This window comes from Peromyscus leucopus, chromosome 15 (genome assembly GCF_004664715.2).
Source record: "Peromyscus leucopus breed LL Stock chromosome 15, UCI_PerLeu_2.1, whole genome shotgun sequence".
NCBI lineage: Eukaryota > Metazoa > Chordata > Mammalia > Rodentia > Cricetidae > Peromyscus > Peromyscus leucopus.
The window spans coordinates 56,572,693-56,701,317 of NC_051076.1; the positions used below are offsets into that span (position 1 = coordinate 56,572,693).

The 128,625-nt window shown below is 48.6% G+C and overlaps 2 protein-coding genes across 6 annotated transcripts; one reads left to right on the forward strand and one right to left on the reverse strand.

Moving 5' to 3' along the window:
- Nucleotides 1–9,594: 9,594 nt before the first annotated feature.
- On the reverse strand, nucleotides 9,595–57,979 carry Dstyk (dual serine/threonine and tyrosine protein kinase). Its single transcript, XM_028876538.2, has 13 exons — nucleotides 57,512–57,979; nucleotides 40,398–40,786; nucleotides 26,455–27,118; nucleotides 21,263–21,495; nucleotides 20,473–20,556; nucleotides 19,390–19,566; nucleotides 18,486–18,615; nucleotides 17,963–18,119; nucleotides 17,434–17,566; nucleotides 15,865–15,978; nucleotides 14,298–14,412; nucleotides 11,907–12,041; nucleotides 9,595–11,583 (listed from the first exon to the last, which is right to left on the reverse strand). The coding sequence occupies exons 1-13, from the start codon at nucleotides 57,774–57,776 to the stop codon at nucleotides 11,396–11,398; spliced, it is 2,784 nt and encodes a 927-aa protein (XP_028732371.1). The 5' UTR covers nucleotides 57,777–57,979; the 3' UTR covers nucleotides 9,595–11,395.
- A 19,288-nt stretch (nucleotides 57,980–77,267) lies between these two features.
- Nucleotides 77,268–115,865, forward strand: Tmcc2 (transmembrane and coiled-coil domain family 2). Of its 5 annotated transcripts, none has more exons than XM_028876535.2 (5): nucleotides 77,268–77,842; nucleotides 87,576–88,103; nucleotides 110,354–111,294; nucleotides 113,301–113,436; nucleotides 114,341–114,652. In XM_028876535.2, the coding sequence occupies exons 1-5, from the start codon at nucleotides 77,636–77,638 to the stop codon at nucleotides 114,650–114,652; spliced, it is 2,124 nt and encodes a 707-aa protein (XP_028732368.1). In that variant the 5' UTR covers nucleotides 77,268–77,635. The 5 variants fall into 5 exon arrangements, with proteins under 5 accessions (XP_028732368.1, XP_028732367.1, XP_028732369.1 ...); XM_028876534.2 differs by having other exon boundaries at nucleotides 77,271–77,842; nucleotides 87,567–88,103; nucleotides 114,341–115,865; XM_028876536.2 differs by lacking the exon at nucleotides 77,268–77,842 and adding an exon at nucleotides 78,874–78,892 and having other exon boundaries at nucleotides 87,567–88,103; nucleotides 114,341–115,865.
- The last annotated feature ends 12,760 nt before the right edge of the window (nucleotides 115,866–128,625 follow it).

Consider the following 128,625-nt stretch of genomic DNA (forward strand, 5'->3'; position numbering starts at 1 on the left):
TTTTTTTTTTTTTTTTTTTTTGGTTTTTCGAGACAGGGTTTCTCTGTGTAGCTTTGCGCCTTTCCTGGGACTCACTTGGTAGCCCAGGCTGGCCTAGAGCTCACAGAGATCCGCCTGGCTGAGTACTGAGATTAAAGGCGTGTGCCACCACCGCCCCGGCTAAATTTTTTTAGACTTACTCACTTATTTACTTATTGTGTGTGTGTGTAGGTGTGTGTCCATGGCATACCTGTGGAGGTCAGAGGACAATCTTGGGGTAGGAGTCAATTCTATTTCTACTCTGTGGGTCCTAGGAATTGAACTCAGATCATCTGACTTGGTGGCCTTTATACGCTGAGCCATCTCCCGGCACCCCTCGTTATAGAGTTTAAATTAGAGTAGAATCGAATTCTCACCTTCTGCTGTATAGCCCTTTCCTCTGGATTTTCCTCCTAGAGGAAGAGGCACTTAAGATTCAGCAAGCTTCCAGGCATTGGCGGTGCACCCCTTTATTCCAAGGTCCCAGGAGAGGCAGGGGAATCTCCGAGCTTGAGGCCAGTCTAGTCTACATAGGATGTTCCAGGTCAGCCAAGGTTGCATAATAAGGCCTTGTTTGTTTGTTTGTTTGTTTTTTGCTTTTTTTTAAGGACCCAGAAGACTTAAGGAAATGTGTAAGGCTTAGAAAACTCAGACATTTACAAGGCTCCCAAGGTTGTATAAGCCATAAACAATTGCTGAGAGGAGAGGAGACTTTTCGGTGGAGCCGGCTGCAAGTTGGGTTGGTTCTCCGGTGAGGGGGTGGTCCTTTGTCGGCACCTCTGCCTAAGGGGCCTTCAGCTCCCCCGTGCTTCTGTAAGTGTTCCCAGGAAACTCGTCACCTCACAAGCCCGACTGGAGTCAAGTTGGTTTTTGTTTTCTCATCGTTGCACACTTGTGCGTGTCTCCCTAGGGAAAGACATGCTCGCCCTTCCTAAGGTCTGTAGAGCTGTGACGGCTCCCACCAAAGCCTCTGTCAACCATTCTTCCCCCTGCCTGAGAGGGGGAGCCCCTGTCCTTCGAAAACCCTGCCACCAAGTGACACCTCCTCCTCCTCGCTGCCGGCGCCTACCGTCTTTCCTCTGCTCTTCACAGTGTCGACTGTTCAGTGCCGACTCCACCCTCTTTTTCATCCTCTCCCTGTCATCATCCCGGTGACCGCCACAACCTGGCCGTTTGATCCATCACCTTGACTTCCTGGCTTCTTGCCTTCTCTCCTCCAGTGACCCCTTTGATGGCACTTTATTGCACTCCAGCCTCTCACTTCCAGGGTCCTAATGCTGTGACCACCAAAAAAACCAACAAACAAATACACAAAGACCTGCACCACCTTTGAGATCTCAGTTTCCAGTGCCCCATTCTCAAAAATATACATCCTGTTTTTGTGGCCCCCTTACTCTAGTCTCCTGGTCAAGTTTTCGTCCTTATCAAGACCTCTGTGACTTCCGGTCCACTGTTGCTCTCTTGCAGTCCTCTCACTTAGATGCACAGGCTTCTTAAACTCACATCCAGCTCCAGCGTCTATTCATTGTCCCACACTGGTCGCTTAGCCTATCTGGGTACTTAGCTCGGGCTTGGTGGACTATTTGGGAAGGATTAGGAGGTGTGGTGTTGTCGGAGTAAGTGTGTACTTGTTGGAGGAGGTGTGTCACTGGGAATGGGCTTTGAGGTTTCAAAAGCCCACACCAGGCCCAGTCTCTCTCTCTCTTTCTCTTTCTCTCTGTCTCTGTCTGTCTGTCTGTCTGTCTGTCTCTCTCTCTCTCTCTTCTCTCTCTCTCTCTGTGTGTGTGTGTGTGTGTGTGTGTGTGTGTGTGTGTATCAGAATGTAAAGCTCTCAGCTACTGCTCCAGTACAGTGCCTGTCTGTTTCCTGTCCATATGATCATGGACTCACCCTCTGAAACTGTAAGCAAGCTTCCTTTTATAAGAGTTGGTCATGGTTTCTCTTTACAGTGATAGAAACGTAACTAAGACACTGTCTTTGTTTGTCTTTGTTTCCTTGTCAGTAAAATGGATTGTAGTCAGGATTAAGTGAATTACTGTATGGAAACATTTCTAATAGTACATAATACTCAGTGCATGTGCCATTATCTAGATCCTTCATAATTTGAACTTTTTACATTTAGAATGGATAACTGGGATGGGTTTTGCTGATTTTGTCTTGGATTTACTACACGATTATTCGGGTCTATGTTTTCCCAAGATGGTGCTATGATTTGAATGTATGTTATGTGTTCCTCCAAAATTCAGGTTGGAACTTAAACCCCCAAGATGGTAGTATTAAGAGATGAGTCCTTTAGGATGCTACAGTTTGGATCTTGGGTGCCCCTCAGAGGTCCATGTGTCAACAGCTTGGTCTCCAGATGAAGCTATTGAGAGATAGTTTAATGTCTAGCCATGGGGCTCTATGGGAGGCCTGCTCTTGAAAAGTATGGTGGGGGCCTCCTCATCTTCTCTTTGTTCACTAGTCCTGCAGTCGGGGCTTTGCTTTGTCACATGCTCCAGCAATGGCACACTGGCTTCCTTGCCCAAAGGGCTGCTCCTTCCCCACATCCCTGCCAGCTTTTTCTATCATTTGTTTTCTAGTGATAGTCATTCGGACTGGTTTTGAGAATCTCAGCGCGGGTTTCATTTGCATTGCACACTTATGTAGATATTTATTGGCTATGCCCATCTCTACCTTTGAGAGCGGTCTATTCAGTTCATTGGCCCATTTTTCGATCGTGCGGTTTAATTTGTGGAGTTCTTTGTACATTCTCGACAGTAGTCCTGCCAGATGTGTAATGGGCGAGGAGCTCTAGGGATGCAGCTCTCCAGAGCCATGGCTCATGCTAGGGTGGGCTGTCCAGCCATACAGCTGCTTCAGTTATCTGTGCTCCAGTGAACTTGCTGGTTCACTAAGCCAGACTCGTCAAGGGTGCCCACCTGGAGCATGTAGACAGTTGTTCATGATGTGACAGATGTGTGGATCCCCCTCGTCCCATTGATGTTTGAGTGTAGAGTTGCCTTGACCTTGTCGGTCATTACCTCACACTCCCCCTTCCTCCTGGTCTTATCTGTTGATGATGCTTTCCCCCATTTTTATAACTTAATTCTTTATTGATTCTTTGGGAATTTCACATCATGTACCCCCATCCCACTCACATCCCAGGCCCTCCTTATCTGCCCCTCATTCCTGCAGCCTCTCCTCCAAGAGAAACCCACACACACAAAATCAATTCAAAACCAAACAAAACAAAACCCACCTTGCTCCCCCATCTTTCCACATCTCCAACACTTCTTCATTCATCTTAGTGGCACTGGCCTTTCCCATTTTTAATTTGAGTCATTGAGTGTTTCTATTTTTTTTCTAGAATTTCAATTTTCCTGTTTATCTTCTCATACACTTTACTGTTTTTTTCCATCCATTTTGCTACCTTGCCTTTCCAGTTCCTGGATTGATTTTCCTACTTTATTCATCTGCTCATTTGTATCCTCTGTGAGGTCACTGATTAATGTAACTAGTGAATTTATTTTTAAAGACAGAATCTTACTGTGTAACTCTGGCTGGTCTCAAACTCATCACCTTCTCTACCTTTTAAGTATTGGGATTAAAGGTGTGTCCACTGTGCCAGAAAAACTTCTGAATTCTTTTTGTTGTTGTGTGTTTGTTTGTTTTTCACTCTGTATAGTCGGCTGTCCTGGAACTTCTGTAAACCAGCCTGGCCTCAAATGCACAGAGATCCATTGGCCTCAGCCTCCTGAGGGCTGGGGGGCTGGGACGTGCACACGTGGGGTTGGGGATTTAGCTCAGTGGTAGAGCGCTAGCCTAGCAAGTGCAAAGCCCTGGGTTCAGTCCTCAGCTCAGGAAAAAAAAAAAAAAAAAGATGTACGTGCACCACATTACTTCCCTGCAGCACCTTAAGTCTTTTTGTTTTGTTTTGTTTTTGTTTTTCGAGACAGGGTTTCTCTGTGTAGTTTTGGTGCCTTTCCTGGAACTCACTCTGTAGACCAGGCTGGCCTCAAACTCATAGCGTTCACCTGCCTCTACCTCCTGAGTGCTGGGATTAAAGGCGTGTGCCACCACCGCCCGGCCGCACCTGAAGTCTTTATTCAACATTTTTTAACCCGGTTCAGTATCTTTCAGTTCGTTAATTAAAGAATTTATGATCTGGAGAGAAGTCATGGTGCTTTGCCTTTTCATGATTCTTTTATTTCTGTATTCTATTCTGTACTTTTTTTCTTAAAGTTATCTCTCCTGGTATACTTGGGGAGTCTTTGTAGTGAGCCAACTACTCTCGTGAGGGTGTGTGTGCCAATCTCAGTACCACTTAGAGAGGAGAGAAAAACTGCTGTAACAGCAACCTCGAACCACACAAGTACAGAATTTAAAATCAGTTGCAACCCAGTAATATCTCACCAATGGCCATAAAACAGAACCCGGTAAGAATAATGTCAAGTGTACTATTAAGTTAAAAAGTACTTAATGTACATGTAGAAATCGTAAATGAGTGAGATAAAGTAAAGGGGAAGGGAGAGTGAAGAAGAGAGGAGAAAGAAACAATGTTAAAGGAGGAGCAGGGGCTGGAGAGATGGCTCAGTGGTCAAGAGCACTAGCTGTTCTTTCAGAGGACCCGGGTTCAATTCCCAGCTCACAGCCATCCATAACTCCACTTTCAGGGGACCCAACATTCTTTTATGGCCTTCATGGGCACTGCATGCATGTGGTACACAGACCACATGCAGACAAAATAAAATAAAAAAAAATTAAATCATTTTGAAAGACAGGAAAAATGAGTGCCACTTGTAGGCTCTGATCTCCCTGGGATTTATGTTTGTGCCCAGTGTATATGGATCATGTGTGTAATGTCAGCCTCCACAGGCTGCATCGGTCTGTAGTCCTTTGTGTACTGGGGCCTCTGCTGGACACACTTAGCTTTGCAGTCTTCGGACCAGATAGGTTTCCTCCCCTCCCTAACTCCCCAGATTGTACGTGGCCAGTGTTCTGGGCGGGAGTGTCTCCCTGTTAGGCTGGATTAGCAGAATTAAGCACACTGAGTTCTGCACTGGCGGACCTCTCTCCACATCTGCAGAGCCCTCTAAGCTAATCGTCCTGCTGAACGGATGGAGCTGTAGACACCAGGTAGTCTGTGGGACTTGCAGTGTTCTCAAACTGTAAGGAAATGCCGGAGGATGGTCCACCTCCTGGCCACTCCTGTCATTCGGAGTGGATGAGGTCTTCTTCCACGTACACAGGGCAAGGGCACCTTTCTCACTGCTTGAGGCCCATGCCTGCTGGACTTTTCAGCTGGCCAGCGCCCAGCCCTCCTGCTTTCCACAGCTGTTTCCCGGGGCTCTCTCTTGCCTTGGGGCTACAGCAAGTTTAATTAAGGCAGCATTACTCAGAACTGTTCCTTCTCTCTGGCCCTCAGGACAGCTCAGGTTTAAACAGTGGCTTCTGCCTCCCTGTGGTGCCGACACAGCGCTCTGACCTGGGGGGACTTTTGTCATCACTGACCCATTGCCCTGGAGAAGGCACTGCTTCAGCGAGCCCTGCAGCTGGACTGGAGACTTCTGGAGGCTGAGGGCTTGTCCTGTGGTTAGGACTGCCAGCCCTTTTTCCTCAGGACTCCCTCGATTTCTGCTTCCCCTGCCTCTTCAGAGCAGGAGCTGTATCGTGGCCTGTGTTCTTTTTGTGGAGTTCTGCTGCTTTCTCTGGCCCCTTCTCTCTGAAGTAGAGTCTGTTTTCTTACCTTGCACACCACTCCCCCTCCCTATTTTTGAAACAGGGTTTCTCCGTGTATCCCTGGTTGTCTTGGAACTCACTCTGTAGCCCAGGCTGGCCTTGAACTCACAGAGATCCACTTTGCCTCTGCCTCCCGAGGGCTAGGATCAAAGGCGTGTGCCACCACCGCCAGCTTCCTTGACCCTTCTTTACCAGATGAGCCAGATGTAGCTCCTAGAGGTCAGTCATTTTGTTTTATAAGTAGGCATTAGTTGCAGTGACCACTGGGGCCGTTCCTTCTCTTCTAGCATGAGATGGCACAGCTGTTGTCTCTTTTTATCCCTCCACTCTTCCATTATGAAGACACAGCATTACATCTCTATAGCTACAGCAACAAGGCTCCATCTGCAAAGCAGAACTACCCTTGCCAGGCACCACGTCTGCTTGCACCTTGACCTTGGGCTTTCTGGCCTCCAGAACTATGAGAAACAAGTTTATTCTAAATTATTCTATCTATGGTTTTCATTATAGGAACAGATTGGTAATCAGTTTTATCACACAGTCTTTTTCCCACTTACTCAAAATGTCACTTACTTCTAGCATACACTAAGGAACAAGTTGTCCCTAGGGCCCTAAGAAACTTCAATCTGTGCCTGGCCACCCATAGTAACTCTGCTGTTTCTCTATAAGAATTGCTTGGTCACGATGTCTCTTCACATCATAGAACAGTGAAGTCGGTACCAGCGACCGGGGTATTGCTGTACAGGGCTGACTGTGCTGTTTGTTGGAGGAATACAGAAGACTCTGGGACTTTGGACTAGAAAGAGGCTGGACACTTTAAGCAGGGATTAGTGGGCATCACAGTAGGAGCATGGAAGACAGTGCTGAAGGTGATTTGAACGGTCGGTGGGGGAACAACTCAACAAGTTTCAGAGGGAAAGAATATTAGTAAGTGGCCTAGAGAATATTCTTGTCATATTTTGGCAAATAATGTGGCTGGGGTTTGCCCTGTCCTAAAACTGCCAGAGGCAAAATTGAAGAATTTTGGATTAGTGATGTTGGCAGAAGAGATTTCAAGGCAGCCTAGTATTGCCTGTGTAGTGTGGTTATTAGGAATCACTCTTATGCAGATCTATAATGAAAAGAAGCAAGATAGACAATGAGAAATACAAAATGTACAATTTGAGGAGAAAAGGAGCACCAGAAAGTGTAATCGGAGCTAAGTCCAGTTCTTGTAGAGATGAAAATGTTTAAAGAAAAGCCTGATGCTAAATGGCATAAAGGGAATGGTGACCCCAGGTCAAGACCCCACCCAGCTAAGCTTCCATCTTATGAAAAGGAATTAAAGAAACGCTTAAGCAGTGAAGGAAACCATCAACAATAGAAGGCTAATGCAAGGAGCTGGAGAGATGGCTCAGTAGTTAAGAGCACTGGCTGCTCTTCCAGAGGTCTAGAATTCAATGCCCAACAACCACATGGTGGCTCACAACCATCTGTAATGGGATCTGGTGGCCTCTTCTGGTGTACAGGCATAGATGAAGGCAAAACACTGTATACACAATAAGTAAATAAATAAATCTTTAAAAAGAAAAGTCACGCCGGGCAGTGGTGGCGCACGCCTTTAATCCTAGCACTCGGGAGGCAGAGGCAGGCGGATCTCTGTGAGTTCGAGGCCAGCCTGGGCTACCAAGTGAGCTCCAGGAAAGGCGCAAAGCTACGCAGAGAAATCCTGCTCGAAAAAACCAAAAAAAAAAAAAAAAAAAAAGAAAAAGAAAGAAAGAAAGAAAAAAAAAAAAAAAAAAAGTCACTGTGTGATGCTGTGAAGGTAAAACCTGGATTGTGTTGGAGACCCCAAGATATTGGAGATGCCAGAGTTGTGGGATACCTGTCAAGGAAAGCTGCAGACCAGGTGTGGAACCAGCTCAAGAAAGAGAAGTGTGTTTCAGTCAACAAAGCTGAAGAGTTGGGAGTATTTCAGCAATCTCCCACAAATGGAAGGACAACAGGTCATGGAGGGAAGCAGGGCCTGGGAGCATCCTATGAACATATGAAGGGAAATGAGAAAAAGCTGAAGCCAAACAGGTAACCCCTGTGACATAAATGTGGTTTTTATTATGCAGCATACCTGGTATCCACATCTTAACAACTCATAGAAGACTCCACAGAACCCAGTGCAGCCATTCAAATTACACTAAATGAAGACAAAACCTAGGGCTGTGTCTCTCAAAAACAAAATACACACAAGTAAAATGGTCCCACTGTCACGATGCCACGAAAAGAGCCATACCACACAAAAAGGAGGTACAGAGGCTGAAAGTGTGTCAAAAGTAATTTTTTGTTATTGCACTTTATTCTACACTTAGTATGTTACACTTTTATATAATACTGTAATAAACATTAGTTCTTTAAAACAAATAAAAACATTACCTAAAAGACAAAAAAAAAAAAAAAAAAAAAAAAAAAAAAAAAAAAAAAAACCCAGCAAGCCATCCAGACTGTTTCTCGTCCACCCTCTGGGCTAGTCGACCTCCACGATGTCAGGTGTTCACAGTCTCCACCACTATGTCAATCACACTAAGTGCTAAAAAAGCAGACAAAATTAAAATAAAACTCTTTTAAGACCAACAGTACTACTTGAAACTTCTAGGGGAGTTTGTAGTACAGGTGTCTTAAGGCCACTCTAATATCACACTAGCTCTACCCCACATACCCAACACTCAGAAGACTAAATCCTCATTTTCTTTTAAGGAAAATGTGGAATGTTTGACCCAGCAAGTGCAAAATGCAAGTTCTGAACACTTAAAGCAGCTCCTCCTTTGGAATGCACTTTCCAAGGCTGTTAATCCACCCTGACACAAGGTGGGCTTGGGAGGTCTCCCAGTAAGCGAGACCAAACAAGCAGGGCCTCTCTCTAGAGCGAGATCAGAGGGTGCCTCAGTTTCCCTAAGTGTGACTGCACCGACCCATCCCCGCTGCTCAGTGCTGAATAAGACAACAAGGAAAACCCAGGGTCATTAGCGCAGCTGTCACTCGGCCCCACCGCCCCAGGCCGCTGCCAGGAAGAATATTTCCAACCCCTCTTGACCTCTGTGTTTGCTTTGTTTTGGTACTAGACACTGACCCAAGCCCACGCGCATGCAAGCACATTCCACCCCTGAACTGCACGACCCTGAGGGCTCTCACCCCTCTGACAGCGCTGGGGAGCTGACGAGTGTTCAGACTTGCCATGACCTAGCTCTAGCTGTGGAGTAATGCAGCCTTTCCTCAGCGTCTCTGAGCTTTAGTGTTAACGTTTTGACCCAGTGGCTGCCTAGCCCTGTCCCTTAAAGTGGACGGGGTCGGCAGTGACTCTCTTTGGTCTGGGAACAACCAGGGCAGTCCTCTTTCTGAGGGCAGTGGAAGGCTGCTCAGTCAGGAAGCTCCTCGGCCGCTGCTAGCTCCAGGGCGCAGGCGAGCCGGGCAGGGCCAGACCGCCAGCATGTCTCCTGATTGCTCTGCAGGAAGGCCTGTCCCCCCATTCCAAAGCAAAATGAGAGACCAGATTTTCAGCTCCTAAGAAGCAGCCAGGTGGTCACGTCTCGGCTAGAGTAAACTGCCCTCATGGAAATTTTTGTTGAAGGATGGCACACAGTAAAGGTAACTCTCTTTACTACCCTTCTTTCTGCCTCAGCCTGGAGGTAAATCTTCAAAACTTTGGCCCTGTACTACCCTAAGTGCACCTCACCTCTCTGAGGACCTAGTGTCTTCCCAAGTGACATACAATACAGTACATTTCATGGCATTTTATCACTGAAATAATAATAGATGCTAAAAAACAAAGAATCCAAAATTAGCTTACAATGTTATAAAGTAAAATACACACAAATTAGACATACGTACACATGCTCAGCCTGCTGAGCATTGAAATACCACCACCAAATACCCCCATGTGGCCTTTGGCTTGTCTGGACACTTTCAGGAATATCTTGGACTTTTCCGTATACTTTTTTATGAATGAACTATAAAACTGCTCTTTATCTCCTTACTTAGCATTAGCCTCTCCTTCTCACTGTATAGAAAAATGTAGGGAATCTTCTTTTTAAAAATTAAAGATTGGAAAAAAAAGAACCTGTAATCTGACAAGAGACTGAAAATGGACCCTGGATGGGGGGAAGAAAATCTAACCTCTCACTTATGAGTCTGAGCCTGAGCTAAGATGTGCAAAGAATGCAGGAATATGGCTTCCATACTGGAACTGTAGCCTTTGTGTTACAGCTGGAGTTCAAGAACAAGGGCCAGCAGTCTCCTGCTACACAGAGCCTCTTTAAGTGTCACACACAACAGGCCCAACGAACAGAGGTGACTCATTTCTTCTTTCTTGACGCCTGACTTCCTGTACATCCTACTGTGTCCAGGGACAACAAATTAATGCTCAGAGCAGAGTAACTAGGTATAGTTGAGTAGATGTTAAAATTCTAAGAGCTAAACTAAGCATTCTACAAAAAATGAGGCCAGAGCCAAGGAACCCAAAGACACTGGGCCCATCACTTGTCCATTACAACTGCATGTAGAAAGCATGGCATGGCATTTCTGAGGAGCTGTGAGGATGTAGGAGACCATCATGCTCAACCGCATCATTATCAAAGCTCAGTGCCTAGTGTTAAAAGTCGGCTTTGAAAGCTCTAGAAAGCTGGAGTGTAGCTCATTGGAGAGCACTTAACAGCACATCTGAGGCTGGGGCGGGGGGCTGCCCCCAGCACTGAAGAAGGAAATACAAGAGTGTTATATAGCTAAAAGCCAGGCATGGTAGCAGATGCCTGTAATCTCAGCACTTTGGAGGTTGAGGCAGAAGGATGAGATTTTAAGGCCAGCCTGGGCTACATCCCATTAAACACAACAAAATTATAGTCTATTTCTGATCAGATGCCTAAGTCCAAGTACCATGATATCTGCAGTATTCCCATGCTGTCTAGAGTGTTCCCATGCTGTCTGGAGTACTCCCTCCTTTTTAGGGAAAGAAGGCAGAGGGTGGGGGAAGCCCACGAATCAAACAGACTCTCTTCTGGGTTAGCCCTGCCCTGCAGAAGCCAGGGCTCCCTTACCCTGGAAATGTAAACACTGGGTTGTGAGGGTAGACAGCTTCACACCCAACTGCCTCCTGGGGCTTCTGACTTACAACCTGAGGTCCTGGCAACCACAACACATATCTGGCTGAGTTGGTTTTTTGTTTTGTTTTGTTTTGTTTTTGCCCTTACAATCGTACACTGCTGAACTAAGGTCATGTTTCTAAGTGGTCTCTACCACTGGACAGAACTGAACTGTTCCAGCTAGAGCTGAAGTCGTGAAATGATAGTTTGGATACCCTGCGCTGCAGGGCCCCAGTGTTTTAGAAACATATACAGTGACTAGACAGTGGTAACAGTTGCCTCCTTTTCAGTTCTGAGGCCAGAACATCACATTCCTCAGCCTTTACACATCTGAGACAATCTTTTGCTAAAGAGATAGTGTGAGGCAGCATCAATACTAAACAGCCACTGAATTCTTCGATGTCCAGGAGCCATCTCTGCCCAGGAAGGTCTTGAGTTGCCAACAAGCACCAATTCCCTCAGGAGCTCCCTTAACGAACAAATGACAACTTCTCCCCATGGCCAAAAGGTGAGAGGGAAGGAAGGAAGAGTGGAAGAGCAAGGCTTTGTCTTCAAGTAGAATCATCTAGTCCTCTGTTTGGTCGCTCAGAGTTGCACTTGCAAAGCCGGTCCATAATGCCTCGGAGCATAGGCTGGACGATGCCCAAGAGAGGCCTCTTGGAGGGGTCACCATCCCAGCATGCTTCCATCAGCTGCCAGCACTCCTCATCAAACACAGGAAGACGCTCTGGACGGGTCCCTGGAGGAGAGCGAGGAAACCAGCCGATCAAGCAGAGCTGGGAGAGCAAAGAGCGCAGGCTTCCACTGCAGAGACGGAGACTATAACCTAACAGGAACGGTGAAAACCAACACACTGGCCTAGGAAAGCCAGCTCTAGAAACGGTACTTGAGTGCTATCCAGTAGCAATGGTTTGGTTTACAGTAACCCTTTTGCATTCTATGATGGTCCGCCTGATGTGGTCATGCTGTGCAGTGGCCAGAACATAAGGGGGCCCTGCTGTGGAGCCCAGGCTGCCTGTTCTCAGTGAGGGAGTCAAAGCAAAGCAGCTTGGTGGCTCTTACCTCTGCGCACATTGTTCCAGAGATGATCTTTGCTAGCACACCTCTCGAATGCCTCGGGGAGCTTGATAGAGCCTGAGCAGATATACCAGAAGAGGATCCCAAAAGCATAGACATCCACGGAATTGTCATACTTTCCTACAGTGGAGACAGATGAGCAGCAGTGAGCTGCCACTTTGCTTCTGCAGGTCCTTACACAAGTTTTAAAGCTTTTCACATCTATTGTTCTTCACAACTTGCTTGGTAGGCAAGGCACACTTGTAATGCCTACTTTACAATCTAGAAAGCTAGATGCTAAGGCAGCTGAGAGATGAGAATTTGTCAAAAGAAGGAAACTCATTTTAACGATTTTAATGGCTTTATCATTTTAATGGGACAGTCTGCAAGATCAATTCTAAAAGGCCATATTAGAGAAATATGGATGGGAACCAGAAAATAAAGATGATAAAGACAAAGATTAACAGGTGTGGTGCACACCTGTAATTCCAGAACTCAAAGAGACAGGAAGAAGGGTCATTTGAAGCCAGTCTAGGATACATAGGAAGATCTTATCTCTCTCTCATAGGAAGATTTTAAAGGCAGAGAGGAGTCTAGACTTGGTGGGCAGCAGGTCTTTTTTTTTTTTTTTTTTTTTTTTTTTCAGAGCAGGGATACAAAAGAATAACCTATTTTATAACAGTGTCCTGACAGCAACAGGGTGGACGACAATGAAGGGAATTTAAATAAGCATCAGGCAAGGCGGAGTTACAGCAGCAGGGCAGGATACAGTAAACCTAGGAACAGAAAGAGTCCATTTGGCCCCAGTGAGGGTCAGACACAGCTGTTTATCAATTCCCAGTTCTTCTGTGTGTCAGCCAGGGAAGAGCCAGGTGACGGCCTCTATGGAATGAAGGGAATTCAGGGCTGGAGAGGGAGCGCAGTTCTTTAGAGCACAGGTGCTCCTACAGGGCCCGGGGTTGGATCCCTAGCACCCACATGTAACTCCAGTGCCTGGGAACTCAACCTCTTTTGACCTCCCTGAGCACCAGGCACACTCTTGGTGCGCATACATACATGTGGCAAAATATTCATATACATAAAATAAAATAAATCTAAAAAAAGAAAGTGAAGTGCATTGCTAATTTTTCCTCATATCAATACTAGCGACTGAGCTGTGACTTCTTTCCCATCTTCCTTGGCACAGTACCATCATTCTCCATCTACTATGGCTCAGAGTTTCAATCTTCCATGCCAGCCATTCTTTTCTAGTCAACACTCACATCAAGGCAGTAAACAAAAGCTTCCCCATTGTCTTCTGAATTTATCTCAAATCTGTAACCCTGTTTATTTCAGCATCAGTACCAACCTAACCATGGACACAATCTTTGCCTAACTGGGCACCTCACACGATTCTTCTCCTTCACGTCCTTTCCACCAATGGCTGTGAGCTGGTCCAGGCATATGTCCTCTGCCACCCTCCCCTGCTCAGAAGCTCAGCACCTCCTTATTTGCACAAGACCCTAACCCTCCTCAAGGTTTTCAGTCTATGGACTTCTTGGACCTTGTCTGTCACTATTTGCCAAGTGGATTTCTTTCCTGTCATAAATATTTCTGTTTTGCAGTTCCCTTTGGTATTTCCCCTTCTCCAGCCTCCAGATGTTTCTCATGACTGGACTGTAGAGACAGAAAGGCCTAGATTCAAATCACAGGGTCAGGCCTTCTACCTCAGTGTTTTAGGGGTCAGTTACTGCATCAATTCAGTCCCGATTTAATCTATGAATCTGACATAGAAATATACCAACATCACCACAGGCTTGCTGAAAGGATGAAGTAAAACAAGATCTCCAGAGACATACCTGCCCTGCCTTCTGCAAAGTGGGCACTCAGTCTTGAGTTCCCTTCCCACCACCTCTTTTTCTAGCTAGGACTCAATGTCAGCCCAATCCTCACTTCTACCATAACTCCATCCAGCACTCCAACCTTAGTTTGTGCTTTCACTCTGCATCACAGTACATCATAGCACCTATAATCTAGCATTTAATGCTGCCTTACACTGCTTCCAAATGACTTTACCTCTCAGTATATCTCCATGTCGATAATAAGTTCTTTAATGACAGGTTCCATCACCTACAAGTTATTCAACCGAACTTTATGACTAAGTAGGTGCTAAGTGTGGCAGTTACAGCACCAATAGCCCAGACACAGCCAAGAGGAGACACAGCCGAAAGAGTACTTGGCAACTCCATTACGTCTCACCGTCTCTCATCCTTTCCCTCATCCTCTCCCTGGTCTGCTTTCTCACTGCCTGTGTCAGAGCTGCCGGCAGGACCTGTACACACTACTTAGCCGAGGGGAAGCACCCCAAGGCAGAGTACTGGGGTCTGCCTAAACCCACTCTTGGCCCTCCAGTCTTACCTGTGAAAAGTTCAGGGGCCATATGGATGGGTGTCCCAACAATGCTGCCTGACATCATAGCTTCTGGCTTGCAGAATCCTAAGTCAGTGATCTTGGCACGGTTTTGTTTGTCCAGCTGCCAAAAAGAGCAAGTCAGAGTCACCTTGGGTCGGCACACCCAGCCTCAGAGCAGTACTTAGTGAGTCCTGCCTCCAGCCTCCCTGTCTCAGACTCCCTTCTGTCACTGTCCTCCTCCCCACAGTGAGCAACCTGCTGGCAGGGAGTGTTTCCCTCATCTTTATACCCCTGGAACATGCTAGGATCCCTAGACTCTTGGAAGAGTGAGGATGAAGGTCTGTAAGATGAGGAAAACATGTTGGCACCTGATTTCCCTCTTAGTCAGCTGAAGTGACTCTTTAATTCTTAAGGCTCTAATACAGGGCTAGGGCGTACCTCTGTGGTAGAGACCTGAGCCAGCATGCACAGACCCTGGCTCTACCCCAGCACAGTAGAGAGAAAACAATGGTACAAAAACAAATCAGCACATACCGATCCCAGAGAATCAATGTGTCTCATCTGGTGACTGACTGTCTCTTGGCTTCCTATCTATAATTTTTGGGCTATCTTTCTCTCCCCCAAACTGCAACTTCATGGGGTGTTGACAGGTGATTATTAGAAGGTATTTTTTCTCTAAATTATTACATTTTATTTATTTACTTTGTGATATAGACCAGAGGACAAGTTGTAGGGGTCTGTTTTCTCCTTCTACTCTATAGTAACGGGTACCATAGTTTGTGAGCCATCTCAGTGACCCTGATGGATGTTTTCAAGAGGAGTCAGTCAAAAGATTCCTACGGTTTAATGCAATGGGACCTTTTAAGGTGCGTTATGCACGTTAGCTCTCGTCTAGCATCTCTGATCAAGCCCTAAACAATGACAAAGACCTGGACCCCTCAAAAATACCAATGACATTAACAAAAAAGGACAAAGGTTATTCTAGATTGAAGAAGGCTGAAATAGCATGGTAACAAGATATACTGCAGCATCCTTGGATTAGATCCTAGGTTACAGACAGACAGACAGACAGCAGACAGACCGTATTTGGAGCAACTGGACATAATGGAGATAATAGCAGAATATATATTAATAACAGTACTGTATCAATGTTCTGATCTCTCAAGGTGGCAATGGCATCTTCATTGTGTAGAAGATTCTTCTTAGGAGAGACAGACACGCTGGCATATTTAGGATTGAAGTGTTATCAACAACTGACCTTCACGTGGTGCAGGAAGACAAACAGAAATTACAACTGAGTGAATATCCTGACAGGAACACAGGATACAAGGAGTCTGGGTTGCCATTATGCCATTCTTAACTTTTCTATGAAGTTAGAATTTCTCAACAGTGGGGGAAAGTGTTTGACACAGGCGCTCGGTTGAAATTGCTCCTTAAGCTTCACTTCAGGACACCATCCACCCGCCATCGCGTCACCGTGCCTGCTTTCACGCAGACTTTTCCTAAATCCAAGTGCCTTTTTCGCGACCCTCTGCAGCGGCAGGGATCCTCTCTGAATAGAGCTCTTCCTTACCAGCACGTTTTTCAGTTTGATATCCCGATGGACAAGCCCCTGGCTATGCAGAAAGCGGATTCCCTCCACCACATCCAGAGCTATCTGCAGACGCGTCTCCAGGGTCAGCCCAGCCTGGGAAGACAAAAGAGCCTGAATGTCACAGGAGCCCAACTCCTTGACCCAACTGAGACTTCCAGTTGTGAGCAACTAAATGACTTACGGTGGCACAAAAGGGCAGAGCAGTGAATGGGAGGTGCAGGAAGAACAAGCTGTACAGGACGCAAAGCAACATGAAGCCCTTTGCAGGGGCAGCTGGTCAGCAGGACCACATCCATATCAGAGCAGCAGTTCAAGGACTAACAGCATCTCAACTCCCAACATCACAGTGACTCTGGCACTGCCTCGAGGAAGATTTGCTTTCACAGGCTTGGTCAGCCCAGGTTTGAGTTTATAGGCTCCAACTCCAAAGGCACTCTGATTACTTTAACTTAGAGTCCTCGTGATTCTGAAAACCGCCCTATTAATTTCCTCCAGGATCCTCAAGTGGATCTTGGAGCCCATTTACAGGAAAACTCCAGGTTTCCTGAGATAAAGAAGGAACTACTTGGAGTCTCCTCTTCATCTCACCAATTTCTTGTGACTCCTGAAAATATTCCTCCTGTTTTCTCTACCTTACTTCTGAAAGTCTCCCTGTAAGCTCATATAGGAGAATCCAGACACTGAGATCAGCTTCTCGCTCCTTCTACTCAGCTCCAGTGAAGGGGACAGATAAGAAAAACCTAAATCCCTTACTGGTGATTTATTTTTTTAGATGAGAGTTTAAACTCAGCATTCAACTGAGTTCCACCTTTATTCAAATGTAATTCCTCAGTGGCATACCCCAATTTATTTTTTAAAAAATCAAGATCACATAACAAGACCATATAAGTGACTTTGTGGCTGCCCCCACCCTACATCTCTCTCATACACTACATAAATTGAGTGTATGAGAAAACAAGAGGAATATTTCTTAAATGTGCCTGGAAATTACATATTTTGCTATTATCTAATGATGCTTAATACAAGGCCTTGCACAAAATAGTCTCTAATAAATACTTGTTCACTTAACAAATACTGGCTTTATCCAGAAGAGTAATAAGAAGCTATTTTATTCTTCCAAATAATCTGTATTTTCATCATACCACGGGACATCAAAATGGTAAATAAAATTAAAGGAAGGTGGCACCTTCCTTTAATCCTAGCACTCTGGAGGCAGAGGCATGTGGATCTCTTGTGAGTTAGAGACTAGCCTGATCTACATAGCAGAGTTCCAGGCCAGCCAGTGCTACATAGTGAGACCCTGTTTTAAAAAACAAGCAAATAAACAAAAAAAAAAAAAATTAAAAAGTAGTGAATAAAAGCATCACAGAAATAGACTGGGACAAAAATGGATTCTGAGAAATGTCTGACATTTTTCTGGAAATAATGCAGCAAAGCCAGATTAGTCCAACAACTTCTGTGACCATCAGAAGTCCTGAATAAACAGGAAAGGATGAAGTCGAGGAGGAAGGGCGGAGCGTGGCTCCAGCTGGCTCTGGCCTCCCTCACCTTCAGCCCCGTGTAGAGGTCCCGGTGCAGGCGCTCCATAATGAGCAGTACCGCGATGCTGGAGCCGCCGCCGTAGCTGTAGTCAATGACCGAACCGTGCAGATCCACCAGTCGCTCGTGCTTTGGCAAAGACCTGTGAGAAAGAGAAAGGTTGGGGCCGCCACACTCGGGCTCTAATTCGGCATGAGATGCCAGGGTATAGGGAGAAAGAACCTCACAGTCACGCTTAGTCCAAGTCCAGACAGAGGGAAAAGAGAACTACTTCTCCACCAAGGTAAAAACTGTGGACAATCAATACTGACAGTCCTTAGTGACTAAGAAAGATAACAGAATGAAGAGCTGAGGAATTATGATGGGAAATGATTAAGCAAAGATAGCATGTCTGGCCTAAATCTACAAACTCTAGTTACGTTACGTTTTGAAATCCAGGTATATAGAGAACAGACATACTGTAGCTTGTGGCACAAAACTAATCCAGCCTTTGGCTTCTCTGGTCTTCCCCAGAGAGATTAATGAAGCCAAGACCTACCTCATGTAGTGAAACTCCAGCGCCAGGTCATTCCAGTGCTTCTCATCTGGAGGGACAACCGACTTGAGGGCACAAGGGAAGTGTCCCCCCCAGTTGTCACACAGGTACACCACACCATATTGGCCCCGGCCTAGTTCCTGGCCTAATTTAGGTTTACCTATAAGATATAAAGACAGCAATAAGGCAGAAGGAACAGGAACTCACCAGGCATTCTCTTGAAGATTCTTAGATGCGACCGGCCTAGAGGCCAGAAGTGTAACCATACAACCATGCAACGGGAAGAAACTCAAGAGTTGTTCCAACCCAGGAGAAATCACTGAGCTGGGTGATTCCGAATAAACTTTGATCTTGTTATTCATATTACGTAAGCAGCAGAACCAAAATGAATTCCGAAGCATCACTAAGTGCTGAGGCAGCTTTGCAAGGCAGGAGCAGCCTGACACTGGGGTTCTTGGAGGCAGGGAAAGGAGTGCTGGAAGACCCTGCATGTCCTCCATTCACTTGGAAAGAAACAAGGACTCACGGTGAAGCAAGACATCCTGTAAAGACCGGCTTTCCAGTGAAAGGCGGGCCAGACGGGGGGCATGGTCTTTTCGAACCTTTAGCCACAGGTCTTCAGTTTTCTCCAGACGGCCAGAGTGGCCAGCTTCTAGCTAGGAGAAAAAGACAACACAAGACTCAAGTCCTCACCTCAGCTTCTCCACCTGATACATAGAAATAATAGTATCTCCTTCACGCCAACGACCGTGAGAACTGAACGGCAAGTACATGACATATTTAACACAATGACAGTCATCTTCCTCTTAGATAGATATGAGTATTCATATCTAGTCATCCTCTCTCTCTCTCTCTCTCTCTCTCTCACACCACACACACACACACACACACACACACACACACACACACGCTCCCGAAGGGAGCACATAATTATGAACTGGTATTAAGTTAGAAAGTCATTCCTCTGTCATTCATTCTTAAAATACAATATAAACTTTATATTTAAATGTGTACTCTTTTTTTTTTTTTTTTTTTTTGGTTTTTCGAGACAGGGTTTCTCTGCGTAGCTTTGCGCCTTTCCTGGAGCTCACTTGGTAGCCCAGGCTGGCCTCGAACTCACAGAGATCCGCCTGGCTCTGCCTCCTGAGTACTGGGATTAAAGGCGTGCGCCACCACCGCCCGGCGGCATGTGTACTTTTTATACTCTTTTTCATTCAGTTATATGGGAAGAAATTAACTGTACTCACTCCAACTTTTCTAGAGTTATAAAAAGATCCACATGAAAAATATGGTGATGAAACTTTCTATAACATATTATTATTCTTTAACAGAATAAAATGTACTGATTTTTAAAGTATAAGGATAGCAGAGAGCAATTCTTTGCCTCTTTTCTGCTTATTCCAGCCTTCGCTCCTTTCCTGCACACCTACCTGCCTCAAGGACGCCGCAAAAGCCTCATGAGAACTATTGAGCCGAGTGCGGAATTGGCTGCAAATGCTCTTGGCCAACTTGGAGGCGCTGAGGCTCTCGATGGCTTCCTGGGCCACCTTCCTCTTCCACTCTAGAGTGATGGTGGGTGGGCTCACCCATGTGATGCGCTGGATGATCTGCCAAGACGAGGACAGTAAAGTCACTGACGGAAGGAGGAGGAACTCCCAGGCAGCTCCAAAAATGCCCTTCCTTCACTCATCAGGAGCAGCTCTTAATGTAGGAGCCTAGGAAATCCAACATCATCTCTAACTCCATCTACCTCAAAACCAGGGTTCAGCCAGAGGAAGGCACCAAAGACCAGTAAGCCTAACCTAAATGCTCACAACTCTCCATATGTTACACTCCAGGCCAGGGAGTAACTGATGACTCTCCTGAAGCAGTAATAACTCTACATAGATGCAAGTCCAGGACAGGAACCACTCTTGGCCCCCGGCAACAATGCCTGGTTTTTCGTGTGTGCTTATTTTGTTTGAAGCAGGCCTCTCTACACAGCCTTGGCTATCCTGAAACTTACTATGTAGACCAGGCTGGCCTTGAACTCACAGAGATCTGCCTGCCTCTGTCTCCTCAATGCTGGGATTAAAGGCGCATGCCACCATAACCAACTCAATGTCTAGATTTTTGTTGTTTGTTTACTTGTTTGCTCTTTTGGTACCGGGGAATCAAACCTATGATCCTGCATATATTATGCAAACCATCTATCACCAAGGTGTATTTCCAGTCCCAACAATACCTACTTTTAAGAAAACATTTAGGCTGAATAAAAGAAAGATGAAGAAACTAGTGAGGTGGAATTTTGTGGCTTCATCAAGTGTTACATAAATCTATGGCTTTTTAAGAGTTAAGGGGAGCATTTGTAGTCATTAATTGAGAATAGGCATACAACAGAATTCTCTCAGAGAGCCAAACCAGAATAATGGCCACCCTACTTTAACGGCATGATCTAAGACTCTGTTCTGTTGGAGAGTCTAGGATGTAAGTATCCCGACACAGATAGAAAGACTTCTCTGAGGAGCACTCACCTGCTTAATTTGTTCCCAAAGCATCCTTGTAACTGAGGACCCAGAGTGGAATGTGACTTCAACATGATAAGCGGCATTTAAAATCTGAAAGAGAACAGTGAAGAAGTATATACAGATAGTCATTTCGGAACAACTTCAAGAGCAAGTCCAAGCAAGCTGGGTGTGGTGGTATACACCTTTAATCCCTGTACTTGGGAGGAAGAGGAAGAAGGCGGGGCTCTCTGAGGCCACCCTGTTCTACATAGCAAGTTCTCAGCCAGCCAGGTCTACAGAGTGAGAGTCTCCACCCCACCACCCCCTCTCTCTCTCACACACACACACAGCAAGCATAGTTGGCCAGACACAGACCATGACTGTAATCCCAGCACTTGGGAGGTAGAGACAAGAGAATGAGGAGTTCAAGACCAGCCTTGACCAGAAGAGCAAGTTCAAGGCCAGGCCAGTCTTGGCTACATGGTCCCCACTCCTACCTTCTGCTGCCCAAACAAAAGAATTAGTCCAGCCTGAATATTCACAAATTTATCCCTCAATATATAGAGAGTCAACTCAAGTTCATCACCCCTACTTTGTGACTAATTAGGTTCTTTACTTTCTATTCACTTTTATCAACCATGACTTTACAGTTCATCAGCACCTCCCCAGGCAGTAGTCATGTAGTAGGAAAACAAAATGAAATTTCAACTAGACTGTTTCAAAGGGAAATCCTTGGCTAATTTGAGGTTGGGCTTGTGTGTGCATTATTCTAGATGTTATCTGTGACACAGTGTCTTAGCGACCATTCTTTTCATACCTGTTTGAGATAATTGCTGGTAATATGAACTGAGACATCCTGTGATTTTTCAAGGCTCTGCAGACACCGTTCCAGAGTCCCAACAAAGCTTTCCCGTAGGTAATCCACTGAGCTGATCAGTTTGTTGGCCACCGCCTGGTTAAGCCTGGAGATGATGAGCTCTTGGATCTGTCGGATGCAGCATTTGATCTCTCTGGTGCCTACTGTTTCTCCATTCTCAGGGACAATGACATCTACAGAGGTAGAGACTACACTAGTTAGCAGTGAAGGAAAGGTACAGACACACTAAATAAAGGCATCTCCCAAGTCATCACCGGTGAACTACCGTGATGGTGGCCATGAAAAGATATGGTTGGAGCCGGGCGGTGATGGTGCATGCTTTTAATCCCAGCGCTCAGGAGGCAGAGCCAGATGGATCTCTGTGAGTTCGAGGCCAGCCTGGTCTACTGAGTGAGATCCAGGACAGGCACCAAAACTACACAGAGAAACCCTGTCTCGAAACATGCCCCCGCACACACAAAAAAAAAAAGAAAGAAAGAAAAGATATGGTTGGCTATCAAATTCTGACTCTTAGTATGATCAAGAGCCAGGCAATGCTCAGCCACTTACATTAAATAAGATCCTGAAAATGAACAGTTATGTCTAAAACAAATCTGTTGATCTTAGTAGCTTTTAGGTTCAGTTACAGGAGGAAAAGAACACCATTCACTCAGTGGAAACTATTTGAAAGGCACTATATGTAGATAACCTAACTTCATCTTCAAGGGACCTTTGTTGGTATATATTAATGGATATATTCTGTAGGTCAGGAAACAGCCTCAGAGATAAGACAAAGTGGGCACTGTGGTGATATCTTATTTGTGCACCCTAATAAAGCTTATCTGGGGATCAGAGGAAAAAGCCAGCCACTATATTAAACATGGAGGTCAGGCAGTGGTAGTTCATGCCTTTAATCCTAGCATTCGGGAGGCAGAGATCCATGGGGATCTCTGTGAGTTCAAGGCCACACTGGGAACAGAGCCAGGTGTGGTGGCACAAGCCTTTAATCCCAGTGCTAGTTAACCATAGAGTTCTGGAGGTCTGTACAGACGACAAGAAGTGATAGAGCTGGGCAGAAAGAGGAAGTGATGAAGCTGGGTGGAGAGAGGAAGTGAGATGGCAGGGCACAGAAAGGATATAGGCGTGAGTACACAGGAAGTAGCTCTCTCCAGAGGCTGAGGAGTCGGTAAGGTGAGGTGGCTGTGGCTTGTCCTATTCCTCTGATCTCTCAGTTTTCACCCCAACATCTGGCTTCAAGTTTTTTATTAATAAGACCATTTACCAAGTCGTCTTACAGGGCACTGGGAGAAAAGATGAGCAGTCGGGAAGCAATACAGCTAGAATCTGAGCACAAACCTCACTTCCAAATCTAGGATCTTTGTTAAATCTCACACTGTCTGGCTCAGTCATCAGACAAGCACTGATTCCACCTGTGCGGGCACAGGTGTCAAAATTTTAAACCAGCAGGGACAACTCTATACACCCTCTGACTGGCTATGCTTCTGGAGATTCTTTCTCCAGAATTCTGTCCTCACAAATCTCAGACTGTGTGTACACTGCTACTAATTCAATCATTTGTAATAATAAACAGGCTGAAAACGATACAAGGTAGATCCATTAGAAGATAGAATTAAATGAACATTTGAAGAAAGTTCTCTGCAATACACATTAGAAGTTGAAGGGAAATGCAAAAGAACCTAAGGAGGGGAACTGGATGTTTAGGGAACAGCATCCTCATGTGTTTGAATTAAATATCATATATATGCATTTATCTTATTAGGGGGAATGCAGTTCAGTGGTATATTCTCTAGCATGCATGAGCCCTAGGCTCAATTCCCACTACTATAAAACAAGGGGAAAAAATTGACATGTAACTCCCTACATAGCCCAGGCTGACCTCACACTTAGGATTCTTCTGCCTCTGTCTCCTGAGAGCGGGGAGTACAGGCATATGCCACCACACCTAGATTAAAACATAAATATTTTCTAAAGTACGTACATCCTGTTCCCCAGCATACATCCAAGACCATTATTTAAAAACAAATAGCAACCGAAATCTGGTTCTACCAGATTATGTGCAAGCCCTCTTTTAAATCACTTTATTATTGCTTCAAAGTTACTCAGAAAGGACTCAGAACAAGGCGAGAATCAGACATTGAATTGCACCTAATACGTAGCTCTTTTTTTTTTTTTTAAAGATTTATTTATTTATTTATTATGTATACAGAAGAGGGCGCCAGATCGCATTGCAGATGGTAGTGAGCCACCATGTGGTTGCTGGGAATTGAACTCAGGACCTCTGGAAGAACAGTCGGTACTCCCAACCTCTGAGCCATCTCTCCAGCCCAATACGTAGCTCTTGATGTGTGTGGGTTCACAGACCTACAACGCACTAAGCAGCGTCAGACACTGAGCTGCTGGCTCCAGGTACTTCCACAGCTCCTCCACTAAACACTGTATCGAAGGCACTCAACTTGGTGTGCCTGCCACAACCCACTCCACATTACAGTGTCTACCTAACCCTGCTGCCCCGGCCGGCTGTCGCCGCCGCCACCGCCGTCTGTGGGTAAGACAGCAGCACTGGTGTGCTAGGATGCTTAGTGACGGGTTCAGAGGACGTCCTAGGACTTCACTGACATGAGCCTTTCTCAGCCATTAAAAATCCCTCTATTCATTTTTACTGAGAAAGGAGAGGAAAAAAAGAAGGAAGGAAGGAAGGCAAGGAGGAGATACTTGGTCTTTTGCTGCAAGGTATAAGACGATGAATAACCCCACGTTCATCTTCTTCAACTCTGGCATTTCAGAACGCAGAGGTGTACACTGAAGAAGGTGAACTATGACAGCAGTCACAGGGGAAAGGCGTGGGGGTGAAGTGAGCACAGATGACGGAGACGCAGCACGAGTGACTGACAAGAGCAGCATCTGAGGCAGGTCGGAGGTGGGGAACTGCAGAAAAGTAAACGGCATTTCAGCTTTGCGGCTGGACACGTGCGAAGAAGAGGTCGAGGGAGTGTGGGGGGGACAGCGAGCTGTGAGGACCAACCCGGCTAGAACTGCAGGAAGATGACGAGTGGGACCAAGATTGGCCCAGGTGACAAAGGCTCTGGGAGCTCTCGGAACAGACTGGACTCAGTACTAGCCTGTGGAACAGTAAGCCAGCACAGATGAAGCAGAGAAAGAGAGAAACAAGCTAGGAGACTGCTTAGGTAAAAATACTTCAGGCCGACTAAAGACAGAATGGAGCAGGAGTGTTTTGAATGCTTAAATCCCAGCACTTAGAGAGGCTGAGACAGGAGGATTGCCTCAAAGCCAGCCTGGGTTATACAATGAAATCCTGTCTCAAAAGATACACAGAAAAGCAGAGCATAGGTAGATATAAAATTGCAAGGGACTCATGGGTACTTGACAACTAGTTAAACAAGAGAATTCAGGATATGCTGAGGCTCTGAAGCTGGGTAACAGGAAGAAGGGGACATCAGAATAGTTTAAGCCAGAGGTTCTCAGCCTTCCCAATGCTGTGACCCTTTAATACAGTTCCTCATGCTGTGGTGACCCCCAACTATAAAATTATTTTGTTGCTACTTCATAACTGTAATTTTGCTACTGTTATGAATTATAATGTAAGTATCTGATATGCAGGATGTCTGATGTGTGACCCCTGTGAAAGGGTCTCAACCCACATGTTGAAAACAGCTGGTTTAAGCAGTAAAGCACTGAACTCTAAAATACGGGTTCAAGGACTGGGGGGGGGGGGGCGCGTCCCTTTAATCCCAGTACTCAGGAAGCCAAGGCAGGTGGATCTCTGTGAGTTCGAGGCCAACATGATGAGTTCCAGGACAACATCCAGGGCTACACAATGAGACTATGTTAACAAACAAACAGACAAACAAACAAACTCTCTCTCTCTCTCTCTCTCTCTCTCTCTCTCTCTATATATATATATATATATATATATATATACACACACACACATACATATATATACACATATACATACATACATACATATATACATATAAAATACACACACACACACATACACTCAAGAATGAGACTGTCTCAGTTCATAGTCTGTCTCTATTATTTACTAGTTGTAGCAAAATCGCTTACCCTTTAAGCCTTTTTGTCCCCTCCCCTCATCTAAACAACGAAACCCAGCAGACCCTATGCAGAGAAGGTTCTGACAGACGGTTTGGGCCCCCGAGATGATGTGCATGTGTGCTCACAACTGGAAATCTAGACAATAACTGAAAACAGTGTCCTTTGAATTACTCTGCGGTAGAGCTGCTGCTCATGCGTGGAGAGTCAAACAACCGTCAGCACCAAAAGCCCTGACTGATGGCTCTCCCCAGTTTTATTAGCAGTCATTTGTGATGGATGAGAGACTGCCAGAAATGCTCAACATGCCTTGGGAAATTTTCCTGAGCTGGGTTTCAGGAGCAGCCTGAGGAGAAGATAAGACCACAGGACAAAAAGCAACCCAGAGAGGCCATGCTGACAGAGCCAAGGTCAAAGTACAACACAGTAAATTCTTCAAGCAGCTCTTCTCAGGAATCCTGGGATGCAGACAGAAGGTGGAGAGTAGAGAGCGCTAAGGATAAACTTAGGAAAAGCTAAGCTCATGGCCCACAGAGGAATGAGTGAATCTTAAGTCCATGAAAGCAAGAGGCCACCTCATCTAAATGATTAAGGTGCTGTGGTAGTTCGAATGTAACTGGTCCCCATAAGCTCCTAGGGAATGGCACTATTAGGTGTGGCCTTGTTGGAGCAGGTGTGGCCTTGTTGGAGGAAGTGTGTCACTGTTGGAGCTGGGCTTTGAGGTCTTATATGCTCAAGCTATGCCCAGTATGGACATAGACTCCTGCTGCCTGAGGATCAAAATGTAGAACTCAGCTCCTCCAGCACCATGTCTGCCTGCATGACACCATGTCCCACGATGATGATAATGGACTAAACCTCTGAAAATGTAAGCCACGCCATTAAATGTGTTCCTTTATAAGAGTTGCCACGGTCATGGTGTCTCCTCACAGCAACAGAAACCCTGACTACGACAGGTGCCCTCTTGCTGGACTTAAGAATCAGGGTATTCAGTTTCTAGCCCAAGGAATCAGAGGCCTCTGCAGTCCCGGCACTCACCAAGCTCTAGAACCTACCCTTAAACTCCATGTTGGCAGCGTCATCCAGGAGTTCCTCTTTCATGGTGTTCAGTGTCTCAACAATCATGTCCTTCATTTCCTCCTGCTTTCGGTTGGCAATATTCATCAATGATTCATACAATTCATTCTCCTTTTTTCTAGTATATTCTAGACGTTTGGGAGTGATCTGCAGGTCCCGCTGCATGTCAAAAGCCTGGTTAATAAAGATGTCAAGGCAGTGGCAATGCACCACGTTCAGAGCCTTGGCTGCGTCCACTAGGCGGGTCTGTAGCAGCTGGTGAGAAAATGTACTCAGTTGTCTCAGCTTCTCACTTTGCTCCACCAACATGCTCTGAGCTTTGCTGTCCTGGTCGGAGCCTCCACAGTTCCTGTGGCTGCCACTCAGATAGCCCAGCTCCACTAGCTGTCGATACAGTGGTGATCTGTCACACTCTGCTCTCCCACTGGACGGGTCCATTATCTCTAGCTTGGGTGCTTTGAAAAAGAACACGGGAAAGGAGAAATACTTTCTGATTTCCTGAAGCTCTTGCTCATCCCTCTCAGAGAGTTCATCTTTGTGAAGTGCATAGGTTATCACAGGCAAGAAATCATTGGCCAAGTCACCCAGAACATCGACGGCAGGCCGGTGGCTGTGGCATGGCGCCACCACAATGTCCACTTCCTAGAAGGAGAGGGGTCAGGTCAGTACTTCAGGGTGGGAACCAATCCGTACCTCCCTTGAGTTTCACCTACACTGGGACCAACATCTAGATGAATAACGGAGCAATTGGACTTGAGTGTACCCCAGCCACGTGTCCACCTCCTTCTTGGTTCTCTACCCCCTCCTGTGACCTACAAAGGCAAGCATTCATGTAGATAGTGAAGCTATGTAGAAAGGATGGCAGGCCCAAATTCCTATTGATTCCCCATGGAAAGGAGACAAATAGTGCAAGAAAAATGGATTCTTAGGGCAACCATCAGACAGGAAGTAATCCTTATTCTTCCTCTTGCCTTCCTCTCACATCTCCATCCCCACCTGCCAGCCCTGATAACTCCAGCAGCTTTTAACTGTTGGTGTGTAAAGCATGTCATACCTTACAGTCTTTCCTGTTACAGAACCCCTGGCACTCTATTTCTCCTTATCTACATTCAACACATCCACAGTGTACTCAGTAAAACTCATCTTGTTCAGACAGGAGTGGCGGCACATGCCACCTGGGACACAGTCCAGTCCAGGCCAATCTGGGCTGGAACCTAGGAAATTCCTATCTCAGAAGGGAACAGGAAGAAAGAGGAAAAGAAAGAGAAGTGAAAAAGGAAAATGATGAGAAGAGGGGAAGAGGAGAGGAAGAACTAGAAGGGGGAGGAAAGAAAGAGAAGAGAAGAGACTGTTTCCCTGTTAGCCTATAAATCCTTTCAAGGAAGAGGCCATATTTACTTACTCACTATTAGAATGCCAATGTCTAGCACAAGTAAATCCACAATATAATCAGTGGTTGAACCAAGAGACCATTCTGCAAACTGCTAGCCAAGGTCACCAAACATTGCCATCCTTTCCAAGACTCCACAGATGTTGTAATGGCTCAGTCAAGTTTCGCTGTGGTAATACCATTAAGAAGATGATCACCCGGGGGCTGTGGGGGGGGGAGGCTCCCTGGGTAACAGCACATAACAGAACTTCCTCTTAACTGATGGATATTCCCTATCTGTAAGGATGCTTCCAGAATGCCCTTTGGCTTTGAAATCAATCCTCTATGGGTCTTTCCCTCTTCTACAGTTTCTGCTTTTGCCTTTTTCTCTCTCTCCTGAGGAGGGGCACATATTTCTATCTAGTGGACAGTTGCTCCTCACCTCTCTGAAACTATGTCACAAATGTGTGAGTGGGGACTCTGGCCAATCATGGATTATGTACATAACTACACAATTCCTGTTGCCTGCGGAGATCTACAGAGTTAACTTACAGAACAGATCCTACAAAGCTCCAAAAGAATTCATCCTACATCTGCTCAAGTTTAGTCCTTAACAACTGCCAAACTGAATATTTATTTGAAACCTAAGACAAGTTTGTTGTTTGTTTTGTTTTTTTTTTTTTTGAAACAGGGTCTCTCTTATGTAGCCACCTGCCCTCAGACTTGCTACACAGCCAACACCACAAGCCTTGAACTCCTGATCCTCCTTCTACCTCCCAAGTGCCTGTACTCCAGGCCTGTACTCATCTTCTGGGCTGGAAGCAACTTTCTTCTTTTTACATTTTACTTTGTGTGTGTGCATATGCGTGTGTGCGCGTGTGCATGTGTGTGCACATGTGGAATTAAAAAACAACTAGCAGAAATTGTTCATTTTACCATAGGTCAAGCTGTCAGGTCTGGAGGCACACACATTAGGCCATTTTGCCTGCCCTGGAGGTATCTATAGTTGATAAAATGTATTTTAAAAGGAAATCCCGAGATCTCCTCCCCTCTGATAGCCTTCTCTAGCTATGAAAAGCCAGGGAAAGCTGGCCTGTGTTTCTATCCAGCGCCTGTCTTCTATTGACCCTGATACGGGTTTGTACTATATTTTTGTTTTGTTCATCTTTTCTATTCTTTACAAAGCACAAGTTCTCACCTTCTTGCTAACAAAGAACTAAACTTGCCAGGCTGTGGTTTAAGCCCAGCAGAGGTAGTCAGATCTCTGAGTTGGAGGCCAGCCTGGTCTATAGAGTAAGTTCCAAGACAGCCAGGGCTACATAGAGAAACCCTGTCTTGAAACATCCCCCCACCCAAAAAGAACCCTAAACTGTATTTTCAGGTAAGTCACATGACACTTTAGTCACCTGAACTCCAAGGAATCGAAGAGTCTTTCAGCATCTCCTCATTTGTAATTTGAGCAAACTACATCAATCCACCCACTCCTTACCCAAACCCAGGTCAAGAGGAATTGCTGTTTCATCTCTGCCTCAGATTGCAGGGAGTGTGTTCTAGTTGGAAAACATGTCTGGCTCTCATCTTGCTGTCCAGAACAACCCTTTTTACTACCCTGACTTACACATACTGGAATGTGAGCAGTCACTTCGGGGAATCATTTTCAAAATGCTGGTATGTAACAAATTTCGAGGTTTAGATTGGAATACACAATTACATAAATAATAATGAGAACAGACTAAGAGAGTCCTAAGGACCAGAGGGAAAGCGAGAACGAGAGGAGGAAGCTGGTCTCTGTACGATGGGGTCAGAGGACGGACTCTTCAGAGTAGGCTCCGTCCTCATCATCGGAGGCTCGCTGTCTGGTTTCTTCTGCTGTGCTGCACACTCCAGGCTAACTGGTCCACTCAGTTCTCCTGTCTCAGTTCAGCTCCCACCTCGCTGAGGACACTGGGGTTACAATGCTTGCTGGCACATCAGGCTTGTCAGGAGGCGCCAGATTGATTTTAGGCCTGCTTTCACCCAATGAACCATCTCTCCAGTTCATACACTAGATAAAATATATACAGGTTTGTTTTGATCTTTAACCCAGCTCCTCTAACTATACACCCCCACCCCTGAGACAGGTCTCATGTAGCCCAGTTTGGCCTCAGACTTGCTGTGTTGTCAAGAAGGATCCTGAACTCCTGATCCTCCTGCCTCTACCTCTGAATGCTACATTACAGACATGCATTGCCATGCTTTCCTTATGCAGTGCTGAAGACTAAATCCTGGGCTTCCTATGTGGTAGGCAAGCACTCTACAACTGAGCTATACCCCAGCCCCCCAGATGTATTGTAGAAAGATATAATCAATTTTATTATAGGAAGAAAGCAAAATATTTGAAATCAAAGTATTATTTAGAAAATTTTCGCTTGAGGGAATTCATAGTTGGTACTGTAAACCTGATCAAAAGCCCAAGGCTGGAAGGTCACAGGCTGTAGGAAGGAAACAACCACTGCTTCCTTGCTAACTAACCATGTTGTCAAACAGCTGGCCTCAGCCTTAGCCAACTCTGTAGTGGCCAGCAATTAACTAGGAACTCAAAACTGGTCAAAATGCTGAGATTATGTGACTGGGCCCTACATAGGATATCTCTATAACCCCACATGCATTAAGGCTTCGGGAACACAGTGGGAAGGGGGTAGAAAGAATGTAAGAGCCAGAGGATGGGGAGGAGGGCTGAGAACCGCCATCTTCCGGAAGACACGGCCAGGGTACCCATGAACTAGCTGTAGCTTTAGTCACCTGCACAAGATCAAGTCAACAAGACCAGTCAACATTCCAACAGGCAGCACTAATTGGACTAAATGGTCACAAAAAATGGGTGAGGGTGGACACATGAGGTGGAGATGGGGACATGCTGGGTGCTTAGAAAGGGTGTGAGGGAAAGGGTTGAAGATAGAAACGATGAGGATTTGTTTACATTAAGAAATGTCGCTCCACGAATCCAGCACTCAGCAAGCAGCGGATCTCTGTGAGTTCACAGCCTCTAAAGTGAGCTCAGAAACGAAAACAAAAAAGTCGAAAAACCAAAAAAAAAAAAAAAATTGTCAAAGAATAAATATAAGATATATTTCATCAAATTAATTTTTTTAGAATAATTTTATTTGGTTAAATTTTATAAAATAAATTTTCAGGTTTTCCTCAAAGGACCACTTTGTGCATAAGGAAACCATCAGCCAAAACTGTCAAGTCCAGGACCAACACCTACCTTTAAGAGAACAGAAAGAGCCGGGCAGTGGTGGCGTACACCCTTAATCCCAGCACCCAGGAAGCAGAGGCAGGAGGATCTCTGTGTGTTGGAGGCCAGCCTGGTCTGTAGAGCTAGTTCCAGGACAGCCAGGGCTACACAGAGAAACCCTGTCTTCAAAAGCAGAGAGAGAGAGAGACAGAGAGAGAGACAGAGAGACAGAGAGACAGAGACACAGAGAGAGAGAGAGAGAGAGAGAGAGAGAGAGAGAGAGAGAGAGACTGACTTCATTTACCCATAGGTACCAATTCATTAAAAGATAAAGAGTGTCAGTGCCTCCCACTGCAGGAAATGGGCTCTGGTTGGAAAACTTGCTTGACACTCACCTCGGCGCTGCTCAGAACCACTTCTGCTGCTGCCCTGACTTCTGTGTGCTGGAGAGCGAGCAACCTTTAGGGAAGTACTTTCTGAAAGTTAGTGCACAGTACATTTCCTGAGCTCACTTTTAGGACTTGCTATACATAGCCCCCGCTGGCCTGGACCTTACTACATATACTCTGTTGTCCTCAAACTTGTGCCAGTCCCCTGCCTCACATTTGAAGTGCTGGGATTACAGACAGGTGCCACCACACCTGGCAGATTAAGGGCTTTGTAATGATATATTGGCACTTTTGAGAAAAGCTGTATACTCCTAAACCTCTGCGTTGCTGTTTTGCGGTGTTCTGTTTTGTTTTAGGGGTTCTGTTTTTGTTCTGAGACAGGCTTTCTACGTATGTAGGCCTTAAACTCACTATGTAGCACAAAGTAGGCTCCAACTTGTAATCTTCCTGTTTCAACCTCCTCCGTGCTGGAAGGACGACTACGCCTGGCTATATGTGAATATGTGCTGCACTAAACGAAACTGGACAGAAGATGACAGTTCACTGTGCAGCTGGTCTCCTCCCGTGAGTGCAGGCTGACACTAGAGCAGCAGCAGTCAGTACAACCTAGACTGCGGTGTGACTTGATTCTGTAGTACAACTATGGCTAAGGGGTGACTCATGTGTTATGGGTGTAAACAAAAGGGAAAACAGTGCTATCTTCTGGAGGCAAGAGCAGAAAATAATAATTAGTACTGAGCGGATGAACCAGAGTGGTCCTAAGTCCATCAAAGCCACCTGAGACAGAAGTCTGACCTCAATGGTCTAGTTCATGAAGGGTATATACCTTCCTACCACCCAGAACAGTGCCGATAACTAGACGGCATACAGTAAGGAACTGTGGATTAATTGATGAAGAAACAGTGCTTTTATTATTTGCTCAAAACCACATGCAATCACCATCTAAACTCTTCTACCCTTCAGGTCATATCACACACATTTATCTGAAACTGTTGTTTGAAGCAATAACTAAGCATCTTTTTCCTCAATCAAGGGAAAAATCTCAGGAGATCATGACGAAATCCCTTGATTTCATTTGAATCACAATAGAAGAGTTCTCCTGTAGAACACACTGCACTTTACAGGCCCCAGAGAAGGTTTCCGTTAACCAGCCATTTCTCTGGCAGCATTAACAGAAGGGAGGTGGGGCCTGAGAGGAGGGGAGGGAAGGGAGGCTGCGGTTAGGACATACTGTATGAGAGAAGAACTTAGAAGGAGAAAAAAGGAAAATTTTAAAAAAGAAAGAATGGAAAAGAAAGTGCTCACTATCTCAGACACTAGAATCACAGCTCTTCGGTTCTGCTTTCTGTAGGAAGTGGCAATCGCCAAGAGGCATCAATCACTCCATCCCTGAAGACTGCTGAGTGCTTCCTAAGAATATCTGCTTTACTGGTAGGGACTCCGTAGCTCACAGACACTGCTAAGGCTCAGTTACATAAAGGATGATGGCCTGGTTGGTTTTGCTTCTTTTTTCTTTCCTTTTTTTTTTTTCAACCTGACACAAGCTAGAGTTGTCTCAAAAGAGACAAGCCTGTGGGATATTTTCATAATTAGCGATGGTTCTGAGGGGGCCCAGCCTATTGTGGGTGGTACCATTCCTGAGCAGGTGGCGTGGGTTCTGTAAGAAAGCAGGCTGAGAAGTCATGAAGAACAAGCCAGTGAGCAGCACTCCTCCATGGCCTCTGCTTCAGTTCCTGCCTCCAGGTTCCTGCCTTGAGTTCCTGCCCTGACTTCCCTCAGTGATGGAGTGTGACCTGAGAGTTGCAAGCTGAATAAACCCTTTCCTCCCCAAGGTGCTTTTGGTCACGGTGTTTCCCACAGCAATAGAGACCTAACCCAGACAGCTGGCTGTTCTGTGACTCCAAAGCTGTATATTCAAGCTGAAGCTGGGAACTGGCAGGTGTCTTGGCTTTTTCCATCCGAAGCCTCAGGTTCATGACCACATGGAAAGCAGCGTACACTAATCTGTAACAGCCCTGCTCTTGTAAAGCCACTCCACAGGGCAGCCCTTGCCCTACCCAGCCTTTTCTTTCTTTCTTTCTTTTTTTTTTTTTTTTTTTTTTTTTTTTTTTTTTTTTTTTTTTTTTTTTTTTTCTTTCTTTCCTTCCTTCCTTCCTTCCTTCCTTCCTTCCTTCCTTCCTTCCTTCCTTTCTTTCTTTCTTTTTTCTTTGAGGCAAAACACTTTATCAGAGGCTTGGGAAGGGCTGTCCCCCACAGGGCAGATCTTCGGCATCTCTCTGCCACTGAGAGAGCCCTCCCCATCTCTGCCTGTTGTTTTCCTCCCCGGCCTCTCTTATGGGCACTTGAAAAGTTTTCTTATTGTTCTACAGGGCTGACTCTGACTTCACTTCCTTTCCTGAACCTTAGCTCTATTATTATTATTAGGTGTGGACGATGTATGAGAGAGAGTACAGGTGGTTGTGTGCATACCACAGATGTGGAGGTCAAAGGACAACTTGAAGAAATCGGTTCTCTCCTTCTCCCACGGGTTCTGGGGACCAAACTCAGGTCTTCAGGCTTGCTCAACCAGTCCCCCCACTGAGCCACCTCTCACCTGCGCCTCCCTTTCAATATTAATTACATAGTGAAGAAAACTCTGCTCTACTTGTCACATTATAGAAAATATATTGACTATGGTCAGTACAAATGCTCTCCAAAGGGAAACTTAAGTAAATGGGTTTCTAGGTCACAAGATGCCTCCTAAGAAACTGGGGTTCCTATGAGGCCATCCTAGAGCTTCGTCCCAGAAGCACAGGGGATGGACAAATCACCTCAATGGGAATCTAAAGCTTTATTCAGCCACTGATAAGGTTCACAGGCAAAGAGAAAATACATGGAAAGAAAGATCTGAGTTAAGTTTCCATACACTTCTGTACTGTAGCTTCTCAAACTTTGTCCTTTCATCTTACTATAAAAGCAAGCCAATGGCAGGCGTGGTGGCATGCCTTTAATCCCAGCACTCGGGAGGCAGAGGCAGGTGGATCTTTGTGAGTTCGAGGCCAGCCTGGGCTACCAAGTGAGTTCTAGGAAAGGCGCAAAGCTACACAGAGAAACCCTGTCTTGAAAAACCAAAAAAAAAAAAAAAAAAAAAGCAAGCCAATGAATTATGAAGAATTTAATTTCTAGTAAGGCTGGATAACTAACGTTAGCTGGCACATGGTCTTCAATTTGAAAAAAAGGAAAAGTCTATATTTAGCTGATTATTAGGGAAGAGACAAATGACTGAAAAATAGGAACTTTGTTCTTTTCAAAAGTAAAAAATTTAAATTGTGTGTGCGCATGTGAGTGCAGTACCTGCAGAGGCCAGAAGAGGGTGTCAGATCTCCTGGAGCTAGAGTCACAGGCAGTTATGAGTGGCCCCACTTGATGGTGATGGGAACTGAATTCAGATCCTCTGCAAGAACACTCTTAACCACTGAGTCACCCCTCCAGTCCAGGAACTCTTCTTAAGAACACTGATTTATTCATCTAAATGGAAGGAAGAGCTTGCTTATTTTGTGCCAACATTGCTGGGTTCTTTATACTTTTGTCTTATTTTAGCTCCACATCAATCCCAAAAGATAAGGATGACTAGGTTCTTCTTACACAGTCACAGAGCTAAGTGACAAACCCAGATGGCTACACAGTTCCTCATCCACCACAAAGACTGTGTTTAAGTGGTTCCTGACGGCCTACTATGTATCAGGAACTGTCTGATCTGATATCAGGGACATTCTGAAAGAGTTAGAAGGCATGACATGCTAAGCAGGGGTCTGAAGAATCCTCTCTCACTGTATGCTTAAGAAGTATGCTTGCTGCAAGGTAGTCTCCATGTGAAACAAGATAGCATCCTTTAAGAATGGCTGAGGTACCACAGAAGAAATGACAGAGCAGATACTGTTCAGAACCTTCTGCCTACTGACAAGCCTGCCAGCCTCCTGAGACTGGATAGAGAAAGACTCCCTCCCCACACTAGCCTTTCCTCAGAGGGAGACATACCAGGGTTTGAAGCAGGGAAAACCAGTATTGTGCAGGATAGCAGTAGCAAAGGGAGAAGATGGAAGAGGAAGATTAGGACTTTGAACTGTCAGCCCCCAAGAGCTAGCTTGGAGGGCAAAGGCAAATGAAGAGTGAGCTGAGAAGAGACAGTGTCCTATCAAGTGTTACTTAAGAGCCACTGTGGAACAAATAAACCCCTTAGGACTTCTCTTCCGTTTTCAGTTTTTTTGAGACAAGGTCTCTCTACATTGCCATAGATGTCCTAGAACACATATATATACCAGACTGGCTTCGAACTCACAGAGATCCACCTGCCTCTGCCTCCCAAGTGCTAGGATTAGATGAGGGTGCCACCATACCTGACCCAGGATTGTTTTCTTGAGGCAGGATTTCATATATCTCAGGTGGTCTCAAACTCTCTATGTAGCTAAAGATGGCCCTGAACTTCTGATCCCCCTGCCTCTACCTTCAGAGTGCTGGAATTACAGGTATGACCCACCATGCCTCATTGAGAATGAGGTGGACTGCAGGGTTCTGTGCATGCTAGACAGGTGCTCCACTGTCTTAGTTAGGGTACAATCAAACGCCATGGCCAAGAGCAAGTGGGCGAAGAAAGGGTTTATTCGGCTTAAACTTCAACATAGCTGTTCATCCTCAAAGGAAGTCAGGGCAGGAACTCAAACAGGGCAGGAACCTGGAGGCAGAAGCTGAAGCAGAGGCCATGGAGGGGAGCTGCTTACTGGCTTGCTTCCCCTGGCTTGCTCAGCCTTCGTTCTTATAGAACCCAGGACCACCAGCCCAGGGGTGGCACCACTGACAATGAGCCGAGCACCCCCACACCCATCAATCACTAAGAAAATGTCCCTCAGGCTTGTCTGCAGCCTGATCTTATGGAGGCATTTTCTTAATTGAGGCTCCTCCTCTCTGATGATTCTAATGTGTCAAATTGACATAAAACTATTCAGAGCATCTACCAACTGAGTTTCATCCTTAGCCCCTAGTTAAGAATTTAACACAAAAATTCCCAGCTAGAGGTTTGGTTCAGTGATAGAACTCATGATGGTATACACAAGGCCTTGAGTTCAATACCCAGCACCAAAGAAAACATTCACCTTTAAACCACACATCTACTTAGTATGTCTATTCACCTATTCTAGATGGTCCTGATTTTCTCTGGCAGACAGTGTAAGCAGGATGGCTGCATTTCACTATACATGTAGTGTGTATACTAGGGGGAAGCTAAGATTGTTAGGCAAAAACCACATGCTTACTGTCTCCAAGGTATTTATGATTCAGTGTTGGACTGAACTTCTTATATCCTGCCCAACACATCATTTCAGTTTCCCTTTCTTGCCCCATAAAATAATCCGTTCTTTCCATCAAAGAGCTCTCTAAAATATCACTCTTTACTTCTCTCCTTGGGATATTCTAACCTACCCTTATTTATTTTCTCCTGGAAAACCACCTGGACCTAATTCCATGCATTCTTTCCTCCCAACAGCATCTTGCCCTAGTTTTCTTTTCTACTTCTGACCTGTCAACTCTTACCCTTTCATCTATTCTACATCCTATAGACGGTGTGGCATCTGACTAAAGGTAGTATGCTGGCTGTCCTGTGTCAACTTGACACACAGACTCCAGTTACCTGAAAGGGGGAACTTCGGTTGAGAAGCTGCCTCTATAGAACCCAGCAATAAGGCACCCTCTCAATTAGTGATCAATGGGGGAGGGCCCAGTGCATTGTGGGTGGTGCCACCCCTGGGCTGGTGGTCCTGGGGTTTATAAGAAGTCAGGCTGAGCAAGCCAGGGGAACAAGCCAGTAAGCAGCACCCCTCCATGGCCTCTGCATCAGCTCCTGCCTTCAGGTTCCTTCCCTGTTTGAGTTCCTGTACTGACTTCTTTTGACGATGAACCGTGATTGGAAGTATAAGCCAAATAAACCCTTTCTTCTCCAATTTGCTTATTGGTCATGGTGTTTCATCATAGCAATAGAAACCCTAACTAAGGCAGGCAACATACAATGTTTGCTTTATTAGGCACCAGAATAAATGCCAATAACTAGCCAGAACATGAGAGAAGCTAGTTTCCTAGCAACAATCTTAGGAAATTTCAGGGTTAAATTTTTGCATAAATTTTTTGTTCTCTTTTGATCCTTTGTGGGACTGGATTTTGAAAACACTGACTGCTAAAATATAATTAAAAATCAGTATATGTATTAAAAACAAGTTATTCCCACTGATGTCTAGTTGAGGGTTATAAAGAGAAAAATCAACACTGTAGCTGGTTAATTAAAAATACTTGCCAAATAAAAAAGATAGACCTTGTCTGGAAATATTAGTCTTCCTCTGTTCTCTGAAATATCTCACCAGGATCGTTATGAGCCAATAACCAGCCAGCTGTGTGGCAGGCTAGTTGCAGGTGACATGTACATTTCCGAAAGGGCCAAGAAGCACCTGTCAGGATAAACAGGCTACTGATTAAGGCAGAACAACACAGCTGGCTGTGATGGCTCATATTTGGAGTCCCAGCATGTGGTAGGCTAAGGCAGAATCATAAGTTCAAGGCCAGCTTGTGCAAAATAAGTAACATTTATGTTAATGATGATGATGATGATGGAGGAGGGGAAGAGGATGAGGAGGAGGGTGAAGAACAGGAGGAGGGGAGGAGAAAAAGAGGAAGAACAACAACCTCAGAGCAACCAAAATTATGTAACGGCCACAGTAAAGGAAGCACTGCTGAGGCTGAGGGAATCCTCTCAGGCTGAGCAAATCGAATCTTTACAGAAGAAACGCACGCACGCACGCACGCACGCACGCACACACACACCCACTCCCAGCAGACTGTACAAGTGTGAGGCAGACCACTGCTCCATTAGCACTGTAAGAGGAGATTTTAAAAGGGGTGGAGAGATGCAGATGCCAGAAAGTGGGGGTAGGGAGGGGAGGCACGTTTGCATATAAAATACTTTGTATGAGGAATTAGAAATGGACTGCCAACTGAGGAAAGAGCCACATTTGAACACTAAAGAAGGTCTCAAACACGAATGGCCTAACAGTGTTCCTCCTATTAAAGTATAAACCAGGAATCTCAGGGCTTATGAGCCAGACTAACAAGTTGGAAATACCATGCAGTGTGAGCTCATATAAGTTGGTCTATTTTGGAATATGCTGAAAATGGAAGGTTATGAGGACTTTAACGTATCAGAAAAATAACCATTGTATAAGAGGGCAGGGAAAATTCTGCCTTGATAGTTTGACAACTCAAAGGAACGTCCATTTCCCCTAATTCAATTTTGGTTTCCTTCAGCTAAATGTTTCCTTTCTTTGCCACCCCCCTCTCCAAATCAAACAGAAGCATGAACTCATTGATCCTAAATATAACTGGAGCTGACAAAGTATCTTTTTCACGGTCATGAGCACTCTCCAGGTAGCTGTGACCTGCTCCCGGCAGTGAGTTCAGCATCCCTGATCACTCAACAGATGAAAGCCTGTGGTGAGAGAGTGGTAGCCAAACCCACAGAGGCCACAAAGCCCCCAGCATCACAGGAAGCTAAGCTTAGAATCCTTGGAGTCTGCTCCCAGCTCCACATCAGAGGACTGGAGAAGAAAGCAAATCTGGAGAAACTGCTTGAGGGAAATCTCATCAGCCACAGGAAAGAGCTTCTAAGGAAGAGTGATCATCTTCATTTTAACCGTGCAAAGAAAAGGCCGCTCTGGTATTGTTATTCCAGTACCCTCCTCAATTATAATCCTGGTGTGTGTGTGTGTGTGTGTATGTGTGTGTGTGTGATGATTGATGAGCACCTGACATAGTGCTCTGGCTTCTACACACACACACACACACACACACACACACACACACACACACACAATTAAATAAATAAAAACAAATAAAACCCTAGAAATTTAAATCAAATTGGGTTTCTCTGTAGCTCAGCAGTAGAGTGCCTGAAATCAGGAAGTCCACCACTAAAAGTGAACTGAGAGAAAATGGGGATTGTTCCATATCCCACTCCAGCACATAAAGCTGTAAGAAACATGTAGAAGGAAACGAGATCACAGTCACTGACAGAGAGACCAGCTGTCTTAGAAGAGCGGTAGACAGAGAGGTACTAACAAAGACCGAGGCACTCTCCCAAGTGGGCCAAACTAGCCCGTCCTGTCAGGCACAGCCATGTGAGGTGAAGAGCCCTGCATGTTGAGCACTATCATGCTCTTCTAATCCTGCCTGCCTGGCCCCAATACCATATCCTTCCCCAACCCCTATTTCCACCTAGTCATGGCCTAGTCCTAGCTATCTAGTAGCAGATGAAGGCCAGAAAAAGAGGAGGCCTTCTTGTGCGGAGGTAGGAATGATGGAGAGGCAACATGACAGACAGGAGATGCCACAGCACCTATGCTTTCTTGGGGACTTTACATATAGAGAAGCCAAGGTATTCTTCAGATGACAGGGAGGCTTTGTTCCCTTAGATTGAATCAGACCTGGGTTCCTTATAAGGTCGGGGAAATGAACTGCCCCACTCAGTAAATTAACAGCTAGCGCTGTGGAGAAAGCAATAAATTTTTTCACATGGTCTCAGTTCTACTAAGAATATTAATTATTCATCATATCACTGTCCCCTTAGAAAGAGATGCTAAAAACAGTTCTAGAAACAAAAAGGGCCTTCTAACTTTGGTAACTACTCTGTAAGATCTTGTCAAGATGCAGCAATCACATACCCCTTCCTGTCTGCCAGATATAAGCATTCCCCAGAGCCTACAGTATGATGAGCAGAGGCAGGCACGAAGCTGCTCCAGCCTGCCCAGTCAGCCTCGTGGATTACATTCCTCCCAGTCTCTGTTCCTTTCAGAGCCCAGAATACACAGCACCAGACTACTTTTCTAAAGTCAGAGAAGAAGCTGGCACAGACACACAGTGGAAGGCTGGTACCTGTAGGAGAGCGTGGTTCATGGTCACCTCCAGTTCTGCTAAAACATGAGCAGCATCCTCGCTGTCTTCCTGAACCTCCAAGTCCTCCTCAGGGATGGTCTCCCAGTTGTTCTGGTGGGCAGCCAGCGTGTGCACTAGCTCATACTGACCAGGGAGCGCCAGGCTGACCCGGGTCTGGGTCCCGTAGGTGAAGCGGAGGCGCCGGAGCTTACAGCTCTCGTCACTGTCCAGCTTGATGGTGGGGAGCACCTGCACCCCCAACAGCAGGTTCAACAGCTGGCACTTGGCATTACAGTCCTGGCCGAGGATCAATATACAGGGAAGGCAGTCCACAACCTGCTGGAGATACTTCTCTTCCTTAGGTGGGAAGGAAATGCAGCTCAGCGGGCCTGGGTGGGGAATGGGGAGAGTGGAGGAAAAAGAAGTAGATAAAGTGAGGGGAGGAGAGACTCACCCAGAACGGCGCAGTCCCAGAGGGAAAATTTCCAGGAAACTTTTGGTTAAAGGAGGTACCTCGAAAATGCACCAGTCAGAAAATGTTCTTCAAACGTCAGGTAATCACCTGACCAGCTCATCACGGGAAACGAAAGGTGACAGTGACCTGACAGTCCCTCCTCTTTCTTCCATACAGTGGAGGGACAGCTTCCAAGGAGTCCCTCACAAACACAAGAGTACTAAATGGCAATAACTGGGGTCTGAGTCCAAGCAGAAACTGTATCTAAGTGAATCAAAATGAAAACCTTCCTTCTGACAGAAGGTGGAATACTTGAATGCACAGCCCTTTTAAATCCCTACCTTATGCAGTTTTAGCTTGTGCTCCTCATTTAAACTTATTTTATGCCTAAATGCTGATAAACACACAAATGGAGGGGAGGTAAAGACCTCTGCAAGATGGCATGAGCTCTAACGCGTTTTCCAGTCCATCACCCTGATAGCTGACGACGGCACCCCAGCTGCCAAGTCTTCTTGAGATACTGGATGTTTAATTGCAATCTCTACTCCTAATCAACTCATACTCTTTCTGTTGATGGCTGACAAGACCATGAGTAAGACAAAGGGACAGAACTGCCCAGCAGGATCAAATCTAGGCAAATCTAAGAGATGTGATCTCAAAAATAATCTCCTTTGCGGATACCATCGTCAACCTAAAGGGTTCACTTCCTCAAACAGATTTCCTAATGTTATACAGACCAGAAAGCTTAAAAACCTGCTTGGGAAAGAATATGGAACTGGTTCCTGAAATGTTCAAGAAAGAACTCACTCATTCTCAAAAAGGTTCAGCAGTGGGGTCTCCAGCCATCTAAGATTCAGGAGAGCCAATCTCTGAGCCAAACACACACGTCATAATTGAAGGTTAAGGTGGTAGGTAACACTGAGATACTATTTGCCTTAGTCAGCTAACAACATTATTATATCAAACCACTTGTGGAATTGTTTTGTTCATGAGGTGAGAGGCTTGACTCACTGAAAAGGTAGCTCTTCAGAACGTACCTGCCTCACGCTCCCTCATCTTCCCCAGAGAGATTCAAGAGGGCTGTCCTCCCTAAGTACCTCTCTGCATTCATTATGGTCCTCTGTTTCATATGTCTAGCTACAAGTGCAGCACCATGGCCTCAGCCTCTACAGCAGCAACACTAGAAATGGGAACCTACTCTCTGAAAGTCTAGAAAGCATTTCCCGAGTGCCTGTTGTGTGGCAGCTGTCTAAGCAGCACAAGAGTGACCAACACCAGGTTACTCACGGCTCTAATCGCTGGCCTGCGCTCTAAACCAGGAAGGAACAAACAATGGTCTGTGTGACTACTCGGCAAAGAACAACGAGCAAGTCCGAGTCCTGTGTCCCTCTGTTCACTCTAGTCTGGAATATACACCATACAGCAGAGGTTCTCCTATTAATAACTGTTTCTAGGGATCAAAGCTTGAAGAACCTTCCTATTTCTCTGCATCCTGAGCACTAACACAAGGACTGTGAAAGGACTGTAATTGAAAATTACATATTTGTTCTGTGTAAGAATTCATCAGATGGGAAGCAATGGCTATAGAAGTGAGTCTACTACATCTGCAAAGCACAGTGTCATGAAGAAGAGTTTCAAGAGAGCCGTCATTCCTAAAGTGCTCCCTCCTTACACAGTGAGGAGCTGTGAAGAAAACAGAGCCCTGAATGTGAAGGGAAGATGTCAGCTGGCCTGCCTTCCCTCTCACCTCCATGTCCCAGAGTCCCACCTAAATGACCGTCCCCACTGGCAGCCTCGACTCACTATCACAAAGGTAGTTTGTAAGGAAAACAAACGGCAGCCCTCAGTAAGTTCTGCCACTGCTGCTGCTCTAGCAGTGTGGGAAATGAAGAAACCCCAGCCTCTTTCAGGACAACAGCTCTGAAAGTAGCAGCAGCAGCAGCAGCAGAGCCAATAAAGCATGCTGCATCAGCCAAAGCCACAGAGACACACCCCATTAGTCACCTGACCCAAATCATCACCTTCCCAGGCTCCATCTCTCCTACAAAAACAGTCTGCAGAAACGAGCTGCTCCAGTCAAAGCAGCCAAAACGAGTGCAATGGCAAGGGTGCTGAGGTGGGGCCTAGTTCTGCTGCCCGTTTCCAGGCACTCTGCCAGGATTCCATGTGCAGCCTACTGAGCCGGGAAGGCCTTTACCAAGAGCATTGCTCTCTCGTTTTCCAGTGTATCACTCTCCAAGCCCTCGTCTTCTCCCATGAGCTTTTTCACTGATCCCCAACATGTCCCTAAGATTTGAATAAGTGCACGAGAGAAGTGAAGGCCAAAGCAGATGGGATGCTCTTCCTTCCCTGGGCACCTTCGTGACAAGGAGCCCAGCTGGCGATGGGAACAGCCCAGAGGTGATTTTCTGATCCTGCCAGTCTGCTGGCCCTTTCTGATCCTTGCACTGCTCATGAACTGACAGAGTTAGACCATCTTTAACACTCTTTCCGGTTCTAAATTCTCATTTTAACTGGTCTGGTTGTTGGCAATGCTATTCTGAGATAGGGTCTTACTATGTAGACCTGGCTAGCTTGGGTACTAAGTAGATACGGCTGGCCTGAAACTCAGAGATCCACCCTCTGATTCCTAAAGGTGTGTGTCACCACGCCTGGCTGTTTTTATTTTTAAGTTGTTCATGAATTTAATTAGGCAAGCTCCTCCTGAACTGCTATTAAGTCGTCCTGATCAAAGGTGACTAGACTAGCCAAGGGCTCTAAGGATCTACAGTGCAGTCTTGGCAAGCTCTGAAGAAGAGCGGAGAAGCTGTGTCTGACACTGGAGGAGGGAGGAAAGCTGCCTCTGAGCCGCAGCAGCCTCCGCCTCGCAGACAGTTAAAGGACTGGGGAGCTAATCGGGTTTCCTCTGGTAATTAATACAGCAGTATCTGCATATGGGCTGCCAGAAGGGAACAGCGGGGCTTCTCAGCTGGCGCACATTAACCCTGCCAACTCTGACTGCAGGAAAATTCAAATCCAATTGTCCTGAACGCAAACCAAGGCTTTATCTCTCCGTCTTTCTTCATGGTGGTTGTTCTTAAACACAGTTATCTTGACTGAACTTCCTTCTGACAAGGTTTCAAGTTAGGAGAAGAAGCGCAAACAAAGGAGCAAGCCACCGTATTTACCGTTCTAGATAGTATTTTGATCCCTTTCTATACACTGACCTCTGTTTGCCTCAACTCAATGTTCTTGATTCTACCAGATAATTTCTGTCCTCCTTTACAAATCAGAAAATAGGCTTTAAAAAAATCAAAAGCAGTCCAGGTTTCTCCACTTATCTAAGGAGCTAAAACAGTTATGCAGAGCTGTACCTTGCTCTCGGCAGTGACCCTAGGCAATGACCCACCATGCCACTTCCCAAGCCAGGGCTGAATATACAACATTTAGTAATTATAGGACTTCAATTTAAAACAAACTGATACAGTCGCTATGAATGTTACTCTAGACCATGAGGAATAAAGCCCTGGGAGAAAACAGAGACCGGCCAGGCACGGCGGCTCACACTGTAACCCCAGCACTAGAAAGCAGAGGCAGCAAGGCCAGGAGTCTGAGCCAACCTGGGCATAATGTATAAAAAACAAACAGGCCAGAGAGGTGATAGCTCAGTGGGTAAGAAGAGCACTGCCCACTCTTCCGGAGGACCTGAGTTCAGTTCCCATCCTTCACGTCAAACAGCTCAGTCCCCTGCAATCCCAGCTCCAGGGATCCAAAGCTCTCTCCTGGCCTCTGCGGGTACCTGACATTCTGGGCTTGCGCAGCATGCACATGAATCAAAGTAAACCTTTTTTTTTTAATTGTTTTTTGTGGGTTTTTTTTTTTTTTTTTTTTTTTTGGCTGGGGGTGGGGTGGGTGTTTTTTCCAAGACTTGTCTATGTAGCTCTGGCTGTCCTGGAACTCACTATGTGGACCAGACTGGCCTTGAACTCACAAAGATCCACCGGTGTCTGCCTCCATGTGTGTTAAGATTAAAGACCTGAGCCACAATGGCTGGTCAAAGGGAGTAAATCTTTACAATAAATAAATAAACAGAATTACTTTTGATTGCTACACACTCAAAAACACTAGTTATTCTACGTATTTTTGGAATTCCTTCTCTAAAAGGAGCTATATAGGTGCCTTTCTATGAAGTTCTCAATGCTCTTCCCATCAGCCAGGATACATTACTGTTTGGATTTGAAGACTCCTAAAAGGAGAAGGCATATTATGTCACCAGTGCCCTGTTAGGATACACTAAATACTGGGTTGGATTTGCAGAAATGGCAGGTGGGCTTGGATCCATACACTTGCATTCCTGCTTGTTTCCCATCCCAATCAGTCATCCATACTCACAGTGAGCGAAGGCCAAGGGAACATCAGCCTACGGTACTATCTGGAGTAAGTGTGACTCTGCTCCTTACCTTTTCATACTACTGCAGCTTACTGGGATCCGGAAAACAGACTGCCAAAAGTATGGCACTTTGGCACGCTGAATACTTCGAGTTAAAGTCTGGAAGGGCTCTGAAATAAAGTCTCTCTCCTGATCTTCTGCCTGCCAGTGTTCTACCCTCCTCCAAACTAATCCACAGAATTCAGAATTTTCTTCCTGAAGGTGGACATGGAAACTGGAAATCCTCCATCCCAAGCCAGCCATAAAGGCTGGAAATTCACTCCTTTTTTCTTTTGAGACAGGCTCCGTGTAGCCCAGGCTGGCCCTGAGTGAGTGCTGGGATTACTGATGGGCCACCATACTTCATTTGTCGTCTCTAGATTTCAGCCGTGTCTTGCTGCAGAGAGAGATGAAGGCTACAGAAGTGGCCCAGGAAACAGGACAGACAGGCCATGCTGGGCCTCCCCACTATTAGATGATACCTCAGCTCGTGCCATTCTATACAGCCATCCCTCTTCACCAGACCTAAGCACGATGACCACTTTCCCCGGATTTGGAGGTCATCATTTAAGAAGCTCCGAGCACATAAAACTTCAATCCATCACTGTGCTTTGCTCATTAAGCTGGTTTTGCTACAGGAGATTGGGTTTCGACCTGGAGATGGAAAAAGAACCACACCTCAAGAGTGACCGACAAGGACTTCAGAGTTCATCCAGGTCTTAACTCAGCTGGTGCCCAAGCACATTTCCTTCTTTTGGCTTTTTGTTTGTTTGAGGCAGGGTCTCATTCTGTAGCTTAGGCTAGCTTCAAATTTATAATCCCCCTGCCTCTACCTTCCTACAGTTGGGATTGCAAGTGTATGCCACCACATTCATCCCTCAGGTGTTTGCTTGTTTGTTTATCTCATTTTTAACTTAACTTCTCTATATACTATGATTTTGTGGCAAGCTACTATAAGTCCTGTCTAAAAGCAAATAAAAAAATAGATTCTATAGTTAACTGAAAGGAACTGTGACACAAACATACATTTCCAAAATAAGTAGTGAAATTTACTTCACTTTAGCTCTATGTGCCAAGAGTAAAGGGAAGGATCAATCTACGCTGAAAAAGAAACGCTACAGTCTTCTGCTACAATCAATTCTATTACAAGTTTTGAAGTATTGAACTTGGAACAAAATTCCCATGAGCTTAGAGAAAAAGTTTCTGGATAAGAAACATATTTACCATTTCCAAAGAACTCTCTGAGCATCCACTAAATATAAAAGATTCTGAATAATACAGGAGACACATGACTTAAGAAAACACATGTTCTTATTGCAAGCTCAAGTCCAGCTGAAGGAGTGGTGTTTTGTTTTGTTTTGTTTGTTTGTCTGTTTTCTCTTTGGGGGGCAAAAATCACACACAGATGGAGGCTTTTTCTTACTTATGAATGCTGGGGCTTAGCTTGGCTTGTTTCTAGCCAACTTTCCTTAATTTAAATTATCCCGTCTACCATTTGCCTCTGGGCTTTTCCCATTCTCTTACTTCTGTAAATCTTACTCTTACTCCGTGGCTTGCTGGTTGTGTAGCTGAGTGGCTGGCCCCTGATGTCCTCCCCTTCTCTGGCTCCTTCTCTTTCCAGATTTTTCCCTCTATACATTCTCTTTGCCTGCCAGCCCCACCTTTCCTTTCTCCTGCCTTGCTATTGACCGTTCAGATCTTTATTAGACCATCAGGTGTTTTAGACAGGCACAGTAACACAGCTTCACAGAGTTAAACAAATGCAACATAAACAAAAGTAACATGCTGTGGTGGTATTATGTTCCCCAAAATATTGTGTACCTTAATAAACTTATCTGGGGTCAGAGAACAGAAAAGCCACTAGTTAGGCAGTGATAGCACACACCTTTAATCCTAGCAGTCCAGAGACAGAAATCCCTCTGGATCTCTGTGAGTTCAAGGCCACATTGGAAACAGCCAAGCATGGTGACACACGCCTTTAATCCCAGAAAGCCAGCCTTTAATCCCAGAGAGTGGTGGTAGAAAGCAGAAAGATATATAAGGCGTGAGGAGCAGAAACTAGCAGCATTTGGCTGGTTAAGCATTTGGCTGGTTAAGCTTCAGGCTTTTAAGCAGCAGTTCAGGTGAGAGCCATGGGGATGAGGACACAGAAGCTTCCAGTCTGAGGAAACAGGACCAGCTGAGGATCCGGCGAGGTGAGATAGCTGTGGCTTGTTCTGTCTCTCTGATCTACCAGCATTGACCCCAATAACTGGCCTCGGGTTTGATTTTATTAATAAGAACTTTTAAGATTCATGCTACAACACGCCTTTAAAAAAATTCTACTACAATGGAGTATTGCTAAAGTTATTCTGTGTGGTAGCCCTGGGAAGACCTCCACATTTTAAAAATCACAAAGGTTGTCCTGGACTAGAAAAACAAGGGAGACCTCCCTAGAAACTGGTACCCCAGAGCCGTATGAAAAGATGAAGACATTCGGCAGTCTGCCAACAGTTCCTTCCTGAGTGAAAGTGCTCCTGGCACCATCACGGTGCACAGGGAACAGAAACACAACAGGCAGCTGAGGCTGTCATTAGGGATGCAGAAATGGAAGAAGCCATTCCTCAAAGGACGCCAGGCCTGTGCATCACACTCAAGTTCTGCCATTTGTAAGGAAGCAGATGAACCATTAGGAATGACTCAAAGGTGAGGATGTACCAAAAGACACTGGAACCAGACTAAGAAGGGTCTCACTAACCAAACCGGATAATTTAATCATAAAAAAAATACTAAAAGTTATGACCCACTCAAAAAAATCCCAAATCCAAGTCCACACTGATATAAATAAAGCAAGCTCTCTTTAGAACAGCAACAAGAAAGACAGAAAGAATGATGGCTATGAAAAGTACCACTGAGCAGTGAAGACCGTCAGTGGATGTTACTCTAGACGCTACTCTAGAGCAGTGGTTCCCAGCCTTCCTGATGCTGCAGCCCTTTAGTACAGTTCCTCATGTTGTGGTGACCCCCCCAACCATAAAAATATTTCATTGCTACTTCATAACTATAATTCTTCTACTGTTATGAACCATAATGTAAATATCTGTGTTTTCCAACCGTCTTCAGAGACCCCTGTGAAAGGGTTATTAAACCCCCCCCCCAATGAGGCCAAGACCCACAGGTTGAGAACCACTGGTCTAGAGGAAAAGGGTTTTGAGGAACAAGTTTTCGGTAAAATCTGAGAACACATTCCCCTAAGAGACTGAGCAAGAGCAAAGAGAAATGGTGAAGTTAAAGTGGAGTTGGCTAGAGGACACCCACCTAGTGACCACTTAACACCTCCAGTCAGGCAGGGCAGCCTGTGCTCTGTCAGGTGGCATGGGAATGTCATTTTGCTCCATGACCGAGTCCAGTCATCACAATGGCATGCGGATCCAGATCGGTCATTCTACACAAGGTAAGGCCTATTCTTGTAACTTGGCACAGATACAGGTGTCAAGGAAAGGGCAAGGAAACTGCTCCTAAGGGAGTCTGAAGAGGTGTGACAACCAAATGCAACATGCGTTCAAGGGAAATGCCGGGGACATGTGTCGGGACAGTCAGCAAGCTCGAATGTGGCCAAAGACGGGATGGCAGTGAATTCATACTGACTTCCTGATTCGGCGAGCTGCATGATGATATGTGGAATCATGTCCTTGTCTGGGGAACTGCACACTGCAGTGTTTAGAGATGAGACAACTTGTCTGCATCTTGCTCTTAAAGGCTTCCAAAAGATGAGACATAACATGGGGGACAGGGGTCAACTGGGAGATGCTGACAACTGTATGAGCAAATACATGAGCTCTTTTCATGCTTCTGAAAGTGTTCGTGTGTCTTTGAAATTATTTCAAAATACTTTTTTTAATGACCCAAAAGGACATCCAGTAAAGACACAGCTCTAGATCCCAGGAAATAAAGAGACCAAGAGACATACTTTGACCCTACAGGGAAAAAATGTCAACTACAGTAACAACAGGATTCGTATATTTATAAACAACTTAATAACAGTTCCTTCCTTGTCCTCACTGCTACCCTGCACGAATCTTGGTCCTTCCTCTGGTTTACTGCTCCCTCTTGGGGAAGAGGGTACTTTCAGGACTCTAATCTAAGTAGTTCAGAATGAAATTTAGAATCCAGCTCTACAAGCTCTACAAGGAAGCAGTACTCCAACAGACCTACTTATAAGTTCATTAATGAAGAAGCCAGCAGAGAAGCTTGACCTTCCAGTGCCTGCAAGTGACCCCTCCTGTTCATCCAGAAGTAGAGGAAACATCAGCACATCCAAAGAATGTGGCATCCTCCTGCCCACCCTGAATTAGTTTTAGTGTATGCTAAGACCACCGATTTCCCAAGTTACGGTGGTAGGAATTCTCTGTCTCTCCGTGGAATAAGCACAAGAGAACAGGTCAGGTGTTCTTCCAAGAGAAAGTGAGATCACTTTCTCTAGAGGGGCCTTGTATGCTAAAAACCAAGAATGACTTTGCTCCCAGGATGTTCTTCTCCATATCCTTCCTTGTACTTACCTGTCTTCACAATTTCAAAGCTAAAGTCTGTTCTACAGAATATTCCTAAGAAATAAACTCTCTAACAGCTCAGCTATGGTCTCTCTAATAGGAATAGAAAGAGTTTTCATAGAAAAAAGTCTTGTAACCTAGCCCCTTTGGGGCCCTGCAAAGTCTGGGTAGAAAGGGGGGGGGGGGACAGAGGAACGGGGGGAAAGAGATGAGAGAAAAGAGAGGAGAGGAGAGAGATGCAGGGAATCTTGTGACTTCTCTCCCACTATCTGGAGTGGAAAGGGTAAAAGCCACCAAAGAGAAGCCAATCTGACATAAATAATGCATTAAAGTTCTTAATCTGATTAATCTAAATTTAGATACTTTACATCCATCCAAGTAAAGAGATAAAAGGCACTTTAAAAAAAGAAATGTATTTTAAAACTCAAAGGCTTTTATGAATACATAACCAAGACATTATTCTTCAGAACAATTCTGACGCATCAATTAGCTAGACATGTGAAAAGCAAAACAGTTCTGAGATCCTGCTTCCAGCTTCCTGCCCAGAGAACAGTGCCCCAGGGAACAGAAGTGTAATTCCAAAGTGAGCCTGGTCCAAAGGTTCCCACAGCCACACGGCACAGAGCTGGAGAGTACATCCACACCATTCACATTACCCAGGAGAGGGAAAAAATACAGGGCATAAGATTGGCACTTCAGATGGGGAGAGGAGGTTGTCAACGGGTCCCCATGCTGTGGCTGGCTTTCCTTCAGGGCTCTGGTCTGGACTTGAGAGGAACGTATATAAGGGACTTTCACAGAAACCCTGATCTATACAGCTTAAAGCAGGAGTGCACATGTCCCTATCACCACTCACATGTTCTATGTCAGCTCTCAAGTTCCAAGATCCCAAACTACCAAAGAACTGAATCTTCAAGCCCAGAAAGGGACTGACCTGAGACTGGGCATCCCCACAAGGGACCCAGCCAAAGTCCTGGGAGGTAAGAAAGAAAAGTGCACCTTCTACACACCCACATTATATTACGGATACTCTGTACCACGTAGAGACTATTTTCCTACGTGCAGGGTAAATTCACCTTGGATCTTGCAACTCTGGGGGGGGGAACAACCCACGTTTCCACAGGAGCATCACATCTTCCTCTAAGAAAGGCAAAGATGGGTGGATCACTAATGGTAATGGAATGGGATACATTTGCAGTGAACCACACAAACAGGGCGATCACCACTACTCACAAAGCGTACAGAATACCCCAACTCCTTTTCAAAGTTGTTGTTCCTTTTAGCAGAAAGGAGATGAGATCCGGGCCTTGCAGTTAGGTAAGCTCTCTCTACCACCAAGACAGCCCCCACCCCTCAACTCTTTATCAATACAGTTTTTTGTTTGCTTGCTTGTTTGGTTTGGTTTGGTTTGGTTTGGTTTGGTTTGGTTTGGTTTGGTTTGGTTTGGTTTTTGGTTTTTGAAGACAGGGCTTCTCTGTGTAGCTTTGCACCTTTCCTGGAACTCACTCTGTAGCCCAGGCTGGCCTCAAACTCACAGAGATCCGCCTGCCTCTGCCTCCTGAGTGCTGGGATTAAAGGCGTGCGCCACCACCGCCACCACCACCTGGCTTCAATACAGTATTTTTTTTTTAAGATTTATTTATTTATTTAGAAGAGGGTGTCAGATCTCACTACAAATGGTTGTGAGTCACCATATGGGTGCTGGGAATTGAACTCAGGACCTCTGGAAAAGCAACCAGTGCTCTTAACCTCTGAGCCATCTCTCCAGCCCCAATACAGTATTTTTAATGTGTGTGTGTAAAAACATATATGTATCATGCACACACCTGTAGAGGTCAGAGGACAACTTACAAGAAGAATTGGTTCTTTCCTTCTACCATATGGATTCTGGGGCTTGAATTCAGGTCTTCAGTCTTTGTTTTGCTTTTCAGACAGGTCTCTCTACATAGTCATGGCTGTTCTGAAGCATTCTATGTAGACCAGGCTGGCCTCAAACACACAGAGATCCATCTGCCTTGGCCTCCTGAGTGCTGGGATTAAAGTTGTGCACCACCATGCCCTGCTTAGGTCTTCAGTTTTATATGTCCTTCATCTCATCATTCTCCATCTCTTCAAAGTCAGGTGATGGTTAAGGAGGCAACCAATCTGTAGACATCCTTCACTGGGGCCTGATGAAATGCTAAGCTTCCTTTCCTAACTGCAATTCTGGAATGGCGCATCTCAGGTCCCCAGGTAGAATGACTTACATAAAGAGCTGCTGAGTGCATGAACATTGAGAACTCACTTCTCACACCTTGATGGCACTCTGGTCTAGTTAGTACTGCGAGAAAATCATTCTCTGGGACATGAAAACAGTTATTTTGGATAGGGCCTGGACTTCCGCTCAACTAGGCACAGTGGCACATGTCTACAGTGCCAGCTCCTCAGGAGGCTGAAGTAGCAGGATCACACAGGCCTAGGAGTTTAAGAGATGGGAGACAGACTGAAAAGGAAAGGGTGCAAAGGCCATTGTGCTCTGAGAGGCCATTTCCTAGCAAGGTTCTGATCAGCAAAGGTGGTCCCTAAAGCCCTGAGCCTCAGGGAGCAGGAACCAGGTAAGGGGCCCGAGGAGGGTGTGTCACATTTTCTTTATTGAGTGGGATAAGGTCTCCTACTACGGTAAACCACGGTTCTACAGGAGGACTCATGTTAACAGTCTCTAGGAAGAGTGCACTTGTACTCAGATGCCGGCCAGGGACGCACAGGAGCCACGGAAGCAGAACTGGACCTGAAGCCTGGAGACCTGGCTCCAGTACAGCGCTGTTTTGTCCCTCCTTACACCTTTCTGTCCTACTCCTCCTCCTGCCAAGCCCACTTGCTAATCCAATGCTCACCACACCCTACCACGGGCACGAGCCACATCTATTAACACCTACACGTGAGCTGTAGTGTCCACCGTCTCTAAGTGTCACAACGCTGCACGGTGAGCATTATCACTCCCACCTCAGACAGTGAGACAGGAAGGACCATTTTTTTGTTTGCTGGCTTGGATTTTGAGACAGGTCTCACTATGAAGCCCAGGCGAGCCTGGAGCTCTGTATATAGCTCAGACTGATCCTGAAGCCCAGATCCTCCTGCCTTCCAAGTGCCCGGCTCCCAGTCACAGCACCTTTGCTGACTACACTCTGTGCTACAGATTTCCAGGACAAAGTCCGTTCTCAGTAAGTGTTAGGGCCTAGCTTCTGAAATTCTAAGAGTGACCAAAAGAGGCCCAAGAGTGCCGAGAGACACATCTAGTAAACAGCAAAAAGCAAACAGCTATTAAAAACCCAAGAATTAAAATTCATTTTAAAAGGCCTATAATCTAGCCACTCGGCCTTCCTATTTGCAGTTGATGTGTTACATGTGTATAAGTTCTAATTGAGATTATACCTCTGCAGAGGACCAAGTTCAGGCCTCCAGCTTCTTTCCCATCACCCAACATATGAAAATAGGTGCTCTGCAATAATAACAATTATCATTAGTTTTTCTTACAAGTGTAAGGCAAAGTCGGGCTGCACACCTACAGTCTCTGCACTCAGGAGGTGAGGCAGGGTTACAGGTTTGAAGCCAGCCTGACCTACATCTCAGGACTCTACTGAAAGGAGAAAAAGAGGGAGAGCGAGGGGACTGGTATCCACTCCCCTGAGGCAAGGCAAATTTCTTGACCTGACTCTTTAACTCCCATGTGTAACATACTGACCAGCACACCCCAGGCCCTCACATGTCTACCTAATCATGGCTACTGCGGGCCTGGGTGTGCACGTGTATTCCTAGCACTTGAGATGCAGAGGCAGAGGGATCTCTTGAACAGAGCTTAAGAGCAGCCGGACGGACGGACGAACACGGGGAGAGCGTATCAAGGACAAACGGCAGCCGCTACTTACCAGCCCCCCAGCAGAGCCGCTCTAAACACGCAATACTAACTCCCAACAATCCCAGAGGTAAGGACGACGACAACCCCCATCTCCAGATGAGGAAGCTGTGACACAACACAGTTATGATCAGTTAAGACCAAGGGAGGCAACACAAATGACAGCCTTCCAACCAGACATACATGAGTCACCCCAGCTTCTTAAAATGGAGCGCTTTAAGAAGAACTGCAACAACCAGGCCCTGCACTGGGTCATAAAATAAGACAAATGTTTTTCCTTCTTCTGTTTGGTAATACTCTACCCTGCCTTGCCTACAAAGGGTCCAAAGCCTTTATCTCTTTGCCTCTGAATGATCTAGCAGAGAAGAAAAGACAAATAACAAAACAAAAAACCCAACAGGCCGAGGGGTCTCTCCCGCATGGCTACATGAGATGACTTGAACAATGGGGGAACGGACTCAATGAACCTTCTTTTACAGCTCAGTTTTCTTTGTACAAGCAAAGCTACTCAAAGCCACAACATTTTAAGAGCTCTATTTAATCTATACGGCTCCCACCCCCACCACTCCACAGCCCAGGTTGACCCAGAACTCTCAGTCCTCCCATCTCAGGCTCCTGAGCACTGGAGTGGCTGGCATGGGCTGCCATGCCTAATTCCATCGACTTCTTTTCCTTTCTTCTTTTCTTTTGAGAGGGAGGAGCAGTGTGAGACAGGGTTTTGCTAAGTAAACCTGGCAGGGTTGGAACTCCCTACGAAGCCTAGGCTGGCCCTGAATCTAACAGAGAACCTCCTGACAGTGATCCTTCTAATTACCCCCAGGGCTGAGGTCACAGGCACCCTCCTGCACCGAACCTGGCCTCCTGTCCACACGTAACTTGCACAATCCTGGAGCTATTTATGTTCTATACACCAACTTGAGTGAATGCATACTTACCAAAAATAAAAGAGAAGTGCTATTTTGGGGTTCTTCCCAGGTCTCTATGGTTGAAAGTGAAAGTTTTAAAAAATGGTGTTATGTGTTATGCCAAATAGTATGCAAAGAAATATTTTTAAATGCTTTATTATTGTTGCCATCTTTTTAGTCCAACAACTCCAAAATATAGTTATTTCCAGATCTCCAGTTGCTCAAATATCACACTGCGTTAAACCAAGAAGGGCTTGTTAGGTTAAGAACCGAGTGCCCCTTTCCTCCATGTTCTGAGTCCCTATTAATCAGAAACCAACACTCACAAAGAAAGTTGAGACACCTCCCAGTGACTGTGACCTTACCAAAAAGCTCCAACTAGCACAAGGAGCCAATTGTCCTTTATGGAGTAGTTCTGCTCTCTAACACCTTTACCAAAACAGCCAGGACAACAGCATCCTTCAACCAGACACAGAAAGAGATACCTGAAACTCTGCTGCAGTCGCACCCCCAAACACAGACCCCTCCCGGATGACTGGGAAGCATGGTACGGAACAAAATCAAACTGGCCCCTACCCTGTCATCTGTGCCCTCCTGGGATTTTATTGAGATGGGCACATTCCAAAGGGTAAAAAAAAAAAAAAAGCTTAAGTATGCAAAAATTAGATCACGATGCAGTCAATCAGAAAAGCCAATTAAGCAAGAATACAAAGGTGGTTTTGTAATGTCTTAGGTTTGTCTTTAAAGGACACAAAAGCCAACCAAGATGCTTGAAAATTTGAAAATCTCCACCTAAGTCAAATCCATTCTGATTTTTTTTTTTTTTTAAGGAATAACTCTGAGACAGTCATTTTAAAGTCAGAGTATCACCAGAGAGCTTTTAAAGCAAAGCTACAGGAGGGTCTTGGGATGGAGGAGGCTGCTGCAAAGCTTGGCAGGCATATCCTCTTCCAGACAGCACGTCTCTGGGTGTGTCAAAAGCTACCAGAAGAGGCAGAGCTCACCCTAGAGCTCTCTATCTCCAGAGGTAAGTAAGCTCTTTCTCCTGGCCATGGCGGCGCACGCCTTTAATCCCAACACTCAGGAAGCAGAGACAGGTGAATCTCTGTGAGTTCAAAGCAAGCCTGGTCTACAGAGTGAGTTCCAGGACAGCCTACACAGAGACACCCTATTTCAAAAAACCATAAATAAATAAATAAATAAACAAACAAACAAACATACTCAGAGATGCCCTGTCTCAACCCTCCCCCCCCACCCAAAAAAAAAGAAAAGACAAGAAGAAAAAAAAAGATCTTTTAAAAATACATATATTCAACCAGGTGATGGTGGCATTTCATGCCTTTGATCCCAGAACTTGGGAGGCAGAAGCAGGTTGAATCCCTGTGAGTTCAAGGCCAGCCTGGTTGACAGCAAGAGTTCCAAGACAGCCAGGGCTACACAGAGACACCCTATCTCAAAAACCAAAAATAAATAAATAAATAAATAAATAAATAAATAAAAAATAAATACATATATTCGGTGTGTGTGTGTGTGTGTGTGTGTGTGTATGTGTGTGTGTGTGTGTGTGTGGTGTGGTGGCCAAGGTCAACTTTCAAGAGCAGGTTCTCTCCTGACCAACTTGGCAGCAGGTACATTTACTGGCTGAGCTATGTTGCTGGCCCAAAACAAGGACTGTTTAAACTGCTATCCTGGGCAATGGAACAGCATCATTGAAGACTCTATCAGAACTTACCAGCACATCTTTAAATCCCCTGTTCCGGAGTCTCAGGCAAATTTAAGATATTAAACATACATCTAATATGAGTGTAGGGTTCAATTCACAAGTTCACCTTAAGTCCAAACTTGTCACCAGCATCTAAATTCGTATTTCTGAGAGTGTTAATAAAACACCTGTATCAGATCCCAGCATCTTTGACTGCTAATTAGACTCTCAGGACCCACCTACCACGGTTACACAACAAGAATTCGGGAGACAGAGCCTGGGACATGGCGTTTTTTAATACACTCCTGAGCTTATTTTAATCCACATTGCAGCTTGAGAATCACTAAATAAAAACCAAGGCCATATCTGCTGTAATGCTGTCCCCCAAACACATCCATATGGAATACCAGTGGCTTCTCCCTTCCATCAACTTCCCGAGGAGACAGACACAGCGGCTCAACCCTCCAGTTTCCCTCCAATTGCAGTTTAAAAGCAATCAAGGAGGATCAAAGATCTTGCAGTATTTAAAGTGATTTGGGACCTCTGACACATCCCAGAAAAAGAAAAAAAAAAAAAAAATCAAGAAGGGCAAGTTCTTTAAGGGCTCAGGACCGCCCTCCTCCACCCCCAACAACAACAAAAAGTCTTCCTTAACTCTTTCACCATAAATCCAAGTAACATCTCTGGCCGATTAATTGCTGGCACCTTTTAGGTATATTTTTCTTCGGCGACTCCAAATCCTATTTAGAGGGCATCTTCACAGGGCTGCCTCTTGATTGGATTACAATCATTTTACACACCCAAACACCACCAACCCCCCCCCCCGCGCGCGCACACACACACACACACACACACACACACACACACACACACACACACACACACACACACACACATGCCAGTGCAGTCCCAAGGCGTCCAGGGACTCCAGGAACACCCAACTTGATGCCTAACTGGGAGGACTCGGCCCCCAAACTGCGCACCCCCAACTCAGAGCAACTTTCCCACTCCCCGCTTAGCCCGAAAAGGGTTCTGCCTCCCGGTCTCGAGCCCTCGCCACCTCTCCCCAAGGATGTCCTCCCACCTCATCTCAGATCCCCGCGGCCCAGGCCCCGCGCCGCCCCCGCGGCCCACTCCCACCGGCGGCCTCCTCCCGGGGTTTGTTTTGCCGACGGAGGTGCCACCCTCCAATTTTCCCCTCTCCTTCGGGCCTGTCCTCCTTACCCGCTGGCAGCGGGGCTTCGGCGACGTCGCCGGCAGGGCCAAGCTCGGCCGCGCCGCCGCCCGCGGGGGAGGAGGGACAACTGTGGCTGTGGGAGCATTTGATGTCGCGGAAGAACTTCTGGGTCTCTCGCAGGTTCTGCCGCAGCCGTCCCAGGTAGCGGCGGTAGCGGCCGAAGCCCCGGCACAGCTCGCGGATCATTCCGCCGCCTCCCGGGCCGGGGCCCGAAACGGACTCGCCGGCCCACGGCAGCCCGTCGGCCTCCATCGCTCAGCCCGCTGGCTCGGCGGCTAGCTGCGCCGCTGGCCCGGCCCCCTCCTCCCGCCCCCTAGCGCTCAGGGGAGGCGGAATCCGCCTCCCAACGCCCCTGCCGGCGCTCCGCCGGGCCTCCAGCCTCGTCACCGCCGCGGCAGAGCAGCCAGGGACGCCGGGCACTGGCCAGAACCTTTCTCCGCTCCCCCGCGGAGCGAGGGAAGCGCTCACCGAGGCACCGTCGTTGCGCGGGCTCCTGGGACTTGTAGTCTGGACTGGGTGGAATGCCGCAACGCCCACGGGAAAGCGCGGGAGCGGGTGGACCGGATTGATCCCTGTGCTTACTACACTCGTTTCGTTTAAAATGTGTTCTTGCTCTGTACACGAGTCCCCAGGGAAAGGCAAATCCAGCGGAGTCCGAACGCCGGTGAAATGGGGTACCTCAAATCGAGGCGAAAGATTTAAATAGTCGAAAGAGGAAATAAGACTGAGGCCAAAATATCTCTATGGTTACCCCAGATGGACACAACAGATACTAGAGAATTGATTGAAAATACCCTGGGGATAGTGAAAACTTTCCTGTTTGTGGGACAGTCTACGTTTTCTTTTCTCCTGCTCTAGATGTGGAAGGGGGTTTGTGAAAGGGTGGGTGAGATATAAAGGAAAGGACAGTTAGTTTCTTGTAGAGCCGGCTGGATAAGGGGAAGTTGAGGTCTGTAGCCTTCTAAAGCTTTCTGATTATCTTAACTACGTTTCTGCCAGTGTGGCAAACTTCCATCACTCAGACTGTCACGGACACGTAACACAATCACAAAAGGGACAGAACTTGACACCAGTTAACCTCTTCACCTTTTTCCTGTTACACACACACACACACACACACACACACACACACACACACACCTTGCCTTGTAACCTAAGGCATGACCCTGTTTTATCAACTATGATGTCTAAACAAGTTGATTTTTAAGGCTTTTTAGTTCTTAAGTCTAGCTTTAAAATTTTACACACACACACACACACACACACACACAACTCATGGTATCTTGAGTAACCTGGGCTCTTAACTAAGTGATGTCATTATGTTAGAGTAATTTGATGTGAAATATGGAGCCTTTAATAGAAACTTGTGGCACTTTCTAAAAGCCCACCGATTCAAATGAATCTGCACTTGGATGGAGGCTAGCTACAAAGAGGGCGCCTCGTGTGCCTTCCCATTCACTCTTTCCTCTGTGCATTCTCCACTGCCCATTCTTCTCCTTTACAAGATTGTATTACCATGCTTTCCAAAAGGCTCAGTAGATAAAACAGAAGTGAAAACACAAAATGGTAATTCCAAGAAAAGAAGGTTGATAGTGTTGTTTAAAAATAGAACATGGGCTGGGTGTGGCGGCACATCCCTTTAACGCCAGCACTTGTGGATCTCAGTGAGTTCAAAACCAGCCTGATCTACACACAGTGAGTGCCAGGCTAGCCAGGGATACACAGTGAGACCCTGTCTCTGTTCTAAGAAAGCAGTACATGATGATTCATCTACACACAAGAATTTCCAGTTAGGGGGATCAGTGGAGAGAACACTCAGGCTGGAGGAGGGATCCATCTAGATGAGATACACACAGTGAGACACACCTGTAATCCCAACACTCAGGAGACTGAGGAAGGATAAACACAAGTTTATGGCCAGCCTGGACTACATAACGAGACCTCATCTCAACATCACAAAACTATTTATTAGTACTTTATATTTTGAAAATAAGTAGGAGGAGGCCGGAGAGATGGCTCAGTGGTTAAGAGCTCTGACTGTTCTTCCAGGATTCCAGGGTTCAATTCCCAGCACCCACATGGTGGTTGACAACTGTAACTCCAGTGCCCCTGCACTGCACACATGGTACACAAACACACAGGCGAAACAGCTGTACACTCAGAGTAAAAATAAAATAAATCTAAAAAAAAATAAGTTAGAGGTTAAGGCAGGAGGATGGTGAGGTTTAAAGTCTGCCTGGGGTACAAAGCAAGTTCCAGGCCAGACTTAGGTTGTAAGACCTGTTTCCAAAAAGAAAAGTGATATAAGAAACCGGTACAAACTTCAGAAGATATAAATGGAACATGAGGAAAACTAAGTCTCCCTTGGTTTTCTTCTTTCTTTTTTTTTTTTTTTTTTTTAAGATTTATTTATTATGTATACAGTGTTCTGCCTGCATGCCAGAAGAGGGCACCAGATCTCACTACGGATAGTTGTGATGGTTGTGAGCCACAATGTGGTTGCTGGGAATTGAATCAGACCTCTGGAAGAACAGCCAGTGCTCTTAACTGCTGAGCCATCTCTCCAGCCCCCTCCCTTGGTTTTCCATCCCTGACTCCTAGTCACCTAGTTCCCTGCAGGATGCAGCCACCATGGTAAAAACTGCACACATACTTTAAACATAAACAAACACCACACACACTCCGTTACAGCCTTAAAGACTTTCTTACCAGAACAGAAAGATCTGCTTCATTCTCTTGAACTCTGTAGTATTCGACCATATGGATGGCATGTTTTGTTGGGCAAGTCCTTTATGATGGAACTTTCAGGTTTTGCAGCAGGAACTAAAATCTGTGCATCATTTGAAAATGTGAAAGCATGTATCACCATTTTTGATCTGCCAAGAAAAGCAGTGTTTTGTTGTTACTTAGAATGTTTAAAGTTAGGCTGGTGTCGCTCAGTGGTAGAGTGCTTACTAAGCATGCATAAAACACTAGGCTCAGCCCCCAGCACCGCATATCCTGGGCATGCCGGCACAAGCCTGCAGCCCCCAGCACTTGGGTGCTAGAGGAAGGAGAATCAGAAGTTTAAACTAATCCTTAACCATAGTAGTTAGTTTGAGGCCAGCCTGGGCTACATGAGGCCTTGTCGTGTGTGTGTGTGTGTGTGTGTGTGTGTGTGTGTGTGTGTGTGTGTGTGTGTTGGGGCTGGAGAAAAGCTCAGTGATTAAGAGCACTGCCTGTTTCCTGGTTCCCAGGACCCAGCTGACCTCAAGTTCAGTTCCCAGCACCTAGTACCCAGCACCCACATGGTGGTTTACAACCATACATAATTCTAGTTTTGGGATTCAAAACCCCCTTATGGCTTCATTGGTCACCCTGCACACACCTGGTGTACAGATATACATGCAGGCAAACATTCATGATTTTTAAGATTTAAGCCATTAAGGCTGCAACAGTGAACTGTTGTAGAATGTTTATTAAAGATGTGTTACATTCATTTATGCTGTGGAACATTTGTTTAATGATGCAAAGATGTATTGCATTCTTTTATGTTGCACTTGTTTAACATGTTGTCATGTGGTGCCATTGTTGCTGACCTATGGACCATAACTTGGGCAACAAGGATGCAAAGGTACATTACGGGAGTCAGCAAAGACTCGGGGTTAAAGAAATGAGTCTGACAGAGAAATTTGCATTGAAACCCTTGTTCTCCACTCCTAAAATTTGTATTACCTTAGAGATGTCACTTACTTTCTAGTCTTAGTTCCTTATCTGTAAAATGGGAGCAATAGTACTTTATTTACATAATAATCATATTTAAAAAGGGCTACCATGATCTCAAAGTAGGTCCAAGTATGTTTTTAAAAGAACAGTTGTTTTTTTTCAGGTTGTTTTGTTTTGTTTCCCCTGAGACAGGGTCTCACTAGGTAGCTCTTGCTGGCCTGAGCTAGATGGGCCTGCCTCTGCCTCTGGAGTGCTGGAACTAAAGGTGTGCACCACCACTCCCAGGAAGAATAGCTGCTTTTATCAACTGCATTATTATACTATAAACCTGGTGTCTTAGTCAATGTTCTATTCCTGTGAAAAGACACCATGGCCATGGCAACTCTCATAAAGGAGAACATTTAATTGGGGCTGGCTTACAGTTGCAGAGGCTTAATCCATTATCGTCACAGCAAGAAGCATGGTGGCACACAGGCAGACATGGTGCTGGAGCAGTAGCTAAGAGGTCTACATCCAAATTAGCAGGCAGCAGAGAAAGACACTGAGCCTGGCTTGAGCATTTGAAACCCCAAAGTCCACCCCCAGTGACACACTTCATCCAGCAAGGCCACACCTCCTCCAGCAGGGCCACACCTCCTCCAGCAGGGCCACACCTCCTCCAGCAAGGCCACACCTCCTCCAGCAGGGCCACACCTCCTCCAGCAAGGCCACACCTCCTCCAGCAGGGCCACACCTCCTCCAGCAAGGCCACACCTCCTAATCCCTTTCAAGTGGCACCACTTCCTAGTGACCAAGCATTCATATATGAGCCTATGGGGGCCGTTCCTATTCAAACCACCACACCTGGGTTCTCATTTCTCTTGCTACTGTAAAATCTCCGTCAGTCATTGGCCCTTCTGAGTCTTGATTTTTCTTTTCTACCAAATAGGATAATAATATCGCTCACTTCAGTAGTTATTGTGTGGGTGATAATAATAGGGAAAAGCATATAAAATACCTTACACTTGGGAGGCACCAAATAAAGGTAACTGTCCTCTAGAGAAAGAAAAGTGTGTGTGTGTGTGTGTGTGTGTGTGTGTGTAGTTAGATTTTCTTTGGGCCGCCAGCTCACAAATAAACTCTGCCTTAGCTTAGACTTGTTCTCAACTAGCTCTTATAACTTAAATTAACCCATTTATAATAATCTACATTCTGCCATGTGGCATTACCTTTCTTCCATCCCGCACCTCCTGTTTCCTCTCTGTGTCTCGATGTATCTGTGCACCTAGATTCCTCCCCCCAGTCTCTCTCTCTGCCTGGAAGCCCCGCCTATTCTCTCCTGCCTAGCTATTGGCCATTTATTAAACTAATCAGAAGGGGCCTTAGGCAGAGACACATCTTTACAGTGTAAACAAATACTCTACAACATATATATGCATATATGTGTGTGCACATATGTATATATGTATGTGTATACACACACACACACACACACACATATATAATTTATTGAATCAGCTTATATTGAAATAGTGACTCACACCTGAAAGGCTGAGAACCCAGAAGTTGCTCCGTCCAGGAGGCTGGGTGACTCAGCAGTCCCAATCTGACACCAGAAGCCTGGAGGTTCCTGGGAAACAGCTGGCCCCTAGTCAACAACGGATGCCTGGACATGCTGGTTCTGATATCAGCGAAGGAATCAGCAGCTGCAGCTGCCCAGTAACTCAGCTCAGTGGTGAGAGGGAAGGCAGAGGAAGCAGAAGACAAACCATCCTCTGCCGTGACCTATTTTCCAGGCTGCCACCTGAAGATGCCACCCACAGTTCGGAGAGATCATCCCACATCGATCAAGGCAATCGGGACAATTCCTAAGGTGACACATCCCACTCAGGTGATTCTAATCTGTGTCACAGACTTTAAAACCAACCATCACAGTAACTGACGCATTGGTAACGATAAACCTGGGAGCTAGAGCTGGTTCTGTGATCACTTCTGATAAAAGGAGGAATCTGCAGGCCGGAGAGATGGCTCAGTGGTTAAAAGCGCTGGCTGTTCTTCCAGAGGTCCTGAGTTCAATTTCCAGTACCCACATGGCAGCAGACAATTGCTTATAACTCCAGTTCCAGGAGACTGGACACCTTCTTCTGTCCTCCATGGGCACCAGGCAGGCGTGTGGTATACATACAAACATGCAAGCAAAGCACTCCTACACATAAAAAAAAATAAAAACAAAAAAATGATAAGCCAGGCGGCGGCGGCGCATGCCTTTAATCCCAGCACTCAGGAGGCAGAGGCAGGTGGGTCTTTGAGATTTTGAGGCCAGCCTGGTCTACAGAGCAAGTTCCAGGACAGGCTCCAAAGCTATACAGAGAAACCCTGTCTTGAAAAACACAAAACAAAAGGTAAAAGATCCTCTCTGTCTGCCTTTTGTCTGCCATGACTTGAGTAGCCTTTGCCTCGAGCTCTAGCTACTGTGATCTTCTACCTCATTAAATACTCAGTCAACAGAACTAGGGCTGTCAACAGAAACCTTAGAAACTCTGATGGATTTCAGAAATTAGTCTTCCCTTGAATATGTTTGGCACAGTTGAAAATATTGATAGAAAATTAGTACTAGAGAAGTGGGGTCATTGCTGTGACTAAACTGTGGGTGAAACTTGGAAAAGTTTGGAGAAGTGAGCTAAAGAAAGCCTAAAATGCTTAAGCTCAGTGTGGTGGTTTGATTGTGAATGGGCCCCATAGGCTGATATATTTGAATGTTTGGTTCCCAGTTGATGGACTAGTTTAGGAAGGATTAGGAGAGGTGTGGTCTTCTTGGAGGAGTTGTGTCATTGGGGGTTGGGCTTTGAAGTTTCAAAAGCCCTCACCAGTCTCCCTGTCTCTGTCTGTCTCTCCGTCTCTCTCTTTCTCTCTGCCTGCTGCTGCCTTAGATCAGGATATAAGCTTTTAGTCTCTGTACCAACACCATGACTACCTCCCTGACACCATCCTTTCCACCAAGATGACCATGGACTAATCCTATGAAACTGTAAGCAAACACCCCAATCAAATGTTTCCTTTTGTAAGTGGCCTTGGTCATGGTGCTTCGTCACAGCAGTAGAACAGTAACTACAGCACTCAGCTTAATGAAGATCCAGGTGGGACCTCAGAAAACCAGAATACTGACCAGCATTTAGACAACAGAGACTTGGCTTGTGAGGTTCCATGTAGAGACAAGGACTAGAGGCCATTGGGAGTTACATTCTAGAAAGGAACTTAGTTTAGAAAGCCCGAATTAAAAGGTGACGGGCGAATTAACCTGGCAGAGAAAATTACAAAGCAGTCCAGCATTTCGAATGTGGCGTTGTTCTTGATGGCTTCGTCTTGATAGTTTACAGTGAGAATCAGAGCAATAAGCGGCCCAGCAGGTTGGAGATGCAGCTTACTTTAAGAGGTGCTTGTCTAGCATGCATGAAGCCCCAGGGTTCCATCCTCAGCACTGACTTAAAGACAGCATGGTAGTACATGTCTGCAATCCTAGAACACGGGAGATGGAGGCAGGTATATCAGAAGTTTAAGGTCATGCTCAGCCACATAGCAGCTTCAAAGATGTAGGATACATGTAATCCTATCTGTAAAAAATAAAAACATAGAAAGTTACAGTTTGGCCATAAAGCCTATATAAAGTTAAGGAAGGCATGATTTCTGGGGGGAAAAAGTACCATCAGAAGAAAAGTCACACACTTTGCATCAGGAAAGATGCCATGAAGACATCTCAGGAATTGGTCCCACCCATTACAGGTCAAAAAGCAGAAAAAAGCCATTTAAAATACGTTTTTGCCTGGCAGTGGTGGCAAATGCCTTTAATCCCAGCACTGGGATGAGTTTGAGGCCAGCCCGGTCTTTCTCCATGTAACAGCTCTGGCTGTCCTGGTAAATAGATGGATGGATAGATAGGTAGATAGATAGATAGATAGATAGATAGATAGATAGATAGATAGACAGACAGACAGACAGACAGACAAAGGGGCTTTCTTGAGATGATAGCATCTCCAGAGTGTCCAGCAGCAACAGGCCCACCTTGTACACTGTTTCTCCGGATCCTTTCCATGACGCTCAGCTGACCAGGCTCTCAAAGGCAAACGTAGCCATGGTCTAAGGAGTCCAACTACAGTTTGATTCAGCAACGGGCTGAGGCATCATCATCCACATGATGTTGGCTTTGCAGGCATGCAGAACACAATTAAAAGGCCATGGGGGCTTCTATGACCCTATAATGGCTTCCTTTCTTTTCAAAGGAAGGCTTGGGAGGCTGGCAATAGGGAAAAGGTCAGGATCCCTGCAGGCAGCCCAGAGCAGGTGGTGTGTAATGCTGTGAGAGAGGAGCCTAAGTTTCGATGGATACCCAAGGGAGTTAGTTGGAGATGCCAGAAACATGGAATGTTTACTATGAAAAGCTAGAGGAGCTGGCTGGAGATGTTGAAAGAGTGCCTGCCTCATCTGCATGAAGCCCTGACTAAGATCTCTGAAGGTGTCAACCAAAATAAATCCTAGCCTCCCTTTAAAAACTGAAGGGAGGGTGTTTAACAGTACTCAGCCTCACCAGGTTATTGGGAAGACGAAGTGAGTCATAGTGTTTAGTACTTTTTTTTTTTTTTTAATATAATCCCCGTAAAATATTTAGAGAAAAAAACATTGGAATCAAAGAAACTAAGCTGTCTTGGCTGGGGTGCTCGCTTGTTTCATTGTCTTAAGCAAATCACTTGGCTTCTCAGAGCTTTAGGTGTTATTGTTTAGAAGGTGGAATTAAGCCTTCCCAGTGAGAAATCACTCCAATCCCTTCATAGGTTAATACGTAAAACTCTTTAATAAAAGCGCACATCCTGATCCTGGCCAATGCCTATGGGATTCTGGCCACGAATGGAAATCTAATATAAGTTGAGCTATAACACTATGATCATACACATGCTCTCATCAGTAGGTGGCTTTTTAGGTTCCCACCCCAAATTACCTTTTCTGAACAATTGGGGTGGGTTTTACAGAAACAGAAAGAAACTGCAGTCTGGGTTATCCACACATTACACTCGCTGGGCTGTGAAACATTGACGCAGCTTTCTATTAAACAAGCCAGGTTTGTTCTCTGAGCAGCTGGCAGCCAAGGTTATTTTCTCTTTGCTTCTTCCTCTGATGAGAGGAGGGGCCCCTCAAGAGCAAGCAGCCCTGAATGAGTGAGCTCTGAAGAAGCATATGATCAGTGAATCTACATCCTGATTATCTTAGAATTGCTACTCTGCCACCCTTACCTTCCATGGTGTCTAAGAAGTTTGATTAGTATGTCGGAGGCAATGCATCTTCAGGCAAATCTACTGCTGTGTGACTATTTTCTAAGAGAACTTATTGGTAAATCCTCTAAGACACTTGTTTGCCATTTTTAATTCTTTTCTTCAATGGTCCTTACTCCATCACATTGTGAAGGTTAAATGTCATAACGAGCAAAGCAGTTATTCACTCTCTGTCCTGTGTCATGTCTTCCTGTCTATCATAGCTGTGCTCATTCAGGATTATGGGTTTGTTTTTTTTCCCAAAGAGGATAGTATTTCTAAGAATATTTTGTTTTTGCTTATGAAATTGTCTACATGAATATTTATTAGCTAGAGGATTAAAGATCTATAAAATTGAACTGCTAAATGCATCCTACTTAATTATACATCAAGTATCATCCCAATGCTGAATATTTCATCAGTGGCTTCCCTGGCTGTGAGGATGCAGAGCCTGGGGAAAGAGGGCAATCAATTAAAGAGAATTTGGTACAACCCCCAACAAAGATCATTTTTATTTTACGCCAAGTGGAAGAAGAAGGTTTTCCAAAAGGGGTTTTGTTGTGATTGTCGTTGTTCTTTTATTTTGTTTTGTGTAGAATAACTGACCCAAAAATTTTCAGAAGAAGCCCTGAACATAGCTTGGCCGTGATTCATTTTCCATCAGCAGTGTCAGTAAACTGGTTTTGTTTTCCCCCATGGTTACAGACTGGTGCTGGAGAGACCACTCTGTGGGTAAGAGCGCATACTTCTCTTTCAGAGGACCCAAGGTGGTTCCCAGCATCCCTATCAGGTGGCTCACACCTGGCTGTAACTCCAGCTCCAGGGCATCTGTCACCCTTCTCTGAGGGCATCTGCATGTAACTGGTGTACATAAACTCACACAGGCACACATTCACATGAATTTAAAAAGTAATAAACATGAACGGTTATGTCCTTCCTTTACCACGTTACCCAACAGTTCGGTAGATGCCATCTGTGTTGGTTTGAATGAGAAACGCCTCCCGTAGGCTCATGGTTTTGAACACTTGGTTCACAGTTGGTGGTGCTGTTTGGGGGAAGTTATGGAATCTTCAGGAGTGGGGCTTTTACTGGAAGAATCACATCACTGGGGGCAGGCTTTGAGGGTTTATAACTCGGATGAATCCCACTTCCGGCTTGATCTCTCTCTCTGCTTCCCGCGTGGATGGAGATGTGATCGCAAGCTTCCTGCTCCTTCTGCCTGTCGCTATTCCTCCCACCATTATGGACTCTATCCCTCTGGAACCACAAGCTAAAATAAACCATTTTTTCTTTAAGTTTCTCTTGGTTGTGGTGTTTTATCACAGCAACAGAAAAGTAACCAATACACTGTCTTCATTTTATTTATCTACATAGAACCACTTTACAATGGGTCATACTCTCTGAGTCACTCCTGTATGGAGAAAGATAGGTAAATGAAAACCTAGTAATGCCCCCTTCTCCTTCCTTCCTAACTTCCTTCCTTTTTAAAATTCTTTTTCTTAATAGAGTTTCACTATGTTACATAAGCTAGCCTCAAATTCACAATTCTCCTGTCTCAGCTTCCTCGAATGTGTGCCTCACTGTGCCACGTTTCCTAGCAAAAGTCAATACTATCATGGTGAAGGTTGTCTAGAAGATTCTGGGTTTTATTTGTTTGTTTGTTTTTGTTTTTCGAGACAGGGTTTCTCTGTGTAGCTTTGCACCTTTCCTGAAACTCACTCTGTAGCCCAGGCTGGCCTCGAACTCACACAGATCTGCCTGGCTCTGCATCCCGAGTGCTGGGATTAAAGGTGTGTGCCACCACCGCCCGGCCATGAAGATTCTGAAGCCTGACTTCTGAAACATAGTTAAACTGTTTGTGTATCCATAGTTGAGAAACACAGTGCTCCACACAAACAGCATACTCACGTGAATCAATTCTTCAATGTTTTGTTTCATCTCCCTGCCTGCCCCCATTTCTCATAATCTCAGTCCTGCGAGGAGGTGTTTCGATGGAGAAGGGGCCCAGGCTCTGAAGCAAGGGGAGATGAGAGGCATTCGGTCAGGAGGACATTTGCAACCCTAAACTCCAAAGGGAAAAGAGACCTCCCAGTGACAAGCTTCACTAAAGCCTGAATGTTCCACCTAAAGCCACATGCACCTGGGTCTGTTTCAGGGTCGTACTCCCCTCCCAGAGCAATGATGTAGAATATTCTCGGAACAGGGCTCAGTGATCCCTGCAGGTAAGTTTGCAGTCCGTATGAACACATTTCTTAAACAATGCATCTGAAGACGTCAAAGGGGAAGGGGGAAAGGGCGAAACAGTATTACATTTACGACATCAGAGAAAAGCACTTCAAATACATTTTTAACATCCCATATTTGAGCATCAACCATGATCATTTCTTAGTACCCCCTATCCTTACTCATGATTTATCTATGTAGTTGATGTTATTAATTCTTAAAATGACCCTGGATATTTTTATTCCTGTTTGACAGTCATGTTAAATGATTGGCCTAAACCCACATAGATAATAATACAGGTTCGTCTGGTTCCAAAGCCCTAATCCCAGCTCAACACAGTGTTGCATTTTAATGCTGTCACTTATATTACTTAAACATTGCTTTCTAAATATTTTCTGCCCCACCCCACCCTCAATTTTTACATTTTAATTTAATTTTTTTTATACCTGCCTGTTTGGTTTTTTGTTTGTTTGCTTTAGTGTGTGTTTTGTTTTGAAGACAGCATCTCACTATGTAGCTCTGGCTGTCCTGGAACTCCTCGGTAGACCAGGCTGGGCCTCGAACTCAAAGAGATCCGCCTGCCTCTGCTTCTGCCTCCTGAGTGCTGGGATGAAAGGCGTGCGCCACTACGTTTTGCATAAGCCTTCCTGTTGGTATGTACACCGTATGAGTTTCTGGTGCCCGTGAAGGCCAGAAGAGCGTAGATTCCCTGGGACTGAAGTTACAGGTGATGTGAGCTGCCTGGTGGATGCTGAAAGCTGAATTTGGATCTTCTGCAAGGGGAGCAGCACTCTTAGCCACTGAACCATTTTGCCAGTCCCTAAAGATAGACCCGGCCCCACCCCACTATGCGCTCACTGTTTTCTCCTTCACAGCAGCAAACCGTTCTGTCACACCATTGCTGCTCATCTCTCTGTTCTGGGACCGTTAGGTTGTTTCAGGGTTGGTTTTTTTTTTTTTTTTTTTTTTTTTTTTTTTTTTCATTACAATAAATAATGGCACTATAAATTGTGGTTGCTCCCGAACCTTATTTTCTTCTTTTGCATTATTTCCTGGAGATAAATTCCCTGGAGGTATCACTAGGTGAAAAGTTACAGGATCCATATGGCTCTAGCTACGTATTATCAACTCGTCCTCTGAACCAACCGCACTGTGGCATCACATCTTGAAAACAAGTACTATCTTTTCTCACCAGCCCCTCGGGAGAGCTGTAAGGCAAGCCAGGGTGGAGTCCCGCTGCTGCATGGGTATGCCCTGGGGCTTTATCGTGCTCCCTGAAGATGATGTGTGACACAAGTATGTATATTCCTGAATAAGATCTCATGTGGGATGGTGTGATCCCAACTCCCATAAGAGGATTCCTGGATTAAGTTCCTCTTTTGGAAGTCATAAGATCAACAGAAGTTACTCATTTAGTTTTTCAGTTTTTTTCTTTTCAAGAAACTAACATTTTCTTCTTGAATCAGATAGTATCTCTCCACTTGTATATCAGAAACAAAGTGTGCCGTCTGTTAGAAATAAAGGCTAGACTTCAGCACATGGTTTGCCATTCCAAACTGGGTCCCCAGGGGTTGAAATAAACTATACCAAGGAAAGGAAGTCCTGGCAGAGTTAGATTTTCAGGATCTGTTGGGAAAGGATAAAAATGGGGGAAGGCTCTTTTCAATCGTGTGGTAAGCTATTTGGAGATTGCATATTAATATCATACATGGCAAAGGACCTATTTAAAGTTATGGAAAGGTTTAGATCTGAATCATACAGCACACGGTGGGGCTCATGTGACGGGCATTATTATTGCCACACATGGCAAGCATCACATAGTCCAGCTGACAGTGCAGTGGCCATTGTGAGAAAGTCTGGACACTGAAGGTAAGCAGACCTGGTTTGGCCTTCTCCCCAGCCACACAGGAGGTCTTGGACAAGATTTGATCCCGCCTCACCTTCTAGGAAATGAAACATACACTGCTTCTCTATGAACTTCGCTTTACAGACGAAATGAAAGTGTGTGCCAGGCATCCAGTGAGTGGTCATTTAATTCATAAATGAGTCGATAAATAAACAACCAACCCTACCCTCATGCTTCTCAAACTTCAGGATGATGAAAATCATCTGGGTCACTTCTCCAAAAAGCAGATTTTCAGATTCCATCTCCAGATATTCCAACTCTGTAGAATAAAAGGATGAAGCCTGGGAATCTACATCTATAACTAAATTCTAAAGTGTTTATGCTACTAGTTCACAGGCCATGCTTTGAGAAATACTGTCTTATAATCTCAGAGAATTAAAACAAAGAAGAAAGATTTCTACCACCAAGAGGCTACAAAAACTTAATAGTATGCACGAGGCCCAAACAGTAAGTGATTTTATTTTCAAGACACCGTAGGCAGTTCCTACCTAATGGAATTAGGATTGTCCTAGGCAACGTCTTATCTTTTAGCCCTTGTGATGGATGACTGTGTCCTTGATCAGACATAGCAATCTGTCCCTTTTCTAGACATCGGTACATCTCTCCCATTCAGCAGGCTAACAGACATTGCATCTGTAATCCTGTGTTAGTGCACATTGGATGTGCACCCCATTTCCCACAACTAGACTTTAAGTATCTTTTATTGTTTTATCCTCCATAAGCAACATGGAAATCCTTTGCAGTGGTAAGTATTTCAAATACATACTTTAATAAATACAGATATATGGGGGCTGGAGAGACGATTCAGTGGTTAAGAGCACTGGCTGCTCTTCCAGAGGATCCAGGTTCAATTTCTAGCACCCACATGGTACCTCACAACTGTCTGTAACTCCATTTCCAGGGGATCTGACACCCTCACATAAATGCACAGAAAATAAAATTAAATTAAAAAATCAAAATAAACATAGAAATACATATTGAACTGTTGAACAATAGTCATTGTCAAATCTTTTGCCATGAAATGTCTCAGACTCAGTCATGACTGGTTGAGGCCTAGGCTTTGGAAAAGGTAGGTAAGTGCTGTAGCCCCACAAGCTGCTTCTTCCTAGAGAGCAGGGAGAACTCTTACCTCTCAGGGTTGCTGGGAGGATTAAATAAGAAAATGTTCACAGCATTTCCAGCAAAATATCCAGCACTGTGGTTACATTTAAGTGAGATACCAGCTCTTGCTAGTACACCTGAAAGGACCACTCAGAGTATACAGAGCTGTTTTCAACATCTGCTTTCTGATGTGAAGTCACAACTGGTTATTTCTAAACAAAACTGGTGTTTGATCTTTCTGCACGCGCATGTGTGCGTGCGTGCGTGCGTGTGTGTATGTGTGTGTGTGTGTGTGTGCACTCAAGCATGCATGCATGGCACATGTGTAATGGTCAGAGGGCGATTTACAGGAATTGGTTCTCCCTCCCACCATGTAAATTCTGGGAACTGAACTTGGGTCATCAGGCTTGGCAGCAAGTGTCCTTACCCACTGAGCCGTCTTGCTCATTCACCTTGTTTCATTCAGCTTTCTGACATAAGCCATGGGACCAGCACAGGCATTTCACAGGGACTGTTGACTGGACTCTTCACCTTGCTTTTTGAAACAGGGTCTCTTACTGAACCTGGAGCTCACTGACTTGGCGAGGCTGTCTGGCTAGCAAGCTGCGGGGATCCTCCTGTCTCTGCCTCTTCAGCATGTGCCATGGTCACATCAGGCTTTTTCTGTGGGTGCCCTCATGTTTGTGTGACAAGCACATGAGCTGTCTCCTTAGCCCCTTTTTTCTCTTATTCCGAGGTCTAGAATTTTAACCTTTGGGAAACTGGTTTTCCAGAAGTGTGTGTGGATTCTCTATAGAGAAGAGAAGGTCGTTTTACCATGCCAGCTTTCACAGAGAAGTTCAACGAGATTTATGCTTCACTGACCTTCTCTGGTCATGTGATGATCATGAGTCTTCTCTCATTACTGAGGAACATCCAGCTTTCCAAATAAAGACGATGAATCCCACCTGAGACAAGACACACAAACTTTCAGCTTTGTGCTGTAGTTAGGAAATGCTCCAGCCTGAGTGAGGCAGACAATGGGCTTTTGGGGCTGTTGTGAGAGCAATAGGTTTGCCTAGTCCTTTGGAATATAGTCAGTTAACTGTAAGAGGGACAGTGCCATGGAGGAAATGATATAAAATACATCAACTATATATATAGTTTCTGTATACATACAGGAATTTCAGCCAAAAGCAAGAAACAGACAATTCTCGGTGCATAAGAATAAACTGGCTAGTAACTAAACCATGAGAGATTTATTTGATAGATTGTAATAGAATTGTTCTAAATGGTTACAGAGACCTAGAGAATACGACTAAGTAATAACCTGGAATAATGTAAGAAATGCAATAACATGTAAAAGGCTCTGGGCACATTTTAAGAAAACCAGAGAAAAAATGGCAAAATTTAGTTTAAGCTCAGGGCTTTCAGCAATTGTGGAGTGATGTAGACCCTTCCCAGTGCTCTCTGCCTCTTACAAAAGCCAATGAGAACCGGAGGCTTGGGTGGTGGGATTTTGACATCATCAACCCTCCAGCCAATCACTGTGATGATTATTTGCATAGTTTACTCCTCCTAATCCAAAAGAAGTTGATTTCTTTTTTATGATAGCACTGAGTGGAAGTGTTCATCTCTGACAGGAAAGGAAGAAGAAAACTAGAGTAACAAAGAAATATTTGTAATTGACATTGGTATCAAAATACAGTGAGCCAAACTGTAACTAGTCCTGAGAGTGCTTTTCCTTCCTAAGTGTTCCACTCTACTTGGCATGCTAAACCTCAAAATCACTCTCCAGCGACTTGACAGCTCCTTATCCATTCGATGTTTAAATGTTTTAAAATGGATTCCTAGAGAGGTGGAGACAGGAGGATCAGAAGTTCAAAGTATCCTTGGCTACAACAGTGAGTTCGGGGCCAGCTCAACTACCTGAGATTCTGCCAAAACAAACAAATAACATCAACAAAAACCCAAAGGTTTAAAACAGATTTCTAACTCTCAACAGAGTAAAAGAATAATACTTACCAATCTTCTGAGATGCCCTACAAATCTCTCACTGTTAAGAAAAAGAGAAAGCTCTAACTTCTCAGACCTAACTGTTTTTATAGAAAGAAGAAAAGTTCACCCACTCTAGACTTAGCTGCCCATCTTCCCTCTTTACTCTCTATAGGAAAAAGCATCAGTTCACCAAACTGACCTGGGTGTTGACAAGGATTCTAGAACACTCTTCTTTTTATATCTATTCATTCACCAGGTTAGCAAATGTAAAACTGGTGAGGGCTGACTTGTTTATTATTCTGTTTGAGATTTCTATTCAAAGAGCATGTTTAATAGGTCAATTCTGCCATCCTCCTACAACCTAGGGGTGTGGAGCCACAGCTTGCTTCATTCGGGTTTACTGACGTCAGCCTTGTGTTCTGCATGGGCGTTTCATAGGCACTGTCTACTTGGCTCTTCACAAAAGCAATGTGAGCATACACATCACAGCCCCTTCACAGCTGAGAAGAACATGGGTTAAAGAGGTTCATTGATTTGGTTGCCCACATAAAATTTTTGACATAAGACTAGCATTCTTTCCATTATACCATATTTATTTATAATAATTAGACATATCAAAACAGAATGGAAAATTCTACTCCAATATGCCAAACATAGCCTCTTGCTTTGTGAGTCTGCAGATGTTTGTCCTATCTTAAATTTTAAACATAGAGTTAGTACTTATATTTTCTCAAAGCAACAGAGAACAGTAGGATGATTGATTCAATACTTTAAGCAGAATTTCAATCAGCCAAAGTACTTCTGAGTTGTATATATCTCAAGTACTTATTTGTTTATTATAGTCAATGAAACTCTGTCACCAACTACAAGCCACAGTTGTGGGTCATCCAGGTCTCTCCAATGACATCACTCCCAAACTTCCTTCGAAGTAGCCTATTTGTTAAGTAGTATGTCCCTTTGTGAAATTTAGAAATGGCTGGAACAGATCTGAGTTTTATGGTACCATCTGGAAACTGGATGACATCTGTTATAGAAGTCATGACCTTTAATCCTGTGCCAAGTGGTGTCTACATACCTTCTATATATTACCCAACATTCTAAAAGGTAGACAGCATTACCCCAATTTCTAAATAACTAGGAAACCTGGACATGGTTTAGGGATGGAGGTGTGGTTTAGTGGTAGAGTATGAGCTTGGCATGGGTGAGTCTCTGGGTTCAGTTCCCAATAGCATACCCCCGAAAGAAGGGAAACAAAGTGGATTTTATGAAAAACACTAAAGACTTCCCATTGATGTGTTTCACACCTTGGACATCATGTGTAATGTCCAATGTTGATTTTATATGATGATATAAAAATCAAACAAGCTAGGTGCTTGGAATCCCAACCCTTGGGGGGCTGAGCCAGGGGGATCCCAAGTTAGAGGCCAGCCTGAGCTGTATATAGTGAGGCGCTTCCTCAAACAAACAAACAAACAAAATCAAACTCAAGGTGAACATCGATGTAGTAGTGAAATGAGGTATAAATAAAATATCACGATGTTTCTGTTTCCTGAAGGGTCTTTTAAGGTTTTTGTTATGTATATATTTATTTTTTATGTGTATGAGTGTCTTGCCTGCACAGATGGTTGTGCACCCTGTGTGTGTGCCTGGTGCCCAGGCAGGCTAGAAGAGTGTGGCCAGAGAAAGGTTTGGATCCCCTGGGACTGGAGCTACAGACGGTTATTAGCTGCTGTTTGAGTGCAGAGAACCGGGACCTCTGGAGGAGTAGCCAGTGCTCTTAACTGAGGAGCCGTCTCTCCAGCCTCATTCTTAAAGGATTCCTGAGGAACCCCTTCTGCCTTTCTTCAGCTTGGAGTCAGTTCATGAACATGGGTCAGGGTGGGCCCACGGCTCCCGCCACACTCCTTTGCCACCCAAGGCTTGCCCAGGGTTCTGCAGTTCTCCCAGCTCAGGCAGAGAGCAGTGTGTTCCTCTCCTTTATACCTTGCACCAAGGGAACCTGCCCCCTCCCTCTGTCGTCTAGTCCTACCCACGATCTGCTCTGGCGCCCTGCCATTCCTCACCATTGAAAATTCGAAAGGCTTATAGCTTTGCATTCCCAAACTGTGCCTGATACTGTGTAGTGGATATGGGGGGTGTTTTTGCATTCCCAGCCCATTCTAGATTCCAATTTTCTAAAAATGGAGCAGCTTAGTTTAGAAAGAGGCTCCCTGTCGGTAGTAAATTCTTAACAACTTGGTCTCTTTTAGGATACACATCAAAATAAGGGGTTGGGATGGGAAAAAAAAAAAAAGACTTAACAGAGTCAGGAAACTCACAGACTAGTGGAACTGAAGCGAGGCTACCACGGCCTGGAGAGTGTGAATGAGATTGGTAAACTGTAAAAATCCTTCAGAAGAAGCGCTGTGACTCACACAGGATCAGCCTTTCACGGCAGCCCAGGCCAGTGGCTCTCAGATGTCATCAGCACACATCAGAATTATCCAAAGGGCTTGTGAAATGTAGATCTCTGGGTCCGTAACTTTTGATTTAATAGTGTCCAGGAACTTGTATTTCTGTCTGGTTCCCGAGTGACACTGATGTTGCAGGTTCCCTGTTTAGGCCTTGAGAATTTCTGGCTGCTGGGTAAGGGCAATCCATCACTGCCACAGTAGACATACCGTTTGCAGGGAAAAATAGTAATTATTTCTTTTAATACTGCTACTCTCCATTTCTTGGTAACCCCAACATCTGCTCTCATCTTCCACATAGCTCAGTGCTAGTATGGGGCAAAAATAGCATTCCTCTTCTGTTCTGCAGTATGTATCATTAATACCTGTCAGCAACAACCCATTCTTGTTTAAAAACTGCTTTCAGGGAGCAGGGGACTCTCTCATGTTTCTGTACACCTAGTTTCTGAACGTAAAGCCCAAGTTCTTATGAGACGTGTATTTAAAACAGAGAGAGGGGCAATGTGGCAGAACACACCCTCTTCTTTGCATTTGTAGCTATGAACGCATGCATAGGGTTTGTGACTCAGAACACGTACCCTAGAAGGGACCACCAGCCTGTCCCTAACTGAAGGGACCAGATATAAGGTGCAAAGTTAGGGGAGCGATGATAAACACCTTACTGCGCCCCCAGCACAGCGAGGAGGCGGGATGATTGGAAAGGCCTAGCCTGGGAGAGGGTCGCTCCAGAGCCGGCCCTCCGCAGAGCTCCACCGCAGCCTCTGGTCGCCCTCCAGACCCTCCCGGGGGACGCGCGGTGCAACCAAGCCTACAGCGCTGTCCGCGCGCCGCCGCGCAGCCCTCCGGCCTTCCCATTGGCGGGCGGCGCCATCTGCGCTCGCCTCGCCCTGGCGCTGGCGGGCGGAGGCCCGGGCGGGGTAGGCCGCGCTGGCGGCGGGCTGTGGCCGCAGCCTGGCGCTGCTGCCGGCGAGGAGCGGGGCGCGCGGCGGGAGGAGGCAGGCCCATGCGGGGCGGCGGCGGGCGGCGGGGCCCGGGGCCCAGGGCGGCCCTACCGGACCCGCCCGGCCGGCTCCCGCGCGCCCTGCCTGGCCCAGCAGCCCGGCCTGCGGGCAGGGATGCGCCGTGTGGTCCAGCTTCCCCCCGCCCTGCGGGGCCCTGAGGCAGAAAGTTTGGGGGTCCGGAGCGGCCCTCCTCCCCGGCCAGTGACTACCCAAGGACTCCTGCAGCCCGGCTTCGCCCGCCACCTGCCTCCGCTCCCCAGGTCGGAATGAACTATCCCGCGGCTCCCTCTCTTCGCCCCTCCCTCGTCCTCCTTTAAAAAGATATTTTCTTAAATTCAAGAACTCGTGATCTGCCTACTCCCCTCGTCCATAATTTAAACCCCAGGTCCTTTGAGTGCAAGAGGGGGTGCGGTCTCCTCCAAGACAGCACGCTAGAAGGACAGATTCCCCTTGCCGACCCACTTACACCATGAAGAGGTGCAAATCGGACGAGCTGCAGCAACAGCAGGGCGAGGAGGATGGGGCTGGGATGGAAGATGCGGCTTGCCTTCTGCCGGGCGCGGACCTCCGGCCTGGGGAGGCCTCGGGTGCTAACTCTGCTGGCGGGCCAACTTCAGATGCTGGCGCTGCGGTGGCACCCAACCCGGGTCCCCGAAGCAAGCCTCCTGATTTAAAGGTGAGCGCAGACCGTCCCCAGGCAAGCCCAGCCCGCCACGTATAGCTTTCTCCACCCTATGCAGAAGTGTCTTAATAAAAGTGATGGGGAAGCTTGCAGAGGTCAGAGAGGATGAACGATGTCCCGCTAGGACCCCAGGGGGAAGTTAGGTACCATTTGTGCCTGTCTGTCAGTTCCATTTCAGGCCTCCGTGTTCTTCATTATTCAGCGAACGGTCTAATGACTCACCCAACCGAGATTGTTTGAAGAACGTGTGTGAAATGCTATTTGCAGACAAAGGGCTGGAGAGATCTAAGATGCTAACTTAAAAAGTTCACAGTACTCTTCCTTCTGTGGGAAGGCTGGGAAAGAAGACTGCAGCATGGGATGCTAAATAGGTTACCGATACCTTCCTATGTCAATTAACCTCCTGCGGGTGGGATTTTTGAGCACCTTTCTGAACGAAGCTCAGTTTGTCCATCTATGAAAGGGGGGTGTAGATGTCTTGCCGTTAGGTGGAGCCAGAGGTTAAGCTAGTGCTTCGAGATCCCTGTCTGCCTGCTAAACCAACCCCCAGGGTGGAGAACTGACAGGTGGCAGGGCAGAGCTTGGGCTGGTTGGGGCCTCGGTTCAAGTTGCACACATGCTGAGCCGGCAGCTAGAACCAGAATTGGAAAGGGCCGTTCGCATGGAGCTGTTTATTTTCCAGCCCGAGGTCCTCTAGACAATTGGCGAGCTGGATTGAATATATCTCTTGTGTCGATTACGGCAGCAGCCGGGATAAATAATGCGCCTCTGCTGGAGTTACCACCAAGACTGCCAGCTCAGGCTCCTCAGGCCGGTTCACAACTGGGCTGAGAGAGATGTCAGCCCCAGGAAGGAACTTAGATGCCTCCGGGATTAATGCCTTGGGAATTTTCTCCGGAGAGGGTGCAGGGTCTGGGATAGCGGAGCAGAAAGGACTCCCGTTAGGTTAAAGCCTGTGTCCCTCTGGCCGTGGGCACTGAGCTCACCAGAGTAAGCCAATGACATTCCTTCTTTGGTCTGAACAGCTCAGAGTCAGGAAGCCAGGTGAGTGCATGTGCTCTTTTGTGTGGTGCATTCGTGTGTGTGTGTGTGTGTGTGTGTGTGTGTGTGTGTGTGTGTGTCCCTTGGGGGAAGGGAGCTCCCTCACTACTTGTGTGTACTTTTACAATTTTGTAGAAGTTTTGCAAATCTGACCTCTTGTTCACCAACCTTATGCCTAACGATGGGCTCTGTTGGCCACCTCGGCTCCCTTCACAAAGCTTGTAATTTCATCAGACCCCAAGAAGTCCCTCCCCCAAGTGACATGTTTTCTGTGCTAAGTGAGATGTGCAGCCATGTGGAACGGGGAGGGGATCCTTTCGCCTTGCTCCGCTGGCTGTGGTATGGGGGTTGGGGGGCGCTGCAGTATCTCTGTATCTCTAAAGCTGCCCCCAGGTGGTTGTCTGTCCCCTCCAGTTTCTTCTCTTTTGATGACACTCATTTGGGTTGGAGTCAATTAGAGCAGCAAGCTCTGCCCTTGACCGCAACATAGTAACTGCTAAACTGTCCCGAAGGAGGATTGTGGATTGAGGACCCGCACCTCCGAGACACACACCCCACCTCCACACACACACCCCACCTCCACTCAACCCGGCAGTGTGGACCCAAACAAGGAGAATGCAGCCCCTGCAGCTCATGGAAGCACAGGGAGGCACACAGAGCGTCTGCCTGCTTATCTCGGCCTGCTTCATCACAACATGTTTACCGCAACAGATCCCTCTCTGCCAGATGTGACTTAGGGGCCAACCACAGTCTGGCATGTCACTTAACTTTTCTGAGGAAAGGGACAAGGGATCTTGGCCTGTGGCCAAACTTGTTTTCCAGGACTGGACGAGTTTTCCACGGCTGATGGCTTAATGGAAAAATTCCCTCATTGTCTCTCGAAGTGGGTAGAAGTTGACTTGTTCTCAATTTGATGGTGGTGCCAAAAGGGACGTGTTTTCTTTTTAATTCGAGATACTGTTTGTCCCGCACCTGTGGTTAGTGGATGCTGTTCAGCAGTCCTGGCTTGCCTTTGCTGTTCATTTTGGACTTGGAGCTAGGAGCTTTCTGTCCCTTAGTCCCATTTCTATTTTCTTGTGACAGCTCCAGGCATTGTGACCGATAGTGTGCCATGGGGGGAATCATCTTGAGCAAGGAGCATGTAAGGCGCTGTCTAAAGCACCTCCACGGTAGGAGAGGAAGTGGAAAATACGTCGTTGCTAGAAGCATCTGAATAATGCTTCACTGGTGATGGGCAGCAATGTCAGGGGCTCAGTTGTCTCTGGTCCTTTAAGAAGCATCGTATTGTGTGTTGTACATTTCTTAGTTTATTTTGTGTGGGGGAGAGGTGGATGTCCTGAGATCATGACTAGAGTCTTGAGCATGCTAGCCTGGGATCTGTGATTATAGAGTGGGTAGGGCTGAGGGGGGGGAGGGGGGTGGGGTGGGGGAAATATCTACGTAGTAGGAATTTTTAACCGGTAACTATGACAGAAAAGCAACCTGCAAATGGGCCTGGCCCCACAGGAGGCTTGTGTAAACACTTCTGAGGCTTGCCACAACTTCACAGAAGCATGTATCCTCCAGGGGCGATCTCAGCAGACAGTATGCAAGGGGAGCGTGACAGTCTAGCGTGGATTCCTGTCTAACCACCCAAGCTTATGTCTCTGTTCATTTGTTCTCGCGATCCCATCCTTTGCTGCTATCCGAGTCCCTGCCCGTGGCGGAGAGCTGCCGGGGTGGCTTGACACAGAGTGAGCTGTCTGACCGAAAGTGTAACCAAAGTCTCCGGCGAGGAGACTGGCTGCAGTGAGAAGGGGTGGGGAGGCGCTCAGGAGAACTCTGCAGACGGAGATCCCGTCCAGTTGGGGCCTGGGGGAGCCGCTGAGCTGAGTGTGTGGTTCTGTCCTGCACGCTGGAGAAGCCTGAGGCTGGGGGGAAGGCATTGCCCACCTCCCGCCGTTCCCACCAAACTGTTCAGTTGAGGAACAGGGCCTTTCCCGAGAGGAAAAGCCTGGGGACGCTGGCCAGCGAAAGTTCCCAGAGGTGCTCTGTCTCCTTATAAAAGCCGGATTTCCCCCTGGGATTTCTGAGCGGTATCATGGTTGTTCCCTGAAGAAAGGGGAGAGTGTTCCACCATCCACTGTTTCCATCTGGTTGTAAGTACTCTTTTGACTCAAGACTCCTTTGGGATGGTTCAGATCCTGTTCTTCTGTTCATACCACACTCTGAGTGAGGAGCAGAGAAGACAACAGACCACCAAAGGAAATTCACAGCCAAGTCCTGGGTGGTTCACCTGTATGGGTGCTCAAAGGGGCTTCAGTGCCCTGTGAATAGCTCAGGAGCCTTTCTTGGTCATCAGTCCCTTGACAAGAGGGTATGTTTGGGCAGTCAAAATACAGGACGCTTTCAGAGGGAAAGATGTTATTGTAAACAGTGAAATGGGACATGCATATAAAAGTATACACAGAGAAACATGCATAAAGTTTAATAACAACAAAAATAGACAGGTCATCCATTCACTACCCAAACCAAGAAAAGAACATCGGAATTCCCAAACCTCTGTGTCCTTGTTCTTATGGGGTTTTTTGTTTGTTTGCTTGTTTTTGTTTTTGTTTTTTTAAGACATAGGGGTTGGTTGAATTTTGTGGTACCAGTCTTTAAATGAAGGAGAAGATTAGCTATTGGGATGGGGGTATGAAGGCTTGTGTGTATCCTGGGACTTTGGATGATTCAGTGGCTGTAGAGAATGGCTGTCTGGGACCTTGCTGCGTCCTGGAGTTCTACTGTCCTTTAGAAATAGTGTACTCAGACTTGAAGATCCCTGCAATCTCGGGGACATGAGCCCCCAGATTTCATCGGGGAGGTAGGCTTGAGGGAGACCTAACCCGAGAGATGGAAACTTAGTTCTTCAGCGAGGCAAAGTCTTCACTTTCAGTGAGCCTCCCCAGGTCCCCCGGGATGAAACACTTGCTAGAAAATTCCCAGGACTCCAGGCCTCAGTGTGCTTGGAACACCATGCAGCGGCATCTGGGACGTGGGTTAAGCAGGACGGGTGCTTGAAGGGGAAGACGGCTTTAGATCGGGATCTTAAAGAAAGGGCAGAGCGTTAATTACCAGAAGAGAGGAGAATTTCCAGCTAGGATAATAAGATGATAAGAACCAAGACCTCAGTATAGTCTTTACCCTGTTCCCTGCCAGTGCCAGGGACCAGAGAGCCCGGAGGAATGCTGAAGGTGCCGGTTTTGACCCGTCCATACCCTCTGAGGACAGAGGATCCTGAGGTCCAGGACTGTCCCCATCCCTCTGGCCTGCAACAGTATTCAGAGCAGCCCGCCCTATCTGTAGGCTCAGGAGGAACTAGGGCCACCGGCGGGATGTGGTACACGAAGTTCTCTGTTCTGCCACATACTGGGTTTAGATTCACTCCCAGCTGCCCTCGTTGCGATTCAGAATTTACAGAACGTGCTTCCTTTTTGTGTGCATCCAATTGTGGCTTTGCTGCCAATCACATTAAAACCGCCTTCCTCTACAAGGAGTTGAAACATTCAATAAGTTATGAATATGGAGGTGAGGTTAAATGATACTGTGAATGGATAGGGAGAGGTCCTCAGGGTGTGGCTGGGTGGTCTTACTGCCAGCCCAGAATCACCTGCGATTACCTCTTCCATGATCCTTGGCATCTCCCTTGGAAATCCCCATCAACGAGGATGGTGCATCTTTGGACCGACGACGCCCTGGCTAAAGAAAGGTCTGCTTCTCTGCCAAACACAGGAGACTCTCACCTGAATTAAGAAGTTAAAACAAAAGCTGCTGGAGGCGGAGGAGGCAGGCTTTGGGTTTGACTTCTCAAACCAAACTACCCAAGGTTTCCTCATTCCAACCAAGGTAGCTAAGTGACATCCACTTCAGAAGATGAGGCTGGCTGCAAGGGCATGAGTCCCCAGCAAGCCCCTCCCCGAGACACTTGTGGGGACAGTAAGTCCATTCTCCTGCCAAGCCAACACATTCTTGGCAAGTTACTAAGATGATAAATGGAGCCAGGGGTTTAAGCCATAGCAGGAGGGATCTGGGCTAAACACAAGCAAAAACTACTCAACTGAGCATTTTAAAGTTTTGGAAAAGGTAGTTCTCTAGAGATTGCATAACTTCTTAGGGTGGTTTGGTAGACTCGGGACAAATAAATAAACTGTAGTAGCCATGCTTGCCCTGCGGTCTCTGCCAGGTAATAGGTGAGATGGCAACTGCTGGCCAGTCACTCATCTTGTCAAGGGTTCTGCAAACTGGTGGGTGAAGAGGTGGAGAGCCCTTGGAGCAGGAGCACTGGGAGGCGAAGCCGCAAGACAGCACATGATTAATTGCAGAATGAGTGATACAGATAATGAGCCCTCATGGGTTCAGAGTAGAAGAGGCTGTGTACAGTGGAGTGGATAGATGGAGAGGGATGGTTACGAGGGGGAGAGGCAGAGAGAGGGCACGGCACGATGCGACTTTAATTTAAAAAAAAAAAAAAATCTCCTGTGCTGGGGTACATGAGTTAGCTCTGTCCAGAGACCCCCCAGTGGATGAGGTGACCTTTCTCAGCCAAGCTTCCTTAGCTCCAGCCAGACTGTTCTAAGTTAAAAAAAAAAAAAAAAAAAAAAAAAAAGGCAAAAAGGCACAAGAATTCAAAAGGGGTTGAACTCAGACTCAGCTGCTCCTGGGTTAAGTAAGCTCTGCCTTGTTTTATTGTTTTGAATGTGAACTGATCCTGGGGAAGAGGAATGAATCCAGAAACCTTCCATCACTGCGTTTCCAATAGAAACCCCGAGCAGGCTTGAGAACCAGCAGCTGCTGCCTCTTCATCACTCTGTGGTCAGCGGCAGGAAGCCTGGGGTGATAGACCTTCCTCTGCACCCCCTCTGCTGCCCAGCTCTGCTGCTTCTCGGGGGGGGGGGGGGCACGGAGCTCACAGTCCCCCTCCGGAAAATCCACGGCTTCTGTGGGTTTTCCCAGTGACACGTTCTCTAGCACTGGTCCTGTTTCCATAGAGACCCTATAAATAGAGGAAACGTTGGCGACCTAGGCTTATCAAGGCTCGGGGTGACCCAGGCACCTCCTGAGTCCTCACAGCAGTATCTGTGATGGGGTAGAGGGAATTTCAGACCAGGTGGAGGAAGGCTAAACAGTAGCTACCTGGGGAACGTTAGTTCCGGGTTAATGGTGCCTTCCCAAAGACCCTCTCGGCATTTCTGGGATTGATGAGGACACAGGGACCTGTGGGCATTAGAACTGCTTTAGGTCATGGTTTTTTAGCCACATGGTGCCAACACTGCACCCCGAGGCCTTTTCCTTTTGACTTCTTGAAGCTGTCTTTGCAGAATCGGGAGCCAACTTCCCTTTGTTGGGCCCACACCCAGGGAGGAGAAGAGCTGAAACCTGCTGTTGCAGAAACCCCGGGGCTCTCGGGAAAGAGCACCATTCTTCCTGAGAGCACCGTGCCGCCCAGGGAGCTCGGGTCCTCCCCACTCTTGAAGACAGTTCCCGGGAAGGGCCGGGACGAGGCCCTCGCTGCCCTCCCCAGGTGTAGTGCCTCCTCCCGGAAGCTGGCCGTGGATATCGGGAGTTTGTGTCCCATCCCTGACCCTTCGGCCTCACGGCTCTCTCCCCGACACGTGGTTTTGTCTGGCCATCACAGTGGCTTCTGGCAGCTGGAGGACAGCAAAAGTTAATGTGGAAGAGCTAGTGACATTTAGAAGCTGGAACCTGCTATTCAGAGCAGGTGGCGCTCTCTGCTGCGTTGGTGGCTAAGTTCCCTCAAGCTAGTCGCCATGGTTTTCCTCACTTCTGAAACTTGGGGCTGGGTATGTGTATGCACTGAGGGTTTTTTTTTTCCTCCCTCATCATGTTATGTCAAAACCCTTAGGCATCTCCCTGACACCCACAGGTAGAAGAGCTGGCCTGTGTGTCACCCTGCCTGCTATTCTTGCTTTTCACTCCCTCCACCCCACATTGCTTCTTGACTTCGTTTTGTTCTCCCCTTCATATCTTCTGTGGACTTTTAAGAGAGTCCCGGGTGCCGCTGGCGGAAAGGTCCTTTACCTGCCGGGCACCTGGGGAGGGGAGAAACGAAGGCCTGAAGACCTGTGGTTAGAGGCTTGCCCAAGTCCTGGGGTGAGCCCTGAGCAGACCTCCACGCAGTTCAGTGGTCCTCCCCCTGCCCCTGAGGAGGCATACACCACCACAGCTACTGGAGCCTCTTGTCAAGTGTGGGCCCGGAAATCGGACCAGAAGTTGGAGGCTCATCTTTTTGGTTTGGATGAGCTACCTAAGTATTATGTGCCCCAGTCTTTTCCTCTGCAGAATGGAATGTGATTACTATGATCCGTCGGTCTTTAGCTCCTGGAATGAGGCTAGTGTCAGGTTAGACTGGCAGCATCCGTTGAAAAGCACTTTGTATGGTTTTAAAAGTAAATTAGACAAGGATTGTCGGGGGTCAGGATTCTCCAATCTACCCACTGCTCCCCGTAATCCACCAGTCCCCAAAGCTGTGTACCCAGGACCTCAACTAAAGTCTTTTAGGGGAAACGCTGTCTCCCTGAGTGAGTAGGAAAGGGGGGCTTCTGTGTAGGAAAAGCAAGTTAGCAATGGGGTGTGGAGGAAGGGCCTAGAACAGAACGTTACGTTCAGACGATGTAGTGTATTTAACAAAAACAGTTGGGCAAAGACCAGGGCCAGGAAGCCCCATCTGGGGTGGAGCCTCATGGGAAGTCTTGTGTCAGCTTGGGCCTGACCATGTGAGGAAGAGGGTGGGTAACTCAGCTGGAGTCAGGAGGCCCAGGATCTGGCTGACTCTGAGTTTATGGTGTCTGCATGCTGCTATTCACTCTGCCTTGGACATCTTGGTTCTGACCCAGCGTAGATTCAGTGGGCTTGGGGTACTGGCCCTCTCATTCCTGAAGAGAGGGCAACTCTGGGAGCACCTGGCATAGAAGACCTGTTTCTAGGGCTGCCCCGAACCTCAGTTCTTGAGAAGGAGTCATCTCCCTATCTGTGGGTACAAGTCTGTGGTCGCTGCTTTTGTGGATGTCTGGGGAAACAAGGAGATTGTGCAGGAGAGAACATAACCTCCAGAGCTCCAAACTCGGCTCATCCTGAGGTGTGAGGGCGGACAAACGCGGCCTGTGAAAGGGCAGGCATCAGGAGTGGACTGCGGGACTCGAGTGAGGGTCCAGAATGAAGGTCTTATAGTCACACGGAGACCTGAAGTGCAGGTCTTCTAGTCACACGGAGTGTGGGCGCAGCCAGCATGGACAGTGATGGTGAGCAGCACTGAGTGGGCAGCCACTCAAGAGCTGGAGACTCCCGCTTTCCTGCTTCTCCATGGTCTAGCCTTTGCTCTGTTTGTTTCTAGGAGAAAATAAGGAAGAAAACTAGTATATGTAGTTGGTTTTTTTTTTCTGGACTGTTTAAATTGTTTTCCAATGATGGAGGTTGCTGTGTGAGGTTAGAGGATGTTACACAGAGAAAACCCCGCTGTGTCTCCTGAGCCCCAGGTGACGTGGCTCTGTCTCCCTCTTAGAGGACAAAGTAGAGTGTTTCCCTGGTCTTCGGAGTCCCACCCGTCCTCCCACAGCTCTGGAGCTCTGCAGAGGACATGGCCTGCACAGATAAGCCATCTCCTCATACGGAAGCTGCCTGCCATTACGTGACAGTTGCCCCGGCAGCGCATCCACCAGCCATTTGTCCTGAGCAGTGCTGGGGGGGGGGGGAGCGGAGCAGCTGAAGTCTCTCAGGGCAGCACCAGGCTCCAGGGCTTCAGCTTGGTTCTGGTCGGAGGGGGAATGAATCCCCTTACCTGGACAGCAGTTTCTGCTGTAGCTACTCCGGGCTCAGAAAAGTAGTGCTTATTTCACTGTCGGCTACGTCAGAACGTAGGGGGGCTGCAAATAGCAGATGGTAGTAGCGTCATGTAGACAGAGGTAGGTTTTCTAGACTCTTCTCTTGGTTGTGTCAGTCCCCCATCAACTGCCGCCTCGTGGTTACAGTGTGGCCACTGCATCCCCAGATATCATTCTCAATGTTCCAGATGGGAGAACTAGAAAGGACTGGTGCCTTTATCAAGAAAAGCAAAGGTGTTTCAGAAAAACCATAGCTACAAGCCAATGTGCCGAAGCGGGAAGTTCTAGCAAGGTACACTAACACCTCGCAGCTTGATTGGTGAGAAAGGGGGAAGGTGCTGGACACGCAATTAGCCGAGCCTGCTCCGTGGTATAATCTGATTATATGGGCCTGCTTTTCCCAAGGAATGTCACAATGAGATCTCTTTGGGAATGGATGTTTGGTGATCTCAATGGCCCCGTGCAGCTTGAAGGACAGTCTGTCATGGGAGAAGGGAGGTAAAGGGCCTGGCCTGGGGAGGATACAGCCCCAGGAGTGCCTTGTGTACTGCCTGTGTGCCTCTAAGCCCCAGGCTCCAGTCTGAGAACATCCTGTTAAGAAATCTGAACTTACTTTAGGAACCCAAGGGTAGATGACCTTGTAGACATGGCAGGCCACCCCTAGGGATCCCAGTATTTACATGTCTGTACTAGCTGCTCTGGTCTCCTAAGAAGAGACCCACCTTCACCCCTAACTGACAAGGCATCGGGGAGCTTTCCATTGACCAGGGCTTTTTTTTTTTTTTTTTTTTTTTTTTTTTAATCTCTTCCCCCTTAAGAAAATCCAGCAGCTCTCGGAGGGCTCCATGTTTGGCCACGGCCTGAAGCACCTGTTTCACAGCCGCCGCAGGTCACGAGAGAGGGAGCACCAGGCGTCTCAGGAGGCCCAGCAGCAGCAGCAGCAGCAGCAGCAACAGCAGGGCCTATCCGATCAGGACTCCCCAGATGAGAAGGAACGCTCCCCGGAGATGCACCGCGTCTCCTATGCTGTGTCCCTGCACGACCTGCCGGCCCGGCCCACTGCTTTCAACCGGGTGTTACAGCAGATCCGTTCCAGGCCCTCCATCAAGCGGGGCGCCAGCCTCCACAGCAGTGGGGGCAGCAGTAGTCGCCGCGCCAAGAGCAGCTCCCTGGAGCCCCAGCGCGGCAGTCCTCACCTGCTTCGGAAGGGCCCCCAGGACAGCAGCCTGGCCGCCATCCTGCACCAGCACCAGGGCCGACCCCGCTCCTCCTCCACCACCGACACTGCCTTGCTCCTGGCCGATGGCAGCAACGCGTACCTCCTGGCTGAGGAGGCCGAGGGCATCGGGGACAAGGTAAGCCCCGGCGGCGGCGCGCGCCGGCAGGAGGGCTTTGAGAGAACCTCTGAGACCAAACGGATGCCCTGCCTGGCACTGCCGGCCCCTGCTACCCCATTATCTGTCCTGGCTGAGAAGTCAGGCTATGACCAAGCCAAACACAAGGGGCTAATTTTTGTTTGTGGAGGAGATTGTTTTGTTTTGTTTTGTTTTTTTAAATGGTTGTTTGCTCAGATTGTTGGACAGTAATTTTGGTCTGTTTTCCTTAAACATGCTTTGAAGAGAGGGATCTGGTTATCCCTCTTATTACCAGCATTAACTGGCCTTGATCTCTTTGCTCTTCTCTATCACCAGTTGAAAACTGGGATGAGACTGATGAGCTAGCATAGGCCAGGCCCGGGACTGGAACCCGGCACAGTATGTTTACTGTGAGTATTACCAACCAGAAAGGAAGGGGAGGGGCCATGAAGGGTTATCTGGCCCTTCTTGAATGTATCCAACTCTTTTGTTTATTGGGTTAACAAATGCTTAGTGGGTGCTGATTGGATGTCACAGGAGTGAAGGAACAGTGAACGGTGCTGCTGTCCTCATGCTGCCCGGTGTCTAGAAACACCAGTGACTGAGCGGAAGGCGCTGATGACCGCTTTGGGCCGGGGGTGGGCCGGGGGTGGGGTGGAAACAGAGCAGGCAGTGAGGGTGGAGAGGAATCGGCTGAGACTCTCTGGAAGACACTATGGAGCTCAGTCTTGAAGGAGGGAGGGGAGATTGGTATGCAGCAAAGCAAGGGGCCTGTGGCAGCTGCTTCTTCTGCTTTTGGAGACTCAGGGCCAGAGGCCAGAGGGTCCTGCCGTGTCCAGTCCGGGGGCCAGGTGAAGCCCGGGGAGCCTGTTAGGCGGGGAAGTGAGTACAGAGCGCGTTAGGACAGCAGGCAGTCGACTGGGAAGGGGGCAGAAAAGGCGCCAAGGAAACTGTCTTTGAGGTTCCTGCAGCAGCTGCCGCCACGAGGATGTGAAGGAGAAGAGTTCAGAAAATACTGGGGAGTCGGAAGCAGTGGCACCAGACGAGGAAGAGGCTGGGAAAGGGAAGGAGGAGAAGAGGAACCTCTGGCGTTCCGACTTAGCTTAGTGGACGGCGTTCTATCCGGTCGAGTTGGGAGAGGAAGCAGGGTCCAGGAGAGGGGTTGTCCTGTTGCAGTCACGTCGGGAGCTGCCCATGTAGAGAGGGCCCGCTGGCGGCCGGTGAAAACAGCATTGAGGTTGAAGTCACTGATGGGGGTGAGAAATCCTCAGAGGCATTTTGAGTGAGGAGAGGGCTGCAGCCGATTGCATTGACGTAGAAGGACAGACAGGTAGCCAGCTCTGACCGGCTGCCCCTGCCACAGTGGCTTCCTCCCCGCCTTGCCTCCTTTTCCGCGCCTCAACAGTGCCTCTCCACAGGTTTGCTCCCACACACACCTGCGTGCCCTTCCAAGGCTCGGGACTGTGATTCATTTTCCCTCCAGTGGTCTCCACCAACCGAAGAAAAGTCAGAGCTGAAGGATTGATGGGAGGCATGTTGAAAGGTCACAGATGGCAGAGGGTTTGGAATTAGAGGGCTGGCACGATGTCTCGGCTCGCAGAAAAGGAGGTGAGGAAAATGATGAGGTGGAGGAAAGGAGAGAGGAGGTTGAGGGAGTTAAAGAGTGAGGTCATTGAGAGAGCATGAAGAGGAGGTGGAGACAGAGGTGCCATTGGGGTTTAAGGACTGGGAACTTGGTTGGATGTGCTTGTACATACCTGTAATCCCAGCACTATGGAGCTAAGGCAGGAGGATCATGAGTTCAAGATCAACCTGCGTTACACAGTGAGACCTCAATAAAACAAGGACTAGGGATATAGTTCAGTGATTGGGTGTGTTAGCATGTCCAAGGCCCGAGGTTTGAGCCTTAGAAAAAGAAAAAAGGCGGTGGTGGCACACACCTTTAATTTCTGTACTTGGGAGGCAGAGATAGGCAGATCTTTGTGAATTTGAGGCCAGCCTGGTCTACAGAGCAAGTTCTAGGACAGCCAGGACGACATGGAGAAACCCTATCTTGAAAAACCAGGAGGAGGAGGATGAGGAGGAAGAGGAGAAGGAGATAGTCCACTTGTTAGAGGGAAGCTAGGCCCACAGGCTTTGCTTGGGAATGATGGAGGAGGTCAGGGAGAGATAAAGGCAGCCTGATGTGTGGAGGGCAGAGGAGGAAAACCGTTCCAGCAGGGACCTCAAAGCTGAGGGCAGGCCTGCCTATGAGAGCTTGAGGAAGTGGGTGGTCCTCCTTCGAGAGCACAGGAACTATGGGGGAAAGGGCTGCCCTGGGAAGAGACGCTGCGGGGACAGCCTGTGATGGACAAGTGCCTGCCTCTGGAGGATGGATGACAGAAGATGGGCACAGTGGGGAAAAGGAAGAGTGGGAGAAATGGCGGGTGACCATGGAGTCCTGTTTGGGAGTAAGAGGGCTACTGGGTTCTCTAGCATCAAGGTTCCAAGGACATTCTGCTATAAAGTTGTTTCTGCTATAGATTGTCACCAGCAGATTCAGCTCCCTATACAAGATCCAGAGCTTCCTAACACTGACTGTGACTTCTGTGCATTTGACTTTTGGAAATACTTGGGCATTCATGCACTCAGCCGTACCTGGCTCTTTGTGGAGAGTAACTACTTTGCTCTCTCCATTCCACATCCCCACAATTCACCCATCACATTGTCAGAGAGGCTTTTCTGACCAGCCTGTTAAAAGAGCATGCCACATGATACTCTTGATCATGGCTTGATACTCTTCCAATGTAGACATCTTTTTGTGAATTCATTAAAATGATCCCCTAAGCCAGGTGAACCAGACAACAAGAGCCCAAGTCTGGGGATAAAAAATATATCCAAAGACTTGTTAAAACTGCAGAGCCCGGAACCTGTAGCACAGTTGTGACAGATCCTGGGTTTCCTAAGCCCACGCCTGGTGCTCTTCCCACCATGCTAGGCTGCCCTGCATGTGTAGCTGGTGCTGGTAATCAGTGACGGGGGCTCAGGGTTTGCTTTGGTAGAATTATCACACCAGGGGAGGCTTTGCAACAGTTTCTGACCACGAGCCGGCGAGCTGTTTCTTATGTTCTACATGTAACACGGGTTCTACATTTCTTCAAGGAAAAGGACTTTCCGCCGATGGTTCTGGACCACCTGTCCATAGCAGAGCCTCAGCCCACAGCCATAAGTCAGCAGATGCCCCCTCCCTTCTTGGACAATTTCACTTACACCTCCCTGCTTTCCCCTTTATTGAACAACGTTTATTGAGCATCTACGAAATGCTGGCTACTATTCTAGGCGCTAAGGATGATTCAGTGAGTGAAAGCAAAGTTCCTGCAGCAACACATCACCCATCCTAGTGGGAGGAGATACCACCAGATGACGATGCAATGTATTTGGTAGTGTGAGTGCTGAGAAGGGAAACAGAAGCAGAGAATGTGGCATGCTCTTTTAACAGGTTGGTCTGACAATGTGATGGGTGAATTGTGGGGATGTGGAATGGAGATAGCAAAGTAGAGAACACATAATCAAATCAGGGACAGGCCGGGCTGGGGGGCTGGGGAGGAACAGGGAACACTGGAGACTGCTTTGGGCCCAGTATACCAGGAAGACGACTTTTGGTTACCCCTTTTTTTCTTTTTCTTCAAGTGATAGGGAAGGTTGCTCGAGAACTTGGTCCAGGATTACTCGCGCTGTCCTGTGAGAACTGACCGGGTTGAGCCAGGGGTCTGGTAGGAAGCTGATGCACACACACTCCAGAGGAGCTGATGGTTAGAGGGGGGTGGCTGTGGAAAGGATGTTGGCTGAACTCTCGATTTGCTTCAGACGCTGAGGCCAAGGGTTTCTGATGGATTGGCGATGGGGCGTGACAGAAGTCAGAGATGGCTCATGGTTTGGGGCCTGGCTGCAGGACAAAAGAAATTTCCGCGAGCTGAACAGCAAGATGGCAAATTGAACAGCTATTCCTTTGGTGGGGGGCGGGCAGAGCTGGATTTTGGCTGTGTTAAGTCTGAGGCAGCTATTAAACACCCCTGTAGAAATGCCAAATAAGCAGGAGGATGTACAAGTCTGGAGTCCTGGGGAGAGATCCAACCTGGAGGCATAAATTTGGGAGGTGTCAGCATATAGATAGCATTTAAAACGATGGGACTCTGTTTGCAAGCCTGGCTTCTGCTGGGAGAAGCGTGCAGAAGTGGAGGGGGGGGGGAAGACTGGATGCACTTGGCTGAAAGGGTGTGGCCTCTTGAACCCGGGAGCTGGTGGGGGGACCCAGCAGCTGCAACCAGGTTGTTCAGCCCTTAATGAGAAAGCTCTGTATGTACAGCAACAGCCGGGCCCACCTCTCATGGGTGAGTCAGTGAGTATGTTTAAAACTTTCATTTAGAAATATCCTGTCACATGAGGGGCTTGAGTTTGGATGGGGGGAAGGGGGAGTGTTCCTTGAGACCTCCAGTTAATTGTGGTTCCCCTAGAGTTCTCCAGCTGCCTGGGAAGACAGGGAATAGGTGGGCCGTGGGCACCTTCAGAAACCGGTGATGATTGCTGCTTGGGAAGACAGGGACCTGGGGTACTGGGGTACTTTGGGCAGGTATGCCAGCTGGACAGCTTTCTGGGGGCTTTTCCACCCCACTGTTTAACTTGACACCGTGTCTGGATGATGTGTAGGAGGAGGGAGTTCCTTCTTCCTGTGTATGGAAGGCTAAACCCAGAGCCTTGGGTGACCTCGTTGGGGAAATGGTTGGTTGTTATTAATTGCCGTGAAGGTCCTGGGAATTGAACCCAGGTCCTCTAGAAGAGCAGGCAGTGCTCTTAACTGCTGAGCCATCTCTCCAACCCCTCTTCCCTATTCTTTTTTTTTTTTTTTTGCTTAATTAATTAATTAATTAATTTTAGGTAGGGTCTCACTATGTTATGTAGCCTTGGCTGGCCCAGAACTTGCAATGTAGACCAGGTTACCCTTGAGCTCTTAGAGACCCACCTGCCTCTGCCTCCCGAGTCCTGGAATTAAAGGCGTGCGCCACCACGCCTGGCTTCTTATTTGGATCTTTCAGCTTTGTTACTGTTTACCTGGTCCAGCTTCATAGCAAACCATGCCGTTGGCAGAACAGACATCATTCTTTCCATTTCACAAGTGAAGACTGAGTCCTCCAGGAAGGGAGGGACCGCTTGCTCAGGGCACCTAGCGAGGCCCTGGCAAAGAGGCACTGTTTCTTCCGAAGCTATAGACTTTCCCAACCTGGAGCTCTCCCTCTAGAGATGGGCGTGGCCCTGGGGGTCTTGAGGGGAGAGAGGTGCCTGCCCGTCCTCGGAAGAGGGATCTTCCAGCCACCTTAAGGCTTGAGGTCCCATCATCTGACTCTCCAGACCCAGAGGCCATTGGCTGGCCTGAGAAGCGTGTGGTTCCACTCTCGGTCTGGGTATGAATAGGAAGTATTCTTCTCTCTAGTAAACACAGCCCACATGCTCTCTTGCAGGCTCCGGGGCGATTACTAGCATCTATTTTTAATTCATAAGCCTCCCCCACTCCCCACACCCCTCACCATTGTTTGCAGCTCACCAGCTGGCTCTTCGACCAGGGCACCCCGGTAGGGCTTGAGTTACCGAACATCCCGGAGGCAGCCACGTTCCTGACTGGCCCTGCAGGGGCCCCTGCAGCACCCACTCAGAGAAAGCAGGGGATCCAGAGCCTCTACTTGAAGGAGCAGGCAGTGACAGAGGCCAGATGGGGGCTCACGGAACAGCAATTCAGTCCCGATAACGGGAGCTGAACTGTCACTTGGTCCTCCAAATGCAGCTACCTAAGCTCTGCCTTTAAAAAAAGGAACAGCACCCCCCTCGCCCCACCCCTCTGCTTTCCATTATGTGTGACACTGAGAAAGGTCACCACACTTAGTCTCACATATGTCAAGCAGGGGGAAATCATTTGTCGGTGTACTGGGGCATCACAAGTGAACAGACAATGAGCGTAACATTGTGTGTGTGTGTGTGTGTGTGTGTGTGTGTGTGTGTGTGTGTGTGTCCCTAACTTGGGGGAACAGGCCCTGGGGCATGGAGAGGGAGCCACAAGCTGGATTAGGTCGCGTTCCCTACTCCCTGCCTCCCTTTCTCTCTTTCATTTCCTTTTTTTCTCCTTTCCAAAGCAGTTCCTGGAAAACGTGGGGTCGGAGGCTTCCCATCCTTTTGTTTCTTCTCTGCGCGTGTCTGGTTGGGCATCCCTCAGGGCCTCTCCTCTCTTCAGCTGTCTCCATACCCCCCACCCAGCTTTGCCCATCCCGGACCAGTGCAAGACACCCCATGCCAGAGGCTGGTGAGAGGGAGCCGCACAGGGGCCAGCTAGGTGGCTAGCTTCTGACCTCGGCCTGGTCCTGCCTTCCCTCCTGTCCTGTGTCCTGGAGGAGCCACGAAGGCCAGGGGCTGTGCAGCCTTGAGAGAATCCTATAGCCAGTGAACTCGTCCCTGCTGCCCCTGGGGTAGGTTGGGGTGAGGGGGCAGGTTCTCCATAGTCACTCAGTGGTGGTGAGGGGACGAGCGTCTGTCCTGCCTGGACAGTTCGCTCTAACTTGGAGGCGTTATCTCTGGTCCCAGACGGTGGAGGGGGAAGCCATGGGGTGCAGCTCATCTCCCAGGCCAGGGCAGATTGAGGACATCCTGTGCCCTTTCCCACCAGATTTATCCAACAGCAGAATTTCCCTACCCCATGTAAATAAGTCCCCTGTTTACTTCCAGGATGGTGAGGGAGGGGGGCCCACCCTTAGCCCCACCTCTTGCCAAGAAGACTGAAGTTTTGGCAGACACCCAGGGGCCCTGGTTTATTTATGTCTAGCAGTCTGCTGGCTCCGTGGTGGGCGGGGCTGCCTGCTGAGAGAGGTTTCCAAACATGGCCCCTAGGCACTGGGGGCCCACGAGGCCCCTGGTGTCCGGGGCCGGGCCACTTGGGGACCGTGGCGACTCCTCTAGGAACACACCAGCTGTTCAGTTTATTCACACAAATACAGCCGCTTCCCATAGAGCGCTGCCACCTCCCAAGGGGCGCAGCCCCCGAGGTGGTCACCCAGGGTCCTGAGGGGGGACAGCTACTGCCTCCGTTCCCTCCCCCCCCATCCCTTCTCCTCTTTCTCCCATTTCTTCCCCTTGCACGGAGGAAGAGCCAGAGGCAGCTAGCTGTCCCACCACTTGGAGGACCCTTCCGAGACTGTGTAGTACTTCCGGCCACGCCCCAAGCCAAGGCTAGCCAGCTCTGCTTCACTTTGAACCACTGCTCCCCTGCTCCCCTGCTCGGTAAACCCCGAGCCCCCCGCTGCTTCTGTAGTCCCCCGCTGTGCCCGCCTGCCCGGAGAGCCGAGATCTACTTTAGTGTAATTTTATCCCTCGCGCATTCTGGCGAAGCCCGTCACCTTGTTAGGGTTCTGTTTAGACAGGAGAGAGGTCAAGGAAGGAAGACTGCCCTTGACTCCAGCGGTCATAAACAACACCAGCCCCTTTTCTTCCAGAACCAAAGCTGGGATCACTTTACCCCAGTACACGCCCAGCCCCGCCAGCCTTCCTTTGCTTTTCCCTACCCCCGCTGACGTTCTCTCTGGGTAGAAATGCCTTGCCCTCCTCAGTAGCTCTGGATTCTGGAGTATACAGTTGCCTGGGGTACCGTGTGTGGGTTAGACACAGCTGTGACCTAAACCCTTGCTGTTAAGCTCAGGCCAGAGCCTTGTGGGAGATGAGCTCTTTGTCCACAGCCCGTGGGGCTGAGGTGATGCCAGTCTGACACAGGGTGGAGACTACAGCCAAGGCTCCACTCTCTACCTCTCTCAGGCGCGGCTCCCTCAGCCATGCTGTGCACTGCCCAGGAAGGTGTGCTCAGGGTCTGGGTGTCAGCCCCCAGCCAGGGCTGGTGACAGACAGCAGTAAGCAGAGCTCTGTCATCAGGCTCCAGACTAGGTGGAGCCAGCACTGGGATGTGGGCACGGGTCATGGGAGTTGGCACACATCTCCCAGCTACCTAGCACACTCTTCCCTGCGTTTGCCACATCCGTGAGAAACGTGACCCTGGTCCCTCGGTGCCAGGTGAGGCAATGGAAATACAGTACCATTAACCTGATCCCAGCATCTGCCTCGTTCTAGCCTCAGTCCGTACTTTCTGTCTCTATTCCCCGCAGGGCAGAGGGCTCTGGGATAAAAACAGAGGTGCAGGATGCATGCCGTTGCAGCCCTCTGAGGAGTCTCAGAATCAGGGGCTCTCCTGAGCTATGATGGGGAGGTTAAGGCAATGCCTTCTCCCTCCTCTCCTTTTCCTCCAGGGACAGGTACCCAGCTGTCACAGACAGGCAGGCCATCAGGCAAGATCTTAGTGGCCCTTGCTCCTCAGATACTCAGGAGGTCCTCTCTGGCCTCCCCAAAGCCTAGTTTCTAATGTATCCCTTCCCTCTTCCTTACAGCTCTCCTGATACCCCTACCCTCGACCCAGAGCTGGCTTGCTATCCATAGCTAGTAAATAATTCAGCATGCTCAGCAAAAGCTAAATCAGATCCATAGCGATACCGTGATCAAGAGGCCCCCTTGGGGCAGCTGGAAAGGCGAACCCTGCCCTGGAAAGACAAGCGCCCTGTAATATTAACTTCATTATATAAGGTTTCGTCGCCTCCTGAGAAGCAACTTCAAACCCAAATGTTGCCTGGGCCCCGTTCCTGTCTGCTTACTTCTTGGGACTCCATGGCCTTGTAGGCATGCTTCTGGGACATGCTGGTGCCAACAGTCAGTCAAACAGCACGCTGCTGCAGTTTGCAGAGTGCTTTTGTGCAAATTTCTTGTTTAATCATATCAGCTCCCGTGGTAAGCTCAGAGCCCTTGAGTCAGCGGGAGCCTACAGGAATTGTGTTTCAATCCTCTGCTTTAGGGGAAAAAAAATGTTCTCAATTATTTGTGGCAAATGGGGTCGGGTAGAGGGTACTTTGTGTCCTAAAAATTGTGCAGAAAGGAGATGCCATTTCCTCTGGGTCACTTTCTTCAGGACCTGTTCCCAGTAAGCCCTCCTCCGGGGAGCAGAGTACCATAAAGGAGGGAATTTGTTTTGCCTAGCCATGAGCCAGATATATGGCTGTTTGTGCCGACCAGGTTCCCGTGGCCCGGAATGACAACCCCTTTCCCCACCCCACCCCCTACCCCAGAGTATCTGAGACATTAGATCGTCCAAGGCCCCCAGGTAGAGGAGATGCCTCCTCCCTCCCTGAAAGCCGCTGAAAGGTCCCATGGTCTCCACATGCCAATGGTGTGCTGTGACATTCCCCTCGATGGCCCTCCTCTTCGCTTCTCCAGTTCCTGAGGCTGATCTCTCCATGTACTCTTCGGGTACACACCTACCTTGATTGCTTCAGTTCACAGTGAACAATACCAACCATTCTCTTGTCTTCCCAGGGGAAAACCGTTCCTGATGGTGACCCAGTTAGGTTTGAACGTAAGTGTGGGGCAGTGACCTCCCTGGCCCCAGTTTTCAGGGGAGGCATGGTGAACCTCAGGGAAGCTGCCAGCCCCCCAAGAAGGAGCCATCACTTTGCTCACCACACAACATGTGCAGCCAGGATTTTTTTTTTTAAGGCCTTACCTTGTCGTCTTCTAAGGTACTAAATTTAGCTGCTTCTCAGCCTCGTTCTCAGGCTTCCCACTCTGTAAAATGTGTGGACTCTGCTGATTGAGTATTTTAATTTTATTTGTGTTTTGTGGTACTAGGGAATCAAACCCAGGGCTTTGTGCATGCTAAGCAAGTACTCTACCATTGAGCTCTACCCAGCCCTATTTTTATTATATTTTTAAGAGAAAAAAATAGTAAATAGTATGATTTTTTTTTTTTAGGAGGGAGAGAGAAGACAGGAAAATGGAGTTTAAAGAAATAAGGGCTTGATATCAAAATTAAGTGACGAGGAAGTCTGACATGTAAGGAGAAGCTAAATGAGGAAGAAGCCCGCATGGAAGAGAGCTGAGCCCCACCAAGTGTGGGGAGAAGCATGGGTCCAGGACCCGGGCTCCTTCCGGCTTCTCCCCTAGGACAATGTGAGCCTATCTGTTGCCCCCAGACTTAGCTCTGTGTGGAGAAGGAGAGGCCAGACACGCCAGCTGCCACCTGGGCCTGTAGACCAGTGGTGAGCACCTGCCGTGGCGTTGCCCCTTCCTCAGCCAGATCATAACGGAAGCAACCAAGAGCGATGGCCAAGACTTACTAGGAAGTACGTGCGGTGGCCTTCACCCGGCAGCACGGTTTCTGTGCAAGAGGAGAGTCGCTTGGTGGCTGTCTCCTTCCGGAAGCATCTCCCCATCTCTTCCCGCCACTCTCCCAGCTTCCCTTCAGATGGCAGCTCCTTTTCGGTCCCAGGCTGAGTCTTCGAGGTACTGTCATCTAGAATACTGTGATGTGTGCATTGGGCGTACACATTCCCGTGTGGTGAGGGGGCCTCAGTGCTAACAACCTATTTCAGTAAGGCCTACAGTGTGTCGGGCTCTGGACCATTTGCGGCTGGGAAAACTGAGGCACAACTGGGTAGCGTCGGAGGCTCAGCTTACACACTGTCTCCATGCCCCATTCGGTTCCTTGGCCTCATCCTGCAGGCTCCTCTGTGGGTACACCTGACTCCTTTGTGACGAGCACCTGTCCAGGCTACACAGCTTGAGGGGAGCAGGGTAAGGATCTCTGCCAGCCATTCTGACTCCCAAGCGCTGCCAGGCTGCTGGCAAGTGTATTCAGAGTCCCTGGAGCCCACTGTGCGCACACCTTCCTGCCAGACACGTGCCCTTCAACTCTTGCCTGTTCACACTCCTCCCTTTGCGCCCGAGGATATTTTCAAGCAAAGTTCTGGAGCCACTATGGAAGCAAGCTTGAAACACAAGGTCGTCCATGTCCCCTGCTGCTCATCTTGGCAGTTTCAGGGTCTCTGCTCATGGAGAAGGACAAGGGCATCACAGAGCAAAGGGCTCTCTGCCTGCTAGCTTGCCAGGCGGACACTGCCCTCATCACTGTTTGTTCCTTCTCTCTTAGAGACTCCTGGTTCGTCCCTTGACCCCTGCCCTCCCTCTTCCTGTCTGCCATTGTGATGAGTTGCTCCAGGAGCGGAGCTGAAATGTCCCATTAGAGGCCGGTTTTCCCTATGGTCATCTTAATGCCGTGTGGTCTAGCAAAAAACTTTCTGCTGTTCTTAGCTTTCTGGATCAGGAAGTCTGGGAAGAAAGCGCTGCCCTTCAGAGACAATTCCACAATAAAAAAAGGGGGTGTGGGGAGACAACCCCAGTCTTAGCCCACTCTCAACCTCTGGTCTCCTGTGGCCACTGCCACAGCCCAGCTTCGCTGTTGTTGTTGTTTGTACGAAGAAGGTTATGGGCCAGTGAGATTGTTCAGTGAGTAAAGTAAAGGTACGGGTTGCCAAGCTTGATAACCTGAGTTATGGAAGGAGAGAATCAATGCCAGCCAGATGCGCTCTGCCCTCCACGTGTGCCGTGGCCTGTGCACCCGCACGTATACATGCCCTGCACATGAAAATAAATAGATAAAATGGAACTTAAGAACAAGGAAAGGGAAGTTTAGAAGAGATGGATAAGGGAATGCCTTGGAGGATGTGGGGTTTTCCCAGGCAATCATGGGACGCTGAAGACCTTAAGGCAAGAAGGGATGCTGTGCTGGTGTGCGTACTGAGCCCGCTAGCCCTCTCAGGCAACCGGACCCCAGGCGGCCCAGGATAGGCCCGTACACCTCCACTCACGTGGGTCTAGATGCCCTGGGACTTCTGTCGTCTCTCACATACGGTGCTGGTCATTTTCCATGCTCTGACCCTTCCCAGTGGACAGACGAGGGGTCCCTCCTGACGCGGAAGCCTGAGAGTGTCAACTCTTTGCAAGAGCACGGAGACGAATATCAAGCAGTTACAGACTGCGTGTTGTCCGTTAAAGTGGTGACTTTAGAGCGCCTTGGCCAATAAAGATAGACACACATGTATGTAACAGCTTTGCAAGGAGGCTTAGCTGGGAGGATATGGAGAAGGGAAACGGAAGGGTGGAATTTTATAACCATATTATAATCTCAAAAAATAAAAGAAATATTTTTTTTTAAAATCTTAGCTTAGGGGTTGGAGGCGTGGCTCAGAGGTTAAGAGCACTTTGCTCTTCCAGTGAACTCAGTTGGCTCCCAAGCGCCCACATTAGGTGGCTCTCGGCCACCTGTCACTCCACCTTCGGGGATCCAGTGCCTCAGGCACCTGCTTTCACACACACACACATAATTTAGATTTTTTTTTTTTTTTATTTAAAATTCTTAACTTGGTGAAGCCCAAACGGAGGGGCCAGGGAAGGGCTGTCTCGAGGGTAAGAATCTCAGACCACACTTGTTCCTCCCCGGGATGGACCTGCTGCTGAGAGCTTCCATTACAGCCAGTGAGACAGTCAGCTGCGGTCCTACCCGGTCAGTGTCAGGGAGACGGGCCTCGTGCTGGCCACAGGAAGGGGCCCGGATAACCATAAGGGTTACTCCTTTCCTTCCTATAGTTACACAGGGACAGCAGAACTGTATATTAATGACCGTTACCCAGGAGGGACAGTACTTGTCAAAGTACTGTGTAAACAGGGAGGCCACTTACGGAAGTGGGAACTGGTGAGAGATCAGAGATGGCCCCAGTCATTGGAGACCCGTGTAATGTGCCTTGCCAGCCTCCTCACAAACCCCCAAGTCATCAGCTGACACATGTTTGTCTAGTTTCCAAGACCCCTGGGTGGGGGATTCCTGGTCTCGGTGATTTGGGCTGCAAACCTTGGCACTGGTTCCTAGAGATAGCGCTGGGCGCTGCTTATCTCTTGGAACCTTCTTGAACTTGGGACTGCCCCATCAGCATGATCCACACTGACCCTCAGTATTTAAGCCCTGTGTGTTCTCGGGGCTCACATGAGTGCGGAGTCTCTGCCTGGGTGTTCTGCCTTGGGAGGCTGCTGGTACAGAGACAGGGGGACCCAGGACTCAGCTGCTTCTCCATCCCCTTCCTCGACACTTGCTGTCCTCGACCGTGGCCCTCTGGCCCCCTCTGCTGACCAACAGGGTTTCCTACTGGGACCGCACAGATGAAGTCCAAGGAAAAAGGGACTGCTGTGAGTGTGGTCTTTGTTGTCTCCTGGGTGGTTCCTGCTTGGGCAGTGCTGGTGGGGTGGGGGGACAGGAACTGGAGAGTAGGAAGTTGAAGCTGGGAGGGAGCCACAGTGGTGTCCAGAGCAGAGTGGGTTCCTGGGACACAGTCTCGGGACAGGGGAATTGAATTCCCTTATTGAGGCTGGCTGACATCTCCAGGCCATTACTGGGGAGTCTGGGTTGGAAGTGACTATGGAAAGAGCGGGGGAGCTCTGAGAGGGACCTCTTCTGGGAGACTTGACTTCCACTATGAGCTGAAGTCGGGAGCTGGTGCAGCTGAGCTGCTGAGAGAGGGTTTCTGATCACCGTGTACATTTTTAGACACGGAAATGGGAGGAACTGGTCAGTGCCTGTCTGGTGGGCGAACAGTTGTCTGTCCCATATTTTCCTGTGACTTCCCACCCCCTGCACACAGCTAAGGCCGTCACACTAGGACAGTCTCCTACACACCGGGCTGGGGGAGAGGTCCCTAATCACCACCCCGATCCTCCCGCTGGATAGACCTCTATCCTGCCAGATGGGAAAGAGTGGCCGTGCACCCTGGGGGAGGAGGAAATCTAGAGCAATCCGCCCCTAATCCCTGCCTGGACCTCACTCAGACTGGAGATGGCGGCTTCGGAGTCTGGGAGTTCTGGCATACCGGCTCTCAGACCCCGATTCCCAGCAGCCAGCCCAATGCTGCCCAGGGAATGTGAGTGTGGGAGCCAGGCACTGTCCCCTGACAGCTGGGGCCTTAAAGCTCCTGGCACCTCTTCGCCAGCACGGCTTTGGGAAACAGTATCCACGCAGGTGAGGCGCTGGGTCAGGGGAAGGAAAGACTTCCTGCCGCCCGGGAGATAGAGTGGCGTTGTAGAGTCGTTTCTAGAGCTTGTCGGGCAGCAAGCTCCCTCCCTGGGCTCCCCCAGAAATAACCTCTCTCCTGCCCGGTTATGGAGAACTCCAGATACAGGGGAGGTGGCGTGTAATTAAATACAAGGGGTGCTTCTCATCATGGCTGCTCTGTATTCAGAAGCAGTGGCAGGAAGAAGGAAATGGAGAGGTTCTGGGAGCACTGACCCCCATGGACCAAAGAGAGTCCAGGACCACCATGTTTGGCTATTGGAGAATCACAGGATGGAAAAGGAAAGACCAGCTCCAGGGTCTCACCCAAGAGTCTACGCCTCCTAAAGAGATGGAAGGAGAACAGTGGACACTTATGTGGACAAAAGAGCTTTGTTCTCAGGAGGGCCAGGACCGAAGGGAGGATGTAGTTCTGACCGCAGCCAAGGAGTAGCCCTAACAGAAAGGGTCACCAACCAAGGGGTAGCTGAGATCAGGCCCTCCCCCAGCACTGGAGAGTGGTCCTGGAGGGGCAGGGTGAGCCTCTTGGCTGCAGGGGCCATGGTGATGGAAGGCAGCTAGCTACATGGCCGCCTTGAGATGGATGGGTGCTGCATGCAGAAAGGTCGTGTTCCCTCATCTGTGTGCGGTCTGCACCCAGCCATCCCCTTGTAGAAGTGAGACGTGGGGGAGGGGCGTACTTTGCCTCTTGGTGTGGCTAGAGCCTTGCTGTGGGGATGTTTCTACCTCTCTCTCTCCACGTATACAAATGCTCTTTTTGTGCCCTATTGAGTAGCTGAGAGTCTGACCTCCTGACCTCTGGAGGCAGGACTCTAGGCTTCCTGGGTATTTCCCTCACACTTCCCCCTTTGCCTACCTGGGAGAGTGCTTGGGTCAGTAGGATGACCAATCCAAAACTGGATTAAACATCTCCATGGGCCCCACATGTCCCCACTGGGAAGAGAGAGCCACCAGCCAAATAAGGTGATAGCTGCTGTACGGAAGGAGGAACAGCCCCGACCTCAGGCCCCGGGGCGGTGAGGTGGCCTTCCCCGCTGCTCTGGCTGAAATGTCAGTTTGTCAGAAGGCCAAACCGCCTCTTTGAGGCTGGAGGATTTTAGCTGGCCATGGACTTTCCTCTCCATCCTGGGCTGGATTTGCCCTCTTTCCCTCTGGGACTTCATTTTTAAAAGGCAATCAGTGCTCCCCATCCCAAGAGAGTTTACAGAATCAGAGTTTCTCCAGGACAGCAGGGAGCTGGTCCAAGCATCTCTGCTGAGTCACTGCTGAGTCACTTAGCCCTGACGGCCTTCCCCCACCCGCAGCCTGCACACCTTCTGGGCTCTGACACTGTGGAAGCCTAGACCCTGCCTTCCGCAGCAACACCTGTTTGGCCAGGCCCATAGGCAGATCAGAGTAAACACCGGACCTAAAGGGAGGAATCGGAGACCCAGAGATCCGTCTGTTTCTTTTGTCCTTCTCCTCCTTCCCCTCCTCCACTCCCCCTCCCCACTCCCTCTCTTAAGAGTAACCTAACTGTCGTCTTTCCAACTAGACATGCCAGCCCACTGTGGGTACCCTGGGCTGCCTGCCCTGAGGTGGGAAAAGGTCATGGGTCCACTTGGGAACATGGGAAGCATGAACTCCTCACAAGCAGTCGTTATTGCTAAAGAAAGAAAATGAGGATTCACGTAGCAACTGCCTTAGGGTTTCTCTATGTAGCTTTGTGCCTTTTTTGGAACGCACTCTGTAGCCCAGGCTGTCCTCGAACTCACAGAGATCCCCTGCTTCTGCCTCCCGAGTGCTGGGATTAAAGGCGTGCGCCGCCACCGCCCGGCTTTCTCTCCTTTTCGAGAGCATCACTTCAGCTGGCACTTTCTGTCCTGAGAGTGTCTACCGTTTGCCTGCCAACTGCCAGGATTCCAACTGCTGGACTGCCATGCAGTGGGGAGGGCAAGCGTCCCATGGCCAGGTTAACTCAAGGACTCGAGTCCAGAAGGAGGTGAGAGCCGCAGAGGGCGATGGGAGCCAAGGCTGGGGAAGCCCTGACCCAGCCGCTCCTGGGATTTGGTAGTGTGCCTAATTCAGTGGCAGTTTGTGTTCTGAAAGGGAGGGGTAGGGAGACAGGTCTGTGGCACACTACCAGGGCTAAGTGGACAGGGTGCCCAGCTATTCATGGACCGTGGGGAGATCTCCCCGAAGCCAAGACAGAAACAGGAAAGACTGGCCCCGGAGACTCAGAAAACTGCAGCTCTGCCTTACCCAGAACGTTCTCGTCACTGTGTGTTCAACTTCAGTCTAGAGCGGCAGCCCTGGCTAGTAAGCTCTCTGAGTAGGACCATGTCACGGACTCCCCAGTGGCTTAGCATGAGCATGACCCTCCCCTCCTTGCCAAATCACCCCTTAAAGTCTGCTCAGCCTATTCGTGGGGAGTCACCCCAAGTCAGGTATCTTTAGCGTGACCAGCTTTTCTCAGTCGGGGGAGTAAGGTCACCATGCCATGGGGGCTTCTGCTCCAGATGTGGTGCTGGCAGCTGGTGGTGTGAGCTGAGTGGGAGGCTCTACACCATTTGGAGAGTGGAACAGTCTTTGTAGCCAGGCCCTGCTCCAGGCTGGGGCCCTGGAGTCCCCACCTGCTGATGGCAGGCACTGAGTCGCTGTGCAGGGGCTGCTTCTCTGCTGAACACGAGGCAGTGAGAAGGTCCAGACACCCTCCTGCAAGGCTGCTCTGATGTGGTTGGATCCCGACCTTCCTCCCACGTTCATGCTGCATAACGGTTACCTCCCCCTAGTTCCGAATCATCTTTATAATCCTCAGGGAGTCCCAGTACCCACTAGGTTCTCCCTCTCCATTCCTCCCCTCCCCCTGGTCCCCAGCAACCGCTAATCTGTAGATTTAGGAACTCTGGAAAGCTCACATAGTGGGACCATTCAGCATGTAGCCTCTACTTAGCAAACCGGTTTTTAGGTTCATCTATGTTCTGGCATTATCAGAATTTCATGCCTTGTTATGACCGGACAGTCTTCCATTATATGGAGTGCCTCATTTTGCTAGCCCGTTCATTGGTTTAAGTGGCTGTCTCTGAGTTGTGCCTCCCCTTTGGCTATTGTGAAGTGTGCCACTGTGGACTTACACCAGTGTCTATTTGAATATCATTTTGAGTTCCTTTGGGTATGTCATAGTTGCCTAAGCTGTCAATGTGACACAGCCCAGAGTCCCCTGGGAAGAGGGAATTTCAATCGAGGAATTGCCTAGGTCAGATTAGCCTGTGGTCATGTCTTTGAGGTATTTCCTTCCTTCCTCCCTTCCTTCCTCCCTCCCTCCCTCTCTCCCTTCCTTCCTTCCTTTATTCCTTCCTTCCTTCCTTCCCTCCTCCTCCTCTTCTTCCTCCTCCTTCCTTCCTTCCTTCCTCCCTCCCTCCCTCCCTCCCTTCCTCCCTTCCTTCCTTCCTTCCTTCCTTTCTTCCTTCCTTTCCTCCTCCTCCTCTTCTTCCTCCTCCTCCTCCTTTCTTGTTTTTTTGAAACAAGGTTTCTCTGTGCAGTCCTGGATTTGCTCTGTAGACCAGCTCATGTGTACAATGGTCCCGTCATGTCCAGCAAATGTTTCCCTGCAGATGTCCACTCCTCTGGCTCTTACTTTCTGCCCCCTCTCCCAGGATTATCTCTGAGCCTTTGGGGATGGGGGAGTAACATAGATGTCTCATTTAGAGCTGTGTGGAGCTGAGCATCCCGAAGTCTCTTGTTAACCAGTTGTGGGTCTCTGTATTAATCTCTGTCTACTGCAAAAAGAAGCTTCTCTGATGAGGGATCAGAGATGCACTAATTCGGATTCAGGACTGGTCCACATCCTGGGTCTGCAGTTTCCACTGCTGCTGAGACATCTGTATGTATTTTTAAGGAACTGCCGTATGCTCTTTACTTAATATTTCATTTTATCCTTTGAGAACCCCTTGAAGGAAGTGGAATCACTCTCTTCTTCCAGGTGAGAAAAGCAAGTCTCAGATCATAAGAGGGCACACAACTGATATCTGACTGAGCCAGGGGTCCAAACGGCTACCAGACGGCAAACTGGGGCCGTTCACAGGCTTGTATCCTATCACTATTTTTTAATAGATTTATTTTATTTTATTATGTATGTGAGTGTTTACCTACATGTGTGTATGTATACATGCACTCAGAGGTCAGAAGAGGACATTGGATCCCCTAGAACTGGAGTCACAGATGGCTGTGAACCATCATGTAGGTGCTGGGAACCAAACCAGGTCCCTTGCAAGAGCAACAAGTGTTCTTAACCACTGAGGCATCTTTCCAGCCCCACCCCTGTGTACTAGGGTTCGAACCCAAGGCCTTGTATGTGCTGGGCAAGCGCTGAGCCGCCGAGCTCTGCCCAGGCCCCATCCTTCCTCGGCAAATCTTACCCAGGTGCTTTCTCACCTCTTGAAGAACGCGCACCTTTTCCTTCTTTAACATCCCTTTCCTTGTTAAAATGTAATCCTTCTTTGTGTCTCTGTGGCTGTCTGCCAGCCCCTGGGCTCTCTATCCCTTGCCCTGTCCCCCTCGGTCTTAAAGGGGTCTTGGTGGTGGCTGATCCCTCTAATCCCTGCACTGTGGAGGCCAGACTACATAGTGATTCCAAGCCAGCCTAGGCTCCAGAGTGAAACCCTGTCTCAAAACACCACCAACACAAAAGGACTTGGAGAAAGCAGGCCATGACATCTCCTTGGGGAGAATGGGTGTAGAGACTATGAGACAAAGACACAGGAGCAGGTGACAGGGGGGTATTGTCTGTGCTCTGGCCACTCTTTGTACTCCTCTGGGATCTGCATCTTCTTATAAACCCTCAGCCAAGATAGGACTGGGTGGAGCTCTTCTTTTGTGTGTGTCGGTCTTTTCTCAGTGTATGTATTGAATTCTTTCATGTGTGTGCACATACACACACACAGTGTGGACAGAGGGCAGAGGACCACTCAGGGGAGTCGGTCCTCTCCTTCCCGTCTGGAGACTGAGGTGTCAGGCTTGGCAGCAAGTAGGTGCCTTTCACCAATACGAAGCCATTTCACCTGTCTCCACAATTCCCTTCCTTTCCTTGCTGACGTGGGATGTCAGACCCCTCAGTCTCACTATAGGAAATGCCAGCTTCATTGCTTGAGGGTGGGCCAGGTGTCGACGGGAACCACTAAGAGAAATCCTGCTTCTTGGGAGAGTGACAGAAATCCTCATGAGACCACTCGAGGCAAAAATGTCTCAAGCTGAGGATCTGCAGGGACATCCCAGCCCTCCAAGGGGGAAGGGTCAGGCCCTGGGGCCAGGTGCCAACTAGGATTCAAATCTTAGTCTTTCACTCACTAGTGTCCTCCTGGGCCAGCCCTTGACTTCCTCTTCTGTAGAATGGGAATGGTAGTGCTGCCCGGCTCTTGGGTTGTGCCCAGGATTGAATGGGTGAAAGTATAAATCCCGGAGAGCCACGCATGGCACATGGCAACAGATGGGAGCAGTGTGCACTGTGCTGCCTTATTCTGCTGTGGAAGACCTCAGAATGAAAATGGGGGGAAAAAAGACCCTAGGGGCCAAGGGGAATGAATGATGCCACTTCTCTGGCAGGCTACAGTGAGTCTACAGAGGATGCTGGTCTGTGACTGCAGATGTGTCGGCAGGAGCCAGACATTTTACACCCACCTGTCAACATACAGTTCTCCAGGCAGGACGCCCAGGCTGGGGTCTGGGCTAGAGGACAGGGAAGTGGGGGGCGGACGGCGGACAGACAGCCACAAGGCTCTGCAACCTTCAGGTCTCAAGAATGCCTAGCCTCACCAGATGGTGATGACACACGCCTTTAATCTCAGCACCGCAGAGGCAGGTGGATCTCTGAGTTCGAGGCCAGCCTGGTTTACAGGGCGAGTTCTAGGACAGCCAGGGTTACGCAGAGAAATCCTGTCTTTTAAAAACAAACAAACAAACAAACAAACAAAAAACTAAATTAAACTAAACTTAAAAAAAAAAAATTGTCTAGCCCCTGGGCACTGCATGGCTTCCACTCTGACTTTTCCGTGTAAACCAGACAGCTGTCACATGGTGAGGGGAACAGCTACACCTCCTGAGAGGAACCCGGCAGGCAGGCAACGGACTGTCTCTCCCTAAGGGAGGCATCGCAGCTTTCCCAGCATTCCACGTCCATCCCCATCTGCTCTGTCCACTGGCCCCATTCACGAAGAGTGAATGGCAGCGTGCAGACCGCCCAGCACGTTACCACCAATGCCCATTGCCTGCATATGCTTTGCCCCAGGACATTAAGGGGGTTGGACATCTGCGTTAAGGCCAAGTTCTTTGAGAGTAAAGGCCACGTGTTATTTAGAGAACCGTCTTTGTACAGGCCCATCGATATTGGATAAATATGCTTTGATAATCTCTTAAATGTAGCCCAGCTTGATTATGGGCATCACTCCCCTGGAGAAAAATCTGCCTAGATTCAGATCTGGCATTTCTCATGTGCCTATGAGACACCATGCATGTAACCCTCGCATGAAACTGAGTAGGTATAGTTACACCCATTGTACAGGCAGAGGCACAGAGGCTCAGGGAAGCCAGAGGGGTCACTGCAGGGAGTGACAAGCACAGGAGGGCAAAGTCCAACAAGATGAGAAAGACCTGGGGGTGGATTGCTTTGGGGGGGCAGGGGACATGGCTTGGATTTGAAAGGCCGGAGTCTGAGGAGGAGAGGGGTCATAAAGGGACACCCAAAGCCAGGAGGAAAGCCCTTTCTCCAGGAGATTGTCCTCTCAGCATCCTTGGGAATCCATGACTTGAGGGCCCCTAAAGGAGCCCCCTCCCTGCCTCCTGAGTTGGCCAGCGCTGTTGACATGGGTGATGTTTTCCTGTAACTTCCGCCTGTAGTTAGCTCTGGCTCTTTCTGGTTCCAGCATGTGTGACTAGACTGCTTTCTTTTATTTAATCCCTTCTACGACATGGGGTTCACCTCACCCCTGCCCCCCAGTGATCTGATCCAGCCTTGCTTCTGTTGTGTAGAGATAAGGTACAGGGACTCCGCTGCGGACAGTAGCCTGGGGTTAGTGGGCTCCCGGCCTGCCAACGCATCTATCCTGCATTCAGTATCTTCTCTGCCCCTTCCTTCCGCTCCCCCTACCCCACCCCTGCCTTGTCCTTTCTCAGACCTCCCCTTCGTTTCTCTGAGTTTGTGCCACACTGCTGCACTCAGGAAGCCTGCCTGTGTGATGGGGAGAGCGCCCCTCGCCTTCCTTCCTGCTCGTTCATTCTCTCCCTTCTCAGCTCTTCCAGACTCCCGGCCTCTCTGGGCCCCTGAGTTACCTCTGGCTCTTTAGACTTCAAGGACCTGCCCAGAAGGGTGGGTGGGTACACTCTCTTCCCCCAGTTCCGGGAGAGTGGGAGAGCCGAGCGTTCCCACCATCGTGAATTAGAGGAGATTGCTGGTGCCCTCGGAGAGCAGGGAGGTAACAGACGGGCCTAGGAGGGGGTGTCAACAGGGCCAGTGACCCATGCGGCTGTGTTAGTGACAACATACATGGTACGAGGCCGGAAGGCATACATGTAGGCCCTCTGTTGCTGGAGGGCTTCTCTCCAGGTTCCACCAAGCCCCGCAGTCCCACAATCCACGTATAAAATAATCACTCAGATGCTTATATCACTTATAAACTGTATGTCCGTGGCAGGCTTCTTGCTAACTGTTCTTATATCTTAAATTAACCCATTTCTATAAATCTATACCTTGCCACGTGCCATGTTGCTTGTCCTGGCGGTGGCTGTAATATCTCTCCCCCCGTCCTTCTTCCTGTTTCCCCAATTCTCCTCTCTCCTTGTCCCACCTATACTTCCTGTCTGGTCACTGGCCATCAGTGTTTTATTTATATAGAGTGATATCCACAGCACCCTCACAGGGATGCTCAAGGCAGGAGCCTAATTGAGAAACTGAATCCAGAGAGACAGCTGAGCTCATCTCTGGTCTCAGGGGTATGTGTCCCCAAGTTACTTGCTAGAATATCCTGTTCCAAAGGCGAAGTAGACCTGCCTGGACTTCATTTCAGAGAAAAAAGCCCTTTATGAGGGGTCATGCTGGCGTGCAGCTGTGGGGACCTGCTGTAGAAGCTTAGGCTCTTCCCCTGAAGTTTTCCTTCATCCTGCATCCATTGTCCAGGTGGAGAAGCCACACCCAAGGGTGTCCAGGGCTCCACGGACAACCCTGCTGAGCCCCCTCCCACGTCTCATGGTTTATTTGTGTTTGCCTCCTCCCCAGGGTGACAAGGGAGATCTTGCGGCCCTGAGCCTCCCCTCTGGCCCTGGCCATGGTGACACTGATGGCCCCATCAGCTTGGACGTGCCAGATGGAGCGCCCGACCCCCAGCGGACGAAAGCTGCCATTGACCACCTGCACCAGAAGATCCTGAAGATCACGGAGCAGATCAAGATCGAGCAGGAGGCGCGGGACGATAACGTGGCCGAGTACCTGAAGCTGGCCAACAATGCGGACAAGCAGCAGGTGTCGCGCATCAAGCAGGTATTCGAGAAGAAGAACCAGAAGTCGGCCCAGACCATCGCCCAGCTGCACAAGAAGCTGGAGCACTACCGCCGGCGCCTGAAGGAGATAGAGCAGAATGGGCCCTCGCGGCAGCCCAAGGATGTGCTGCGCGACATGCAGCAAGGGCTGAAGGACGTGGGCGCCAACGTGCGTGCCGGCATCAGCGGCTTCGGGGGTGGCGTGGTGGAGGGCGTCAAGGGCAGTCTCTCCGGCCTCTCGCAAGCAACCCACACCGCCGTGGTGTCCAAGCCACGCGAGTTCGCCAGCCTCATCCGCAACAAGTTCGGCAGTGCCGACAACATCGCCCACCTGAAGGACCCTATGGAAGACGGGCCCCCGGAAGAGGCAGCCCGGGCGCTGAGTGGCAGCGCCACGTTGGTGTCCAGCCCCAAGTACGGCAGCGACGACGAGTGCTCCAGTGCCAGTGCCAGCTCGGCTGGGGCGGGCAGCAACTCCGGGGCCGGTCCGGGAGGGGCGCTGGGGAGCCCTAGATCCAACACCCTCTATGGTGCCCCTGGGAATCTGGACACTCTGCTGGAGGAGCTTCGGGATATAAAGGAGGGCCAGTCACACCTGGAGGACTCCATGGAGGACTTGAAGACCCAGCTGCAGAGGGACTATACCTACATGACCCAGTGCCTGCAAGAAGAACGCTACAGGTCGGTACCTCTTGGCCTCACCGCAGTGGGTGGGCCAGGGGGAAGTAAGGAAGCTACCCTGAGCTTTGGAGGCCACTGGAGAAGCATCCAGAAGGGTCCTGCCGTGCCAGCGGGAGCCCCTGAGGAGCTTTCTCCAGACTGGAAGAGGGATCACCAGACCTCTGGAAGGAAGACTCTGCAGGTCTTGGGGTGCTTTAGACCAGTAGTTCTCAATCTTCCTAACGCTGCCACCCTTTAATACAGTTCCTCATGTTGTGGTGACCCCCAACCATGACATTATTTTCTTTCCCTTCCTTTCTTCCTTCCTTTCTTCCTTCCTTCCTTCCTTCCTTCCTTCCTTCCTTCCTTCCTTCCTTCCTTCCTTCCTTTCTTTCTTTCTTTCTTTCTTTCTTTTCTTCCTTCCTTCCTTCCTTCCTTCCTTCCTTCCTTCCCCCCCTCTCTCTTTTTTGCTTTCTTTCTTTGTCTTTTTTTCTGGTGTGTTTTTTTTCAAGACAGGGTTTTTCTGTTCTCTGTGTAGTTTTGGTGCCTGTCCCGGATCTCACTCTGTAGACCAGGCTGTCCTCAAACTCACAGAGATCCGCCTGGCTTCTGCCTCCCGAGTGCTGGGATTAAAGGTGTGCGCCACCACCGCCTGGCCCATAAGATTATTCTCATGGCTATTTCATAACTATAATTTTTCTCCTATTATGAATCATAATATAAACATCGAATATGAAGGATATCTAATATGTAACCCCTAAGAAAGGGTCCTTTGACCCCCAGGTTGAGAACCACTGCTTTAGGGTGCTATGTGCTTAACTCACAAAGGAGAGAACTAACAAGGGCCAGCGCCATGTGTACTCTTCTGGAGACTCTGGTTCAGAAAGAACTCTGGAGGCAGCCACCTGGGTTCAAATCCCAGCTCCTCCTTATAGCACCTTCAAGGAGCGGCTAGCACTCCACATCTGGTGTCCCTGTCTGTGGAGTGAGCAAAACACTGGCCTGACATTATGGAGTGGTTATAAAGAGCGAACGAGTCAGCTAGGTGTGATGGTGCGTGCCCTTAATCCCCACACTCAGGAGGCAGAGGCAGTCAGATCTCTGGGAGCTGAGGCCAGCCTGGTCTACAGAGTGAGTTCTAGGCCAGCCAGAGCTACATTGTAATATCGTTTAAAAAAAAAGCGGGGCGGTGGTGGCACACGCCTTTATTCCCAGCACTCAGGAGGCAGAGGCAGGCGGATCTTTGTGAGTTCGAGGCCAGCCTGGTCTACAGAGTGAGATCCAGGAAAGGCGCAAAGCTACAGAGAGAAACCCTGTCTCGAAAAAAAAAAAAAAAAAAAAAAAAAAAAAAAGATTGCAATGCGAAGTGGACTAGATGTATATAGCATGGACAGTTGGAGCTAGGTGGCTCCTGAGGTCAAGAATGGCTGGAGTTTGGTCCTTCCCCTGCCTCCCTGCCTCCCTCTCTGGGATTCGGGGGACCTTTTCCTTAGCACTTCTTCTTTCTAGACGATGGCTTGTAAACTGAGGGGAACTCCACCTAAAAACTAACCACCCTCACTTTATAGTCACCTTTTGATACTTGGTACTATTCAGAGCAGGGATCACATCCTCTGTACCCCAGGACCCTGCTACCCAGGGAGCATCTTAGCCAGGGCTGAGAGTCAGGTTCAAGTCCCTCGATCCTTAACGCCCCATCATGAACCGCGAGATCCCAGACAGGTTCTCATCCTCCCCACCCATGGATACAGAGGGTATCGATACTCCCGAGTGCTGGGATTAAAGGCGTGTGCCACCACCGCCTGGCCCATAAGATTATTCTCATGGCTATTTTATAACTATAATTAGTTATGACCCAGTACCATCTGGTGAGGCTGGGCGAGGGTCCTATGAGAAGCTGCCAGTCCGTGCTTAGCACAGGGCTGCCACAGAGGAGAGCAGGCCTGGACACATGGGTGGGCTGTGAGTCACTACCTACCGAGAGAGTGGTTAGTCAGAAGTGATGTCGCCGCCTCTTTTCCTCCCAGGTATGAGAGGCTGGAGGAGCAGCTGAACGACCTGACTGAGCTCCACCAGAATGAGATGAGCAACCTGAAGCAGGAGCTAGCCAGCATGGAGGAAAAGGTGGCCTACCAGTCCTACGAGAGGGCCCGAGACATCCAGGTATGGTCCCAGACCGCCACGCTGGGGGGGCGGGGTCCTGATCCGTGGATAGAGCCATAGGCACAGGGTGCGGGTGACAGTATCGGGGTGGACATATCACATAGGGCAAGAGGAGCGGAGGTTTATCCAGGGGGCAGATCGGTACAGGATGCAGAAGAAGGCAGTGTTGCCAGGGTAGAGATAAGAGCAAGCTAAGTCCTTGGCCAAGTGTATGCACTAGGCAGAGGCAAGCCAGTGGGCAAGGACCACTTATGTTTGCCACATCTTTGGTGGCAGATTTACAGATGAATAATTGTTATTTCGGGGCCTTCGCCTGCCTCAATATGGAGCTGGAATCATTGAGCAGGACTCCCATTTCCCCCCATCCTCCTCAGACAGCCATCAGTCCAGTGTGCTGTGCCCAGCTGCAGCTGATCAGCCTGTACCCTTCTTGGCCTTGAGGAAGGGCCGTGTGTTACCACCTTCTTGGTACAGAGGCATATTGGTCTAGTCTTTGCTGTAGCACGATGTGTGAGGTTGGATAATTTGTAAAGAGAAAAGATTCACCCAGCTCTCACCTCTAGAGACCCAAGAGGATGTCATCCTCTCCTTGGAGCTGGTAAAGACCCCATTGTTATAGCCTCCCAAAGGCAGGAACTGGTAGAGGGGTCACATGGTGAGGCCGAAAGCCAGAGAGATTTGGGGGTCAGACTTTCTGTCACAGGATCTGAGTCTTTACATTACACACACACACACACACACACACACACACACACACACACACTTTAAAGGTTCTGCTACCCTAACATTACCACACTAGAAACCAAGCTGCCAGCTTATGAACCCTTGGAGATCACACTTAGGCCCTACTGGAATGAGAACAGGAGGATGGGGGCTGAGTCTCACCCCGCTCTGTCCCTCGCAGGAGGCCGTGGAGTCCTGCCTGACGCGTGTCACCAAGCTGGAGCTACAGCAGCAGCAGCAGCAGGTGGTACAGTTAGAAGGCGTGGAGAACGCCAATGCGCGCGCCCTGCTGGGCAAGTTCATCAACGTGATCCTGGCGCTCATGGCCGTGCTGCTGGTGTTTGTGTCCACCATTGCCAACTTCATCACGCCCCTCATGAAGACACGCCTCCGGATCACCAGCACCGCCCTCCTGCTCCTCATCCTCTTCCTCCTCTGGAAGCACTGGGACTCGCTCACCTACCTCCTGGAGCACCTGCTGCTGCCCAGCTGAGCAGCGGCCCTCCCCCCCGCCCTGTGCTCTCCGGCTTCCATTGGCCATACACCTCCAGGAGGGCCTGGGACCCCCCGAGTCCCTTGGATTTTGTCATGTGTCCTGTTTGGCCTCTTGCCCACACTGCCCGCCGGGCAGCTCCTGGCCTCTTCTCTGCCCTGCTTGTCTGACACCATCTCTCTTTTGACCTGAAGGTTGCTGAGAGAGGGGAAGGGGTCCAGGATGGAGGGAGTGGAGACAGCATGACCAAACGGAGCAGGGGAGGATGCCAAGGCTGCAGTGTGTGAACTATTTCCAGTCACGTGAGACCTTGCTGGGCCGACCTGAGGCTGCTGCCCTAGGTCAGGAAGGCCACTAGGATAGAAGGCCAGCCTCAATTTCCCTAGGGAAGAGCCCATCCTGGGGATAGCAGCCACAGTTTCCTCCCATGGAGACGGCCTGGATATAGCCAGCAGGAGGCTGTGCTGACCGAGTACAGGAAGGGGAGGGTCCCCAGCCTCGGGGCCAGAGGGCAGCCAACTGGGAGCTCGTCCTACCCTTCCCCTGCTCCTCTCCCCACTGAGCTGATGTGAGACTGGTTTCTGGAGGCTGGGTGAGGCGTGGCTTTGGATTTGTGTCTTCCCTGCTCATCTTTCTGCCTGTCACCAGGTGTGCTGTTTTCTGAAAAAAAAAACAGGCCCCAAGGGTCCTGAGCCTCTAGCCCAAACCCTTAGGTCTCTGGGATCAAGTTGAGTTCTATTTATTTATTTATTTATTGACTTACTTATTTATTTGTCCCTACCTTTCCCTTGCTTCTGCCCAGCTAGGCTCCAGGGAGAGGCTCTGCCCATCCTCCCTCTGGAGCCCGGGCTTATTCTTGGCTCATCACACTCCAGACCATGTATCCTCTGGTGTTTCTGGCTGGAAGAAGGGGAATGTGGCTGCCCACCCTGCTCTCCCAAGCATCCCCACCAGATGGGCAGGAGGATCATGGCCTCTTTTCTAGATATCTATTTATTTTATACGTGTGTCTTTGTGGGGAAGAGGATGTTTGTTGACTGACCCCTCAAGGCTCTGGAGTGTTGTGTACAATTCTGCACAGCCCAGCCTCCCCACGGGCCCTTCCAAGCACAGTGGGGATTTCTCGGAACAGGAGAGAGGAACCCATGAAGCAGTGCCTGCCAGCTGTGGTGGACCTTCCTGAGAAATAAATATCCTCTACGTTTTCCAACCATCCTGTCTGGTGTCGGCTGTCTCTGTGAAAATCTCGGGCTCTCCCCCGACACTCAGGCGTTCTGGGTAGCACAGGCTGGACCTCATCTGTCGACCGGATGTTGTCCTCCTTCAGGAGACAGCATTGAGTGAGGCACATCCACCCTCCAGCCTTGTCCTGAGCAACTTAGGTGATATGACTACCATCCCATCCAGCCCCAGTTTTGCTGGAGCACATTCCAGGAGGGACAATGGAGAGGCTCCCATAGCAGTTATGACCAGTTGTGGCCACAAGGGGTCAGCAGAGTCCGTATTCCAAAACCTCTCTCAAGATGCAGGTCCAAACCGTCATCCATTGGGATCGGCTTAGCTTTGTCGCTGTGGTCTGGCTGGGGCAGGGAGTACCTGCTTTCCAGGAGCTGTGGTGTGATCTTTTACAAGAAGGCCCAGGACTCAGTATCTGCCCCATGGTTGGAGCAGCCAGCCCGCGCAGCCCCAAAGCGCTTCCCAGCAGGAACTTGGTGGGTACTTACAATAGGCCCTTTGAAGGAGGAGGCCACAAAGGGGGGCGGGGGGGGGGGACGACGACACACACAACTGTGATTAAAAACCAGCCAAGAGCCTTGGGTCTTGGCCCATAACTAGTGCCTTCCCTGGACCTCAGTTTCCACATTGGTAAAATAGGATGGATGTGGCCACTGTTCGTGTCAAGGAGCCCTGGTGTTGATGTGGTTCTGTGAATCCCACACACCAAAATTGCAGCTGTGTCTGTAGCCTCAGGCTCCAGGAGAGCCAACGCCTGGGGAGGACACCGTCCTGGCACCACAAGGAAGGTGGCGTTGACAATCTGACTTTGCCCTCTGTGTTATGTCGGAGTTTTGCCAGACGGCCTTCCAACCCTTCCCTCCCTGAACCTTGCACCCCTTCCTCTTCCAACCACACAAGTGTGTGCACCTCTCCTGGGGGCCACAGGTGGCTCAGAGCCCACATTCCTGGGCCACAGGTAGGGGGTGGCTGCTCCTGGCTACAGACATTCCTACATTCCTCCCAAGGTCAGATGCCTTCTCCGAATTGGCTTGAAATGTCACTGCCGGCTGCAGCCCACACTGAAGGGGAGGAGGAAGGCAGGCGAGGCCGATCTTGGCCAGTTCTGAGGCTGCAAAGTAAACAGCCTGAGGGGGGTGGCAGGCCCCTAGCTACATCTTCTTTGTAGAAGCCAGCATGGGCTGGTTTTCCACCTCAGAAAGACAATGGTGCATCTAGCAACACCGCGCCCCCTCCGCCATCCCGGAGCTTGAGGCGTCCATGTTTGTGTCTGTCTGTGCCGCCTCTGTAGAAAAGGAGGGTGAATGGCCGCCGCCGCCTGCTCTCCCCTGAGGTCCAGAGAGTGAGACATTGAGTCAGGGTTACCACTAGCAGTCTGCCTCTTTCAGACAACAAGACCTCGAGGCAGGGCCTTCTCTGAGCACCCACCAGCATTGGTCCCACCCCCAGGGTGCTCCAGGGCTCAGTCAGACTGGTGGACTCCCACTGCCTGGGTCCCTTCGGGTGGGGGCAGATGAGAGAGAAGACTCGGTGCCTCCTGGCTCCTGGGCCGGCAGCTGGCTCAGAGCAGGTGTGCTTTGGATCCTGCAGAGCCGGCCTGCTCGGCATCCTCCTCGTGGATCAAGTGCAAGCTTGGCAAACCCAAAGGCAGCAGACGGCACAGAACCGGTGTAGGGTGCTGCTGATTCGTGAGGGAAGGGAGGAGCCCCCGAGACCGCAGCCGAGAGCGGAAGGAGAGCTGCAGCCAGATCTCTGGAGCCGGCTGGCCTCCCCCTGCAGTGGCAGGCCCTGGAGTGAATCCCAGATCTGGGCTTAAACTCAGACCCAGCCACTTGCCTTAGACCTGTTCCTGCTGCCCTCATACCAGCTCCCTCCCCATCAATAAGAATGGAGTCTCCACCTTTAATCCCAGCCCTGGGGGTGGGGGTGGGGATGGGGGAGCAGAGGCAGGAGGATCTCTGAGTTCGAGGCCAGCCTGTTGTACGGAGCGAGTTCCAGGACAACCAGAGCTGTTATACAGAGAAACGGTCTCAAAACACCAAATCAAAACAAAAAGAATGGAGTCTCTGATGCACAGGTCTGGCAGCAGGAGACATCACATGACATCACATGCCTAAACTTAACGGCACAGTACCTGGAACTCAGGGAAAGAATCCTAAGAGCGACCACTTCACCTGAACACTGACACTGGGTGGCAAGGTCCAGAGCTGCTTGGAGAAGCTGAGGTGGGCTCTGTAGAAACACTCAGGGTGACAGAGGCAAAGCCTCTGACCCGAAGCCCCAGGAGAGGCCCTGATCCTTTTCCTCTGGACTAAGAGCCTGTTCATCTGCCTCAATTTCTCCCTCGGTCTCATCAGCAAAGCAGGCCCAGTCCCCGGGGCTCAGCTCAGCAGAGGATGAGATGAGGCCCACCTGTACTGAGCCACCATCAGAGCCTTACAAATATATCACAGGGATGACATCTAGGAAAGAGGGTGGGAAGTGATGTCAAGACGGCTGCGTATGGACTAGGACTATCAAGCCCTACCCTCACGTCTCCCCACTTTAAGTGTGGAAGTGATGCTCACACTGCCCACCTAGTACCCGCACTGCCCACCTTGTAGGATTTGGCAAGACACAAAGATGTCAAGCGTCCCCCAGTACCCCCAAAGGACCCCTAGGGAGCTATTTTCAGGAGGCTTCGCAGGCATCTGGGACTCTGATCTGCCATCAGGGCTGGGCAGAGCTTAAGAAGTGGCCAGAGCCAAGTGTCTTGAAGGCTTATAGCCAACCTGCGGATAAACATGGGAGGAGGAGGCAGTGGGCCCCACCAGGGCCTGCTGAGGTGGTGTCAAGGGAGGAGAGGAGGCCGGGGCTTGCCACAGCATATCCAGACGGGTTGGTAAGTCCTGAGTCACCCAGTTAGCCAGAAGGGCAGTCTGGGTGGGGACAGCAGCCCTGCCTCCTCTACCCAGAGCCTCCAGGAGAGTGCTCCCACGCTGGCCGCCCAGCCCTGACACAGTGCCCTGGGTGACAGGCCAGATGAAGCACCCTGGACCCACCATTGCTGAACAGACCACCCCTGCCCAGCCCCTGCCTACAGGAAGGACTCATCCACCCCAAGGCCATTCCCCAGGCTGCCCTTGGGAATCCAGGCTCTGCACCTTGCTAGGCTCCTCATCTGAAACATCTCGGTTGCCTCTTTCCTTGTCCTTGCAGGAATTTCGGCTCACTGGATAGAAGCCAGGAGTCAGGAAACAAGCCGTGGCGAGTCGGAGACTCTGGCTGGGCTACTGGAGGGCCAGGATGTCCCGTCACCACTTGAGCTGAGAAGCCACTAGCTGGAGTCTGGAAAGGTCTTGAGCTGTAACTGGACGTGTTCTTCTGACCATTTAGCCCCAGCACCCAACTCTAGGTGGAGGCAGAGAAAGTTTCCCTTGAAATGGGTCACTAATTGAATTCATCCCAGAAACAAATCACCAGCACAGACCGGCTGCAACCCATGTCCCCTCACTGTCTGTCTTGAGGGACACAGCTGAGGAAGGGGCTAAGAGGGGTTCCAACCTTTCTCCACTTCTCCCTCTGAGGCTCTTGGGGTTCCCCTCAACTAAAGCAAATGACCTGGCCTGGCCTTAGGTTCACTTCAATCCCAGAAATATGATGTTGAGTACCGGTGTGCATGCATGAACACCCAGACACAATCACACACATGGGGATATATACGTGTGCACTCACAGACGTGAGAAGATATGCACACAAACAAACAGATGGGCACACACGTACATCTATGAAAACATGAACACACAAACATGTGACTACATACAAAACACACAGAGATGCATGCAAGCACACACATGTGCAGACACAGAAACATGCACTCACATACATCCACAAATGCATACACACATATGAACACAATTATGTGCATGAACACATGCTTGCACAGGTATACATATGCATGCAATTGCACATACACAGGCACACACACACACACACACACACACACACACACAAGAACACCAGCACGCTCACATACACACAGTGTACTGATTAGTTTTGACACAGCTAGAGTTACCTGAGGAGATTTTAACTAAGGAGGTAATTGCCTCCATCAGATTGGCCTGTGGCGTGTCTGTGGGGCATTTTCCTGACGGATGATTGATGTGAACAGTGTTACCCCTGGGTGGTCCTGGGTTGGATAAGAAAGCCGGCTGAAGGGCTGGACAGTCAGCTCAGCGGTTAAGAACAGTGGCTTCTCTTTCAGAGAACACAGGTTCGATTCCCAGCACCCATGTGGCAGCTCACAGTTGTCTGTAACTCCAGTTCCAGGAGATCTGATGCACGCTTCTAGCCTTCACACAAGTGCATACATGTAAACACACACAAAATCACATGCATGTGTACAAGATCGCTCTCATTCAAACACACACCCCCAGGGTCTCTCCCAGTGTGGACACACACATCACTTCTCTGGGATTCTAAATTCCCATTTGATTGGAGAACTCGAGAGGGAGAGACTGAGTCACCAGGCCCTGGAGGCTCAGACAAGATGGGAGAAGGTGGGAGGAGGGAGGCCTGTGATCAGAATCCTGTTCATCTGGGAGGCTGGGGGAAGCCTGGGACCACCAGACAGGTCCTCCCTGCTGGAGTGCCCAGGCTGGATTTGACTTCGCTGGTTCCTTTCCCCTCACATCTTCTCCATCGTTTGCTGTCAGAAGGACGGCCCTTCTGACTGGGATGAGGGGCTAGCTCAAAGTCGTTTTAATTAGCATCTCCCTGACATGAGAGGTGTTGGAGCGCTTTTAAAAACAGTCACTGGCCTTTTGTGCCTCTTCGTCTGAAAACTCTGTTCATTCGTCAGCCTATGTGTTGACTGGCAATTTCATTTCTTCGTATTTAATTTCTGCAGCTCTTGTCCATTCTAAATGTTAGCCCTGCCTGCGGTGATAAAGAGTGTCTCCCTTTCTGTGGGCTGCCTGTTTGCTCTGCTGATAGTTTCCTAATAATAATAATAATAATTTTTAAACACTTTTTTAAAAGATTCAGTTTTATTTTATGTGTCTGAGTGTTTTGCCTGCACAAGGTTGTATATGTACCACCCGTGTGCAGTTCCTGAGGAGGCCAGAAGAGGGCATTGGAGCCCCCAGAACTGGAACTACAGGTAGTTGTGAGCCACCGTGTGGGTGCTGGGAACTGAACCTGGGTCCTACGTAAGAGCAGCAAGTGCTCTCAACACATGAGCCATCTCCAGCCCTAAAAAAGAAAAACAAACAAAAAACAACCAACCAAACAAAAACACCCATATTTGAAGAGGCAGAAAGTGAAGACAGCCGTCTACGCATTTCACTGACTTACTGTTTCCTCCCAAGGTGGGTCCTTTAGCCACCAAGCCTGTCTCCTCTGTCAGAGGTCAAAGCTAAGTCTCCAAAGGAACCATCCGTCCCTATGTTCATCAAAGCCATGCAAGCATTGAGTGAGGGATGGCAGACACAGAGGTGACCGAGTCAGACTGAGAACCCCAAACCCGCCCTGAAGACAGAGGCGGGAAGAAACCAATGAGCGAGCATGTGCCTTACCGGCTGCCAAAACTGGGCTGCCGGTGGCCGGGCAGGAGTGCAGATAGACAGCCGAAGCCGCTTCCCCTCTGTGAATACTTCCCTACACACCCAGCCCAAACCCTCCACCTGGGAAGTCCTTTCGGTCACCTCACTTGTCTCCTCCATCCAGGTGCCTAAATACACCTGACTGCACCCAAGGACCCCACCTGTGGCTTCACCCAGTAGGTGAAGGGCTGTGGAGACTCCACAGAGCTTCCGGCCCATGCCCACATTGTACAGATGAAGTGACTGACCCAGAAAGGGAACTCACTCACCAAGTGTGCCTCAAGAAGGTCTACTCGCCTGGACCCTCACCCGGCAGCATCCCCGCCATGACACACACATAGAGACATCTGACCGGGAACCTGCTGTCTGCATACGCTCAGAGAAGGGAAGGTGTGGACAGGGTGGGGAGGGCAGAAGAGCAGGTAGTGTCCGAGGGAAGCTCGGCCTCCAACCCGGCTTCATTACCTCCATCTCTTGGTCCTTCTCAAGGCAGGGCTTTCTCCATTGAAATTGGTCAACATTGACTAGATTAAGTGTGCCCTATGGCATGGCAGGTACCTACCGTCCTGGCTAGTGGCACTCCATCATGGCAGAACAACCCGTTCAGACAGACCCTTTACACGGCTAATCTCACTTCCAAACAATTCTTGAGGGCTGGAGGGATGGCTCGGTGGTTAAGAGCAGGCTGCTCTTCTAGAGCTCCTAAGGTGTGGTTCCCAGACCCACACAGTGGCTCACAACTGTTCTAACGCCAGTTCCAGAGGAATTCAACATCCTCTTCTGGAATTCTCAGGCACCAGGCCTGCATTTGGGGCACAGATATACATGTAAGCAAAACAGCCATACTCATAATATGTAATAATAATAATTTTAAAAATTATTTTTAAAAAATATAAACAATGAGCCAGGAGGTAGTGGCGCACGCCTTTAATCCCAGCACTCGGGAGGCAAAGGCAGGCAGATCTCTATGAGTTCGAGGCCAGCCTGCTCTACAAAGCGAGTTCCAGGACAGCTAAGGCTGTTACACAGAGAAACTCTGTCTCAAAAAAAATATATATATATATATATTAGATATAATTATATATGCATATACAGCTTATTAATTATTTATATATTTTAGATAATTTTTAAAATAAATAAATTTAATTTGTTATTATTTATTTATATATTACATGTAACGATGTGTTGTTTATATGTGTAGGTATACAGATATGTGCATATGTATATTTTAGGTATATGTGTATATATGTATAATTTTTTTCCCTTGGGTTTCTCAAATACTTTGTTGTAGAAAGTTGAGCGAGGAAACTCAGGTGGCACTGAACACCACTGGCACGAACGCAGGTCCTGGGTGTTGTTGTGGTGTTCAGTCTTTCCTTAAAAGAAAGTGGAGTCTTGCCATGGCATCCAAAATCTGTAATGACGCCTCACAGAAGGCCGAGAAAGTAGGATTGCCATAAGTTCAAGGTAGCCAAAGCTACGGAGTGAGACCCTGGAGAGAGAGAGAGAGAGAGAGAGAGAGAGAGAGAGAGAGAGAAGTTAAAGTTTGAACAAGGCAAAATGGTAAAATCGGTAAAAATGTATTTTGTTTTGTTTTTGAGACAGGGTCTCCCTTTGTAGCCCTGACTGCTCTTGAACTCACAGAGATCCACCTGCCTCTGCCTCCCAAGCACTGGGACTAAAGGTGTACGCCACCACCGCCTGCCTACACATTGGTAAAAATGTAAACATCGCAGGCTTGAGTGTAGAAATGGCCTCAACGCTGGCCGCCGGAGGAAGCATGGCCACCGCCGATTGCCACACATTCATCCCATGTCTAAATCCTCGGCGGTCGTCGGCTCCTCCCACTTCCGTGTTCAGACTCGTAACCACAGAATCTTTTACTTCTAAATGTCACACTTGTTGTTCAAAACTTCTGGCCCCTCCCATCTCCCTCACCCGCCGTCCGCAGCAAGCCTGAGGCAAGTCCTTAGGCCGGCCCCTCGGTGTCGGCCTTCATTCACCTCTCCTTTGGATCCTCACTGCTCCAGACGGTCCCCTGCCCTGGCACCACCCAGCTGTGCCCCCTCCAACACGGGGCATCAGTGCCCAGGCAAGGGCTCTGCCTTAGCCTTGTCATTGTGACAGACACGGGTCATCGGTAGGAGGGAAGGCCTTTTCAGCTCACGGTTTCAGGGGTTTGGGTCAGTGGTGGGCTAACCACCAGGCTGGCTAGCCTGAGACGACAGCGAGGCAGAGCCCTATTGTGGAGTCTTGAGCCTGTGGCAGGGGAGGCAGCAGCGAACAGAGAGAGGGGGTCATCCTGACCAAACACAGCCTCCAAAGATGCACCGCAGTGACTGATTTCCCCTCACCGGCCCCACCTTCAGCACGGGAGCTTTTCAGGGGACACTGTATCCAAACCACGACAGGCACTATGACCTTTCGGCTCACCTCTGCCTTCTCACGCCTGACCCCTGACAGCAGCAGTCCAGAATCCCCAAGAGCTGTTCCTGGGACCAGTCTCAGTGACAGCATGTTTACAATGTCACCTCTGGCCTATCATGGTGACGCACATCCTTTAATCCTGGTGGTCGTGAGCCAAAGGCAGGAGGATCTCTGAGTTTGAGGCTAGCCTGGTCTACAGAGCCGGTTCCAGGACAGCCAGGGGTACACAGAGAAACCCTGTCTTGGGAGGGAAAAAAAAAATAACAACTTCACCTGTTTTCCCATTAAGAATGGCATCGTAGGTTCCTGGGAGTGGTAAGGAGGCAACACCTGCCCCTTCCTTAATAGAGATTTCAGCAGGACTTGAGAAGTCGGCTAGCATCAGTCTAGAGGAGAAATGCACAGATGTCACTCTACATGTACACAGAAAAACCTCAAAAACTAAGAACCCAAAGTCACCCACTCCAAATCTTCACTTAGTAGTGAAGTGTATTGATAATTAAAATGTGCCCAGAGGCCTAGGAGGGGCCTTTTTTTTTTCTTTTTAATATACATAAAGGGTCTTAAAGAACCCAGTCTGACCTAAAAGTCACTTTAGGGCCCAGACGGGCCTCAAATATGCCTGCCTCTTTCTCCAAAGTATTGGAAGTACAGGCATGCTCACCACAGTCGGATGAAGGGAGTTATCTCAACCAGGTCAGTTTGTAGAGATATTTCCCAGCCTCAAGCCTGTTTCTTGTAACAAGAATGTTTCTTCTCTCCCATATAAGGAGAAAAGGTGACCTCAGAGGTCCCTCCCGCATCCACAGGCCTTCAAGTGCCTTTTGTACCACACAATCCTCTGCCAGAGTGCATATTGGGGGCTGGCTGGTTCTCCTCGCCCTCGATTAAGTGAGATAATATGCCTTGCTTTAGGAGATGGTTATTACTGTCATTTTACAGATGAGGAAACTGAGGCTCAGGGAGGCCTAGGCACATCTCCAGCTCCTGCCGGCAGGAGCTTCAGGGACTGGGTTTCTAACTCTCATCTGCCTTGGCTCCCAAGCCAAACTGCTGTCTGCCCAAGGGCAACCGTCCCCACCCTCTGCATCTCTATCCACCCCCAACAAAGAGAAGCAAGAGAGGCCACCCTGGGAGAACTGTAAGGTGTTCCTAAACTGTCCCCAAAGAGGAAGCCTGTCACAGTGTGCCAGCACACCCTGCTAGCTGTCCCTTTCCACTTGCTGACGGGATGCGGGGCACTCTCGTCACAGGCGTCTTATAAGGACTCAGTTTCCCCAGATGTCTAATAACTGTGTGCTTCTGTGATCCCTACTTCAGGAGACATGTCGGGCACCGTCTCAGGCTGAATGAGGCAAGATGGAGGGTAGGTTGGGCCTCCACCCAGAGTTACTCCTACCATCTCCCCAGGCATCCCTGGGAGCCCGGGCGGGAGAGGGTGTGGTGTGGACAGGCCTGCTGGGTGAGAGTCGATTTGGAAGGAGGCTCAGGAAGGGCGAGGGAGGGTGGGCCTCTGAGGCTCAGCGGTGATCACTCAGGAAGCATGCCTGCAGCTTCCGCAGTGGTACCCAGCAGGGCAGGGCAGGGCGGCCTCTCCACAGGCCACTGCTCAGCTGCCTTAGCTTTTAGCCAGCTTTTAGCTTTAGGCAGCTTGGCTTTGAGTGGACCCTTCCCCCTATTCCCTGATAAGGTACCTCGCCGGCCCTGTGTGGTGGGCAGGGAGGGCAAGGAGCCGAACCCCAGTGGACCCCAGACCTGGAGGGTCGTCTAGTGGATAAGGCGCAGTCACAAGCCCTGCTGGCCAGAGCTTGTCTCCCCAGCTTCCCTCCCCTGAGGAAGAAGGGGAGACAGCGGCCTGATGACTCACCCAGGAACCATCCTCCCATCCCACTCCCAGGCCTGGCCCAGCCCAGTCCAGCTCCTTTACTACGGGCTAATGACCATCTTTTCATGCGTGGGAGGGAGGGGTCTCGGCTTCCTTCCCCAAGCCCTGCTCTGGTTTGCCTGCTCCAGGATAGATCGCAACCCTATCTTTAGGGAGTGGAGCTGGAGGAGAGAGCAGCACCCTTCCCGAAGGCAGACAGCCCAGAGTCACTCTCCTGCCTCAGGAGGCTTCACCTGCTCTCTTCCAGTCCCATGGGGAATGGCACGATCATTTCTTCATCCCCTTCTTGGAGGGTTCGAATCCTGCCTGCAGTTATTCACTCCTACAGAGACTGAATATGCAAAGCAGTGATGAATCCCATTCTCCTCCAGACGGGCCAGGGCTTAGCTCCTTTTGCTCAGTTATCTGTCTTCCTGTAGAATCCCATGAGGCGGCACTTCAAGGATTCAATGTCCATTCCCAGGGCCACTAATTCTAGGTTCTGTTCACCCAGCAAGACTTTTGACAGGCTGGGGCGTAGTTCAGAGTGTGCTAGGGCAGGGCATTGGGCTGGTCCCCAGGAGCTCATACCCTAGAAACCAAATAGCCTTTTAACATCTAGGCCACCGTCCCCCGGAGACACTCCTGTCTCTCTGGTCTGACACATGGTGTGGAGAAGGGAGTCCATTGCTCCTGTGGAAGCCAGGCCAGCAGGAAGGGGACATTGAAAGCTTACCTTGGAGGCTTGGCCATCTTGCCACCTGAAAACAGGAGAAAACAGTCCCTCTTGAAGAGGTCACCAGCCTGCAGCGTGCAGGCCTTCCTTGGCAGGGGCCTGAAACCCAGTGTTCAGTCCCAAAGTCCCTTGAGGGCCTGTGGAATCTGCATCCACACTCTCCTCTGAAACATGCATCTCTCCATCATTCTGTGTGACACCAGCTTCCCTGATGATAATCCAGGGGTCACAGGCGAGGCCATCTGAAAGCTGTTAGGAGAAGATCTAGACCACCTTCCTGCTCTGCAGGGTCCTCACACCAGTGCAGGGTTCATGCCTGCTGTCCGGGTTTGTATTCTTACCTGGGACAGATTCTGAAACACAGATTGTCAGCATGCACTAGGCCAAGGCCCAGAGAAGGCCAGTGACTTCCCCAGGATCACACAACCAGTCTGAACAGCTACATAGATTTTCTTACCTCTTGAGAAGCCTCCAAAAGGCCTGAGTGTGGAGACTGCAGCCCAGGATCTCAGAGAAAAGAGATGAGCTTCCGGCCGTGGCCTGTCCAAAGGATGCAGACTCCATACTTGGCAGGAGCACACACCCCGAGGACAGCATGTGGCCTGGGGTGGAGAGAGCAGGGTGTGGAGCCCATCTGTGGGTGTGAGCATTACACACAAGCTCAAACCTGACCGTTTTCAAGTTTCCGAGGAATTCCTGCTCCCTAAAAACCTCTCCACTGGCTTTGGGCCACTGACTCCCTTCCTTGGTGAAGCTTTACTTAGAGAGAGTCCAGATGTCATGCCTTCAGCCTCCCTCCCCCAAGTTCCATGTTTAGACCCTACTGGGAGTTGTCTGTTCCTCAGTGGACTCACATGACTGTGCAAGCCGCAGGCTGGAGCCCTGAGCTCAGCCCACTACTTCCCCAGTCTCCCTTGGTGAGAGGGCCACACACCAGAAGACAGGAGCTGTCCTTTGCCTCCACCTGATCTGTGGCTTCACGACATCCCACCATCTCAAACCTTTGTGGCCCGAGGGAGTCCCACGCTCCTGTTACCATCTAGGGGTATCGAGTGGCTTCATTTTCTCTGCCAGTTAAAGAATTACTAGGCAAGGGAAATCTTGAAGGTTACAGGTCAGGGACACCTCAGATAAAGCAGACAGAGCCATCCAGTAAAGAGAGGCTTTTATTAGGGGTGAAGGGACACACACACACACACTCACACACACAGAGAGAGAAGAGAGAGAGAGAGAGAGAGAGAGAGAAGAGAGACAGAGAGAGAGAGAGAGAGAGACAGAGAGAGAGAGAGAGAGAGAGAGAGAGAGAGAGAGAGAGAGAGCTAGGCACACAAAGACCCTCTGCAGAGCTTAAGGGGGCCTTGGAAGCCAAAATTGGGTCTCCTTGAGGGGTGAAAGGTTTTAAGGGTCTTTGAGGGTTCTTCCTCCCCTAAAGAGATCAGTTCCAGCAGACAGGGAAGCTGATAGGCCCATGACTGTGGAGAAAACACATCCTGGTCTCTGCTCACAGGCCTTTAAGCCTTTGTCTCTGGTCAGGAGGAAGAGGAGGAAGCCAAAGTTGGCCATCTTTATCATCTTTCACTTTGGCCCTTCTTTCTGTCTGTCTGTCTGCCTATCAGGGATCTATTTAACGCCTAGTGCCTCCCCCTACTTCTGTCCTAGTGGGGTCAGGTCAAAGCTGGCTCCGAGGAATCCCCCAAGGAGCCTGGGGTGGTAGGGAACACCTGCAATGACAGATCAGGAGAATCCAGAGTTCCAGGCCAGCCTGGCTAGCTCCCAGCATCTTCCCCAGGTTGTGGAAGGTAAGTGAGGAGATAAGAAAGGAAAACTAGCTGGGGGGTTGGGGGTGGCACAGGCCTTTAATCCCAGCACTGGGGAGGCAGAGGCAGGTCAGCCACTGAATTCAAGGCCAGCCTGGTCTACAGAATGAATTCTAGTACAGCTGGAAAGCCTGTCCCAAAAAACAGCAAAGATACAAAAGCTATCGTTTTTACTTTACTCCAAAGGGCAAGCAAGCTGTCTGGGTGGGGACAGGGCTGTGAGCCAGAGAGGTGCTTGGGGGCACCTCTTGACTCAGTGAGCAGGCTGGGTTAGGCTGGTGGCACAGCACTCTGGAGGCAGAGGTGAGAGG

Coding starts and splice junctions, on each gene's coding strand:
- Tmcc2 (XM_028876534.2), top strand. CDS start 77,636: ATGAAGAGGTGCAAATCGGACGAGCTGCAGCAACAGCAGGGCGAGGAG. Junction 77,843..87,566: donor GCAAGCCTCCTGATTTAAAG/GTGAGCGCAGAC, acceptor TTCCCCCTTAAG/AAAATCCAGCAGCTCTCGGA. Junction 113,437..114,340: donor AGAGGGCCCGAGACATCCAG/GTATGGTCCCAG, acceptor TGTCCCTCGCAG/GAGGCCGTGGAGTCCTGCCT.
- Dstyk (XM_028876538.2), bottom strand. CDS start 57,776: ATGGAGGCCGACGGGCTGCCGTGGGCCGGCGAGTCCGTTTCGGGCCCC. Junction 40,787..57,511: donor CGAAGCCCCGCTGCCAGCGG/GTAAGGAGGACA, acceptor TTCCCCACCCAG/GCCCGCTGAGCTGCATTTCC. Junction 18,120..18,485: donor ACAGGATGTCTTGCTTCACC/GTGAGTCCTTGT, acceptor TATATCTTATAG/GTAAACCTAAATTAGGCCAG.